Source organism: Bacillus rossius, chromosome 5 (assembly GCF_032445375.1).
Source record: "Bacillus rossius redtenbacheri isolate Brsri chromosome 5, Brsri_v3, whole genome shotgun sequence".
Lineage (NCBI taxonomy): Eukaryota > Metazoa > Arthropoda > Insecta > Phasmatodea > Bacillidae > Bacillus > Bacillus rossius.
Window position 1 is genome coordinate 77,578,896 of NC_086333.1, and position 122,863 is coordinate 77,701,758.

General features: G+C 38.5%; 3 protein-coding genes across 8 annotated transcripts in view; 2 read left to right on the top strand and 1 right to left on the bottom strand.

Moving 5' to 3' along the window:
• LOC134532054 (probable multidrug resistance-associated protein lethal(2)03659) overlaps positions 1-40,598 on the top strand; it is a 72,444-nt gene extending 31,846 nt beyond the window's left edge. For both annotated transcript variants that reach the window (XM_063368225.1, XM_063368226.1), the window contains exons 13-26: positions 1-150; positions 2,645-2,853; positions 4,612-4,916; positions 6,177-6,256; positions 7,251-7,401; positions 9,014-9,120; positions 14,172-14,295; positions 16,196-16,366; positions 19,995-20,122; positions 22,768-23,013; positions 27,550-27,722; positions 28,769-28,898; positions 28,982-29,092; positions 34,743-40,598. The exon at positions 1-150 is cut by the window's left edge and continues 30 nt beyond it. In XM_063368225.1, the coding sequence (XP_063224295.1) occupies positions 1-150; positions 2,645-2,853; positions 4,612-4,916; positions 6,177-6,256; positions 7,251-7,401; positions 9,014-9,120; positions 14,172-14,295; positions 16,196-16,366; positions 19,995-20,122; positions 22,768-23,013; positions 27,550-27,722; positions 28,769-28,898; positions 28,982-29,092; positions 34,743-34,766 (2,109 nt within the window). In that variant the 3' untranslated portion in view covers positions 34,767-40,598. The remainder of the gene's footprint in view (positions 151-2,644; positions 2,854-4,611; positions 4,917-6,176; positions 6,257-7,250; positions 7,402-9,013; positions 9,121-14,171; positions 14,296-16,195; positions 16,367-19,994; positions 20,123-22,767; positions 23,014-27,549; positions 27,723-28,768; positions 28,899-28,981; positions 29,093-34,742) is intronic.
• An 11,892-nt stretch (positions 40,599-52,490) lies between these two features.
• Positions 52,491-90,116, top strand: LOC134532055 (probable multidrug resistance-associated protein lethal(2)03659). Of its 5 annotated transcripts, none has more exons than XM_063368232.1 (26): positions 52,491-52,519; positions 55,150-55,296; positions 58,246-58,356; positions 60,010-60,132; positions 61,216-61,420; positions 62,187-62,409; positions 63,325-63,481; positions 64,153-64,291; positions 65,466-65,576; positions 65,665-65,946; positions 66,026-66,312; positions 67,928-68,111; positions 70,965-71,147; positions 72,869-73,065; positions 74,608-74,897; positions 76,723-76,802; positions 77,837-77,987; positions 80,901-81,007; positions 81,985-82,108; positions 83,197-83,367; positions 85,067-85,194; positions 85,476-85,721; positions 86,421-86,593; positions 88,756-88,885; positions 88,966-89,076; positions 89,370-90,116. In XM_063368232.1, the coding sequence occupies exons 2-26, from the start codon at positions 55,220-55,222 to the stop codon at positions 89,391-89,393; spliced, it is 4,014 nt and encodes a 1,337-aa protein (XP_063224302.1). In that variant the 5' UTR covers positions 52,491-52,519; positions 55,150-55,219; the 3' UTR covers positions 89,394-90,116. The 5 variants fall into 5 exon arrangements, with proteins under 5 accessions (XP_063224302.1, XP_063224298.1, XP_063224301.1 ...); XM_063368228.1 differs by having other exon boundaries at positions 52,499-53,095; positions 62,130-62,409; positions 77,774-77,987; XM_063368231.1 differs by having other exon boundaries at positions 52,499-53,095; positions 62,130-62,409.
• Positions 90,102-121,389, bottom strand: LOC134532056 (integrator complex subunit 5). Its single transcript, XM_063368233.1, has 16 exons — positions 121,259-121,389; positions 119,693-119,929; positions 116,956-117,103; positions 115,100-115,279; positions 110,016-110,158; positions 108,741-108,833; positions 108,140-108,269; positions 106,067-106,276; positions 105,097-105,249; positions 103,623-103,750; positions 100,569-100,672; positions 99,010-99,227; positions 96,841-97,055; positions 93,344-93,512; positions 91,534-91,643; positions 90,102-91,129 (listed from the first exon to the last, which is right to left on the bottom strand). Exons 2-16 carry the CDS (start codon positions 119,915-119,917, stop codon positions 90,626-90,628), a joined length of 2,730 nt encoding a protein of 909 aa, XP_063224303.1. The 5' UTR covers positions 119,918-119,929; positions 121,259-121,389; the 3' UTR covers positions 90,102-90,625.
• Positions 121,390-122,863: the final 1,474 nt, after the last annotated feature.

Sequence of the window (122,863 nt, forward strand, 5' to 3'; positions counted from 1 at the left end):
CAGCTGCAGGAGAGCGGGCTGGACTTCGCCAAGCTGCTTGGGGACCAGGAGGGAGACATGTCTGGGGATGAGGGAGGCCTGGAGGACATGGGAGCGGTGCTCCATCACTCCGTCCCCCGCTCCAGGCGACACAGGGATGTGTCCATAGGGGTAACTACTTCAAACAACGTAACATACAATTACTATTTTTATTATTATTAGTATAGCTTTGTTTTTTTTTAATTGCATGTGTTAAAATTGGGGACAGGAAAAATTCGCGGGTTCAATGACCTCCAGGATGAACTCCATAGTTCTACGTACACTCGGTCAAATGCCACCCACTCATGGGCTGCTGTCTGGTAAGACGTCCTAACGTAGCAGCCTGTGATTCGATTAAGCTTTGGTTGGGTGTTTCTCATTGGCCCAGAATCGTCCAGGTGAGTTGTGAGCCAATAACAGAGGCAGCACTGAGGTATAACTATATGTATTTTAGCCTATCGCGAAATGAATTCGCGAATTTTTCCGGTCTCTAGTTAAAATTGGCCCTTTTTTTTTAAATCTTAACTAAATGTTTTAGACTATGCTTTTCGTACTAGTTCATGCTAGTTTCATACTAGTTTGGTTGTACTATTGAACAAAATTTACAAATTTTTTCTTAATTTAATAATTCTCATTTCTCCTCCCGCTGTGCCTTCTTTCCCCACTACACACTTAACAAATTTTATTATTTTCCTTAAATCGTGTGTATGACTTTTATCAACAATATACAATCTTCCCGCAGCAGTATTTTATATTTCCTGAGAATTTTAAATCATTTTAGGTTTTTTCAAAAACTGTAAATGATCAGGCGCAACGACAAACCTTCAGTAATCATTGCAATGTTTTTCTCACAGAAACACACACTCAAGAACCACATGCAAGATGTCCATCATCCATTAAGCAATGGCAGGTTAATCAACCGTTGAGCTTGATGGAACTGGTGCTATGCATCGTTGCCACATGGCGTTGTCAAGTTAATTAAATTTTTCAAACACACAATTTACAAAAAAAATATGTGCTGTTTATTCAGGTAAATACAGTCATTCCTTGGATTCAAGTTTAATCCAGGATTGATAACTTTTTGAGCCAATACCTTAAAATTTGAATCAAACCCAAGTAGTTACTTACGAGTTTTTCATTGAATTTTTATTAAAATGGAAATATTTAGAATGAATTTAGCTACAATACTAGGGGTCTAAATAAATAGTGCATGCTTCAACTTACTAATAAAACTCGGTTCACATTTTTAATTCATTATGCAAAATTATTCAGGCACATGATATCAAATACTGTTTACAAACCTTTAGTCTATTCGGTATAGGGTCTAGACCTTGCATTAAATCGGAACATAATGAAACTTTGAGGTGTTTATAGGTGCCCCGTAGAGCTGTACCCAAGTTTTCTACCAAAAAATCCTTGTGGAAAATTGGTGATGGCCGAAATAAGCGCAGTTGTGGCACTTGTTTCAGTTTTTCGCTTATTACTCAAAAATGGTGTATCTTACAGAAAATTTCACTCTTACCAAAATTAAAGAACATAAAATTTTGCGCCAATGACCTCCTCATACATCAATATTAATGCAGTCATTTAGCTGCAATTGACCGTCAAATTTTGGCAACTTTTACAAACTTGACAAAAAAGTGGTTTATGCTCAAGTTCCAATGGCAAGATTATATTGTGATCACTGATAAAACCAAAATAACAGTGAAATTAAGTCAATACACCACCAAACACTGAAATTGAAGTCAATACACCGCCAAATCCTAAATGGTAGTCAGTAACACCGCGTAACACCGAAATGCAGTGAACTTCACTGCAATTACCTCATAGCCTTTAAAAAAAAAATTCAATTTATAAATTTTTAGTTTGGATTTTATTTTAAAAAATCCTAAATGTTATTTATGAAGTAAAAAACATCATTTAGTTTCCATTTTTTTTCTATTTTGTATTTTAGTTTCTAAAGTAGAGTAAATATAAGGAGTCTATAGCCAATACCATACAGCCAAGGTTAAAACCCTATAGAGAAACTTAAAAATGATTTTGGGCTTTAATATTGAATTTATTCTTATTATTGAATGTTTTAGTTGCAGATTTTCGTTTTACTTATTTTCATCAATATATGTATAGTAGTATTGTTTGATGTACACATTTGAAGTGTCTTACATACCTATGAATTGTTGAAGCAATATTAAGCAATGTAATTGTTTTTTTTTACATGTACTTATATTATTAATGAGTTTAAATTAATTTCTAATGGCAATATGAGACAAAATTTGCTTTTCTGTGACACCATAGAATCTTGGCTCCAGCGATTGCAAGTTTTGCAGCGAGCTTCGAGGTGCACTGCGATCGTGGCGGGCAGAAAGAGAGAGAGAGAGAGAGAGTTAGTTAGAGAGAGAGAGTTAGAGAGAGTTAAGAGTGTTAGAGAGTTACAGAGTTATAGAGTTAGATGATTAGAGTGTTAGAGGATTAGAGAGTTAGATAGTTAGAGGGTTAGATAGTTAGAGGATTAGAGAGTTAGAGGATTAGAGAGTTAGAGATAGAGAGTTAGAGATAGAGAGTTAGAGATAGAGAGTTAGAGATGGAGAGTTAGAGAGAGAGAGAGGGTGCTGGCGTCGTGTCGCAGAGCAGCTCGTCGTCCATCGAGGTGTGCCTGGGGGAGAAGATGTCGCCCGAGGACGTGCAGGAGATGCGCACGCGGGGGAAGATAGAGCCGGCCACCTACGGGGCCTACCTGCTGGCCAGCCGGAAGTACGCGCTCGTCGCCGCGATGCTGCTGGGCACCTTCGCGACCCAGGTGCTGTCCAGCGGCTCCGACTACTGGCTCTCCTTCTGGTGAGTGCTTGCAGGGCCGGTGCAAGGTAACCTTATTGCCCCCCCCCCCCCCTTCCCCCATCGGACACCCCAAAAAAAAATTTCCTTGCCTCAAAATACATCACGTAAGCCTAAGATTTTGTCAACTATCAAATGTAAGCAGGCTTGTGTTTTTTTTTTTTCACTTTTTTTACTTATTACAAATCATAAACAGATCACCGTGGACTTTAAATAATGACTTATATCAATATAAACATTCCAAACTGTTTAAAAAATCCATTTTCATCTAGTTTCAATAATCGTTAAACATGTTGTATCAGCTGTTATGTGTCGTGCTGCGCCGCCCCCAGCTACTTGGCGCCCTAGTTTGCCTGTATGGACGCGCCGGCCCTGGTGAGTGCTTCACGTGCCGTGTTTACCCGCGGAGGGGTCGCACCTGCAGTTTCGGCCATGAAATAGTTAACATTTTCACCGTTCTCAAAAAAAGGGTCGCACCAAATATCTGTCATCAGCAGAGTTCCATAAATATAAGCGAAGCCTGTATGTTCTGTCTCTTACTTATTGGGGGGTTTAAGAAATGCTGCACTGATGTTGATCTGTGGTCCTTTTTTTTTTCTGCTTTGCCGTACTTTATTACTGCCGGAAGGGGTAAGGCAACAGTGGCCACTTCTCTGCAAGGCCTCTTTTATCCCTCACCTAACAAAAAGACTGAGGAAAAGATTACTTGTTTTATACCAGTGTTTTCTTGTATCTGGCTATTTTTAATGTTTTTTATCCAACCTTTTCTCCAAGAGAAATGGTCAGGTACTTTTAAGATGCCTTGTCTCGTGTAATATATATTTTGGTGGGAAGGGGGTTGGGGGGGGGGGGGGTTAGAGAGGAAAAAGACAGAGAAAAGGAGAGAAAGAGAAAGAAAGAAGAGAGAAAATTTGTGGCTCATTTCACATGCTTATGCTAGCATTACATAAAAAATTAAAGAAGTTTATGAGACACTTGAATTTAATTTATGTGTGGTATTGTATTGTGTATTGGCTTGTACTTCAAATAAAAATGTAGTCAAAACATAGATAAAGCTTGAAACATCCGTTCACTCACTCGTGTAAATTAGTGTTTCATAGATTTTCAAAATATGAAATATCAAAGTCATTCATTTGAATATGTGTTGAGAGTTAAATGAGCAGTAGTAGTGTGTTTTTTTTTTCTAAGCTTGTTAAAACCCTCAAGGTACCTCCAGTTCCACATTTCTTAATTGTGTTTTATATAGCTTGCTCCATATTTCAAAAATTGATGATAACCTAGTTCTTGTTTGCCACATCTGTGCATCTGTAAGAAAATTGGTTGCATTCAGACATCATAAATGTCTTTGCTATTGTTTGTATTAGAACTGCTAGCATTAGATTATTAAAATACCTCCTGTAAAAACATGAATAGGTTAATTTATGCACGTGATCTTAACTCTGTTATTTTTTCTATTTTATTTATTTATTTAATATAATGATATGATGCACTTGAATGTGTTTGAAAATTATTGTACCAAAATGGTTCATTTGCAAGGTTGAATTGCAAATTTTATTTAAAGGCATGTTCCTAAAAAATCATTTGAACATACAGTCCAGTACTTAAAGACATTGTTGATTAAATGGGATGATTATTATTTTTCTTTATGGATGCAGCATTTTTTTTTTAAACTTCGTTCCCACAGGAGGTCATTGTATAGTTGATGATACAGTGAGATTCTGAGGCTGTTTGTCACTGTAAACGGAATTGTTTTTCCTGCAGGACGAATACGGAGAGTCGGAGGGCTCTGGCGGAACTCCTGGCCAACAGCACGCAGAACGGCACTGCCGCGGACTCGTCGACAAACTCGACGTACGCAGCTGACGAGGGCAGCGGCGGTGAGCTGATGACCACGGAGCTGTGCACGTACATATTCTCCGGCCTCACTGTGGGGTGCATCGTGATGCTTGTGTATTCGACCTTCCTGTTCTTCTCCCTCTGCATGAGGTCGTCGGTGAACCTCCACAACAGGATGTTCGACACCATCATTCGCTTGCCGATGAGGTTCTTCAACATCAACCCGTCAGGTGTGTGGAATTGCTTCACAGGTTGAGTACGGTACGTGCTCCTCCGGAAATCTGTGAATGCGTGCAGAATTTTGGTTTCTTTCGTTTTTTTTTATCCATCAGTGCTTAGGTTAAAAAAAACCTAGGTCTACTTATACAGTAGTTTTGAAACTAGAACTAAGCTGTCATAAAATGTTGTATTTTAGGAGGAAAAAATATATGTATTTGTAGTTTTAACCGTTTAAAACTGTATTACATGCATTTTAAGGCAAATTCAGTTTCAACTAAACCTTCGGTAATCCGTACAAGGTCCGGTCTAATCTGAACCAGATAAGCGGGACTCTACTGTACTGTGATATTTATTAATAATACATTGAATCAATAGTATAGAGTATGTATCTAAACTTGTAATATTTAGATCATTCTTTAAGAATCAGGGATGTTCTTAGCTTTCCATCAGCTACTGGTATGCCTGAGCAGTTGATCAGAGTAGCTGGACTTGTCCACTAGAATAGAAGTAGGCTTGCTCTGGAGAGAATTGAGATGCTAGTTTAGTTACATAAAAAAATTTTAAACTTTGTAGAACTTAAAACACTATTTTTTTCTATTGTTATTTTTAATGTACACATAATTATTGTGTAAATATATTTTGAAACTAATATGTTACGTTATTGAAGATTGTTAATATAACTCCTTTCACAATATTACAGTAGTTTTACTATTCTGTGGACTAGATGGTGGGATGTGGTTGAAAAAGATTTGGCAAAGCAACGAAGTACTATAAAAAATAACTATTTGTAACTTAAGGTATATTCGTAGTATGTATTGTATTTGAAAGGAACACAACAGTATTAAGTAGTATTTCATTAAGAGTACTAATGAAAAAGTTTTATGAAGAAAAAATATTATAAGCTTACATACCTAAAACATATTATATCTGAAAACATTATTTCATCTTAAACTATGTTCAGACAATTCATGAAAGCTATTTCTCAAAATCTGTTTGTTTATTTATTTACTGTTATCACAGGGATATTTTTTTTTCCCTCCAGCAGATGGAGGTTGTTGGGACTACTCACTACATATTAATGGTTCTGTAAGCAGAAAAGCGTTATAGCCAGGGAAGCTGAACCAGTGTGTGTACTTAGAGTACCTATTACTTTTTGGCCTCCTACTGTTGTGCGTAGTGCCATTGAGAACTGTTTGCCACCAAGTAACCATTTGCAAAAAAAAACTAAACAAGTTTGATTATTTTGTTTATCTTCCGATTAATTTTTGCAGGACAGATTCTGAACAGGTTCTCCAAAGACATGGGAGCAATCGACGAACAACTGCCACTAGTACTGATTGACTGTATTGCTGTAAGTATGCTTCACTTTTGAGTAATTTATTACTGCATGCTAAGTTCTATGCAGGTCGTTAGATTTATGTTCTCTAATGCCAATGTAATTATTGCTTATTTAATGTATTATGTTAGAAGGTTCATAAAACTGTTCATTTTATATACATATATATGCATATACTTCTTGTACAAATAATTATTTCAGTAATGTGTTGTACCTATTTTTGCAGGGTTTACAATAATTTAAACCATTTAAATATTTTAAGGTGTTTCATCAATTCACATTTGTTGCAAAGCTTTAAAACATTGGAACCCTAAGATTTGCTTATGAAACTTTTTTTTTGTGTTATATATGTTTCGCTTAAATAAATTTGGTTGCTTGTAAGAATAAAACGGGGCACTTTGTTTTTTTTATGACTACTCAATATTAATATGATGCATGGTTATTTTATAATTTTTATAGAATTATGTATATTTAGACTCACATGCACGCACGCACACAGCCCAATTGGTCAATCACTTATCAGTTCAAACATTACAGACGTTAAATGATTATTTTTCTTTACTTCAATCCTTTATTTCATAAAAATAAGTTTAATACAGCTTCGCTGGGAACACTATTCGCAATTTGATTCGACTTGGTGAATATTTAAAACATTTGATTTGATATTTGCTTTGCATTAGAAAACTAGTGTTTGCACAGGCTTATTCACATATGTACGTATATTTTAAATGCAGTGAGAATGTTGAGTATTGTTTTCAACATAAACCTATTGCACACCTTTCAGACAGCAGTCACATAGATCCTAAGAATTAAAATCTCCATTAAGAGCAAGTTATGGATCAGATGTCTACTGAAGAACGGTTTCAAGCAAATTTTTTTTTTAACAGATTTCTCTTATTTTGTTTATTAATTTAATTTAATTTTTAGTTTAAAAAAGTGTTTGGTTAGCTTGTTTGCATTTTAATTTAGTGTTATTTTAGTTGACAGTTGACCGGACTGCTGTTTGCAGATCGCCTTCTTGATAATTGGCATTGTGACGCTGATCGCAACGGTCAACTACTGGATCCTGCTGCCCACGGTGTTCGTGGTCATCATCTTCTACCTGTTCAGGATCATCTACGTTCACACGTCCCGCAGCGTCAAGCGGCTGGAGGGAATCAGTAAGCATGCTCAGCGTGTCGTTGGTAGTTAATCTAGAGCAACTCTCCCAACAGTCAAGCCCCTGCCTCACAAGCCAATTTGATTATTTTATTATTTGGTTATTACTGTCGTTTCAGGGCTTTTTCCTTAAATTTATCACGAGACCACCCTTGGATATTACGTCTCGCCTCAAATTTTCTAAACGGATGTTTACTAAAGATTATCTAACAGCCCTAAAAATTCACGTAAGTGTTCGTAATTATGATCACTTGCAGGAACTTTTACAGATCGGAATTAACGTGTTGTGAGATTGGTATGCAATTTTTATGTGAGAAATCTTTTTTTTTTCTTCGAAATGTTGACACCCTTAAATAACAATGTGATGATCATGCGATAAAACATGGTATACATTGTACTGTGTGTTTGAATATGTGCGTTAATAACTAACCTATATTGGTATTTATTAAGTATAACTTCTAGGATAAGTATAATTTGTTGAATATCTCGGCAGTAGTTGAAGCTCCGTCTTCAGCACGGTTGTTTTGGGTCTACCATGTCTGCTTTCTGCCAGGTCGGTGCCGGCACATGATGTGTCTGCTGCACTGCGTTGGCAGGGTGAGGAGGGGAAAATATAAAAATAAGCCAGCCACAGAGACAGAGAGCAAGAGTGTGTGCATGTGTGCGTGCGCAAGGCCACGTGGCAATGTTGACGGTTCTTCCTCCCTCTCATCGTAAATGTCCCGTGAACTATCACCCTAACAATTAACATGTCTGCCTTGACAGGTATTCATGACGCAGCTGTGCTCAACCATTATTGTTTCTGCCCGAGATTTCCCACGTTTTTGACTGAAAATTCCGTGACAAAACTTCAGCCATCGTTGGCGTTTATAAAGTGCACCTTTTATATTCTTCCGTCCCTGCACAAGTTTGCAGGTACCTAACTTGATTGTTAGCTTTTATAGAAGGAACTGACAAAGATTAGCTAGGGCCTCTTCTCTGGCAAAGGGATGGCTAAAAAAATTAAATACAGTGGACTAAAGGGAAACTAGGGCAGAATAAATAACAGTTTTCTCCTTTTTCTTTTTGTTAGGTAGTGTAGGATTTGGAAGGGTCGTAAGTATTTGGGTAGGGGGGGGGAGGGTGGTGAGAGAATTGGGCTGCCTCACACCCTCCTGTAGTAAACAGAAAAAAAAACGAGGGCAACTTAACTTATATCCATGGAACTCTAGTGAATACAGATATATTGTGCGATTCATATTCGAGGGCAACTTGCGGTGAAAATGTTAGAATTTTTTTTTTTGTCCAATATTAATGTTGCCACCCATATGCAGGGATGATGATCCTGCCGGTAAATACAGTAATTCCAAAAAATTATTCTATTTAGAAATGTTAAATTGAATTTCAAACCAATAATGTAGTTTTCAAAATTTTCAAGTACTTGCAGAACTCTATTGTTCGATTGCAAGCCTTTAGTGAACCAGCCTACATTCACTTCATTTGATTGACACTACTTCTTAAATTCATCACTTCTGATTATGCAGTTAAAAATTTCGGGATTACGAAGTGTTAACGCTGCTTCTTATCTGGTTCTTCGGATGTGCATGCTAACTTGCTGTGCTTGCCTGTCCCCAGCGAACAGCCCTGTGTTCTCCCACCTGAATGCTTCGCTGCAGGGACTCACCACCATCCGAGCGTTCAAGGCCGAGAAGATCCTGCAAGAGGAGTTCGACAGACATCAGGTATTGCCCGTTTGCGATGACCGTGAATTAACGTTATCACTGCAATAGGCAGAGGAGTTTCATTTCTTGCTTCATTTAGCTTTTTATAACAATGGTTCCTAATTTAAGACCAATGGTTTTAAAGTTTTAAATGTTCTTCTTTGTGTCATTGTTACTAGGAGCAAGGTTGGAGTTTTTTTTAACTAGGGTTATCAAAAATATTGTTGATCATGTGAAGCTATGAAGTATCGGTATGACTGTGCCAGTCAGATATTAAAATACTCTAACTCTCAAATACCATTAATCTTCAGTTTTAAAAAGATTTTATTCTAAGATAAAAAGAGTCAAGGAAAACTATGTGAAGGAGGGAAATTCAAAAATTCAAACATTTTAAACTGTCAGTTGACACAAAAATACATTAAGTATCCCTACAGAAGCAAAGAGATATTTTTATGTCACCATCTACAGTCCCCTGGGAATGTTTGTTTAGCATTACAGAAATTAATTTTGATGCAAAAATAAATTCTTTCTATTCTAATAATGTAAATATGTACATTTTTTTTACTTCAAAAATAATCTTTTGATATCTGTATTTTTTCATGAATTGTTGTATTCATGATCAGATTCAAGACACTTTTTTTAGTTTCAAAATTAGAGATTTGGTACAAGGAAAAATTAGATTTACCTCATGACTAGACATCGCTAAAATAATTTAATCATTTGAATTTAAAAATATATGTTCAACACTGAAGTACTTCTGCCGAGTTGATAGTGTGTGCGCACCGTGCTTCGTTCCAGGTGGACTGATCTCCATCATGGAGCGAGGTGTCGCAGGTTTAAAACTCTGTACTCGTGTTCAAGAGGACCTGGGTTCAAAGCCTGGTCAAGCCATTCTGATTTTGGTTTTCCATGTTTGGCCGAACTCACCCAGGCAAATGCTGGGGTGAAACCTTACTGTTGGTTGTGGCCCATTCTGTATCAATATTCCCGGTCTGTGACATTGAGTTTTACCTTCGCAAGTGATCTCACTATCATAAGTTAAATCCAATTAAATAATAACTTCTATCAGCTTGGAAATTTTTATATTGCCAGGTCACAGAACTAAATTAAGAAAGAACACATAAAATTAGAGCTTTACTGATTCTTAAAATTTTTCCTACATGCAAATACGCTGATTCAACTTTTGCCATTTCACATATTCCAAACCAATAAAAGTTGGTTGGGGGATGGGGGGGTTAATACATGTTGGTTAAAATATTTTAATAAATTTACTAAATAACCCAAAATGACTCCTTAGAAAATCATGTATGTATTTCATTTTCGAGTAGAAAAAAATTAATTAAAAAGTAAGATAACCTAAGTTAAACTAAATGGTATTTCTTTTTTTAAATTTGACCAATTTGTAAATTTTTATTAAGAAAACGTTTTTAATTTTCAATGAATGTCTTTTAGTACCATAAAAAATTCCACATGTGATGTATAGTCTCACGGATGAAACACTACTTTGCAGCAGGACATAATTTAGGGTGTAAATAAATAATTTATTTGCATTAACTACTATAAAAATGATATTCGCAACTGCGTAATTGTGTTTAGTCTAGGGATGGGAAAACCGATTCCCAATTTCATAGATACCTACCGATTCTACTTAAATAATCAATAATCGAGAATCGATGATAAAAGTCGATTCCCGCATGTAGCAAAAAAAATCATTTCACAAAATTGCAAATCTGTCAGATACAATTATTTAACGACTCTTTGAGTGGGGTTATGACTGACTAGACGCATATATAACAAGTCATTTTTCCCCAAATAAACAATATCTAAATCTTGGGTCAATGTTATACACAAGTCTAAGTACATAATATATTTATAAAAAAATTATCACTGCGTATTAGTAGGGGCCTGTTCTTTCCGCGATCGCGATTAAACGACGATAAACGCGAAATCACGGTAAAATACAGTTTTTACGCGAAATCGCCACAATGCAGCGTTTTTCCACGACATTGAGTATTAAAACGCGAAATCGCAATGTTTTTACGGGAAATTTAAATACTAGGTAAAAGACTTGTCTTGTCACTGGTAAACAAACACCGCAACATGGCCGCCATTGAACATTAATCATAAATGCACTAAAGCAAAAAAAAACTTACACATGCTCACGTTATAATGTTAAACCCAAAAATATACTGTAAAAATACGCAAAACTACGGCGTTTATTTTCCTTTCCGGCATAATGTTTGGATAGATAAGACAAACAGGCAAAGTTTTAAAGCCTACGCACACCGCTCGGGGCACTGATGTCAGCTTGGAACAGCGACACCAAATAAATACAAAAGCAAGCAGATGATTGGGCGAACGGTGTTTGGAACAGCCTTACATGAGTGGCCATACCACGTCAGCCGGGGGCGCTGGCATATAGTTGGAACAGCGTCGTAGTATCAAGCAGATTATCGAGCGAACCATACTACTTCGTCACCCAGCCGTACGGGGCAGCACAAGCATTTTAAATCGCGCCAAAAAGCGGAAAAATGTAAACAAACATTCATTTTCAAATGGTGTGACGACGATGATTAGTTGGTCAGTGTTTTATAGATTTTGTTGGGTCGTTACCACAACGCCGAAATAAAAACGAATGAATTTGTGTTTCTTAAATGTAACTTAATGCCGAAATACCACAATCAAGTACAACACTTTCATTTGCAAGTTCTCTAGTTGTTGCTTAATTTTGTTACAGTTTCATTTCACAAATTTTTTAGTTAATTTGTACCCTTCTCTAAGTTAGGCAAGTTGTATGAATGAAAATAATTTATACTGCTCAAGGAAAACTTAAATTTTTTTTTATAGTTTATTCCGTATTACAAAACAAATTTTAGATTAGTTTGACCCCTTTGACAAATGAGCCATTAACTTCTAATGATGTAAACATTTATATGAGTTAATGTTAATAACTTAGTTGTGTACTCAAATTTGATAAATATGAATTTATGATGTATGCTACATCATATATATGTATTGAAAGCTGAAAAAAAAATGTTGCAAATAGAATTTGAATTATTTAATATTAAGTTAACTAGGTGAGTATCGAGTATCGAGAATCGAAGGATTTTTTAAGGAATCGATAATCGGGTATCGGAATCGAAAATTTTGGAATCGTCCCATCCCTAGTTTAGTCTAATCACAAGAAAAAAAAAAAAAAAACATTCTCACTTTTCAGTTTATATACGTGAATTTTCAAATGGAGGCTGGAAAATTTAATTTTTTAATACGTAACTATAAAACAAGATAATTTAAATATAGGCAAATGAAATATATTAACGAAATACAAATTTAAAAGAGAATTTGAAATGTGCAAGATTGTATGACTTTATATATTGTTACAAAACAAGAAAATTCCAATGCCATTTTAACGCGTGTGGTAGCGAAAATTAAGGTCTCCAAACATTTTAACAGAAATGTGTTTAATGTGGTAGCAAAAATGCAGGTCTCCAAACATTTTAACAGAAATGTGTTTGATGTGGTAGCTTTGCACGGGTAATAGTAAAAGTAATTGATGTTATGTGAAGCTTTATAGTATTGTGTTATCTTATTTCAATTTTTTTTAAAAACTTGAAGTAAGTTAGTTAAATTTGGTCTCTGTCATGGTATTGCAACATTTCTTTGCAGTCCAGTGGGTATTTTCCATTGTTTGCAGTTGCAACCGTGCTCTAAAAAATAAAGTTTTTGTTCCTACTTAACTTTGCCATGTTGGTGGTATATTTATTTACAATGTTTTAATTTCAAGAACATTATTAAAACACAGGATTTTTAAGATTGATATATACGGCTGCCACATGTAGCTAAGAAATGGCGCGAGTTCAAAGTACTGTATGTAGTATATGTAGTACTACGAAAAGTGAAAAGAGTACTTGTGGATTTTTAGGGTTAAGTCAGTAACTTTCATATTTCATTATGTTGGCCAAAAATTAGCAAACGTATTGTGGATGGGCAGAAATGCCGATTCAACTAAATATTGGAAAAATCTGCTTCTGCCAATTCATATCGGCAAAGCTCTAACAAAAATAAGTCCGTGCCTGAACCACTAAATGACTGGGTTAATGGACTGAAGCCTTACAAGACTCCCCAAAGACTCTACCAAATGTCACTAGCAAGGGCAGCTGGATGGTACTGGGACGACAACTAAGGAAAACTATAACCAAGAGAATAACTATATAACAACATATACTGGTAACTTGTACAAACTTATTTACTTTTTAAGGTTTGTTTCAACTTGGGATCTAGCATAGGACTATTTTTAAGTGGTTGTGTTTAGATGCAGTTACAGTGAAAGATCTTCAACGCTTGTGACAGCGGCTATGCCGAATTAGCCTTTTGGCCAGATTATCGAGCATAGATATAGATTCAACTGGAATACCAGAGAAAATTTATCTACAGTACGTACAATGGTATTCAAAACAAGTTGTAGTAGCTGCTCTGTAGAAATAAAATACAGAAGAACGTTGTTCTTCACAAAATTATTGTGGGAATGTACCCATGAAAAGTGACCCACTAGACAACTGGAAACACTGTAATGAAATTAAATCTTGCAACGACGATAAATTCTTGATTGAACTAAAAACGCTGGTAGCGCAGTTACACGATCCTACAGCCAAGTCAACAGGTTGGAAACCACCCAAAAAAATATCTGATCTTGAGCGGTTTGATTGAAGCCTAGTTGCAGAATGTGCCGACCCACCGAATGCTGAATTGAGGAACTTTCACTGTATTACGGTGTTTGTAGTCACTGCCGTGATAATGATCAAGTGATTTATCCTGGCAGCTACAAGCTAGACACTGTGGCAATGCAAGGAAGCCTGGGATGAAATAAATCATGCCTCCTCAAATCAAAAATTTGTTTAAATAATACAAAACATAAATTGTAGCAAATGAATATTTTATCTCAGTAAGTAGGTAATAATGTAACTTAAGATGAAGCACTCTTGTCATTCAATTCCCCAACTCTTTTTCTGTCCTTTATTCTATCTGCTCTGAAGTCCATGATTGGTTTTATTTTTATTTATTTTTTTCTGCAGGATCTCCACTCCACTGCTTTCTACCTTTTTATAGCATCAAGCCGAGCATTTGGCCTGTGGTTGGACTTTGTGTGTCTTGTGTACATCACATGCGTCACGCTGAGCTTCCTGGTCCTGAGGCATGGTGAGTTCACAATCAGTGGCCTCCATTCACATCATAATTTGTACGTGGTGTAACTGAAATAAAATTTAAAATTGCTGATGATTTGAGCGTGCGGGTTTACTGATCTGATGGACCCTGTTTTCATCTCTTCTAAATTTATTTTGTAATTGCTTGTTTTCATTTGGTTTTCAAAATGAGTTTAAAGTGTGGTTACCCTCCACTTCTATCAAGTTGTCAATGTCTCCCTTCTGTGATAACGCCTACTCTCATGTACTTCCTGCTTTTCTCATTCTCCCTTTTTAGCTATCCCTGGCACACACACTAGTGTAATCACCGAACCACTTTTTCTTTCTACGCATTTAAAATTTATTTCTTTATTTTTTAGTATTGAAGAAGGCAAAAATAATATACTCATTGTTGCAAACAGACTCTGTATACGCTTAGGTTTTAAAAGCATTGACAGTTATATTTTAATCTTGATGTGGGTACTTGCTCATTGAATTTAGGCCGGTTTTCATAGACACAAAAATAAGGGTTTATGTGTTGAATATGCCACACCTGTACCCTAACCGTATTCCTAGTGCACAATGGGACACGGCCATTCCCTTATTTTTAGGCAACGGATTTTGGCGTCCTATTCGTTGCTGTTCTGTTGCCCAAATTCTGCGCATTCGCAGAAATAACTTTTGTTGATTTTGTCCAGATGGCTGAACCGTATCTGGCGCCATTAACTCATATTTAGTCATTTTGTGATCGTCAGGGGACGTACCAAGCGTGTTGGTGTGTCAAATGAAACTTTATGATAGCGAAACTATCCTGGAGTACATTTTGTACTCTATTATTAGAATGACTTGCACTTATATTGGAATAGTATGTCTCTGTGATGTACATTGAGACCAATAGTTTAGCTATTTTGACTACCTAATTGTTGCGAGCATTAGACGGAAAAATTATTGTAACTTCCGTGACGCACTGTGATTATAGCATAGTTATAATACCGATGGTTCAAGCATTGCAAGTAAAGAAACAAAAAAATTTAAAAGAGTCGCAGAAGGAAGCCCAACTATTAGAAGGTTAAATAACTTCATTTGCCAAGCAACAGCCTTAAAATGTTGTGAATGATGATTTTATTTACCTACCTATCAAAAGTTTTTATTTTAGGTGTATGTATAGACTTACCAGTATTTTGAAATGTCTGAAATACTTTTACATTCTACGAACATTTTATATATTTGGTATTTTAAACTTGAAAAATAGCAAATTTACTATTAATCCTTTGAAATGTATAAGTACCTTACAAATTTAATCTTTTTATAATTGTGTGTTAGTTCATTTGTGAGCCTGCACATACGAATATTAAAAATTTATGATTTGGTACATTTTTGACTGTTAATTTATTGGTTCTACTTGAAGTATAAATGGATATAGTTAAACAACTCATTAAATACCATTCTTAAGTTAACTAATGCTAAGAGATTAACTTTCTAAAATGACATTTCTTATGCAAATTATCAGATAGTCGTGCTGCAATATGCTGGAACAAAATTGCAGCCTACGAACTTTACAGAAAAAAAGTTACCAACTACGATTACAATCATGTGTAATGGTCTCAAAAAGTTTCCGTATAGAATGAAAAACCTGGAAAAGTCTGGGATTTTCATATCCAGAAATGTGTAGCGACCCTGATCTGGGCAAGCATAGTTGTGCTACTTTTATCCCACGATCAAGTGGCTTCCTGTCTTTATTTGAAGGTGCAGATCTATTTTCCAGTTTTTATTATTGGTACAGTAGACATCACCTCGTCATATATGTTATTGCAGTTTGTGCATTTGGCCCTGTGCCAATTTGGGTTGAGGTAAGGAGCGAGGCGAAGTTCTGTTCCCAAAACGCAGCAGCCGTCCACTGTGCTCTTGCTCTGCAGATACGTTTGGCGGGAGCGTCGGCCTGGCCATCTCGCAGTCCCTGGGGCTGACCGGCACCTTCCAGTGGTTCATGCGGCAGTCCGCCGAACTGGAGAACCAGATGACGGCCGTGGAGCGAGTCATGGAGTACAGCAGCCTGGAGGACGAAGGGCCTCTGGAGGCTCCGCCAGGTAACCGACACACACAGCACTGTCACGTGTTGAAGTGATGTACAAGTGCGATCTTTTAGAGCCTCTACCGGCCGATATTCCCAAGTTTATGGATTAACTATATAATTATTTCCAGCCGGTAACTAAAAAAAAACTGATTCCCATGATAAAAGTACAATAATTTCATCCATTCAGGTGTCACCCATATATTCTATTTACCTGTGTTTTTTTTTTAGTTCCGTAGCCATCTTTTAGTCTAATTACACAACTTAAATGCTGTGTTAGTCAATTATTCAAAGGCATAATGTAAATTTGTGCTATGCTAAAATTATATGCATTTAAGTAATTTTTTTTGTAATCTACTAAAAATCCTTATTATAAATAATTCTATTAATTTACTGACTTATTACTAAAAATAAACAGTGAATTTCTGGAGACTTGCACTGTTACTACAGGAAAGCACCAGTACAACGAACTTCAGTTAAACGAACACTTCACTTAACCGAACTCATTGTTTGGTCCCGCCAAAAACGTATATAATAACCTTGAATTTTATTTCATCTTAACGAATTTTACGACGGTCCGTTTCTTCCTGAAACAAAAATATTCACTTGAACGAACAACCTTGAGGCAAATTTGGAAAAAAATTACCATCCAAAAACTTGTACTTTATTTTTAATTTTCTTATTCAAACGTAACAGCGTGTACGTAAACAAAAACAATAACGGAACTAGTATGTGTGCGCATGTACTGTCGACATGAGTAGATTAATTCTCGTGTTTTGAAATAATAATGGGATGGTATTACGTCCATTGTACGATACAAATAGTACATATTCTCGGACTTTTCGTTTGTTGGCTACTTACATCACGATAATTTTTGTACGGTACTTTGGCTAACCTGTGCTGTTTTAATTTATTTCTTGAAATTCATTTTTTTCACCATATTGTTTTTGTCGTGTCTACAGACGTGAAATTTTTTTCCTTTTTTCAATATTGTTGTGTTCTTCAGTGCCGGTTGTGGGAAGCCTACAACTCACGTAGTTTCGGTTCCCTGCAAGAATTTCCGAAGATTTCCGAAGTTTTGCGTTTCGGTATTAACGCCACTTCAGCCGCTAAATCAATGAAAACAAGCATGTTGTGACTAACCTAACCCAACCCTTCGATTTTTTTAATTTCAATTTTTGAGTGAAATCCAAAGTTGCACGAACGTGGTAGGAAACCGAAACCACGTGAGTTGTAGGCTACCGGCCGGTTGTAGAAATGAAGCGTGTATCTGGGGGATAAAAAAAAGAACGCAATTCTTCAAAACTTTCGACCTAAGACCTAACTATTCAAAAGAATGGCCATGCTTGTCTTCAAATGTTTTGGAACACCACGCGTTTTGTAATGTATGCACGTTTGACTTTTCGATTGCACATGGTGGAAGGGATGACTGTAGAGGGCACATTGAATTAAAGAAACAGGCGGAACATTTTATAGTCATGACGAGCAATAAATCCATATCGTAGTTTTTTCGCTACATCTGAAAAAACGAAAGTAACGAACGCAGAGTTATTGTTTACAAGTTCTTTTGTTTGTCTTCTGTTGTTTGTTTATAAGACAGTTCTTATCCAACCAGGATAAAAGAAGCAAATAAAAATATAATTGTTCAAAAGTATAACTTTGAATACTTTGAATTGAAGGTTGAAAATTTCCTGTCAAATTAATGACATTTCTTACATATTCAGATGATTGTATTGTTCAAATAGTTTTTTTCTTTGATTCATTAATTTTCATTGTATTCATATACATAGGCCTACATTTTTAATTTTTTTTTGCATATTATTGTCCTTTGTTTTCTCTTGTGTGTGTCATAATTCCTCAGGAAAAATTTATTGTGCATGATTTACGCGTACTTTTTTAATATAATTGTCATTACTGATGGGTGTGATTTGAGGTTGGCAGCTCTGCCTACAATGTGTCTCCTGACCATAGACAAAGCATCAGCAGAGAGTATGTGAACAGGTTCTTCAAGCGGCCATAGACTAATGACTGAGATACTGAACCTTAAAACACTTAAGGTGTTTCATGTGTTTATCGGTATACATATTTATAACAATGCTTATGTTTCAGTATAAAGAACTTCAGTATAACAAACTCAACTATTTTTTGGTCCCTTCATGTTCTTTATAGTGAAGCTTTCCTGTATTTACAGAAAGTATTGAATCTTTTTGGATTGACTGTGATTTTTATCCATATTGCCCATAACTAGCGACCAGGCGAGGAACATCACGACAACGGCGTTGACAGAGCACTGTGGAGGTGTGTCTATCCCACCTCTTTCCGCTGTCACTCCCGGTGTGAAACTAACTCCCTTCCCCAGGAAATAACCCAAAATTCTGAGTAACAGGAATTTTGGATGGGCAGGGGTGCCAACTTGCATAACCCACCGTGCCCACAGAAAGAGAAACTCAATCGCTTACAGAAGAAACATAATAATTTTACCAGTTGGTGCTGGCTCCTGATTCGATTACGAAAAATTTGAGTTCTAGAAGAGAGTGGGTAATGAACTTATTTACCTGCAGCAACACTCCGTTAAACTCGAACGCTCTCATATGGCAGGTTACCGTGTCAGAGCTGAAGCTAACTGGGTTTGCTCATTCACCACCCCTTCTATCTCCTTGTCCCACACATCTCCTCTCTCCCTGTTGGCTCCTGGTATGAATAATGTAGTAGGAAAAGGGGGTCAAACTCCTGAAAAGTACCAATTTAGAGGAGGCTCTGTGATGGAGAGGTAAATTGGTCTTTAAACTTGCTTCAAGCTTAAAAGATTAATATCCAAAGGATTAATGCTCCCTTTGTAGTAGTGGTATCCATTTAGTGTTGTATGTGGTGCCATACATTACATAAATGTTTACTGTTTAGAAAAAAAACATATACTTTGTTGAAATAATGCAACTGTAATACTATTCTAACATTTGTTGAAATTCCTTTAAAATTATTATCATCTGAATAATAATTTTTTTTTCTAATTAGCCTAGCATGCTAAGCTTGATAGAAAAGAGTTTATGGAAACAATATTGGTTAGTTGTTCGTAAGGAAACTTTTATCCTTGATGTTTACAACTGCAGAGCTTCTTTGTTCGCATGACTGGAATACAACGCATTCACTTGCGATATAATAAATTGTATGAACAGGATTGTCCTCAGAGGAGTCACCATAAAGGTTCCACATCCCACAGCCAGAATTACAGGCATTGCACACCCATAGTCCTCAACAACGTTGAAACCCACCGACACCAATCTACCCTCGGGACTCTCATAACACAAAAACAAAGAAAATATTGACTAGTCACAGTGGCACCCGATAAAGGGTCAGTGCCACCAACAACCAAAAGTTTAATAGATTTTTACACTCCAGTTTCAACATAGATTATGCGCAACACTATTGGCTTAACAAGTAAGTCATTTTCCAGTATGTACAGGACTCCAATTGACTGTATGGTAGCAGGTAACAAGTGATTAGTTGCAGGCCTCAGAAGTGTATGAACAAGGAGCCCGAACTTGTATCAAACATTTTTCTAATTTCAGTTTAATTAGTTGCTTGTTTCGTATGTCAAAAGAACAAGCAGGTAACCTGATATTGGGAAATGTTTTGTATGTTTTCAGAGAAAAAACCACCCAAGGAATGGCCATCACATGGAAGAATTGTTTTCAAAAATGTGTACTTGTCGTATTCTTCCGATGAGCCACCTGTTCTGAAGAACCTGAATTTCACTATCAACCCTTCAGAGAAGGTATGTGAACCTCCAGTTATAGACTTGGTTGTCTTTGTGTGATCAGATGAGCAGTGATTGTTATTTATATACAATATTTTAATGTTTTAAATTCAAGGAATGTAGTTATTTCCATGCAACGTTTGTACCAAAGTGCATACATCACAAAATTTAATTTACTGTATAACACAGCACTGGGGTTAACACTTTTTCCTCTTTTTGTATGCTTTCTCTGATACTTTAATGCTGTTGAAGAGAGTGAGGTGGCATTCTTGTGCCAACTTTTCTATCTCTTTCTCCCCCTCCTACTTCTTTATGAGCAAAAAGACAAAGGATTAGGCTACTATTTTTTACACGCGTGTATCCCTTTCATTTTTTTTTACCACTCCTTTATCCAAATAGAAAAAAATTAGGGATGTGCGAGTACCCGATATTTTCGGGCACGGTTCGAATCCACAATTACCCGAACCCGGAATCGTTGTACGTACATAGATTCAACAGTATTACGAATATTCACAAAAGTTATAAATTAATTTAATACGGCTCGAAAATACTAGCAGTGAAAAATAAAATTAGGTTACTATTACGTAATTATTTATAATGTAATGTATCAAAGAAAGATACGTATGTAAATTAAATAATTAACACAGTGACATTAAAGAATTTCGAGATTTCGAGAGCTTAAACTATGATTACGAATTTTGTCGTATAGCAAACTATAAACTAAAATCAATTACATACCTACAAGAAAAAAAGTCTTGGCTATTTATTGGAGAAAAAATGGTTTCGTTTGCTGAAACGTTTATAAAACTGAGATTTCGCTGTGGCGTGCAGTTTATTACGATTGAGTTGGAGAATCGAATATGTTTTGGTTTTCATATTTTATAGTGTTTATTATTAATAAGGTTCACATAATTATAAACATTTCAATCTCAGTGTAATAAATAATTGCCAGTAGTTACAGTTAGAAAAAAGAGAACACACATTATTTTTAAATTAATCAGTTATTTTAAATTATTCTGTGCATAATATTCGGAATCTGATTCATATCTCAAATATTGCCAGGGATTCGAATCGGATTCGAACCGAACTGAAAATCAAGGATTCGCACATCCCTAAAAAAAATGAAGCAAGCTACCCTTTATGGTCAGTTACTTTGATAAAAAGTAGAACGCATGTTACAGTCAGAATTTTATGTTGGGGGGATGGGGGTGTTCGGGTGGCTAGAGGAACATAAAATGCCATCTTTTGAAGTGCTGCTTTCAAAGCACCAACGTTGGCTGCATTTTGACATGGAATTGAAATCTCTTGCTAAAAGCAATAATGTTGGGTCACAATTGCATCTTAAAAAAAATATTTAAATAATCACGTGAAGCCTGGGTACAGTTCCAGTTCACTACAATGAGGAAGGGAGGGAGGGAGAGCCATCAACACCGCTACATGGCCTCACGCACTCACAGTATATGTATACACACACACACACACATATATATTCAGGCTGGTTTATTTTAGATTTTCCCCTTCAGTGTATTGCCAGCCCTGCAAGTCACGCCACTCGCTGGCACCGCCAGGCGGGCAGCCGGCAGACGTAGCGCCATTCATGGTGCTTTTCACGCACTGCTTAGATATTTTAACTAAAAAAATTTTAATTACTCGTGGTTTTATATATATATTAAAAAACCAACACAGGGTTATTTATGCACATACTCAATGACACACTACAATTATTTTATTGTAAAAACTAGGGATGTGCGAAACCTTGATTTTCAGTTCGGTTCGAATCCGATTCGAATCCCTGGCAATATTTGAGACACGAATCCGATTCCGAATATTAAGCACAAAATAATTAAAAATAACTTATTAATTTAAAAATAATGTGTGTTCTCTTTGTTTAACTGTAACTACTGGCTATTATTTATTACACTGAGATTGAAACGTTTATAATTATGTGAACCTTATTAATAATAAACACTTTAAAATATGAAAACCAAAACATATTCGATTCTCCAACTCAATCGTAATAAACTACACGCCACAGGGAAATCTCAGTTTTATAAACGTTTCAGCAAACGTTTTTTTTCTCCAATATATAGCCAAGACATTTTTTTCTTGTAGGTATGTAATTGTTTTTAGTTTATAGTTTGCTATATGACGAAATTCGTAATTATAGTTTAAGCTTTCAAAATCTCGAAATTCTTTTAATGTCACTGTGTTAATTATTTAATTTACATATCTTTCTTTGTTACATCATATTATAAATACTTACGTAATAGTAGCCTAATTATATTTTTCACTGCTAGTATTTTTGAGCCGTATTAAATTAATTTATAACTTTTGTGAATATTCGTAATACTGTTCGAATCCATGTACGTACAACAATTCCGGGTTCGGGTTATTATGGATTCGAACCGTACCTGAAAATATCGGGTACTCGCACATCCCTAGTAAAAACACATCTTGACAACATTATACTATTTTGTTGGCAAAAATAGTACAAAACAGAATTTATAAATCCACAGAAATCTTCATTTTAAGTAACCAAGTTATATTTAAAGTAACATAAAATCTTGTCTTGAGGAATGATCTAATTGTGGAAAAAAAAAATGTATAACTATAAAAGTACAGTAGCTAGAGCCTCTCTGTAGCTGCGACCTGCTTGCGGGCAGGTGGGCATCGTGGGACGCACCGGGGCCGGCAAGTCCTCCCTCATCGCGGCGCTGTTCCGGCTGACCAGCGTGGAGGGCTCCGTGCTCATAGACGGCGTGGACACAAAGACCATCGGCCTGCACGACCTGCGCACCAAGCTGTCCATCATCCCCCAGGAGCCGGTGCTGTTCTCCGGGTCGCTGCGCAAGAACCTCGACCCCTTCGACCAGTACTCGGACGACGTGCTGTGGAACACTCTGGACGAGGTACACAACCGTATTATCCTCGCGCGTTGTTCTGTTTGCAGGACGTTCTCTGCATTGGCTGAAACTAATTAAGGAGATTTCAGGAAAATGACCAGCAGTACAGGAACCCTGTTGATGGCAATAGTCGTTCTGGTCGCCATATTGCCGGCCCATTTACTCGGTCTGTTGCTGCGATAAGAAAGACGATGCTGACTTAAAGAAAGAAAAAAAACATTGTAAAGCTCCATAGATATTTTGGAGTTACTTGTTATTTTGCTCCAAATTGATCCAGAAACTTGTTTTAATCCATATTTATAGACCTTTTATTAATTTTTTCCGAAATTGGTTTATTTGTTTTTAACTTGATTTATCAGAAATTGTAACAACATTTTCCCAATTATCTTTACTTGTAATCATCACCGAATTACGACGATTTTAATGTCATTAAGTAAACCGTGGCGGCTTGAGTAAAATGAAATTTGTTCTAAATTTATTACTTTATTATCTGATTTTGGTGAATTATTCATGTTGTAAACTACGTTTTGTCCCTTTAAAATTGTCATACCTTCTAGTGACTATGTTTCTTCATATCTAAGAACCTAATCAAATTTTTGAATTAATAATTATTCAATTCATATCATTAATAGAAATAAGTTTTAAAATCAGAATGTTGTACAATTTTGTAATTTGTGTTCTAAAAATTATTCTAACAATAATTTTATGCAAAGCTATTGTATCTTGGTGAACTATCTGAGTCATTGTTAATTTGAGGAACAGGAAACTTGGGTGATGCTTGATCTACTGTGGATGACCAAAGAAAATGATTTTGTTAGCAAGTTACTTGCATTTTGATCAGAGGCAATCGGAACAATCGAAAATCCCGATAATCTGGTGTACTGCAACATATTATTGTTTTGACAGATTGAGTATTATTATTTATGATTTATTTAATAGTTTGTTCTATGTCTGATATGTAATTTATTTTAAGAAACAGTAAATTATTTTTATGTATATCTATGAGAATGTGACTATGGACTGATTCTGACATTTGAAATTGAACATTGTTGTGACCCCTCTAAGGAGTAATTGACATTCGGACGGTAAATGGTAAAGTTAACCCTGTTATTGTATAATATAAATTATTGTTTTGGTAATTTTTGATTTAAATTGTACGTGAAATTTTGTATTCCGCGCTATTGTTGCGTGCGGATTTCACGATTTCTTAAGTAATTTAAGTAACTGATTTTGGTTTTCGGCCAATCACGGCCCGCCATTTGAAATTAAGTTAAGTATTGATAACTGGCTTAATTTTAGAAGCTAGAGAAGAAATGTAATGGCCAGCTAAGATAGCTGAACTGCGTGACGTCGGCTGTATTAAATCCTACAAATGAGCTATTTAGTGGTAGGCATCCCAGATAGTGGATGAATAATTATGTATCTTAGGGAGTCTAGATACTAATTTAGGCTTTATCTAGAAAGATAAAGGGCCTACGAGTGTAAATACGTGAGTAATTAAAAGTGCAAAAATCTGTTTCCTCCATTACATGCACATTGTCACGTAACTCCCGTAATTCGTCACATTGCGGCCTAAAACTAATACAAACATTATAATTTGAAGTAATTTGACATTCTACGACGATAAAATTGATATTTTGATACAAATTTATTTATTTTTACACACTACTACAGCAACTCAGAGGTCCTACAGAGCGAGAGACTCTGAGCTCTACCGACTTTATTTTGAACCTAACTAGCCGAGGAAAATAATTGAGATCCCTAAAATCTATGAATATAAAATGTGTAATATCGCCGAACCCCAATTAAAGACTATTGCTTGTGAATTAAATGTGCGCATCGTAACTCCTGATAGTTGGAAATTACATGTGGATATGTGATATCATTTAACAGTTAGGGAAGTTAAATATAATAAGTAATTAAATAATAATAAGGTTAAATTTTGAACTATTTTTGTTTTAAATAAATAAGTATATATTTTAATTGTGAGTGTTGTATTATCTTATTTCTTGTATAATTTGTCCCAGGGTATATTTATGTGTATTTGTTGTGATAAGTTAACACCTAACTGTGGCCTAGTTACCATCAACACATGCCAACGTAGAGCCACACAAGCAGATATTGAATTACACAGATTCACACAGCCCAATGTGAAATATTTTTTAAATCTCCATAGAGGTGGGGCCATTCGTGCAAAGTGTTAGCAAGTTGCCCTACACTGGGTAGTTGAGTAATATGCAAAACAAAATTTTTAAATAAGTAGACTTACCATTTATTATGATAAATTAAGGTTTGTAACAAAAATATGTATATAAGCCCTATATTGTTTACAAGTCATTAAAAAATATAAAAATAACTTTTCACATCATTTCTTAATAAGTAATTCTTCCACTTTCTTTTATTTCAAACACGTATGGTGTTTGACTGAAGCATGGTGAGTTAGATGGTGTCGGTCTGATGATGTTTATTAGCTAGTGCGCTTTTTTAACTTGGCAAAAAGCATTTTCTTACCATAACTCTACCATCTGTGCATTGAATCAAACTAAAAACAAAGTGAATATATGGCGCAAGTTACTAATGTACTTTCAAATTTTTATTTGAACATTAATAAAATGTCTACAAATCTGATTCAGATTATCCAGAGAACCAGATTGAGGGCGGGATAAACGAGGTTTTGCTGTATTCACAACAAAACTAGATGACCAGTGCGAGTTTACCAAAACTAACTTACAAAGATTACATCTTGAGAGACACTGCTTCATAGAGGAAACCGTCTGAAACTATTTGTTTGCACCAAGTATTAGTGCGCATAGTGTAATACTACAGTATTATCAGACTAACTGAAACTGTTTATTATTGTTTTACGTTCGAGTTTAATTCTGCTTCCCGGACTTTCGGCAGTGTTTTGTTTTGTTTTGTTTCTCGCATGGCGGCGCGCGCAGCTCGTGCTGCCTCGTCATGACAACTGCTAATATAAATAATCGCGCGGCTTTGGAACAGCTTCGACGAGCCTATGCCAGTGTCAAAGTGATGTTTTATTGGCCTAGGGAAAAAGGACGCGTACGTGTCGCGGCCGTGATTGGCCTATTTCAAGTAACAATTCATTTTAAGCAAGAGAGAAGAAGAAAAGAGTGGAAAATGATGTCATTTAGTGCGTGGTGAAGTTAATTCCCTCGGGGAATATTTATACGTGGCGAGGCTATTTTCGGCGTTAGCACTGTGAAGATTACGTCTGCATACAGGGCAATAGTCAGAGACGCCCTGACATTGAATGCAGCGGGCTTGCATTCAATTTCCGTGAGTTACGACGTATTTTCTGAACGATCACAATCGTCCAGAGATAAGGTATGGCCTGCATCGTCCTTGTATAGTGACGCTAACGTAATTTTTACCGTCAACTTATTGAACATTATTCAGGACAGACTTTAATATATTATTAAATTACGTGACTATTAACTTTCGGCAAAGATCTGCAACTTAATTACGAACCGCAAATTATTCACACACAGGATCAGAGGTCCTGCCGATAGGAATTTCATGCTCGAGCAAGCCGGAGCAACCCCAAAACTTTTACGTTGTGAACACTTTCAGGAATTTAAATACTTTTCATTTATTTTGTTTAAGAGTCAGGTTATCTACGAAATCCCATAGACTGGACTAAATTAGCTATTTAATATTTGTTTTTGTGACATAATGACTCTAGGTTCTTCATGTTGATATGTTTGATTTAATAAAAATAATTATTAAGTATATTATTTTATTTTTCACATGTGGTATACCTCTGGCACCCTGTTATTAATTTCTGTATTAGAGTTCCAACGTAATTTTAAAAGAAAATATTAATTTCTTCAAGTACACATTTATGTACAATAGATACTATTTTTCATGTATCCAAACATAGGGACAATATTATGTGGTGAATTGCGATAAAACCAAAATAACAGAGAAATGCAAGTCATTACACCATATATGTAGCCCTGAAATGCTAGTTATATCATTGAATTAAGTGGCGTGTTATTCTTGAAATTCAAGGAATGTAATTTCAATACTTAAAATTGTACCGAAGTGCATGGAACAGAAAAATTAATTTATTTTGTGTATATTCTTTTGAATCACTTTTAAACCATAATTTCTAACTAATTAATTTTTATTGTTCTAAATGTATCTTTTTGGACCAATTTTATAAATTATTCTATTTTAAAAATGTAGCATATGAATTTTACTACTTTTGTTGGAGTAAGTATTGCAAAACAGCTTTTATAAAAAATAAGAACAATAAAACTGAAATCATCTGTTTTAAAAACGAAATTGGACTAAAAAAAGAACCATAATATTTTGTCTCTATGGATATGTAAGCAAAAACACTGCGTGCTAAACAGTCGGTGATTCGTGACCTTGTTGTCGGTGAGATGTAAAATGAAAGCAAACAAATTGATTACGGTTATATGTACTGTCAGTTCCAGTGGTCCCAGATTCCGTGCTGAGATCGTGTTTCACTGCTGTTTGGCGGGTCTGACTTGGTGGTTGTGTCGCCTGTGGCAGGTGGAGCTGAAGGAAGTGGTGAAGGACCTGCCGGCCGGCCTGAACCACAAGATGGCGGAGGGGGGCTCCAACTTCAGCGTGGGCCAGCGGCAGCTGGTGTGTCTGGCCCGGGCCATCGTCAGGAACAACAAGATACTGGTCATGGACGAGGCGACCGCCAACGTTGACCCACGGTGGGTGGCGCTGCGAGCCGAATCACACAACTCACGAGATAATTACTTTAGTTCTTACTTGCCTTTCTTTTTTCCCCAATGGACGTTTGTTTATCTGTGCCTTTGACTGGATTCTTACATTTTAAGGGTCTTCAGTAGTGTGATTGTATACTGTATTATTTTTATCATATGTATATTACTAAAAATCATATGCTTATTTTCAATATTTATTAAAGCACTTATGCCTAGATAAATATTTGTATTAATATTGACACTTTGCATTATTTGTTACTTGCGTTTCTTTTTTTCTCGATGGACGTTTGTTTATTTGTGCATTTGAATGGATTGTTGTATATCAAGGGTCTTCATTATTGTGTTTGTAATTATTATTAACCTGTATTATTTATCATATGTATTTTATGCAAAATCATATGCCTATTTCCAAGTATTCATATTGACACATTACATTATTTGGCAAGTAAAAAAAGTGACATAATGTTTCACATAGTCGCATGTTATTTTCAGCAAGTTGATCAGTATTTATTTTTAGGATTTCCTTTGTCTTGTTACTGTACCACTTAGTGCATTTAAAATTTTGACGTTTTCTCATACTGCCAAAGTTATTTGCAATGTAAAGTATTTGCATTCATTGAAAATATTTTTCTATTTTAATAATTTTGACACTGCATTCGGAACATTTGTGCATATTTCAAAATACGCTGTTAATGTTGGTTACTGTACACAATTCAGAAAGCTATGACCAGCATCATATTGTGTGGGCCATTTGTGTTGGTTTTTCCCTTAAAATTTCTTAAATGATGAGTGTTTTACCAAGTTATTCTGTGTTGTATTGTGTTGCAACTGTTTTGTTTTGACTACACCTACAAAATTATTTTCTATTTGTAAAAGTATTTAGGTATGTGGAAAAAAAAATTATGTCAATTTTATCTTGTCACGTTAGAAATAGTCCGCTATCTGATATTGACCTAAAAACTTACTTGTTTTACGTTCAGTCATTAAGAAGTTTATAGGGAAGTAAAGTATAGTTGTATCGCTCGTGGCGGCAGGACGGACGCCTTCATCCAGGAGACGGTGCGGCGCAAGTTCGCGGACTGCACGGTGCTGACCATCGCCCACCGCCTGCTGACCGTCATGGACAGCGACAGGATCCTCGTCATGGACGCGGGCAGCGCGGTGGTGAGCGTGGTCTCTGGGGCGTGGATGGCGGGGTGTCTGACCGGGAGGGACGGGGAATGTGACGGTCGTGTCGTGTGTCCCAGGAGCTGGACCGCCCTCACGTGCTGCTGCAGAGCCAGTCGGGGTTCCTGTGGGGCATGGTGCAGGAGACGGGCCGGGCCATGGCCGAGACGCTGGCCAGGATTGCCGAGAAGGTACGGTTCGCGTTCCTGATCCATCCAGCACTTTTGGAAGCCATTTTTGAAATACAGTAGAATCTCGCTGATGCGACCCCTCACGGTTCCCGGAAAAACGGACTTATAAACGGAATGGTCGCAACAGAGAATTCGGACCAATTTTTAACCCCCCCCCCCCCTTTCCCCCCCCCCCCCCTTTATATATCCTAATACATAAAAAATCGCCTTTGTTCGCATAGATTTCATATTCAAATAGTCTATTGTGTAAAAAAAGAAAACTTTTTATATTCATATTACAGTATTTAAATAGCATGATGTCTCCCGAAAAAAATGATACCCTAGAAAGCAATATTGGAGCTCCCGTTGCCAAGAAAAAAAAAATTTCAACACAGTGCAACGTGTCCATTTTCGCCATCTTTGTATAGAAAAATCAGACGATTTAGTGTTGAAATGATAACTTTTTATTACAGGTTTATTATGTCTCTTGCGGGCTGTATTAGTGTGGCGTTTGAAAGGTTGCGTCCCGTGACACAACGGGTGGTCTGGCGGCGCTTATCGCTCTGGTCCGTCCGGCTGACGTGCAGGAATGCGAGAAGTAGGGTAAGCGCGTGTGCGTGCGTGCGTGTGAGAGAGAGAGAGAAAGAAAGAAAGAGAGAAAGAATGAGAAGGGGGGGGGGGGGGGGGTGGGCTGGCGACCAGCAGCATCGTTAGCTAGCGAGTGTGACGGTAAATGTCGACCTTGACCACTTCCGCTTACTGCAGGGCTCGCTCTCTTTTATCCGTCTCCCCCTCCCATAAATATATTGGCTGGCAGGTCTCGCCCTCTTCATCTTCTTTATCTTTATCTCTCACGCACACTTAAAGTTTACCGGTATTGGCTAGCGTGGACAGTCTAGAAGGGTGGTATCTATTTTTAGCCTTATTTTGTATGCCTGCCTGCTTACAGTACAGCGCTCGCCAAGATAAACGTGAACACATTAGAGCCCAACAAAGTGTAACAGACTTGTTTTTCAGCCGATTTTACTCAAATTTTCGACTTTCTCTGCTCAAATTTTTCACGGTTTCTCAAAAAACGGTCGTATAAACGGAATGGACGCATCAGAGGGGGGTCGCATCGGCGGGATTCTACTGTATTTGCAAAAATTTTGGAACGTGAATCCAATCAGTTCAAGGTTGTTATGCCCCCTTAATTGTCTTAAAATTAAAAAGTCCTTTTTTTGATATTAATTCCTTGACACCTAGAAAATCTCATTCAGTTTTACTGTGTAAAACGATTGATAACCGCTTTATTCCCGTTACATTGAAACACATTCTGTTGTATGTATATTTTTTTTAATTCTTTTGTTTTATTCTCTAGCAGTAAGCAATGTTTTTCACTTGCAGTTTGCAAGTGTTTTGCAATGTTGTGTGTAGAGATGGGCCGAGACACTAAGCCACAAGCAGAGTACTCTACAGGATGACTCTCCAGCTTTTTCTTATAACTTTATACATATTTGGCATATGCAACAAGCATGAAATCACATTTTGCAAATACCTTGCAGCTTAATCTTGTATTTACATTATCGCAGTTGTCATTAAGTACGATTAATTTTACATAATTACATTTCCCAAAAAGCTATTTATGTTTCAGGTACTGAAAAAGACTCCATTTTGTAATGGCCTGGTGTACGTCTTGGATTTGTAACATAGCAAACAAACTACCGAATGTAAAGGCCCTCGCACACTATCAGCCCAGCTCCCAGTTTCGACAGCTCAGTTCGAACTGACAGTTTGGATTGAATTGAGGACCTCTGCACACACGATCAGTCTCGGTGCTCAGTTTGGACGTAACGGTCTGAACTGACGGTTAAGACTGACCTGAAGTCTTCCCCACAAACGATCAGTCTTGTGGTTGCTGCTTTCTGTTGCATGTATAGTTTCATTTGGATGTTGCAATTACAGTTGCATTTTTAGTTAGAGAAAAAGGTGATGGGGGGAAAATCGCGAAGTAACCAAATTGGTGAAAAACAAAGATTTCTGCCACAATACTTGACTAATGAATCAATAGACTGATTGTTTGGACTGGCGAGACTCTGTTCCTTCACACGGCAATTCAGATGAGTGCTGTCGACCCCACAGTCCGATTTGATGTGAAGTCATCACTTGGTAAGTATATCAGTCTGGACTGATCAGTTCACTGTCCTTGCTCACACAAGACAGTGACTGTGGAGTTCCGACTGATAAGTCCGAACTGACACCGATTGTGTGTGGGGGGCCGAAATCATTTTGTCTGGAATTCACGTCTGTTGTCTACAGCGGCAATTAATAATATCTCTGTTCTAGGCAAACAGGAAAGTGTTGCTCCATGTCTCATCATATCTTTGACTATCTAGTAAACATGGCAGATGGCTTTATTTTAGGGTTGTGCGAGAATGAGATTTAAGGCCTCGAGAAATTTTCGAGAAAGAAAATATTTTTCTCGCGAGAAACGAGACGAGAATGAGAAAATTTTAAATAATCAAGATTTACTGTAGATATCACTTTCAAAATATATTGTTCTGTACATAAAACTGTAGTTTATCATATAGAATGTCAATTTAGTTGCCTGTGTACAACTGACATGCACCACACGTTATGTAAGCCTACACTAAATTATAAATAAACATTCACTCACTTAGGTAAAAGTCTAGTAGCTAACATGTTAATTGTGGTTCCCGTTGACTTATCGCCACTTTTTGTGTAATACTGCCACACTGATATGTCCACATCTTCCATTTTACCGTAAAATCAAAGTTTAATTTGACAACAAAGTTTACTTCTGTTAAACTGTTATATTCCCGCAACACTTTTTTTTTCACTTGGTTACGCCACAGTTAGAGATAAAGCAGTATTAGGAAATTATTCTCATATTCCTAATAACATTTTACAGGCGTCACATTATTTATTCATACCCGCAGATTAGCTCGTGTAAACGGGAAACTCTGGTACTGTAATGAAAACAAAGAAATTGATACTAGGGAGGCTTTGGCGAGATTCATTATTCGTGACGTCTTACGACTGAGTGAAACAAAGGTGGAAAGGGAAATGGGATGAACATACTATTTATTCTGCCTTTTCAACGGGTTTGAACACACACATTCACGTAATTTTACGTAATACAAGGGCGTGAATTGTTCTGCGTGTTCAATCCATTCCTTTACATTCCAGTCCATTTAAAATCACTTGACTGGCACAGTCTTTTATTGGAAATGAAATAAGAAACGGAACAGCGAAGCAGACTCGGTCTGGCAGCATGACCACCATTCCCTTTTGTTCGTTAAAAAGTAAATTTTGTATTTTGCCGTAATCAACATTTCAGTATGCTATTAAACATTACCGAACAATATATTATGACTACATTAAAGGTAATGCTTTTAATAACTTTACCGTAATAACGTGTATGTAAACGAAACCGATTTTGTAGGTTAGGTTCGAACGTATTTTATTATGTATTACGCTTACGTAATTTAAAAATTAAATACAGCAGTTTTTCTTTCAGGATAAATTGGAATTTCATATGACAGTGTTTATTCACAGTTTCGGTTATTGATAAAGGTTTTGGATAGTTGACTATCGGCTAGTCTAATATCTCTTAATGATGATTGCATCATGTTTGCTTTGTGTTCCGCCAAATCATTTTTCGTCCAAACAGGCAGACGCGTTTGGTATTTTTAAAACATTTAAACTAAAATAATGGCAGTGTGTGTGTGTAATGTTCAAAATATAAAAATACAACTATCAATATCAAATTTAGTTTCCATACCAAATTGAGTTGTTACCGGTACCAAAAAAAATTCTCGTTTTTTTTTTTTTTTTTCGAGAAATTATTTTTCTCGCTCGCTGTTCGAGAATGCAATATTTCTCGAAATTTTTCTCGAGGTTCGAGATCTCGCACAACACTACTTTATTTTAATCTACAACAAATGTTATTACGTATTTATTTTACAAGCAATTTAATGCCTTTTTTTTTGTAAAGAAATTCTTGACGTGATGTTTGAAGATGCCTAAGTATTCTCGTTTTTGAAGTCAGGACATTTCTTTCCAACCAGAAAATGGCAAAATAAAAGAAGATTAATACTGAGTTAATTTTCTATTTTTTTACATTTGTAATGTCAATAAGGTTATAATTTAATGTCCATGATTTTTGGCCATCCATTTAATGGCACTAAAAAAGTACTAAAGGGAGAATATAATGATTTTTCGGGGTAAAATATAAAATCAATTTCTCAAAAGTATATTTTTGTAGATTATGCGGCAATGGGTCTTTTTAAAATTTGATTGTTTTAAATAAACTCAATAGTTGAAATGTTATTTTGGAGAGCCTTTTGTCATGAAATTTCAAAAATTAAATTTTGTTGATAAGTTTTCAAGTCCTATAAGAGGGCATTGTAATAAAAGTAGTTTACCAGTTGACTGGTTATATTAGGTACGTAAAAACTGGCATTAAATTGTAATAAGTTGTTTTTAGTTGGGATATCTACTTAAAAAATCCTGTTTGGATGTGTTAGTTAGACACTACAAATTTTAAAGTTAGCTATTTTGACCGGAAAAACTGTCCTTAATCAATATTATATAGCATGTTTAATGAAGACAACCTAACTTAACTACTCATTAAAATGGTGAACTACTTGTAAATTACATAATGTATCACAACACTCTCTTTGAAAAATTTGAAAATATGTCGGGTACATATAAAAAAAAGGAATTGTGGATCATTTTCTAGAAGAATGGTCTCCGTCAGTATTACCAACTAGTGAACTATAAAGTTTGAATAAATTAGAACTAGAAAAACATTAAACTTACTATCAATATTTTCTCATAATTTAATTCCCTTAATCACACAAATTTTCTTTGACGTCAAACACCTTCACATCTACTGAATAGTGATGCGTCAGTCTGTTCTCAGTTCCCGATTCCGAAGGTTCTCAATGAATTAACCAGCACCAATACAAGAACGGTAAATCTAATCTTGGTACCACGAAAAGCTTAACAGCCAAACTTTGCCGGAAAAAAATAGACGCGACTGCATGAATGTGGCAAGCAATTTAGTTCGCCAGCTGCATCATGGTTGTTTCGACGACTGGGGTTTATTACTCCTTCAATGTCGTCATGGAATATGTGACAGAACGTCCCCAGGGTTCCAGTAATTTATGTCCTTGCCTCGATCTAGTGGTTAAACAGTTAGGAGCATAAAAAATGATTAATTGTTATACATGGCATTAAAAGCTCATTTTTTTACTTTATTTATTTTTAAAGTATGGCATACTGACCCTTATTGCAGCACATCTGTGGTTCTTTTTCATTTAATTTTTTTATGGGTACCAAAAGGTTTTTCATGAAAGATCAAACAGGCGATCGATAAATTATTACTGAAAAATATCACTCTAGTCGTTGATGAATACCACGACTAGTTTGTTATAAAATGCTCCTGCATGGAGCATCATTTTTGAGTTTGCCTGGCCTCCGTCTTGACTGTGGATGTTTTTGCACCAGGAGGTTCCCATTAAAATTTGGCAAGTGTTGAGGTGTAACTTTCCCCCAGAGTTTGCTCTCAAAGGCACTCGTTTTTTTTGCTCACGTCAAATGAATTGTAACTACCACTGCATAACTTTGCTGCTGGTAAGTCGATCATGATTTGTCTGTGTTTCAGAGTTACCACGACAAGGCGAGCTAGAACCGCGTAACATGCCACTTCTCTACTGCAAAACAACCTCTACATTTGGGGGTTTAGGGACAAAGGTTTGCAAATTATTTCTGCAGACCGCAAAGTGTAACCCACCGTCCATTGTGGTGTCAAAGCTGAGCCTGAGCTTCCGAGCAGTTGGGTGGCAGCACGAACATGCTCTTGCTAGTTGTCAGCTGATCAGTGTGTGTACTTGGGCGGTTCTTGTGTTCTCCATAGATCACTGGAGGCCTGCTTGTGTCTTGCCCTTACGTCAGCAGGGTTCACCACAAAGTTTAAACTTTCAGTAGAATGCTTCAATTGTACTACAGGGTTATGGACATGTTGGCCAGTATTACTCTAAACTGCCAACCTTTGTTCATTTAAAAATTTGAAAACAATAATGATAGTAAGGATTTTAGTCAGTCAGGAAACTATTACTTAATACATTTTAATGTTTTTTTTTTAGTGGAATATTATTGTAATTATTGTTGATTCATGTTCATTAGTTGGAACTTTTTTTGTGTGTTTATTGTAGAAAATGTATTTGTAAACACTACTTATATTTGGTAAAAATTTTAATTTTTTTTTTGTTTAGTTTAGTTTGTGAGAAGTGGATGTTCTGTCATAATCTTCTGTTGAATCTTGTATGTGATAATTTTGAACTTTGTCTACTTAAAGGTCAGATCTCTTCATTATTATGATTATTTGAGTATAAAAATATTTCTAAGAGTGTTCATGGAGTGTTCTTAGTAGGTATTAGTGACAAGTTTTTGCCATTTTCAGATGCAAATTCACAAATACAGAATACGTTAGCAATACGCCCATAATTTTATATATGAAACTGTTGATGGCTCTATATCACTTTAATGAGAATATTGTCAAAATCTTAAAAAATATGCCTGAATTGACTAGGCATGGGTCAGAATGAAAGGTGTTTTTTGTAACTTTGCTAAGCTTAGGTATGAAATGTAGAAAAAAATCATTAGATCTGTGTATTTATTATTTTATAATAACAAAAGTATTGTTTATTGGTCATATTGTGGATCTGAAATCTTGCAGGTACAATTGTGCCTTATCATATAGTTTTCTGTATTGTATATGAACTACACAGAGAAATATTTTTAGTTCTTTTGATGTCATATTCCTAAAAATCCTATTTGTTCCCATACTTATAGAAAATGGATACACCATGATATGTTATTCTTCACTGTTTGTATTTTTTTTTTTTATGTGCTTGTATAATTCGTAGTTGCTACTCGTTATTTTTATTTTTGTTGCATCTAATAGCCTTAGGATGGTACGTATTTGACATTGTAAGCAATAGGGATGTTTCCTGATTTTTTTTATGGAAACATTTCAATATTTGATTATTTGTAAAAATCAGGAGAGAATTTATTGTTAAAACAAAAAGTTCTTTCAACAAGACATGCAAAATGATCAAGTGGTGTTTTGCATGAGTAAATGCATTAAGACAACTTCACTGAATTTAGCAAATTAAAGCCATAAATAATGTTTAAAATCTCTGCATTATGTAACTAACACTTAATTACATAGGTTTGTAATGTGCACGTGTACAAGAGAATACAGTATTACACAATATTACAGTAAAACCTACGTAATTTTAGGTTTCAAAATACAGTACTGCATAAATTGAAGTCTTTGTCATCCCCGAAGAGTGAGAATAGGCTTTTGTGTTTGTTTGGTTGGAATTTCAGAAAGAAAAAACGTAATTGAAAGTAAATTTTTCTTTAAAAGTTTATAAACGTGCAGTTTTTATACCAAATGATGCGCAACACCAACATTCGCTGAATTCATGCGCAGGGTTGGATGTGTGTGTGCTCTGTGGGGGAGGGGGGGAATTCAGGATGGGCTGACAATTTTTTTTATTACAAAAAATGTGAAAATACTAGGGGTGTGCGGGTACCTGAAATTTTCGATTTTGGTTTGGTTCCATGAATACCCGAACTCGCCCCAATTATCTTAATTAGGGGTGTGCGGGATCCCGACACTTTGTGAAAAAAGTCGGGAAAATGGGCTTCCCGAAATGCCGGGCGGGAATTTTATTACTCCCGAATTTTTCGGGAAATTGTTTAAAAATTTACAAATGTTTACTAATCATGTGAAAATGTTTTCTATCAATTCAAACTGTTTTTAAAACAATATTTGTTATGGATTCGTACATTTTTGAAGGGTTTCTGTACTATGTAAACGCAAAACATCTTTTAAACGTATGCCGATCGTAGCGACAGCTGTGGTGTGCAGTGAATTATGATAATCGTTTACACATATCTAATTGGAATATAAAAAACGTACATGGAGTACTTTAAATATTGTATGCGTTCATAAACATATTTCTTCAAGGGTACAAATTTGCAAGATACGTGAATAGTCAGTTATATAACGTTATTGCCGTTAGCTACAAGTGTAGCCGATATTGCTACGCGAGGATGGTTTGTTAGAAATATGGTTTTCGGCCCCCTCGAAATGACTAATGTTTCTTTCAGACTGCTATCATGGAAAAAATACCAACCCGAGTGCATAAAAGTGGTAAGGTTCTTGACGTGCGTGAAAGTGTCATGTCGATCGTCTTCACATTTCAGCCAAACCAAATGGAAAAGAAAGCATCAGCGAGGGAGTTAGCTGCAAGTCTTAATTAATTGTGTTTCCTACAGCAACCCACAATAAATTACAAATTTAGTTCTTAACTTTTAAAGTATTGTATATCTATGTTTAACTATGTTTAACTAAGCTGCCCAGTCGAGCAAATAGTGCACTACCTTTAAATGATAAATTACCGTAAAGCATTATCGCATCTTTGTATCATTAAGATCTGCGCTGTGTTGCACCGTACGTGAGATTGTTCTCGGCCAATGTTTTCCGAACGGCATGAAGACTTCCAGGCCGTTGTTATCTGCGGAGCAGGAAAGGCGGGACGTGTTGATTACAAGGTCGCTGAGCTCTAGGGAGTCGACCCGCCAAGACGTCGCGCCTCTACAGTACTGGAGCTGTGGATGTAGTGTGGTATCAGTGACACATAGTTTTGGCGTGCCATTGAAATATTGTGATCTCTAGACATTTTTTTAATAATTTTCTTTTTTTTAAGATCTGCATTGTTTGTGTTAAAAATAAAAGTACCGTATTTACTCGCATAATGTCCACAGTAATTAGGCTACATTTTTGACCAAAAAAAATGAGGTGCGGACATTATGAGGTGAAGTCCGGAAAAAGAAAATTTTTCCCTCAAAATTTTACGTTTTGTGTAGAGTAAAAAGATTGTTCTCTCATAATTAGTTTACTAGCAGAGCGCTGGTGACTGGCGACCCTCCGCAGCGGACGTGAGAAATGTGACAGGTGACGAGATAATTGGGTGCCGGCGATTAGTGGAAGACGCCACTCATATTTTTTTTCTTCTCTCACTCGCGTGTGCGCACGCTTTGCGTGAAAAGATATTTTTTTAATCTTTCATTGAGATGGCCACTGACGGCACAGGGCAAATGTCTAATGTCTGCATTAGCCGGTGCCGGCGAGCCTCCCTCCCTCTCCCTTGCCCACTGTGTGTATAAAAAAAAACCTGCGCATGTACCCCCACCACTTCTCCGCTACCTCCCCTACTTTGTGACGTAGTGTGAGTTGACGTGTACTGACTTGTGCTATATATAGCCCATCCCCTTGCAACTGGCGTGACGTCGCAGGCAGCTGCGCAGTGGAATGCGAGTTTCTGAGTCTGGACGGTTTCACCACGCTACAAAACCCTCTCAGCGACCGCTCCGGAGAAATGAACAACTCAAGGTCAAAGCATTGTTGACAGCGTCTGTAATTTTCCATCCCGTTACTGTGCCTTTCAGGGGTGGCCGAGGTTGCTTTGTCTGGTGCGGACTTTATGCTGTAAAAAATTCCATTTCAAGTACCTATTTAAAAAGAAAGGTGTGGACATTATGCGATGGCGGACATTATGCGATTAAATACGGTATCTTGCATCATATTTCAGCATAATGTAACATGAAAATACCCTTAGAAAAAAATTTTTTATAAAAAAAATGTATTTAAACTAAAAACATGTTTATTCTGATAACGGTTTGTTATATACAAAATAAAACAGTTAAACGCCGATTGCAAATTTTGATGTTTTTATTTTTTTTTTTAAATAGAATGTTGCACAGACGATTTCAAACACTTTCAAAAGAGGTTACTCATTCAGTCCACATACGTCTGCCCGTCGAAAAACTGCTGGTAGCTCGCATGACGAGAAATTACCGAAAAATAATAGCGTAGATGAAGTCCTTCAGTAATGTTTTACTGCAAGTACACGAAGATGGCGCGACCTGGAACAGGGCCGCACCCAGCGAAAACGAATCTCGCCCCGAGCCAAAACGCCTACGAAGGTGGCCGTAATTTATAATTATACCCGAAACGAAATATATAAAAAATTAGGTTGATTTAATAATAGGCCTGGCTCCGACCACCAACGTGAAATTATCTCTTCATAAATTACATTATAATTTAGCGAGAAGCCATCGAACGCGACCTACTCGTCCAGCGTTCGATAGACGACTGGTGAAATCTGGCCACACTCTTCTCCACGCAGGGAGGAGAAGTCACCTGACCTCACCGACCAATCACACGCACTCTTCATTCACGCTACAGATATTAGCCAATCACAGAACAAGTTACAACACATGAAAAAATCTTTTACATACAGAACTCTGGACTTCCCCTAATCTGTCTCTTTTCAATTTCACATAGAAATCGGGGACTTCCATTCTCGTTCTCTCTCCCACACCGTGAGACAGCAGTTATCACTCAGTTCCCATGCAGGGGGGGAATTACCGTCTTTATCTCGGTTGGCGGGGAAGCACTGTTCCTTTCTCACTCCCACTTACAGGCCTCTCATGCCTCTCTTTCTAACCACCACTCCAGCCCAGACACAGTCCCGTGATTTATAATTATATTACAACACGTTAATAAAAATTAAGAATAATAATTATAATACCAATTACTTTACAAAATTAAACTTATTGAGAAAAACCTGAATAAGTAGGCCTAAACAGGTAAAAATCTAGAACAGCGACTTCCTTGTGAATAATTACATAAAAAATAGTATTGATTGAAAATGTCTAATAAAATAATAAATACCTTCTTAAAACACATAGCAAGCAAAAAATATCAACCCTAAAATATATAACAAACGGTAAAATATCATTAAAAAGATTTTTTAAGAAATATTTACATGCATAAAAATAGTTTAAAAGAAAAATTATTTAATTAGGAGGGCAGGGTTCTGCAACATTACATTCTTCATAATTGAATTGATTAAATTTTAAAACTTAAGTCTGAGAAATAAAATTCACAATTATGTTGCTTCAGTTTTATGTTAATTGAAATCACTGCTGAGCATTTCCGAAAAGACTGATAAATCTGACACACTTGATTGTTCTAATTTTTCCAATATCACAGACGATCGATGATGACTCATTGTGATCTCGTTGCCCTGCGGCAATAACGTAATCCGCTGTTTACGTCCGGTCTTTCCCTTGCCAGGAATGTTGCCTGCAAGGGAAATAAGTTACTAGTGAAACACCAACCCCACTACTACTGCTATATTAATGGTGATACGTTTTTGAGAGAAGTTGTAGAACATTACTGTAGTTAAAATCACCTGTACATGATAAATATAACTTTATTCAGGTAATTGAAAATTATACAAATTTAATTTCAATGGGTTTGTTTTGAGGACTTTAATACAAAAATACAGTGTTACTGTTTTTTTTTTTAAGTTGTGAACACATGAAAGGCAGCATGTAGTGTAATAGACACATTAAAGCTAAAAAAAAAAAAAAAAAACATTTAATGCATCAACATTGGCTAAATGGGGACACAGATACCTCCAGTCAATGTATTCTAATGTAGATAGCAGCAAAGACATTGATATTTTATATTAATTGTTCTTAAATGTTATGCAGCTGCTATGGATGAATTACTCATCATCATATTTAACATATGTATTTATTTTAGATTCAAAGATACCAAATGTTAACTGAAAATTATTTAAGTGGACTTTTTTTTCCACCAAAATAACAAGAAGAATCTCTACTGGACGTGCCACAATTATAAAATGTTGACAGCATACACACAACAGTCATGTTCAAAGTTGCTAAAATTAACTCTAAAATAACATTTTGTCTGGTTGTATATGCGACATATGAAAGGACAAAATTTATTTTTCTAGGAATCATCCCTATTGCTTTGTGTAGTAGAATTTTAAAAATGCACATTATGTTAAAAAGTTTATGTACGTACAGCAAATATTTCTCCAGTGATCATCTTCCAAACCTTTCATTGGTTCTGTTCTTAACAGTTGTTCTGCATTTATTTAATTATGTAACCAGTATTAGAAATGGGCAAGGTGTCTTGTATTTCACTGTGATTGCGTGAAAGCCACATTTGTGAAAAATTTAAAAACAGGGTGAAATAATGTTTTTGCAAGAGTGGCATTCATGTTGTTAGTTTTATTGTACTTACGAGTGCTGTTAATCACCACTATGTATTATGTGATTGAGGTTGTTTTAATACCAAAGGATTGAATTGTGTGATATCTGTTGTGGTGGTATTAGTGCCTCTTTGTGCCATTCTACGTATAATGTTAGTGGAGTTGTAACTGACCACGCCTGAGAATGTCAATTTTGGAGACTGGAATTTCCTTTGCTGTGCTGTGGTCTTTCAGGGATATTATCCAATGTTAAGCATACATTGTGCATTTTGTTGTGGCTATTTGTGTACACATTTGCAACTGATTTTTTTTCTTGTGAATAAAAATGCTAATCGTATTAATATACAAAGAAAATGTTTGCTAGACTGTATATTTGATTGTTAGAAGTATAACTATTGTACTGTACTGTATTTATAATTGAAATATGTTTTGAAATTTGTCCTGAGAGTAATTTCTGACATGTAATTAGTATGTGGATACATAGATGTTCAGTGGAACCATATTTACAAGTTATTTTAGTATTGGAAAATTTACTCGTAAATTTACTGAAATTACTAAATTCTTGTTTAAGGTATTTTTTGACCATCACCACATCAATTTGTTTTAAGTTTATTTTTCTGAAGTAATATTTTAATCCTTTCAAGCACAAAAATGAAATAAATTTTAAGAGAACTTGTCTCCTAAAGAAGTACTATTTCTTCAAATATAGATTTATTAAAAATAAAATAAAGGGTGCACATGTCAAAAAGTATTATTGTATGCACAAAGTCTAGTTCCACACACTTCCAGTTCGAAATTAACACATTTTTAATGTACCATTATATTATTTATTTGACCAGGGAGATATTTGCAAAAGTAACACTCAACACCCAGCGCCTTGTAACTTAACAGTGAGTGCAAATTCCTTTCTCAGACTGTGGAGGTGGTAACATAGTAACAGTTACCTGCTCAGATGAACCACTCAATTATGATCACACTTAGATACATAAATATTTTTGGCTTATTTTGTGGGTGGAGGGGGGGGGGGGGGGGGAGGTGTACCCAAAGGGTCTCATTGTGCTGAGTTGTCGATTATCTATCTAATCTAGCTCTTGGATGGAATTGATAACGTCTTTCAGTTTGTGGTGAAATTAATGATCATACAAAACAGTAAAGTAATGATTGTGGGGTCGTCAGAGTGCCAAATTATGATGTAAATCTCTGATTTTTTTTGTATACTTGAAATATTCCTACTTAAATAGTGTTTTACTTAAATGGTGTAGATGTCTATGCAGTATTCAGAGAAAGAAAAAAATATTTAGGTTTTGATCTCATACTGTCATTCAGGTACGTATAATTGCTGTAAAAGCGTACATCTCGTGAATCTGACGAGTGCCGGCTCTTGTTACTGCCTTTTGAAGCATTGGCTGCAAACCAAATGGCAGCAGTGCTCATTTAAAACTAAGTGTAATGTTTAGTTACTGTGGTGCTAGTTATTGTAATAACTTGGGACAGACAGTGAGTATATAATATTTTGTAACCTTTGTTTTTCATGTAGCATAGTTTTATGTGTATGCCTGGATTTCATGTAATATAACCAATTATAAAAAAAAAAAAACTTGTGCTTTTTGATTAATTACTATTTATTGGCATCCCAAACCAAACCCAAAAATTCTCGTTTAATATAATAGTTGAAGTGGTCGAATATTTTTTTATTTCCACTTCTTTTATTTTAAAAAGTATTATTTACTAGCTTCAAATTGCAAACTCTTGTAGCATGAACAGCAGAACCTAATTCTGTCAGATCTCGGAATAACCAAACTTATTTGGAGAATAATCAAACAATAAATAAAATACAAAAATCTTGTGCGTTAACTACCGGAATAGCAATTGCTTGGAGTTGTGTCTGTGCTGTGCTGCGAATGCATGCTTGCTGGGACTGTACATCACACGATAAGTCACTCCATGCTACAAGATGGGAGTGTACAGATGGTATACTTATTTTTTTTTTCCATACAAAGATGATTTTCTAAAGTGTATCTCTTATATTAATTTTCACTATCCCAGATCTGCTCTAATTGTAATTAAACTATCTTGGAGGTTCTATTCTAGTGAAAAAAAATTTGTTCTCCCTCTAGTTGTTTGCACTGATGTAGTTTCACTGATTGTAATGATACCACCAAAAAAGATGGGACCAACCAGTTCTACGTGGACTTCCGTCTGTTAAACGCCGTGACCGTATTGTTATTAATTACTAATTATGCCCAAGCGTCAGTACAAGTTTAAGGAGGAGTACTCTAAAGAATGGAAGTACATTAAAAATGGAAGCTATGACAATGAAGCAGAGTTCAAAGTTTGCAATACTGTTTTGGGGGCGTACGGTGTTATGGAGAAATTATCGGTACTAAATAGTGGGCGCCACCACGTGAGTGGGCACGTGGACCTGGCTGGAGACTCTAACCCAGGGCGTTACGTGGCCCGTGTGTGGCGCGATATTTGGCCCTCTGGATATTACACGCGCCGCTCTCGACCCTACCTAAGCCCGCTCTCAGCGTCGGGCACGCTTCTACCACGCAGTGGGCTCTCAGGGCGTCCCACACGCCGCCGACCAGGTTGGGGTCCCACGTGGTCCCCCGAACACAGAGACACGTAACACAGTTAATTGGTTTATTTTACTCACGATTTATTTCCGTACACGTTCCTTCACTGGTACAACTGTGAAAACGCCCGAGGCACGAATCGGCTTAGAGGAGGCTGACCACACACGTGGTCGCCTCAAGGCAGCGACACGACCGCCCTCGGCTGGCGGGTGAGATAGACTGGGGTGAGATCATGGTTTGCAGGTGGCAACATGGCGCCCTTCGCGCCGAACACAATTACCGTTACAACACTCCACGATTCCGTGCCCCGGCGAAAGTTAAGTAAATAATAGATTACATTAATAATTATATAAAAATTACTGGCAATTTAAAATACATTAATGTTTACGTAGTTATTAAGAATTATTCTAAAACATTTCTACCCTCGTCCAAGTCCGTGCCTATTCGGGTCCGCCCGGGCAAGTCTATAGTTTTATAATTAATTGTAATATTTAAACTGGAGAAACACATGATTACACTGCAACAAGACACTGGGGCCAAAGAATAAAAAGAAAAAAGGTTACAATATTAATTAGCATACTTAGGGGTGCGGCGCACTGCTTCTAGGCGCCCTCTTGCTGGGCTGGAAACACGCACACACGCACGCACGAGCGGGAGGTTTGAATAGACGGTGGTTGGGCGGTGTCATATCGGGCTAAAAGGGGCCGCAGGCCCGGACGACGTCAGTTTTTAGTATTGCTCATGGTGGACGTTCAGATGTAAAACAACACATTGCATCAGTGAAACATACGAACAGACTGAGTGCCCCAAGTAACAGTAAGTCTCTTGAAAATTATTTTATAAAACACGATTCAAATGAATAAATGAAAGTTAGAGCTGCTGAGTTAACTCATGCCTTTCATATGATCAAGCACCACCACAGCTTCAGGTCAAATGACTGTATCAGTAAGTTAAACAGTGTTATGTTTAGTGACTCTGCAATTGCATCTAAGTTTAGCTCTGCCAGAACAAAGCAGTCAGCTCTGATAACTGGTGTTTTAGCTCCATTCAGCTTGAAAACTAGTATTGAACAGATGAATAAATCCCCTTTTTATGGCATTTCAACTGATGCAAGTAATCACAAGGCTGTAAAAAGCTTTCCTTTTGTGGTTCAGTGTTTTGACATAAATGAAGGGATACAGTCAAAGTTATTGAAAGTTTCTTCTTTGCCGTGTGAAACATCGGATGAGATATCTAGTTTCTGCTTAAATTGCATTGATGAGTTCAAGTTAAATAAAAACAGTTGCATTGCATTTTGTGGTGATAATACAAATACAAATTTTGATGGTTTGAACAGAGAGGGACAAAACAACGTATCTAAAAAATTAAAAACTACTTTACATGGTGGTATTGAAGGTGTGGGTTGCCCTGCACATATATTACATAACTCCATTTGTACAGCAGCAGATAGATTAAGCTGTGAAATCGAAGTTATTATTGTCAAACTCTTCTCTTATTTTTCTATATACACGGTGCGAACAGAGAGGCTAAAAGAATTTTGTGAAATGGTCGACGTCGAATATGGCACTATTTTAGCACATTAAAAAACTCGTTGGCTGTCTTTGATGCCTGCAATAGAACGAATTTTAAAACTGTTTTATGCTCTAAAGGATTTCATTTTAATCAAGAAAAAATCTCCAAACATTTTGTTAACATTTTTTAATAATCCTTTAAGTGAGGCATACCTATGGTTTGTCCATAGCCAATTCAATATTTTTCAGTAAGGAATTAAAAAGATTGAAGGAAGTACAAAAAGTGTTATGGAAGTTAATGATGTATTTGAATCTACTCTCACAGCTTTGCCCAGAAGAAAAAAGGAACAGTTCTTATCATTTAATGTAAAATCCAAGTATCAAGTACTTTAGTATCAGTTAAGAATTGCCTGGAACAACACCACAGCCAATGTGCGCAGAACCCGATCGCAGGTCACTTGGGCGGAGCTTGTGAAAGGGGAGGGAGCAGCACGAAGAATAAGGGATAAAGAAGGGAAAGAATGTAGGGGAGGAAGCGCAGGGGAAGGCGTTGAAGGAGAGGCGCAGAGCGAAATTGTTACGAGTCGTTTTGTTTATTGTCCCATTTCAACGTACGCTCAGTGCGCAGTGCGTGCACAGTCTCGTTCAATAATAAAACTAATGAAATTTTAATATTAAAAATTACATTAATACAAGATATAATATTTATATTTGTGCACCTAACAGCTATTAAAATGCAAATAAATTCTCAGTTGACACTAATAACAGATGTAATCAACATATGGACTTTCTTTTTTCGAAAACAATTAGTAACTAGTGTTTTCATACATTAAAAATTCACGATTATATCAAAAATTAAAAATAAAAAAACATACGTACATTAGTGAGCATACTATATCAATGTTTACGTTTCAAATGTTTCTTCAGATTAGTCGATGATGATTTATAACTCAGTTTTGTTTACACAAATTACAACTAGCAAACTCATTATTTTCCGTAAAAAAATTCCACACAAATGAAGTCATCTTTTTCCTGCACTTATCCATTCCTTATTTCACAATAAAGATACTAACTACAAAGCATGACAGCCCGCAACAATGTACATGGTGGTAATTAATACACGGCCAGGACGAACTGCAGTGAATGTTGAACTGATTGATACTGGTTGTATCAGGCGGGCATGAGAGTATCATAGGTAGAGAATTACAGGGCGTAGAGGTGGGTCGAAAAGTATCCACCTGATACTTTGTCACTGATACGCGCCTGTATCAGGAACGGCAAACGAGTACACTTGAAAAGTATCAGAGACTTTAGTATCAGTTCAGAATTCACCTGGAACAACACCACGGCCAATGAGCGCAGTACCCGATCGCAAATGGCGGTCACTTGGGCGGAGCTTGTGAAAGGGGAGGGAGCAGGAACGACGAATAAGGGATAAAGAAGGGAAAGAATGTAGGGGAGGAAGCGCAGGGGAAGGCGCAAAGCGATATTGTTACAAGCAGGGCTGCCACTCATGGGTTTTTCCACCCAGATTTGGGTTTTTCCAATGGTGTTTGGGTTTCTGGGTTTTTAAATAATGAATTCCAACAATTCTAGGTTTTTTATAATTTTAATTATTTTTATACCTAAAACAATAATAAAGGTAGTTGCTACTGTATCTGTTGCAATATCTGTTTGATAAATGCAAACAAGTCTCTGTGTTTCACACACAAAAATACATATAAACACAAAACTAGTTTTCAAGAAGCTAAGTCGAATATTAAATTAGACACATTCTTCAAAGAGGCTTGCAGAACACAAAACCAATGCAACAATTAACCTTCAAACCAATCTTGTAGAATCAGACTCTGAATAAAGACTAACGTACATGATGCAGTTTTATAAAAACAATTACCGGTTTTTGAAGAATGCAGTGATGGTGTTTGTTTTGTCATGTATATATTTGTAGGTTTTTTTATGATATGTGCTGGTCCAAGAATTACTTATACAGCCATTTTGCTGCAGTGTAATTTTCTTGTATTGGTTGTATTTAACCGTTTTCAGTCTTGTAAGGTAATTAATTGTTTTATATTAAAACCAGTTATGTTTATATTTTTGAATTAGTACGCAAACATTTTCAACGATAGCATTTTAGACGCATCTGGGTTTTTTACCCATGTGTCGGGGTTTTTTTGTAGGTTATCTAGGTTTTTCATGAATATCAGAGTGGCAGCCCTGGTTACAAGTCGTTTTGTTTATTGTCACACTTCAAAGTACGCTCAGTGCGCAGTGCGTGCACCGTCTCGTTCAATAATAAAACTAATGAAATTTTAATATTAAAAAGTACATTAATACAAGATATAATATTTATATTTGTGCACCTAACAGCTATGAAAATGCAAATAAATTCTCAGTTGACACTAATAACAGATGTAATCAACATATGGACTTTCTTTTTTCGAAAACAATTAGTAACTAGTGTTTTTATACATTAAAAATTCACGATTTTATCAAAAATAAAAAAAACAGATAGGTACATTAGTGAGCATACTATATCAATGTTTACGTTTCAAATGTTTCTTCAGATTAGTCGATGATGATTTATAACTCAGTTTTTGTTTACACAAATTACAATTAGCAAACTCATTATTTTCCGTGAAAAAATTCCACACAAATGAAGTCTTTTTCGTGCACTTATCCATTCCTTATTTCACTATAAAGATACTAACTACAAAGCATGACAGCCCGCAACATGGTGATACACGGCCAGGATGAACTGCAGTGAATGTTGAACTGATTGATGCTGGTTGTATCAGGCGGGCATGAGAGTATCAGAGGTAGAGAATTACCGGGCGTGATAAATAATGTATCAGATTCTCCTTCCGGTCTCACGGTCTGCGTACGCGGAGCTTTGTTGCCTCCTGGGGCCGTGCCGCCAGGTTCGCTGAACAACATGTCTCGCATTATTTTTGTCTGTTTCCCCATATTATCCTATTACAATGTTTGGTATCAGGTTGGAGCACATACCGAAAGTTGCTGTAACAACCCATCGCTACAGGGATGTTAGACAGTGGCTCAACGAACCTGGTACAGATGTCACTAAAAGCTGGTATCTGAATAAAAAAACTGGTATACTCCAAGATCTTACACTGACAAAGATCCTGTAGATTTTGTTTCATAGATTTTATATGTATAGTGATATTTATATAAACTGCTTTAATACCATATATACTATGGAAACATAAAAGGTTACACACTTGTCAACAAATAAAGTAGGATAAGGTTGGTAACCTATTTTTTATTCAATCGGCACGCCATGACGGCAATACGGCATGGCGGCATGGCGCTGTGATCAATTTCTAGAGAACTAGTTTCTGAAATTATAAGATGGCCATAAAAACGTTAGCACCTAGTATGAATACTTTCAATTAAATTAGCACTTAAAATTTTCTCTTAAAATGCCGTTTTATTAATAGTATACAGAAGGAATTATTAAAACGCAACTATTCGAATTATTCGTCCACGCCTAATGTTAAATGTTAATGCATGGCGCATCGCGTATGGTCGATGTTCAAAGTTGGTATTTTTGCATACCAGCACAATTTATGCTTGGTACATGGTACAAGACCCTGAAAAATGGTATGTGTACCAACAAGTTGGTACGTCTAACATCCCTGCATCGCTATTACAGCTGGAAATCTGGCTTCGCAACAATGGGCTGTTGCCAAGGGAATGGGATTCTTTATATCTATGTGCAGGGCGGTCCCCAATAGTGATGGGTCGTTCGTTAACGATTCGTTCAAAAAGAACGAATCTTTGAGAGAACGAAATCTTGCGATTCGTTCGCGATGTAAAGAACCGGCTCTTTGAGAGCCGGTACCTTGAAAGATTCGGTAGAACGTAAATGCGGAGAGAACGAGAGAACCAACCGGCTCTTTGAGAGCCGGTACCTTGAAAGATTCGGAAGAACGAAAACGCGGAGAGAACGAGATGAGAGAACCGGCCACGCGCCCAGTCTGATTCGTTCGTGAAATGATTGATGACGTCAGGAGTCTGAAGAATTAGTAATCACAGCGTGAGCATGTTCATAAGAGCAAACGATAACTGATCAAATAAAATAGGGTAAATGAAAAGTATCTATACCTGAAAATGTCAACTGTTAAGTAGTGGTTTAAAATTGCGTTTTCACATTCACATACACAAATTTGGGGGGAAAAAAACATGAATTAAAAATAACAGGGAAAGTAACTACAAATGTTCACACTTACCATTTAGGTGTTAATTAATGTACCTACTTAATTTTTCTCTCTTCATACTGAATCGCAGTAGTAGTATTCAATTTTTGTCTTTTTTTCTCTAAATGTGTTGGTCTACATGTAAACACTTTACTCTCTCTAGAGTGTAAATAGCCTGTATATTAATATTTGTAACTTAAAAAGTAATACAATATAAATAATCTTGTTTCATATACGCAACTGTGATTCACTGGCTACGAAAAGCAATGTTCAAGTACTAGCTATAATAGTGCGATTACAAATTAAAGTTAAGAAAGATCACTTTCGTACCTAACATTCTTAGATTTAATGCTCCCGTATTATATAGAATCACTGCATGAAGCATTTGCAGCGATCAACAGTCAATAATTTTATAACAGTCAGTATACAACTAGACGTTTGAAATTTCATTTACCCATGCAGAGTAGCTAAAGATAACCACCCACGCGATCCAGCCTCCTCTCGTTATCGGGTCACGCGATAACGAGGGGAGGCTGGAAGCAAACACGTAGCCAAAACTCTAAAGGATGAACGAGTTACGACACCTGATAAAAGAGCCAGATCCTATTCACAGAAAAGAACGAAATGACCGAGATGAACGAATCGTTCTAAACGAATCTTTCTTGGATCTGATCCGAAAGTACCGGTTCGGTCAAAGGAACCGTTCTGCCCATCACTAGTCCCCAAGGGGGGGTCGCTGAACATTATACCAAAGAATAATGGAAGAGCTTGCCTGGCTGGCGATATTTTCTTAGCCCAGCCAGAGTAAATATACAATGTATGTACATATTCATCAGGGAAGGCACATCTGTACCCTTCCTGTGCATACATATTTGAATTACAATGTTCTTTACATTCACTTGTATAATTTAAAGGCTTCTTGTTACCACACTGGGTATTTACATATTTGTCCTGAATTAGGCTGGGCAGGTAGACAAAGTTTCCTTAATTTACATTCCCTTTTGTCTTCCATCTAGGGGCGGGTGGCGAACTAACTTTCCTCCCCATAGATTATGTAGGATGGGTGGCGCACTTGGGGCTTGTGCTATCATACCAGCCGAGGCCAAACTGGTGGACATGACAATTTAATGGAAATTTTGACATAGTTACTAAAAAAAAAATTTATCCTGTAATCAACCACAAGGATATGTAAATGAGAATGGATTTGATGGAATAGAAACATTTGAACCAAACATTTTTACATATAAAATTTTGTTTTCCTTAAAATCATAAAATGACTTAAGTTGATGTTAATTTTGTAGGTAATAAATTAAATTAGTTTGAAAGTCAGGTCATGTTCTTTTATTGTGGAAGAAATATTTTTTTTATAATTAGAAGTTTCACAGAACAAGTTAATTTAAAACCAAACACATTCAAAAAGCACACATGCATGTGCTTTCATTCTTTTGTATGCATATGCACTTGCACAAAATGTAAATATGCTAAGTAGGGAAGAAAAATTGTTTCTGTTTCTGTCTTCGTATTTGAACAAAGCTCTTTGTGCCTTTCTACTTCATGTTATGCCATATTTTGAGAAAGTAAATGTAATTCTTCAAGCAGCATCGCCACAGATACATATTTTAAGAGAACTGTTAATGAATTTGCTGAGAGACATTCTTGTACATTTTGTTAAACCTAGTGTACTGAAGGGCGGTCCATTACTTGAGGTACAGTACCATTTACGTCATAACCAAAAAGATGATGGTGAGTTAATGATAGGAAGTCACACAACAATTTTAATAAATGTATTTGAAACCAAAGAGAAACATGTGTTCTACAGCTCAGTAAGGAAATATTTCATTACTGCATGTGATTACATGATTAATACCGTATTTACCCGAATATAAGACGACATTTTTTACCATATTTTATAATTCAAAACAAAGGGGTTGCCTTATATTCAGATACATTGATTTTTTGGTAAACATACTTTGACGACGTTAGGGCCGTTCCTGTGGTTCGGAGTCGCTGCCCAGCTGCTCCGGTAGAGAGGGTACGTGCCACGTGGCAAGGGAACTACCCTAACTTAGGTGGAATAAGAGAGTTTTGACGTTAAGGTGTGTTTAATGCACACGTCACACTGTACATGGGCTGTCACGGCTCCCCTCTGTGACAGTCCATCAGGGCGAGGCCCGGCTCCACGCACCTTGAGCGCGACACGACACTACCAGTGACCTGACTGGCGGTGACACGACAGTGACGCGACTGACAGTGGCGTGGATGACGGTGACGTGACTGGCAGTGACGCGATTGACGATGACATGAAAGACTGACGTAACTGCCGACGCGAACGACGGTGACGTGACTCCCGGTGACGTGATTGACGGTGACGTAACTGACGACGCGAACGACTGACGGTGACGTGACCTTCGCGACCGCGCTCTCTCATGCCACTTCCGCGACTGCCTCCACCCACGCTCCGCGACGTCTCAGCGGCCTCCCCCCTTGCCGCGTGCACATGAATCTCCCCTCTTTCCTTCGTGTGCGAGTGCGTGGAGCCACATGGTCACAGGCGGGGAGACGCGACTCAGTCGCCCGGGAAACACATTTTATCCGTTTTGAACTCAACACAATATCAACACAACAAGACAAATAGATATTCACACCCTTACATAATTACATAAACAAAACCTGTTACACTTTTGCGCACGGGCGCCGGCGCACACGCAAGCCTGAAGCAGCGACGGGCAATAATGGCCTCAGCGAGCCGGAGGAGCACTTGGGACGACGTCAACTTATTTTAGTTAATGTTTTCAGGTTGTGCAGTAGTTACTGGCTGCACATGTTACGACTGATGTTTTTGGAATGTTCTATAGCACAAGATAGCGCCCATCTTATCGATTATTTTCTTGTACAAAAACATTAATGTAGGTTATACAGTATAATCTTTATCTATGATTACGGTGCGAGAGGTCCTGGGTTCGAGTCCCGGGTAAGGCATGGGTGTACCATATATATTCTGATATTTGATAACGATTTGAAATTGAGATACACACTGAATATGATGACCCTTTAGCTGTTGGCGAAAAGCTGTAGGCCACATAATTAATAATAATAATAAAAAAATTTGCGGGGGCCTGAGTGCCTGACTCTATATCGTCCTTGGCCTGACTGAATCAATGAAGCGGGAAGCCTACAACTCACGTAGTTTCGGTTCCCTGCAAGAATTTCCGAAGATTTCCGAAGTTTTGTGTTTTGGTATTAACGCCATTTCAGCCGCTAAAGCAGAAGTTTCAAGCATGTTGTGACTAACGTAACCTAACCTAACCCTTCAATTTTTTTAATTTCAATTTTTGAGAGAAATCCGAAGTTGCACGAACGTGGTAGGGAACCGCTAAATAGAGGGAGGGGGAACCGAAACTTCGTGAGTTTAAGGCTACCGCATTGAAGCATTAGCCATTGATTGTTATATTGTTATTTTGTATGTATCCCTAATAAATTTTTGTTGCATATCCCTGTCTCTAATTTCTTCAACGTTGCCCAACTATTAATAGTTGTCCGCAACAAGGTTAGTTTCAAAAATGTCATAAGACATTTTCTTTAATGTGCATGGGATGCTTCATTTGATTGATTCTTTACACTAGTTGGGCTTCCATTAGGGGGAAAGGAGTCCTCACGTTACATTCTTTTCTCTCCCGTTTAGTCTTCTGAGGTCTTGCCTTAAATCATTCTTTCTTCCAACCCATTCCACTTGCTCTCTGTCCTCACTAGGAAGGTGTTTGTTTACCTCCATTCCCTCCGGAGCTTTCACCTGTAATCTCTCTGTCATCTACACATCTCTGTGCACCCTAGATCCCAGCTTTCCCCAGCTCCCCTCATCATCACATCAAACACCCTGATTAACCTTTCCACCCTCCACCCCTGTAATGCTTCCTAACTCAACTCCTTAATTATTTCAGATGGACCATGGAAGGCACCCTCTTGCCCTTACCTTCTTCTCAACATACCATGTCACACCTCGCTGCTCTACGCTGCACCTTCTCCAGCTCCCTTACCTCAGTCACTAGGTATCCATCCCAGATCAAAGCCGACTATTCCATCACTGGCCTTACTTACACGGAGTGTGACTTCTCCCTCAACCTCCCACCTGCTCCCTGCAGGGTCCTGCCGAACAGCCCCAGCGCCCTGCTTCCTCTACTCAGCACCCGCTGAACCTGTTTGCCCAGCCCTGCTTATTGTGCAGGGTCACCCCCAGGTACCTACTTATATTATTCTGCCTGCCCCTCCCTCGTTACCGTCCTCTTCCTCGTGAACCTAACCACCTTCGTCTTCCCGACATTCAGCAACGTCCCCTCACCTCTGTCCATCGCTCTAGCCTGAATGAATTCATGATGTTACCTTATAAGCTAATTCTTGTTTAGTGCTTTAAGCATTTGGTCCTTGAAGGGTGGCAAGTTTCTAATGCGGGCCACTACCCTCGTTTTCTTAAAACTTTTTTCACCTAAGAAATTTATATTAATTTATATTAATAAAATCTTTTTTCTTAGAAAGTGCAGCGAAATGTCTGACTTGTACACAGTTATTTTAACAGAGGTTGGTGATGCTCTGATACAGTAATATGTAAAAACCACAGTAAAACAACGGACTTGCGTTTTGGAGAAAATAATTTATTCCCAGTAGGGCATCATGAGTCCGTTTTACTTGGTTTCGTAAAACATTTTCAAGCAATCCCTGGGACGGTTCATTACTATTGGTTTTGGTTAGGACCAATCCTAAATAATTCCTCTGTGTATTACCCATTTCTAATGACCTTGTCCACGAGAAATAAATTACAGTAGAGCCACTCCATTTAAATCTTATAATGATATCTGCACGAATTCCATGTAAAACCATATTCATAAGTATTCTTGCTACAGTGACTGCAATCTTAGTTTAGTTTGTGGTTTAAAAGGGTTCCAAATTCGTAGTGTCCCTATTGTGATGTAACAAACAATATTTTCCTTGAGCATGCTTACATAAGCTCTCTGCAAATATGATAAAAAATTGTATTGTATGTTTGAGTGGTGCTATCTTCATTCCAAGCACTTTAATGCATTTTAACTGATAACAGCCTTATAACTTGTAATGAATCTCTGCTATTGATTGTGCTGGTGGTTACAACACAACCGCAGCTTGGATACTCAAATTCAAGCCAGAAAAAGAGTTTTAATTTATTCATGTGATTGGACGAGAAGCATGATATATGATACCTACATGCATTTTTAATAGTTCACCTCATTTAAATTGTTTAGTTGGTGAGTCACATAGAACTAACTATATTGTTTGTTAGTTGATTAGTTCTTGTGTAAATTATGTGCTCAAGGCAAGACTTGTAGGATCATCATCATCATTATCAACTGCTTTCAGCCTGTGGCCAGGTGATTACAGTTAAATGCTTCCATCTATAACATATTGGATTACAGACATCACTGGAGTGTTTTTTTTATTGCATCTCCAGTTTTAAAATTTGAGGTCTAAACAGATTGTTACCTACACAATTCTGATCATCTGGTTTACCAGACCCCCCCCCCCCCCCCAATTACAATTACTTAAGAGTGTGCGTTTCTGTCTGTGTTTTCACAGTTTTCAGAAACCCTTTTTTTATAAATGCTCTGAGCAAGAGGCAAGAAACATTCCATGCAAGCAATGAGAAATGGATTCTGGCAAGAAGGCAGACAGACCAGCTCATCCGAGAGCATCAGCGAACCCTTTTTCTGCATTCTTTTTAATGTGAGTCTAACACATTACAAGTGAATTTATAATTTGATAAAATTTATGCTGATGTTTAGCTTATATTCTGGAATTTTTTTTATAAAAACATATGAAGTAAAGTGTGATATTTTTGTGTCAGTAATAGAGTGAAAGTTCTTTAATCCAGCATTCTATGGTTGGGCAAAAATCTAGCCGCTCGCACTCACGTTAGTTTGGATGCAGCCGACCTCCACTGCATAGTCGAATGCACACTGGCTCACGGTGCGAGGAGTCCTGGGTTAGGCATGGCCGTAAATATTTGTACCGCGCAAAAAAAAATTCTTGAGATGAATATGTTACTGAAATGAATAAGTGAATTGTGTCTGGTTGCTGTAGACCATTACCTAAAATAAAAAAAATTATTATAATAAAAATTTTTTTTGGGTGCGTTCTGGTTGTTGACCTTAACGCCAGGTGGCATTACTGTGCTGCTGGCATTTATAGTTCATGCAGGGGTTATAATTACTGCCGGTTTTCATTCTGGTATAGTGTTTCATGTTTTCTAGCGGGAAAAATTTAACATTTTCACATTTAGTATTCCCGTTAGTACTATTTTGATGTTCAGTAATCAGGCGAAATCACTAATGTGCTACAGCCTTGGTTGGTTGGGAATGTGTTGGATTGAATACTTTTCACCGTATGTAATTGCATAAAATTCAGGGAATAATAATAAAGTTAGGTCTTTTAATGGTGTTGCTAGACGGTAAAATGACCCCTTTCACCCATGTTAAAACCCGGCCACTGTTTTCATCTTGTCATAGTGACTGTATAAGAATGTTGAAGTACATTTTCTCAATGGGATAGTGTAATGTGCTCCCCTCTTACCTACGGAGTGAAACACAGCAATTTGGACACCTGGCTGGGAGCAGCATTAAATATTTCCGAGAATTCCAAAATGAAAATGTGCCAGTTATGCAACACACAATTAATCCTACAGTAGTTGTTCCTATCACGTAATGCCCTCAAATCCAAACATATATTAATTAGGCCGAAAAGGTTTTCGAAGAAGGCAAACGAGGTTAAGCTTTATTGTATTTAGACAGTAAATTTTAATGCTCTCAAAAAAGTTATCATCAGAGAATATAGCAAAGATCAAACATGCCAGTGAAGCAATTACAACAAATAATAAAACATAGTTAAAATACCATAATTATAAATAATACCATGATGACTCTAACATCAATTGGCCAACTTAAAAAAAAATATTAAACTGCTTCAAAATCATAATGATGTGCTAAGAGCCATAATACACAGTTTCGAGTACTCGATGTAGCCAAATGGCTTACGTAATATGCAAACACTATAAATATTCTTACCAAAACTCTATTAAAAAATTTATCAAAGAATATCTGACCCGGGTTTCCATTCTTAGTGCTTTAACGGGTAATAAAGTCCAATCAATTTTTGGTGATGTCTGGCACGGAGGAGGGTTATTCGCAAAGTTTATTAAGATCTTCCCTGTAAGTATTTAAGTTTTTCAGGCATGAAGAAATTTGCTTGTACTTCAGAAGTCCACGCTCGTCAAACTTTCTTCTCGACGTCGGCACAGTAGTGTCACTGGCAGTCTAATGAGTAGCACACGGTAGTACTGCATTGACGTAGGTGCGGCAGTGTTGAACAAAGCTGGATAATGTCACATACTTTGTTTTTCGACGATTGTAAATCCAAGGCGAACCAGACTTTATTGCCATAAGTCTGTTTTCGCCCTGCAAAAACTAGCTCTTGCCAACGTGAAATTGAAATGAGTTCTCACAAAACTTCATTTCAAAGAGGCCAGAAATTTTTCAGCACCATACCTCGGTAACTCGCTGAAACGTCGTCCACACGACGCATCCATTTCACTGCCGAAAATTTGTTTTTCTAAACGATGCCACCCTGCGGGTGTCCAGGGCAGAACGTACACCCTGCTGGCGCGCACGGCCAGACACACTCCCCTTTCACACCTCCCCTCCACTCCCCGCCTCTCGCGGACGTCAAGGCAATCAGGGTAAAGTCTTTTAAACTGTCAAGTCCTTTCCTCGTTATACTTTAACGTAAGCTTTTACACAAGTAAACCTATTAAAATTAAGACAGATGTAAAAAATTAAATGATTAAAAATTATAAAATACCTAACATTATAATTAAAACAAGTGCCAACTTTACCAATCATAAATCCTTTTACAAAGGCGCTGCAAAATCTCATTAACAAGAAAAAGAAACTTACCAGAACAAATATAGTACTAAAATTAATGTAACAATCTTTTTCTTACAGCCTTAAAATCTCTTTCTTTTAAGATGTTTTAAAATTGCTATTTTAGAGTTCCAGAGTAGTGTGCCTTACACAGGGGGTCAATAAATGCAATGTCTATATGTGGTTTACCTTTAGCTTAGACTGCAGAGGGGATCAGGGTCTACACACTCTGTATAACTTCGAACTATCTAACCAATTTCAGTTCTTGTTTTTGCTTTAGCTATTTAAGGAAGAGTTGCAGAGTCGCTGCCACTAAAAGCTTAGTTCAACGCACTGAACAAGGTGGCGCTATTGTAAAGCTTGCCCTTGCATTCGGGAAGACCTGGGTTCGAGTCCTGTTCCAGCCGTCCCGATTTTGGTTTTCGCCTGGATTCTAGCCTATTGCAGGGGTGGCTTCTTGTCGTAGGCCAAGGACTGATTCCTCCCTAAACTTCCCTGCGTTTCACTCGTTTTTGTCATTTTCTAACGGCACGATTGTCGATGAGACATGCACCCCCAATGTGATGGATGAACAGGAAAGAGTTTTTCACATAATGATTCCATTGCGAATTGGAAAATATCTGTCTTTTTGGCTGAAGATCATCCACACATTGTAAACCTACGTACCATGCATTAAGTGTATTGTTTTGAAGCAGAGAGAAGCAGTTTTGGTGGTGATGAAGATTGCCGCGACACAGGCACGAGTGCTCTGTTGCAGCTGGGTGCTGAAGATATTCAGGAGGGGCTTGAAGAAGGAGCTGGAGGTTGAAGACTTGTTCCAGCCGCTGGAGGAACACAGGTCCGACTACCTGGGCGACTGTTTCCAGAGGTGAGCCTCACAAGGCTTGCAGATGCTGCAAGCTCCGACCGCCAATCATCTCGGGCTGGCATCAGCCACTCGACCATGGCCCAGACGTTCACTTGTCTCATGACCTACCTCATTGACTGAAATAACATGAGCGTACTGTGTAGCGAAACATATCGAAACAGATTTTCTTGGCTTGTATCAAGTACCAAGCATGAAGAAGTATATAATATTTGATCACTATTTAAGTTTTTGTAGGCCTAAGGAAATGTTGCCTGAAATTGTACACAAAAATGTATTGCCCATTTTTTTTTTAAATGAAGTTACTAATTTTGTTCACTGGTAGATAATTATCAGTGATTATTGTGGCCTTTTATTTAAGTCAAGGTATCATTTAGAAACAATCTCCAAAATATAATTTTTTTTTATTAATATATATAATGAATATGTAGTGCTTCTAAAAGCCATACATTAACTAAACCTAAACGTGCATCTTGTGTAATGTACTGTCGCTGTTTCTGAGGATAAGTGCTTTGATAACTGACAGTCCTCAGTAGAAACACAAGCAAGGCATGAATGAAGGCAAGTCATCTAAAATTTAAGGATTATTTCCATCCAAGAATGTGTTGAGCTTGTACAGTTTACTCTGCAAGATATTTACCTGTAAATTTCCTATTTTTTTTTTTTTTTATATTTTACAAGGGTACTCACTTTTAAAAATTCTTTATTTTTATCATAGTGAATTTGTTCAGTGTAAATTATTTAGCATGAATGTTGTACCAAAATGTATGAACTAAAGTGTTTGGAAAAATTTTGATATTACTTTGTTTGAGCTTGCTTATTAGTTTTTTAGTAATACGTTTTAAAATTGACGATGCAGACTCTTTTTTCAAACACACAAAAGTTTGCAGATTTATTTATTTTTTATTCATAAGTTTGTAATTCTGTTATAGACATGCTTATTACTAATGATTTTACTGTATAAGTGAAATAGTGTTAGTCAAAATAAGTTTTAAGAAGTATTTTAGTTTCATTATTGTTGAATATTACACTTTTTTTTATGAGTAAAGACAATGTATAAAAAAAATAAGCACTGAAAAATCCTGCTTTACATTTGAAATTGATTTAAAAATTAAAACGTAAAAGCATGTCCCTGTCGGTAAGAAACTATTATTTATGTGTGTGTTGGTTTTGTATCAATTTAATGAAATAATTCACATATTTGTCTGGATGATATCTGAATCTTGATGGAGTGGTCCCAGTGTCGGCAGCAGGAGTGTGTCCGTGAGGCCACCGGGGGGGGGGGGGGGGGGGGGGGACGCCTTGCTCACGAGGGAGGGGTCATGGTGGTGGGGCCGCCCAGGGGCGCAGCCGGGGGGGGGGGGGGGTTTAGGGGTTCAAACCCCCCCCCCCCCTAGCACCAAATCTTTAATTAATTTCTTATTCATCACTCAAACAAATTTCATATTAAAATTAATAAAATTTTTACCATTACAATATTTAAATTTAAGTACCGAAAACTGCTAAAATAGCACTATTTTACACCTTAAAATCCAAATTTTCCCGGGGGGGCCATGCTCCTTAACACCCCCCATACACAAATCCTGGCTACGCCACTGGGGCCGCCAGGCTGGCGACGGTGCTGCTGTAGTGAGCGCCGCGTGTGTGGTGCGTCAGGGCTTGGAGGCGGGAGCTGGCCCGCGGGAAGAGACCCGGCCTGCTGCGAGTGATCGCGGGACACTTCCTGGGGCAGTACCTGGCCTACAGCATCCCCGTCGTGGTCCTGGAGCTGGTGTTCAGGTGCGACGTGTTCCCGCTCGCCTCGCTGCTCTCCGGTCTCTCAGCTTGATCTTCAGGAAAGTAAAACATGACTAACTTAAAGAAATTCCCAGCTGAAGTGAAAGGTCTTGAATCCTTGCCTCTTCAGGACGATGGCTATGCTGGATTATCGAACTTGAATAAATGTTTAACGGGAATACATACCAAGTTGGAAATTGTAAAATGTAACCATAGAAAACTTGGCAGTGATAGAAACTGACAGTAACAATGAACTCTAAGTGAATTAAGAACACAGGCAGCGCAGTAATATTGAATAGTCATAAAAGAATGTGTCCCAGTTTCACTGATGTGTTATAACATTTTAATTTAGGCTATTGACAACAAATCATACATTATGTTGAATGTAAAGTATCCTAGTTTTTTTTTATTTACAAATGTTCAATATGTGCACCTTCATATATATGGCACACATCCAACCTAAAGTCAAATTCTTCCCACACCTTGTTTAACCTGTGTTAAAACTTATTCTGTGTCTGCAATTCTGTGTCTCAACTTTGGAAAATCATTAGGTAGCGGCAGAAAATAGACACAATCTTTTATAAAGCCCCAAAGGAAAATATTGCATGACGTTATTTCAGGTCAACGTGGTGCCCAGCGAAAAAAGGACTTTGTCATCGCGACCATTGGCAGATGTTTTTGCCACATAGAGGATGACAATTAAAATTAAAAAAACAAAACAAAAAAAACACGTTGAACTGAAATTACAGATTCACTTTTAACAAATTGGAGAACATAAAATGCTTTACGCTGAGGAGTAACCATTTTGCATAGGTGGCGCTGCAAGCGAGAAAACAACAAAGTAACATAGGCGTATTTACAGTTTAGAATGTTGAATTTATTTTATTATTATTTGATGCTTAAAAGAAATAGAAAAATAATTGTTTTACCAGAAAATTATAATTTAAAAAAAAAAAAAAAACGTTTACGTGCTTATGTGATTATGTATGGTACATAACTGGATAACAGTAAAATGTATTTTCATGTGCATTTATTCTTCATTTTGATGGGAATGTGGAACCACTAGGCCGGTGCGTCGTGTTGCAGGGTGGCTCAGCCCATGTTCCTGGGGAGCCTGATCCGGCACTTCGAGCCGGGCAGCGGGGTGAGTCTCGGGACGGCGTACCTGAGCGTCCTCGGCTTGCTGGGGTGCAACGCGCTCTCCGTGCTGGTCAGGCAGTCCAACATGATGGTCATCCTGCACATGGGCATGAAGATGCGGGTCGGAGTCTGCTCGCTGATATATAGGAAGGTAAACACCTCTGGACAGGCGTGCGTTTATTCCATTCATTCGACCAGCAAGCACGTAGTCTGGGTGGGGAGGGGGTACGTCGGGTCCGGACCCCCCTCCCATCCAGGATTTTAAAGAAAAGAAAAAGAAAAAAACGATCAAAGACAGAATAAGACAATCCTAGTAAATTAGCCACTTTTGTTTTATTTTATAAGGATTATTATGCAGCAGAAAAATATTTTCATTTAATAAGGATACAGAATTTTTTTAGTTTAAAGTGTAATGAGAGTGAGAGCTCTCAGAATTTAATTGTTTCATGTTAGGCAAGGGTTTTCACTCTCAAACATTTTAGCTGTGTTAAGTCATTGATGCAAGGATTAGCAAGCCAAATCATCCCCTATAGCTTGTGTGTCTGCGTCAGAACTCACTTTGTACGTGGGTGTTGTTTATATCGTCCCAAACATGAGTTCCACCGGGATGCTGTGAGCTGTTCTTCACTAAGCTTTATTACATTAATTTTTAATCATAAACTATCAAATACTTTAGTTAGAAACTATTATATTTGAAATAAATTTTAAGTAGGTAGTTGATATTTTATTGTAGACGCACGTGGTTGGGGTTATTTTATTTTATTTACATAAAATATAAAATTGGAGATGAATGGTTGAACACATGCTGGGAGTGTCTGGCACCTACCGATCCCGAAGATATCGTAAAGTGATCCGTGCAGATCACAGGTAAATCATCCCCTGTTCGGAGCACGTCGTGGGGAACGGTGTCTCCGCAGGCGCTGCGCCTGACCCAGACCTCGCTGGGGGAGACGACGGTGGGACAGGTGGTGAACCTGCTGTCCAACGACGTGAGTCGCTTCGACGTGTGCCTCATCTACGTGCCGTACTTCGTGCTGGGCCCGCTGCAAGCCGCCATCGTCACCTACTTCATGTGGGAGGCCATGGGCGTGTCCACGGTCATCGGCGTGGTGGCGACCCTCAGCTTCATGCCCCTTCAAGGTACCACTGTCTGCATTGGTTAACACGTGAGTGTGGAGACAGCATTGCCACTTGATCAGACACTCCAAAAGGCAATAATGCCCTGGATATTAGGGGAGTCCATACCGTATGTGTACAAAACAGAATGTTACACTAAAAACAGTTGAAGTACACATAAAATATTACAGCATGACAGAAAATTTAATAGTGTAGAACAGTAGAATCAAATAACTCAAAAAAATTATGGAACCAAAAGTTTAAATATTTGTAGTTCTTTTTGAATAATAATATAATATATGAAAATTAATTGTAATCATAATATAATATTTTAATAATATAATACTTCTTAAATTATTTTCTGTATTATTATTCTTAACTGTCAGTTATCTTGAAAATTAAAAAAAAAAAAAAAAAAAAAATTGTAGAAATTTAATCACAGGTCCATCCTGAATTGATTCTTTCTAGTGCTATAGTCAAACATTAATATTCAGTAGATCATTGTACTATGTACAGCATATTTACTTGTGTATCTATGAATAAAATAAATGTTTTTATGGTAGTAACAATAACACTTGTAATATTTTCGGGTTAGTTTCTTCTGAATCTTAGTGCTTCTTTAACTTCCCTAGAATATTTATTCCGGGAACCAATTCTGTCTGCATGTGACGAAAGATTATTGTATTGTAATAGGTTACATTAAAAAAATTGTTTTAATGAGTTTTAGCACTGTACCTGGCGTGAAATTTTTTTTATGATTTATTTTTCTTTTTGGGATCAAATAATGATACTGTTGATGTCAGTGATCTCAAAAAAACATTATTTATGATTTTATGACGTACATATTGTGATATGTCTAAAAGATGGATTTAGGATAATATTTGGTAATAAGCTAGGTGTATTTTTAAAAGCAACTTTTACGTTGACAATTTTGGAAAGCTTTCATCGGAAAGAAGATAGCCGGACTGCGTCTGCGCTGTGCCGTGAGGACGGACGAGCGTGTTCGACTCATGAACGAGCTCATCTCGGGCATACAAGTGATCAAGCTGTACACCTGGGAGCTCCTCTTCTCCAAGCTCGTAGCTCACTCTCGGCGGTGAGTATCTCCTTCGCTCTCTGCAAAAATAGGCCTGTGCAATTACTAGTAGTTTTTCGATGATAAGCGAATATCAAATCAAATTAATAAAATATTCGCAAGTCAAATCGAATTGCAAATATTTTTCTCGGCAAAGCTGTAGTACACTTATTTTATAAACGACAGGATAAAAGTTAAAAAAAAAAATTGTTAAACGTCTGTTATGTTTGAACTGACTATGTTATTAACCAATTGGGCCCTATGTCTAACATAATTTAATATAAATAATAAAATAACCATGCATAATCTTAATATTGAGCATTCATAAAAGCAAATGGAGTGCCACCTTTTGACCCAACTCTATTGAAGCAAAACGTATACAAACACAAAAATTAATAAAGTTAATTAGTAAAGTTTTGCAAAAAGGATGAATTTACATCAGACATGAAGCTTTGCATCACAACCGAAGCTTAAATAAACATGGTGAAATCAAATAGAATATTAAAAAGAGCTTCAATTGGTTCACTTAGTGGAAGCTTTGCACACAGGCTAATCAATAATGTTGTACAGGAAACATTTAAAGTTTAAAACGAGGCAATCTTATGAGCTAGTTGGTGACTGAGTGCTAGTAAATTAAATATGGCAGAGATTGCACCGAATAGAGGAATGAAAAGTTTTTATTCTTGCTGCAGGAACGAGATTCGGGAGATAAGGCTGGCGTCATATCTGAGGGCGATCATGCTCTCCTTCGAGAAGTTCACCACTCGACTGACACTTTTCATCACAATCTTCTGCTTCGTCATGATGGGAAACGTTGTGACGGCTGAAAAGGTAGTATTTTTTTTGGATGCGGTTGTTTTCCTGTGGCTGTGTTCGTACAGCAAACAGAAGCAAAACTAGCTGCCACACCAGTTAAATTCACAACAGTGGCTACTGCTTGTATCCTAGCTTTGTTCATGACTCTGTTCAAGATACTAACACTAAATTAGGACTACAAAGCTCATATTTGAAGTTAGTCTTCATGCTATTACCAACCTTGAAATAATACACCAAGCCACAAACTCGTATGTTTAAAGGTAGGCTTTGTATTGAAGAAAAAAATTATTATTTTCCATCTTTCAGTATTTAATTTTAGGGTGGTCACCTTTATTGTAGTCGTTTATAAATCTTTTAGAAAAGATGATTACAATTTTACACTTGATTTGGTTTTTGTGGTGGATGTTTAAAGTATTAGGCACGCTTATACTTTCATGGTTTGTGTTGCTAAATAACTTAAAATTCTGATTGATGTTGTTTCAAACTTGAAAAATGGGCTGTAAAAAATGTTGGATATGACATATGAGTTATAAACAGGGCTATTGATAATATTTTCAAATAATCCATTACTTGCTTACATGACAACTAAATGAGTATGGAACAGGGTAATAGAGATAGGTGAACCAATTTTTGTTTATGAAATATCCTTTTAATATTTCTAACGGTTATATTAAACCACATTAACATTTTAAATAACCAATTTTCATGTAAAATGCATGCAGTTAATTTTAATTACTGCTGCAATTTTTTTATAAACCACAACCATTTCTGTAGTACACAGTTATATTTATAGTATTAATCCTAATCAAATATGCCATTGGGCCATTGGTTATAAGACACATCCAATTTTTTTTTAATGAATTAAAAAAATAATTATCTATAATTTAAGGTTGACTTATACAGTCGTGTAAGGAAAATCTATAAAATAAATGACAGATTTATTTCTGAAAGTTGAATGTTAAAATTGGGGAATTAGATGTTTTAAGTAGGTATTTACATAATACACAGTGCTGCGTGGCAGACTTTGGACTCAAGATTATCATTCAACTGTTAATTTAATTATTATTTAATAATTTTATTATAGTATTTGTAGCAACACATGGATGGATTTGTGTACTTGGTACTTATGATCATAAATGTTGCTTTCCGGGTGAATGTTGACTGTTATAAAATATTTTTTTTTTTTCAGGTCTTTGTGGTGTCGTCATTTTTCAACATTATTAGAAATTCCATGACAGACTTCTTGCCTCGAGGAATATTTACCGCAGCAGAAACACTGGTCTCCATCAAGCGTATCGAAGTACGTACCACAGGCTAGTAAAATATCAACACCATGAAGTTAAAAAAAAATATGATCCTCTTGGTTTTATGTTTGTGGCTCATTTCAGAAATTTCTTCTTTACGAGGAACTGAACACTCCTGACCGACAGAACACCAAGGACAGCTGGTACGGGTCGGTTGCTCTGGCGGACAAGTCTCAGAACCTGGTGTCGCAGTTCAAAGCCGAGGACAAAAGTACGGACGGTTCGCGCAGTGAGCTCGGCATCGTGATGTCCGGAGCGACGGCCAAGTGGACGCCCGAGTCCAGCGAGAACACGCTGAGCGACGTCACGCTGAAGGTGTCGACGGGCCAGCTGCTCGCGGTGATAGGCCCGGTGGGCTCCGGCAAGGTGAGGCCCACCCCGAGGTCCGCCCTGCTCGCCCCGGGGCCGGGAGAGCCCGTGGTGAGCGCCCTGTTCCCCTGCGCAGACCTCGCTGCTGCTGATGCTGCTGCGGGAGCTGCCTCTAACCGGCGGCTCCATCGCGGTGAAGGGCAGGATCTCGTACGCCTCGCAGGAGCCGTGGCTGTTCGCCAGCTCCGTGCGCAACAACATACTGTTCGGGGAGCCGTACGACAGGAGGCGGTACCAGCAGGTGGTGAAGGCCTGCGCCCTCGCCAGGGACTTTGAGCTGCTGCCGTACGGCGACAGGACGGTGGTGGGGGAGAGGGGTGTGTCCCTCAGCGGAGGCCAGAGGGCGCGCATCAACCTAGCCAGGTCAGCGCAGTTGACACTGGTTTCGAGATTGCTTTAACTACGTAATAGTGATGGATATATGCTTATCTTTTTTTGATAATTTGTGCTAGACTAGACATAGTTCAATTTTCATTGAAACCTCCAAGGTTGTGGTAAACATTAATAATAAGATTTCATTTTAAAAAAAAAAGTATATATGTAACTCAATACACGTGATAGAAGTGAAACATCTTTAGTAATTCATACCTCGACTCAAATGTGTATTGTAAGGGGTAAAATGGAATAGAAAGAGAGAGAAAGGGAGAAAGAAAACAATTTTATAAAAAACTTAAAGTATTAATTTTATTTAAGGAAAGTATTTAAAAGATCAAAATGAAAACATTACAGCCAAAATATCAGATATTTTTTTAAAATAATTTCCTTGATATTTATACTAATGTTGATATTATAACTTTATGGTAATTAAAATATGAAACATATGTAAGCTGCCTTTCATATGTTTTATTTTAAGCATATTTTAAGCATATTTTAAGCATAGCTAACCTAACATAACCAAGCATTTACACAAATCATTAATATTTTAAATGTCACCAACCTAACATAACCAAATCATTAAACTGTTAATTATTGGTAAACAACTTAAATTATCGAAGTGCCATTTTACACAATGATTAGAAACAAGATAAACAGCACGGTGTCATTGGCTTTTTTTTCTTTTCAAGTATTTAAGAATCTTAACCTTATTTTTATTAGAAAAAATTTATTAAAATAAACATAAATGAATTAACATTAATTAACATAATATCACTTTAAAATAACTGTTAAGGATATCAATAAGTATTGATCAGTCAATACTCAATAGTGATTATTTAACAATAAATATACTCACTGTTGAAATACACTGTAAAGAAAAACTGTGTGTGTTACTGTTTCTTCAAACTTTTCTGCCATTTGGAACATGCCAAATCTCTGAACGAATATGAAATGTATAAAGGTAGCTCTATCTATGCAGGAAATGCAGGGACTGTCTCAACAGCACTCTCTACACTGCTGGTTTAACAAGAAGGAACGCGAGCACGCAGGTAGCAAATATAACAATTCAAGGAACTCACAGCTGACTGTATAGGATACCTGTATCTATTTTCTGAAACAAGTGCATGCTCACACTATTTGTCTTATTCTTTCTTTCATCTATCTCTCTTGGGTTTTTTTTCTTTGTGTGGAGGACGTATCATCGCGCAAAGAGGAGAACAAAAAACGAGCCCAGAAACTTATATACCATAGTGCTCTCTTTACATCTCTCTGTCCATTTTGCATCAGAAATATTTTACAACACTGTTCAATGAAAAACGCTGCATTAAATCGGCCTAGAAATTTTACTGTCATTGCGCCCAAAGAAGTTTCCCTTCAAAAAATTTGTCCGTGTTACTATGTTAAAAATTTTTTGTGATTACAGAATTGTGTGAAACATTTTTGGGTGTAAACTAGTCAGTATTGTACAGAACAAAATTTTTGTAACTGCAGTTTCTTGACTCTCTCATGTGTGTGTATTCTTTTTACATCTTTTAATGTTACGCAATTCAGGACGCTCGGCTGTTCTGACTTCGTGAAATAACAGATTTTACCCGCGTCGCAGGGCCGTGTACAAGCCGGCGGACGTATACATCCTGGACGACCCTCTGTCGGCCGTGGATGCCAACGTGGGCAGACACCTGTTCGTGAGCTGCATCTGCAGCTTCCTGAAGGACAAGACTCGCGTCCTCGTCACCCACCAGCTGCAGTTCCTCAGCCACGTCGACCACATCGTCATCCTGAACGAGGTGGGTCGCGCCGTGGCGACGACGTGGGCAGATCTTGGCTTGCGCGCGAGTGACAGACGTCAACTCGTGCCTCGACGACGGAACCAAACAATCTGGCTGTTGTGCTTATGTTTATGTTCACAACTTTAAAAGACACCTGCTATGGTAAAATTATTTAAACTTAATTTGTAATAGGATGCGTAACATGTTTTATTATACCAAGTGAAATTTCATCGTAATGTACTTGAAAAAAACCAACCTTTTTGGTACTTAATAATGAAAGTACTTCATACTGAACTGTTATTAAATGTAAAACAACTTGTTGGGTCCTGAAAACATTTACCATAAAGTGAGATAGTAGGTACTTTATACATAATGAGGTTTCACTGTAGATACCAAATTACTTGCAAATAACAAAAAAAAAATATTCGAGAAAAATCTAGATAGTATTACATTAAAAGTTTATCATGCCAAAAATTTATTAAGCTCTTAAAAATTATGCATCTTGTAAATCTTGCAAACAAGATGTAACTTGGAATACTTTGAAAATATTTAAAAATTATGTGTTAAATATTACTATATATTAAATTACAAATAATTAATAAAAAAATTTTAAAAGTATGATGTAGGACAGTGGGTTTCTTGCTTAACCAATTACGTTGTAAAATGTCTACAGTCATAGTACCAAAGTTTGATGCGCAAATATTATGCTTTAACATCGAAGTGTAGTAAAAGTGCCAACACAAAATCTATTAAAATTGTTTGAATTCAAAACAGGGTGCTTGTTGGTTAAAAGGTCATGTATCTAACGTTTATTATTTCATGCATGCTCAGTATTTATCATCTTCTCACAGACGTAACAGGTACTAAACTTGGGGTAAACTCGGTGACACAATTGTATCAAATTGGGCTCTTAAAATTTCTGACAATAAAACCACTCAGAGAAATTTTATCACAACCCATGTTCTTGAAAGTGACAAATTGTACAAAATAAACATTATCCCAGCTAAAAATTATGTCCTCAAAAAATTCACAAAACAGTGTGTAAAGCTGTGTTTTCGAAATATTGCGCCGGCTTTAAACTGTTTCTCGACAACTCATATAACACTGCAAATGGGCGTAAAAATTTGTGACGCATCTTAAAAAGTTCCCAATAAATTGACATTGCAGTGGATCTCACTTCCTTCCTTACAACTGTACCGACGTTCTCGTAGATAGGGCCTTTTTATTTCGCACGTAGTAAACCTCGGCAGTTACATGACGAAACTGCACACAGCTTCAGTCTCGTGGTCCAGCACGAACCATCGACCCGCCTCCTTTCACGTCACATAGCAAAAAGCCGCTAAGTGTTAATATCCCGAATGACTCGCTGGTCTCTGGCGGTTAGCATCTGTGCCTGCCGATTCACGACCCCAGGTTCGCGGCGCGCCAGCCGCGATAGATCTTTACTCTTAAAAATAACGCCGGCACTTCACAGCAGCGCTAACTAGTTCCGAAAAGATGAACCACCTGTGACAAGGGGTGAGGGGAAGGAGGTGGGATACGTCACAAGCTGCCAAGAATAATGTCATAGACTAGCATCTCCCTTCCCCTGCACCTGCTCCTATGTTTAGCATGGCTCACTCCTGCCTCACACCTTCACCCTCCCCCCACCCCTTTTCCTCTCTGAAGGGCCTATGTTTAACATGCCTATCTTACCCCCTGCTCCCCCCTCGCCGTAGGTAGACCCCAGAACTCTCTTGCTCCTACTACTCCGACCCATTGGATGTAGTGCTATGTGCTAGAGCTGGAAACTGGTATTGTTTTATTTTGAAGCTCGGCTACCATGTTGCATGTGCGTTCATTTCTATAACATCTTGTCGGCAACTCCGTGAGTTCCTGTGGTCACTCCAGGAAATTACTGGGATTGTTCCTTACTTCCTTACTGTGGCAATAGCAAGATTTCATCTCCGTTATTGTTGCTCTGTGTAGGCATGTGCTATCATCGCTTAACTGCGGCTACTTTTCGATGAGGGTTTACAAAAGAAGGTGGGAAAAAAATGTTTAAAAATTGAAACTTGCTGGATGTGGGCGCAGGGAGATATTGTTTCGACAGTTCTGTCGACAACCAAGCCGTTCAGGGTGTCACCACTCACCACCTCCTCCGGCTAGCTCAAATTTGTTGATGAGTGGAACATACACGAAGAAAGAAGAAATTTATACACAATGTTCAATGTATTATATGTTTTTTTTAATTCATGGAAAAATCACACTATATTCCTTACAACAGAGCACAAAACAAAAAAAAATCTAACTGTACATTAAAAAATAATTCACTGAGCCATCGCTCGGCCCGCTGCCCGAAGAACGACCGCTCGGCCCGGTGCTCGGACAATGACTAAAATTTACAGCCTTCCTTCCCTTCGTGCGGGCTGTTTCCTGGGCTCGCTGACGTAATTCTCAGCCAATCATGGCGCATGGCAACAAAAGCTACCACGAAATGCTTGCTTCTGTTCCCACACGACGCAGCAATATTCTCTCTCTCTCTCTCTCTCTCTTTCTCACACACTCCCGTGACCGTGACTCACACGCCTAGCGGCGTGCGAAGCAAAGCCTCGGTCGTGGAAAAAACGAAGGAGAATTACGTCAGCACGCCTTCCCACACGAAGAAGCCAGCAAAAAAAAAAATTTACTAGAAAAATAAACTTATGAATTTTAAAAATTGAAAGGAAAAATTTTTACACCTAACCTGAAATTTGACAAAAAAATTTATAACAAATCATCATTACTGGATTGCATGAGGAAGGCAAGGGTTGGGGCCACACTGAGCAGCTTGCGTGAGCGGTCCCCCCCGTCGTCAGTTCTCCCGACCGCGTGCTCTGGTCTTCCTCGCAGGGTCGCGTGGAGGCCCACGGCAGCTACGCCCAGCTGCAGGAGAGCGGGCTGGACTTCGCGAGGCTGCTCGGGGACCAGGAGGGAGACGGGTCCGGTGGAGGGGAGGACGCCGCGGGGGAGACCCGGGAGGAGTCTCACGGCGGCTCGACACACCGCAAGCGACGCAGGGGCACGTCCATTGGGGTAATGTTCCAGGGCCGGCAAAGTAACAAATCTTATGCAATGAAGATGAATCCAAGTGAGGTTGATAGATAGGGACACCTGTATTTCGCAATTTCATTTCATGTCAAGGTATTTCACAAAAAACTGTAGCTTTTTCTAAGAGTCATGCAAATTGTGAGGGTGCAGCAGTACGCGACCACATTCTCATTGGCCCCGTCAAGAGCGGGACGACACCTAACGACCTCAGCCAATAACCACAGGAAAAATCTACAGTATTTTGTGAAATACCTTGACACGAAATGTATTCGCGAAATACAGGTGTCCCTATTAATAGATAACGATAACCTCATTTACTAAACCTAAAAAAAAATAAACCTTTATATGGTGAAATCTAAATCATCTTACACCAGTTGAGTTTTTTGAAACTTTTGGTAGACAGCAGCACAGGATACAGGGTAACACTTCATTCGTAATTTTTTTTTTCTAGTGGCTCCTCTTAATTGTTGTTTCGAGTAGGCCTGTGTGAATACTAGTTTTTTGATGCGAAGCAAATATCAAATTGAACGTTTAAAATATTCGTGAAGTCGATTCAAATTGTCAATAACGTTCTTGGCGAAGCTGTATTACACTTATTTATAAAATACAGTATTGAAGTAAAAACAATAAAAAAATCATTAAACATTTGTAATGTTTAAACTGATTAAGTGATTAACCAATTGGGCCCTGTATATATAACATCTTAACAATAAAATTATGAAATAAACATGCATGATAATATTAGTTTTCATAAAAGCAAACGGAGCAACCTCTATTAATTTTTTTAAGTATCCAACTTAATTCAAGCCAATCATGTAAAAAAAAAAAAAATTCATGAACAAATCTTAAGCTTTCAATGTTTTGAACTTTGCAGCAAATTCGAATTAGAAGTGAAGCTTTACATTACAACTGACGTTTCAAATAAAACGGATAGCAAATTCTGACTGATACATGATGCACTATTACAATATAATAATTTGTGATAAGATTGTCTAGGACAACACTTTTCGGTATAACAATAAATCCGCAAGTATAATTGTGTTTTTGAAAAAGTATCAAGAAGTAATAATGAGTTATTAATTACTGTTTTCAGATTAAAAAAATTGTTTAATTTATTGGATAAATTTAATATATCAAAAGATTAATTTTTTTTTATTTGAGTTAAGTTTTGATTCAAATTGCTGATCAATTTCATGATTTTAGTTACTTTTCAGTTTTTTTATGGTGTATTAACTTGCATTTCTGTGTTCAACGGTGTATTGACATGTATTTCTGTTTTGTTTCATTTTTATCACAATCCACTGTATAATCTTGACCCTACTATTTGGTAGTTCTTCCGTTTCAGAACGTTGTAGTTATATAATGTTTTATCTGGTCGGTTACATCTTTAATTGTTGTCTTCCAAAGTGAATAACTCAATATCACGCCTACCGATTTCGACGATTCTTTTTTTTTTTATTGGGAAGGATGTACATACTTTCAAGGGTAGTTTGATGAAAGTTTGGTTAGGTTCTGATTATGGGATCCACGACAAAGCAACGGAACTCTTCAGTTCTTAGGAGCAAATCAACGCTACTCGGCCGAATCTTTTATCGGCCGTCCGGATATTTTCGTCACCTACCGTAAACGTCGGTCAAGCTGAGACGGTTTGCACGTTGCTTTTCTGCCGCTCTGGCTGATGGCGAGCGCGTGCCGTGGTGTTGCAGAGTAGCACGTCCTCGGTGGAGGCGGCCCCGGGCGCCGGAGACGCGCGGGAGATGCGGACGAGGGGAAAGATCAGGACGTCGACGTACGTGTCGTACTTGCTCGCCAGCCGCCGGCGCCTCCTGGTGGCCGTCATGGTGCTGGGCAACCTGGCGGCTCAGCTGTTCTCCAGCGGCGCCGACTACTGGCTCTCCTTCTGGTCAGTCCCCGCCGTCGAGCGCTCGAGCTGTCTGTCCTTTACAGCTGAGCAACTGGGTGACAGAGGGGTCCCAGGGACGTGAGAGGTGTGGTTCCGTGTCGGTGCTGCTCAGATCCCGCAGAGGGGGGCCGGCTCTGTAGGAGGTCTGGGGGGTTTAACGGCGGAGCTGGGGGCCGAAGTTGGGATGGGTCTCCTCAACCTCTCGACCTAGCCGTGCGCTCTCCGGTTAACATGCCGCGATTGGTTAATGGCGAATATCTATTTCCCGGTTTATCGGAACCCATGTTGGGCACTGGCAACAGTGTCTGGCACGCAAAAGACCCATCTTTCTCCTAACCAGGACCACGCCCTAACGGGATCACGTGCCTGGGGGAGTATCGGTGATTATTTTGAGGTGTGAACCTAAATGTACATGTCTGTCCTGCACACGGCATCGGAGGCGGTGTGAGTTACGGCAGGCCAGGCGCGCGACCTGCGGCGTGAGCCCAGGAAGATTCAAGCCCGGCACAGTTTTAAGAGTCCCGCTGCCTTAACATTCTGTGTTCAACCTTGCCACGCTAAACTGTTTTTCATCTGAAGGTCGTTAACTCTTAAACTGGGCAAAGAAGAAAAATGTTCCAGTCTATAATCATTTTTAATAGTATAGTAGCGGTAATTTTTTTTAAAAAAATTTACTCTATTTACAATAACAGTGACATTAAATTGCTTGTAAGAAACCATATTTTGGTAGTCAGATGTGTAAGAACATATTTCATTGGTTTTAGATAGGTTTTTTTAGTTTTACAAAATTAACTATTGCTCAAAATAAATAATAATACAATATATGTGAGATCATGCCTTTCCTTTTAACTGAGAAATTATTTTCAGTATGTAGGTTTTACATTAGTGTTTCTTTAACTCACTGTTGGAACCTTGAGCAGATATAAGGAAAGCAAGTCCATTCTAGCTATGAAGAAATAAACTTGTTTATTAATTGAACCTTCAAACATTATGGCGTGGAGTTCGAAAGGCAGAAAATTGTTTAACGTTACGGATTTCAGTGCGTAAACTAGTAGCTCGTGAATTAGAACAGTGATATGCTTCTAATTATAAATAAACCAGTCTTATTACTGAATACTTTTATTAGAAATTAATACCTATACTAATTTATGATAATTGTCACTTGATTGCCCATATTGCCTATAATGACTCGTCAATTTAAATGCAAGTTTGACTTGATTTTGATGATTTTATTGGCAGTTTGTGAGCTAATGTTGGTGCCTCAATGCTAGGGACACCTGTATTTTGCGATTTCATTTCATGTCAAGGTATTTCACAAAACACTGTAGCTTTTTCTAAGAGTCATGGAAAATTGTGAGGGTGCAGCAGTACGGTGACCACATTCTCATTGGCCCCGTCAAGAGCGGGACGACACCTCTCACCGACCTCAGCCAATAACCACAGGAGAAAAGCTACAGTATTTTGTGAAATACCTTGTCACGAAATGTATTCCCGAAATACATGTGTCCCTACTCATGGCTGATGCACGGTGGTGACGTGCAGGACGAACACAGAGAGTCGGAGGGCCACGGCTGCCAACGGCACGGCGAACGGCACGGAGTACCTGCCCCCCGACTCGACGCGCCGGGATGCTCCGGGCGCCGTGCCCCTGATGAGCCGGGAGCTCTGCACGTACGTATTCGCGGCCCTCACGGCGGGGGCCATTGTGTTCACCATGTCCAGGACTTTCGTGTTCTTCCACCTGTGCATGAAGTCGTCGGTGAACTTGCACGACGGCATGTTCGGCTGCATCATTCGCCTGCCCATGAGGTTCTTCAACGTGAACCCTTCAGGTACGCCGACCTTCGTAAGGGCTGCGAGAACTTTAAAAAATAGTTAATATTCATGAATTTTTTGGGTTTCCATTCAATTCTTAAAATCAGATAGTTTTGTTTTAATATTAGTTACAAATAGTTACAGCAAGAGAGACTCATTCACAAAATATTTAAATGAAAAAAATGTAACACGTGTGAAGTTTAGAAGATTTATTAAAAAATTTTTTTGCTACAACATAGAACATACTTTTTTTATTTTATTTAACTAATAATCTTTTACTATTATAAAAATTATTAAGAATGCTGTATTTTTAGGTACATTATGAGATACAAACTTAAATTTTTTTTGTTTTAAAGAAAATTAATTTTCCAGATTTTTTTTTACATTACTGTATTTTGCATTAATTTTTCTTGGACTCCTGTGAAGTGTGAAAAAAAAACAACTAATTTTGTGTTTTAATCTGATTAGAAAAATAGTTAATATTTGTGAGTAATTATATATTATATTCAAAATTTGATTCATATAAAATAAAAAGCAGGTGCAGAAGTGTATTTACTATCATGTTGGAAGACTTAAAGAATGGGGGGGAAAAAGGCTGAACCATATTTTGGCAAAAAATGAGATTTGAACACCCGCTGTTCAATGTTATGCAGTTTCAAAGTAAATATGCCAATAAATTACAGCATGATTTGAAGTAGCGCTGTCATAGATTCAAAGTGGTGCTTTTTTTCTTCTCTTCATTTACATGAATTTTTATTTCAGTTTACACTCAATGGCAACAGCACTTTTATAGCATTAAATACAATGAATTAATATTAATTAATATAATGAATTAATAATGTCACGAATGAACAAACAATAATTTGCTATTTCCTTAACTGCTATTTGCTTCCCTCATTGCGTATTTACTTAAGTCCATTTAATATAGTACAGTGGTTTATAATAATGTTGAAATATGGCTGAGTGTTCAGCCAGTGTTTATATTACGCCATCCCAATTATCAGCAACAGCTCTGGTGAAAACAGCCAGAAGCCGGGACTAGTTTACCTGGCACCTACCAGAGTGTGCTTGTGGGAAATCATGGCAGACAACTATTTAGTAAACATCAGAAATTACATTAACAAGTTAAATATTCTTTGTAATAATAGAAAAAAGTTAAGTTTATGTTTTTTTTTTTAAAATTTGATTAGAATTGAAATATAACTCCTATATTAATAACATTATTATTATTTTATAACTTAGAAATGTTGTTAGCACCTACTTAAGAATGTTTTACCAAAGCCCGGTTATGTAAACAATGCGGTCCAAGAATATTATTTACACTTTAATTTAACTTTAGTTGATTACTGTCAAAATGTTATGCAGATGTTTATTTGAATGTACTCAGACATATATTAGTACTGCAAATGGATTTTAACGGGAATAGTGTCTCGATTAAAATGACTGTCAGAAAGCACACTTACTTGATTCAGAAAAAATAATTTTTATTAACATATACCCTTTTGGAAAAAAAAGTAATCAATTAGTACTTTTTGATTAGTGCTCTTTTTTCCTGGAACGAATGGGGTGAGTTCATTGAATAAATTATTTCACAAGTCTAATGAATACCTACAGTATTATTTTGTCCACATATTTCAGTTAAGCATCTTGTCTTTCATACACACACATAAAAACAGTACAGCCGACTAACAGTAGCTTTTATAGCACTGCAAAATTATTCTTTTTGTACACAAGAAGTATGTGTGCTTTACATTTACATGTTTTTTTTTAACCTCGTTAATTAACTTGAATGATTCATTTATATTATCATTATCAGTGAGTTTATGAATACTAATTTTTCAGGTCAGATTCTCAACCGGTTTTCCAAAGACATGGGAGCTATCGATGAGCAACTTCCTTTGGTACTGCAGGATTGTATTGCCGTAAGTTATCCCTGAACATTGCTGATGAAATGTACTTATTATTACTAAGCTTTTATTATTAGCTTCACTTGTTACTGACTATGCAATTAAATCTTTTAAGTCAATTTTAATCTACTTTGCTAGTACATGTAATCACAGCATAAAATGCTCTGTCACATCAATAGATCACAAAAATAAAAATATACATACGTATGTCAAAAAATAGTTTTGTGTTGTTGGTTTATGGAAGTGAAATATTAGACGGTTAAGCCGCAAACCAGATAATCAACACCCAGATAACCGAGAGTATACTGTAATATAACGGTTGTGCATAAACTAGGTTGAAATTGGTGTTTAGGAAGTGATTAAACTTTTGAGGTGTTGGTGACACAGACTGTTTAAGGGTACTGTGACTGAGCGCCATTGTGACTTCACAGTTTTTTTTTGTTTTTAGATTTGGTCACATGTGGAACATGGTGTGAGTAAGTCAGGTTGTTTGTTGCAATGTTACGAAGAACAATGGGTGTGCACACCCATTTTAGGTTGTGGGATGCAGAACTGGTGTGGTTATGTGTGTGTGGACAATCCCGTGGATCAGTGGCGTAGCCAGGATTTGTGTATGGGGGGTGTTAAGCGGGGGTCCGGGGGTCCTCCCCCGGGAAAATTTGGATTTTAAGGTGTAAAACAGTGCTATTTTAGCAGTTTTCGGTACTTAAATTTAAATATTGTAATGGTAAAAATTGTATTAATTTTAATATGAAATTTGTTTGAGTGATGAATAAGAAATTAATTAAAGATTTGGTGCTAAGGGGGGGGGGGGGGGTTGGTTTGAACCCCTAAAACACCACCCCCCCCCCATGCTACGCCCCTGCCGTGGATTCAAATCTATTCCGGTGGAAATGAGGTCGAAACGTTGTGAGAACAAAGGAACTGTATTGTGCGATGGTAAACAATATTTGTTTTTCAAGACACAAGCCCTCAATCACTTTCAGGTTCATGTAGATGTTACCGATTGGAAGCCGTGGCGTGTGTCGAGGGTCGCGACTTGCCCGCAGATGACCTTCATGATGCTGGGCATCGTGACGCTGGTCGCGACGGTCAACGTCTGGATCCTGCTGCCCACGCTGCTGGTTGCCGGCATCTTCTACGCGGTCAGGGTCGTGTTTGTCACCACTTCCCGCTGCGTCAAGCGGCTCGAAGGCATCAGTGAGTGGTCGATGTCGTTAATATTACCTTCCTCACGCGAGGAGCGCAGGTCTTGTGTTTCAAACGACTCGTTCCTGTGTCCTCATCAGAATTTGTTGTTTTCAGGTTTTTGTGATTCTAGAAACCCATAAAGAACCGATTTTCAACATTTTGGATGCAGCTGCAACTGTTTATGCTTTTGTATTTATTAAGTGTCAAGTCCCAATTTTCTCAAATACAAATCTCGAATTTGAATCACAAGGAGTAACTCCAACCTACCCCCTCGAATCCACATCTAGCTCCCAAGGGTTAACATAAAGTACAGGAAATAAAAGAAATGAAAATTGGAAAAGTATTGAAACAGTTTACCTTTGAAATGTTTGTTCTGTGCCGCAGATTAGGCGTTTCCCTTGGCACCTTTAATTTTTAATCTTCTTTTTGTATTTTTGACCATAATGATGAGGTTCATATTAAAATTTTTTTAGTTTCTGTACTCCTGTACATTTTAAACTTTGGCCAGTAGGTCCGACCACTGCATTGCCTCAGCCCTCGGCAGCCAGGCCTGCTTCTTTGTCCCACGCTGTGCTAGCAGCATGTCAGATTTTCCCTCACCCCTCTGCATGTTCGGCGTCCGACGTGTGTGATTTATCCCGTCTACAGCCCTGTATTGGAGCGCCCTTACCGGTCAGCATGTGAGCAGCGGTTTTTCGTCACGTGTGCGTATCCATTTTTCGTGCATGCCAGGCATAGCGTGTTTCATTATGTTGGCACAGTGCCAGCACTCTCCCCCACCCTCTCTCCCCACTGTTTTTCGTTGTTCTTCTTAGAGGTCGGAGCCAGGACTATGACCGACTCCCTCCCCAGCTACCCCTTCTCTGGGCACCAACCGCGCCCATGCTTGCACCCGGTACGCCGCCCTCGTGCGCACTCTCTCGGTCACGTGTGCAACTAAATCTGAGCCCTTATTAACTCCGCTCCTTCCCGCCAGGGAGAGTCATCTTCCAGACCCTCGTTCCCCAATGGTATGCTTTACCGCAGTGTCTCTGCACGCTACCTACCGGCACTGTCGTCAACCATGTTTCGGCGCTGTCAATCTTAGTTCCTCACCTCTGCCACCCAGTGACACCATCCACTTTGGTGGTCTCCATTGAGACACCAAAACCCTTCTCTAGCTACGTGTGGCAACTGTCCCTCTCGAGCAGTCTGCGTGCAAACCTTCATCTCGGACTCCGCCGGGTCTTCGGACACTCTCCAGCTCTTAAGTCCGCCACCGTGCAGTCCGAATCAGAAAGTGACTGCTACCTTCGATGTAGTCCCGTGATCAAGGGATTGTATTCCCTTCCTTCATAACTTTCGACGTCAAGATGTAGTGTGTTAGCTTTGTGCTAGTTCTGTGTTTCGGTTCCCTGCGTCCGCCGCTACTTCTGCCACCTTCATGAAGCAATCCTTGGGCTACCCCCAACCTAGAGGTTAGTGGGACTCGGTCAACATCCCCGTTTGGCCTACAATATTCATAAGTCAAGTTTCCGTTTTCTTTCCTCTGGTTTGTTCCTTGCTGAGTTCGTCACAGTGTGACCTTCTGTTCCGCATTGGGGTCCCAGTGTCGCCTACCTTATCGATATCCAAAACTCACTGCTCTCAGGGGTCTCTTCACTCCTGCAGGATGGCCCCAGCTACGTACCCAGTGTGCATGCAGGCAGATAAGTTGAAAACAGGAATGTGAAAAATTACTTTACTTTTAAGACAACTAGCCACGAATTCCATTTATTCCAACTTTCACTTCGGACTCAAAAACAATAATTAAGCAACATCGGTGATGATTCTCTAGTGGAGCCTCTGTTAAGGTCAACTATACCTTTATCCATTCGCTTTAATGTTTTTATCTGCCAATTATAAAGTACATACACTTAAATTACCACGAAAATACATTGTTTGTAGATCTTAATACAATATCAGCGCAACCGGCCGGAACTTTTTTGTTTGTTCTTTGATAATGTCTTTTTATATTTTTTTTGTTAACAACAAAAACAAATATTTCATTGTGATGTTATATTTGATCCTATGTTTGTATTGCTTATATATTATATGGTAACCAAAAGATACAAGTGGGTCACCTCGCCTTCATGAAGAGTTTCTATTCAATTAGTAATTTCAGCAACCAGATCTTTCTGACTTTGTATTTGTTTCTTTTGTCTACGATCCACCTATTAAATTCAACTGTGCCCTTTGGTGTTCTGCCTCTGAGTTGTTTCTTTTACTTAGTAAGTTTCCAGTTATTTTTGATGACTACGTATCTTAAAGGAATACCGAGGTGTTACAGTTCCATGAACTAAGTTTCCTGAATCATTGTGTGTGTGTGTATGTATGTATATTTAATTATGATATATATATATCATAATTAAAAATTAAATATACATATATACACATATATTATCATAATTTTATTTACATAATTACGTAAAAAATATATTTGGAAATGATATTAGAACTATGTCAATGTTAAATTTTCGAATTCACTACATTTTCTCTAATGGTTGGAGGACAGAGGAAGATGGAGACATTTTACTTTGTTGACCCGGCTGCAGGCTGGTAGCAGCTGATGTTGACGTTTACGACTACATTTTCTCTAATATTTTTCTTCAAATATTTTTTCCATGAACATCAAATCTTTTGAGTACTATACATATATTTTATGTTGACTGAGGATTTGACTGGCCCATTCCTAGTATTATTTTTGTTTTCCGTTGGCCTTGGTCCTTTATTTTCCGTGTTCCCTTCTTCTTGTTCCCCCGCCCCTTGTGTCGCTGGTGGTCGCCGTGCCGCTGCTAAGCAGGCGCGTACACACACAGTGGGCCGTGCTGGGCAGCCGGCTGGAGCACGGCTTGGCAGCATCACCGTGCCTCGGCCCCGACAGAAAGCTAAACTTGCTTGCAGCACGCAGCCCCGTGTTCTCCCACCTGAGTGCCTCGCTGCAAGGACTCACCACCATCCGGGCGTTCCACGCAGAGAACATCCTGCAGCGAGAGTTCGACAACCATCAGGTCATTAAAAGGGGCACAATTTTATGATTTTAATTTTTAGGAGATTGTTTTGATTTTTATAAATTGTTTTATTCATTAAAAAAAGTATAGAAACTAAAATATTTCTCTTTATTTATTTCGTTAAAATATTCTCATTTGGATTGACACCATACAGTAAAATCATTAGTAATTTAAAATTTATACAACAGAACTACTCAGAAAAATAAAAATAAATCTGCAAAGTCTGTCATTAATGTAAACATTGTGTTATTATTATAAAAGATACAAGATTAAACAATATTTTCCAGTCCATTCAGTTCATACATTCTGGTACAAAATTTGTGCTGGATATATCACGTTCAATGAATTAATGACAATAAAAGATTAAAGTGTTTGTTATTTGAGTTAAGTTTTGTCAAATTGCTGATTGATTTCATGTTCTTTGTTACATATTGGTGTATGTTGTGTTTTAACTTATATGTTGTGTTGACATGCTTTGTGGTGTTATTTGGGTTTTATTGTAATGCACCATATATTCTTGTCTCTAGACATTATTCATGAAAATACTGAACAATTTTTTTTATAAACTTTGTGTGGTTCCATTCTAACGTTTTCTTACACACACAAAAGAAACTACCTAATAAATTTGCCTAACCAATTATTTTATATACAAACATGTACATACATTTACTGGCATTGGTTGTATTAGTGACCATTCTAGGTTTAATACATCAACCTGGCTCAAATATTAACATGATATTTGTCAAAGTGTCAAAAAAAAATTAATTAAGAACTAAGATAGGTTAATTTGAATAAGACCATAAATTAAGATTTGGTAATATTTATATCTATTCATCACGGATTCAAAACAGCTCTTGAAATGCATGTTATTTTAAACTTGTTTATTTATTATTATATTCATGTATCATACAAAATTTCATATGCCATGCAAGTAAACATACTGTACGTGCTAATGAGCTAATGGATTGCCTTTTCAGGATCTACACTCGTCTGCATACTACCTGTTGGTAGCCTCTAACAGAGCCTTCGGCATGTGGCTGGACATTGTGTGTCTGGCGTACATCTCGTGTGTAACTCTCAGCTTCCTCGTATTCGGACAAGGTAAGTGTTCAGTTATGCAACTCCTTTTGTTGATGTCAATTTGAACACTTTACAAACCACACACTCCCAAGTATAGTCCACCATCATGCTGCCGTTCGGCTGTGTGTTACCAACATAACATCCCTGGGATATTAAGAAGTTGTGAGAACATTTCATTTAAAGGTCCTGAAGAAGTTCTGGAATCGGTTTTATCAGGTATTTGTAAACATTTTGTCAACAGATAGGTCTGTGGGTAAGCTTCGACTAAGCAAATCACCCGAAGCTCTTTTTAATCTTTGATTTGACTTCACCAGGAAATTTGCTATTCATTTTATATGAAGCTTCAGTTGTGATGCAAAGTGTTTGTTGCGAAGCTTTAAAACGTGGAAGCCCTAAGTTTTGCTCATAAAAATATTGAGTTAATGTAGACACAAATAGGGCTGGTTACTTGAAAAAAATCAAATGTGGTACTCAGGTTTCCTTTAATGAATGCTCAGTACTACGAATGGTTTGTTTTTATTGAACAGTGTTTCATAACAGGCCCCAATTGGTTCATTTCAATCATTACAGATGTAAAAAATAATAATTTTTATGTATTTCACAAAATATGTGTGATACAGCTTTGCTGAGAACAATATTCGCGATTCAATTTGACTTTGCGAATATTTTTAACATTCAATTGGATATTCCCTTTGCTTCAAAAAAAAAATATTATTCTTACAGGCCTATTAGAAGGTTATATTCTGTAACTACCAGGAAAAAAACAATTGATTTGCTTCACTTGAGCAACTACGAATGTTATAGTTTTATAGTTGATATATTACGCCAGGTCTCTAATGTTACGTCAACAAGTTCCCAGAGAAGGTTCTGTGCCATGCCGAGCCATAATACGTATTATGGAAGCAGTGGTATGACCTAATGTTTGGAAAACCAGAACGGTGAGCCCTAATCCTCCCTTAAGAGATAAGGAATTCAGTAAGAAAGATCTTAAACCGTTATATATAATGCAAAGTCATAATCTCCAACATCATCAGAGCACCGCTGAAGGAAACCACCAAGTGTTTGCCAGCACCCGTGTGTCCGGCACGAAGGCGGGGGTGTGCTTGCAGACAGGCTGGGGGGCAGCGTGGGCCTGGCCATCTCGCAGTCCCTGGGGCTGACGGGGATGTTCCAGTGGTTCATGAAGCAGTCCGCCGAGCTGGAAAACCAGATGACGGCCGTGGAGCGAGTCATGGAGTACGGCAGCCTGGAGGACGAGGGTCCACTGGAGGCTCCGCCAGGTAACCGACCAGAGCGTTGAGCTCCTTGTGCGAGACGGTGCTGGCAGAGGAAGTTCAGGTTAAACCCTCTGCAGCATACAGAGGAAGGGAAACAAACATGTAGCGCGGGCCACACGTCTCGCTAGCTGTCTGCGCGGTACATGTTTGTAAATTTGATTTTTCTTAAACGACTGCAGTCTGTCAATACTTACTACAAACACACCTTAATTTTATTGAGCTGATTAAACATTATTATGCTATAAAACTATACTATAATGTTATTATAAACAAAATAAAAATTTTGCAGTGGTGGAATTTGAACCGCATCCCTTCAGGTTACAAGCGGGCTTTCTACCTCTATGCTAATGTGACAATTTGAGCTCAGGGAGGAGACTATATACTATTAACAGCTTTATGCCAATTAGGGGTAAGCTGGATGGAGCGCAGCCGAGAAGGTTGAAAAATATCCTTGTGTGTGTGGCATTTTTCTTGGAGTCCACTATTCATTGAAAATACGTTGACCATAGTGCTTAGCGAGAAATTCGTAGATACACGCAACTGCATCTTTTATAATCTAAAATATAAACACTCTCATCACTGACTTGACTCTGTAACTCTGTATGAATTCTGTTTTCATGCGCTTACAGTGGAACATTTTCTTTGCTCTTTGCTAATGTGTTTCTCTTAGCATTGCTGCTGAGTCCGTGGTGCAAAGGTAATATGCATGGGAGCAAAGCCTCATATTTTTTTACGAGGTTGATAGTTTCAGCATTTTTCAATGATAAAGTAGTGAGACGTGGCTTAGTTTGCTACTTTACTGCTCCTTATATCTGTTTAATATAATTCAATTTGTTGGTCTCCACTTGCAAATGTGAATCTACCAACCACTGTTGTGTCAATTTTCCAGGGCTAATAATAGGATTAATTTGATAGCAAATAGATACTAAGGTACATTTGAATTGTAACATGCTAATTAAATGTTGTTTCAAAAACTGTATCCAATTGAGCACGTTCATACGAATCATACCCAATATGGTTGCCATCCTGGTGTAGTATATTGAATTGAATCCACAACAAGGAAGATTATTTAATGACCAGAAACAATTAACACACAATATTAAAATAAATAAAATTTTCAAGATTTCATGTGTATTAAAGTGTTTGTTATATTCATCATTTTCTAATTTTCAACAGGCACCTTAGGCATCTTACAACTAACTAGTGATCAAGGTTTTTAGAAGAGTTGATAAGTTACTGGACCATGCCAAGCCGGTGCTATTTGGTTCCGCAGGGTTCCGCCTACTGTTTGGCTGTGCCATTCTATTCCAAGCAAAGCATTTGCATCCAACTATGAGCCTAGTTCTCTTGAGATCTTTGGTCTGTGCTTTATTTACTAAGGTACAATGCTGAAAAGAAATGAAAGAGTAAAATTAAACTTGTTCAGATATTAAATAGTACCATGAGTGACCAAAGTTAAAGAAACATTTTCTGTGATTGACACATCATGTTTAAATGCTTACCATTTCCAGGAGTAGCATGCTCTAGCTTTCACTAAGGTATTTAGGTATTATCATCAATTAGAATTTGTAATCAACTTCAAGATAATTTTGTTACATTATTTCTACTTACCAGTACAATATTATAGAATTTATTATTCAGTAATTGTTACACAAAATCTAGTACTGTACGAAAGAGAATCATTTTTATTTGCTGTTTTCAGATAGGAGACCGCCAAAAGAATGGCCATCTAAAGGTGAAATAATTTTTAGAAATGTTTCCTTGTCCTACGCTCCTGATGAACCACCGGTTTTGAGGAATTTGAACTTCACAATCAGTTCTTCAGAGAAGGTAGGTTGTCCACCAGATTTTGAGGCCTATTTAACTAAATAAAAAAAAAAAAATTTAATTTAGTTTGTTGTGAAATGTGTAGCTTGATTAAAATTAAAAAAGTAAGCATTATTTGAACGATCTGAACACCAGTGGCTCGATTGGTATTGGAGTATAGACCGTGTTGATCCGCTGAAAGACAGTTTAAAGAATTTTCATATTTTCATAGAGAACAAATGTAAACTTGAAGTACGCAGCCACACGGGGTGCAGGCACGGTGTGTGATGGGGCCTGGTCCTCAGGTGGGCATCGTGGGACGCACCGGGGCCGGCAAGTCCTCGCTCGTCGCCGCCCTGTTCCGGCTGACCAGCGTCGAGGGCTCCGTGCTCATAGACGGCGTGGACACCAGCACCATCGGCCTGCACGACCTGCGCGCCAAGCTGTCCATCATCCCCCAGGAGCCGGTGCTGTTCTCCGGGCCGCTGCGCAAGAACCTCGACCCCTTCGACCAGTACTCGGACGACGTGCTGTGGAGCGCGCTCGGGGAGGTGCGTGCTACCACGCAGTGCTCGGTCTTGCTCGTTGTTTTGGTAACCTCAATTGAATAAAATATTAAACCTTAGTGGTTGGAAAACCCTGTGCTTTACTATCGTGTATCATTTTTGATATTCGACCAAGTCACATCTCTGCCACTGCGTTGTTTTACGTAAAATTCGCATGCGGTTGCTTGTGCTCTTGAAGAACACCTCCATGTAATAAAAAATAGTTAGTTATTTTATGTTTATATTTTAACTGTTTTTTTTATTTCATAATAATTTCTTCTTCATTTCTATATTTAGTGCCGATCACGAGTCTTGCCTTTGTGAATGCATCCTTTCTCCTTGAAAAGTCTTGTACCGGGCATAAGTGGATGACCGGCTTGATGGTTTCGAAGTTAAAATGTACGCGAAATTCACGTTGCACAACGGGTTACTGACACACTTCTCGCTAACTGAAGCACGCACCAACTCTTCTGCTGTGCGGTTGGTGCCACTATAAAAAAAACACTAGCTGCTCTTAGTGGAGGCAACCTGCAACCTGAAAAGAAAGAAAGAAGAAAAAAATCGTCCCTCACTGTTCAGTTTTAAACTATTTTTTGAAAGTGTGCTGATCATATGTGTGCTCATCCTGTCCTGGAACGGGAACCAAAAACTGAGGTTCTATCAACGTGAAACACTCCTTCTGAGTGGTTCCTTGGTACTTCGCAGGTCAGGCTGAAGGAAGTGGTGAAGGATCTGCCGGCCGGCCTGAACCACAAGATGGCGGAGGGGGGCTCCAACTTCAGCGTGGGCCAGCGGCAGCTGGTGTGTCTGGCCCGGGCCATCGTCAGGAACAACAAGATACTGGTCATGGACGAGGCGACCGCCAACGTCGACCCCGGGTGGGTTCTCTTTCTCAGGTTCACTATTGCAGCTGATGCAGCGTAAAACTTTAACGTATTTTTAGAGACCGGAAAAATTCGCAGATTCGTTTCGCGTTATGCTAAGATCCAAACACCCGTACCTTCATATTACTTCTGTGATTGGCTCACAGTTTATGTTAAGGACTTTGAGCCAGTGAAAAACCTTCAACCAATGAAGTATCGAAACGGAAGCATTCTCGTTGACTGGTCTCAGAAGTAATTAGCCAATGAGCATGTGGCATTTGCCCGAATATGTAGGGAATTGTGGATTCTATCCTAGAGGTCATTGAACTCGCGAATATTTCCAGTCCCTACGTATAGTGGTGTTACAGAAATGTCTCTAATTTTTTTTAAAATCTAAATTTAATATTATTGCATTCTAGTAACTATTCTTTCCACCTACCACGAAAAATCTTTACAGGCCTGACTTACAAACACTTACACAATGATGATGAGCACAAATATAGTACTACCTTGATTTATTGATCAGTAGATACTTATGGTTAGTGAAACATACTGTAATATTACTTTTGTCACTAACTAACCAGTTTTCAGGAATGATTGAGAGGAAAAATAGCTTGTGAAAATTCAAACAAATTTGCATACTAATTCATTTTAGAGTATTGATGACGGTAAATTTTTTTTTACCATCTAGAGAGTTTGTTGCTGTCAGATGAGGAGCATCGTGAGGGAGGGGTCAGGGAGGGAAAACCTCCGGGGCCCGCAACGAAGAGGGTGCCCTGTGGAGTTTTGAGATTTTTTTGTGAGCTGAGTGTACCCATTTAAAAGTAAGTAAATCAAGAGTAATTTTATTGCAAATCAAATTCATTGAAAATCTTGAAAAGTTTACATTTACAGTAATGGCCACAGTAACATTTAGAATCTTTAGATTTTGTTTTAATAATCGTGGGGTTTTAAACGTAGCGTATTTGCCTGCATATGCCATTTTATAGTTTAAAAAAAATTTAGTGTGATACTTATGTAAACTTACAACTTTATGTAAAAAAAAATATTATTGCACTGTGTCATTAAGTATGTGTGTAAATTTAATTTGTATAACATCATGAGTAATTAAAAATTGTTTAGTTAGGTTTTTAAGATGCAACATTCCATGACAAAACTGCAGCCATCATTGGTGTTTTGAAAGCTGCACTTCAAAGCATGGCTTTTTACGTTCCTCCAGCTCCTGCATGAATTTCTCACAGACTGTAACATTCTTGCTAGTTTTTATAAAAGAAACTGACAATAAAGGGTTGTTTGCTGCCTTTTTTTTTTTTCTATTCTGGAAGAGGACTGGTTAAAAAAAATATACACTAGCCCGAAAGGGATACAGGGATGTCTTTTTTGTCATTGGGAGGATCATAAAGAAGTAGGGGAGAGGGAGAGAAAAGTGGGAGCAAGAACGCCACTTCACACCCTCCCTGCTACATTATTATAGAAGCACAGAAAGCAGGCAAAAAAGAAAAGGACCAAGTGTTAACACCAGTGCTGTATTTGCACCAATAAGCTAAGGTACCAAACAAAGACTTAACTTGTACCTAACCTACTGCAGACAGAGTTATAGTGCAACCGATAATCAAAGGCAACCCTTACAGCGAAAAAGTGTAATTTTTATTACCTACTCAAATTATATGTGGAGATGGGGAGATGGCCAGAATAATGCAGTTTCTTACACCACCACTGTTGTACATAATTTAGCACTTAACCTGAAGCAAACCAACCATCTTTATTAGCAAATTCGTATGAAAAATTGACTTCCTCCCATTCTTTTAGGTTTAAATTTTTTTTTTAGCATCAATAATTGAAGAACTTGAGTGTAAATAGCGATAATTAACAAGTCTTGTTGATTGTATTTAGGAAATCAGTAACAACAAATATTTACGACGGTTAATTTTTTTATATTTTGCCAGGAACGGTTATACCCTAAACTGAAATCAAGGTCAAAACTTAAAAAGGGAATTTTTTTCTTTTGAGGATAATCACCTTAGGTCTTCAATTCTAGGCCTACATCAAATAAAGACACAAACTTTGCCTTACAATAATTTTGCCCTCAACATAGTGTAATCTGAACTATCTGTTTTGTGTTACGAGTGGCTACATATTGGAGGTATTCAGGCGTCTGTGGTTGCTCGTGGCGGCAGGACGGACGCCCTGATCCAGGAGACGGTGCGGCGCAGGTTCGCGGACTGCACGGTGCTGACCATCGCCCATCGCCTGCTGACCGTCATGGACAGCGACAGGATCCTCGTCATGGACGCGGGCAGCGCGGTGGTGAGCGTGGTCTCTGGGGCGGGGGCGGGGGTGTCGGCCGGGAGGGACGGGGAATGTGACGGTCGTGTCGTGTGTCCCAGGAGCTGGACCGCCCTCACGTGCTGCTGCAGAGCCAGTCGGGGTTCCTGTGGGGCATGGTGCAGGAGACGGGCCGGGCCATGGCCGAGACGCTGGCCAGGATTGCCGAGAAGGTACGGTTCGCGCTCGTCATCCATCCAGCACTTTTGGAAGCCATTCATCCTGAACACTTTATACTCATTCGTTTTGTAACAACTGACAAAAATAGAATTTTTTTAAAATTTATTTGAACTAAAACTGTTAACTTTGCTATAATAACCTTTCATTATTACTAAGTAGTTCTGTTTAGCAAAAAAAAATATTTCCTTCGTTCATTTACTCTGTTCCTATATGCATTTAAAAATTGTTACAGCCAGTGGTAAATGATCGCCGCAGGATTTTAAAGTGACTGACTGGTCTGTTTCAGAGTCACCAAGAGAAGCTGAGGTAAAACTCTGCATTTGCCGCTCAGCAACCAATCGGAGGGACAGAAGCGTATGCAGTCCCTTAATTGATTTCAGGACCATTCACGGTGCATTGCTAAAAACCAAATATTTCATTCAAGAGAATTTTTTTTTTGTAACAGTCTGTTACTATTAATACAAGGCATTCCATTAAATTATGTGCTATACTCAGAGAAAAATATGTTATTTTCAAAGATCTAAATATAGTTTTTGACAAAAGTGGTTGGTATGAAGGTAACATCGAACATAGAAAATATGTAATATATCATTTCCAAAATTCTCGTTCCAAATTTCTTATACAAAATACATTGGTTCAGATTTTAATAGTGTATTTCAATGAATAGGTAACCTCCGTAGATATTGGCTTATGGAACAATTATTTTTTTTTTATTATGACCAATGTTCTTCCACAATGCAATTATGCCCTGGTATAATGCCACACAGATATTATAAGTGCTTGTACTTACAAACATTCCTAACTGTGATACTGTACTTATTCTGATATTGTCATATGTATATATTTTTTATATAATAATAAATTAGGTGATTGCCAATATTTTTTCACAATAGAATTTCACCAGACAGCCTTCGACTGAAGGGAACATACATGTTTTACTAATGTTCACACTGCATGGTATGACTGTAAATACAAATGCCACCTAATTATATTATTTTAAAAAATGGCATTCAATAAATTTATTTCTTTACAATGTGTTTTATTAAAAATTTTAATTCACAGACTTTGTTTGCAGTGCAGTTGGGAGAAACTGTTCAAATGCCAGTCTAATTTACCTAATTTTGGACAGTACAGTTCTTCCTTGTCTCACCATGTACTTGATGTCCATAAAAAAGCAATTTGCAAACTGTATGTAACAAATTTTGTTTTTGTACATTACACACCTATATTTTACCTGACACCGAGTCATGTTTACATCACACACGCATCTCTTAAAAGATCTTAAAATATCCCTCGAGGGAACTTAATTGTCATAAACCACATTTACTGTTTAACACTGGATATGTATCATTAGTATTCTATTTTCTTTCACATAGCAAAGAATTCAGTGTACCAGTCATGCAGTATTTGCACTATTCAATGCGATGCTCAAAGTCTTCACTTCAGACACGCATTGTGGTCACGTTACGCGCAGGCCGCAGGAGGCAGAAGGGCTCCACATAGTTCGCTGGACACATGTTGTGGTCACGTTACGCACAGGCCTCACGAGGAGTGGAAGAAGATCTGGGAGTAGAGGGAGCCGAAGTCGCCGATGTTGGCTTGCAGCACGAGGCAGAAGGGCTCGACGTACTGCGGGGCGGGCCAGGCCTGGCCGGGGTCGCGCCACACCAGCCCCGCCTCGTCGCGGTTGAAGAGCGCGGGCGAGGGCACGTGGTCGCGCAGGTAGTTCCACACGCAGCTCCGCAGCAGCAGCACGACGTCCAGGGGCGCCAGCGCGCCCGCCACGTCGCCCAGCGAGGACAGGGGCGGGGGCAGCAGCTGGCCGAGGGACAGCAGGTGCAGCAGGCGCTGCGTGGGGGGCAGCAGCAGCCCCGTGTCCCGGCTGGGGGACCCCCACTGCGCGACGAGCGTGGCCGTGAGCGCGCGCAGCAGCACGGAGCAGTAGCACAGCGTGGGGCGGTGCGCGGCCACCAGCGACATCAGGTCCCACACCACGGGCAGGCCGTCCAACTGGCGGCGCACCGACAGGTCTCTCTCCACCGTCACCTGCCACATTCGTTCATTCTTCTTCGTCTTGCTACGTACAGGCAGGAAGGTGCACCCACTTCGTACACCTAAATTCTTGTGCACTTGTGCCATGTATATAGCCACCATGCAAGCACACAGGAAAAATCCCGAATTATTTCCCAAACGGCAAATCACACAAGCTCGTGATTTATTATCCATGCCACAACTCATTTAATTTTTGGTTATTTTGCAGAGTAGCATAGTCTGGGAAACAAGGTAAATGAAAACAAAGAAGAAAAAAAATGGGTAATGTTAGGTCAGCTACACTAATAAAAATCATAATATGAAAATCGACATAATTAATGTAGCTAAGCTAACCAACTCTCCCCCAGGAGGTACTACTGTCTGCAGCTAAGACATCAGGGAGCCCCGGCGACAGTCACCTTGCAGAACTCCTCCTCGGGCCAGGGCAGGCCGTTGTACATGACGTCGGGCGAGATGAGCTCCACCAGCAGCAGGGAGACGCTGGTCATGGCATCCAGCAGCACCGTGCCTGCAAACCACCACTCCGTCAACTGAACATTCGCTTACACCTTCCAGTCCAATGCCTCCACTGATGCGGACAATTTATACCTAGGGGCAGGCATTTTTCACGAATAAATCTGAACGCCTATTAGACTGCAACAAGGTACACCCGCACAAGTGGTTTCTTCCTTGTGATTGGCGGCCGTCTGCGAGAGAAGTCGTTGCCTTGTTTGACCAAGCCACTCAGGACGCGTTTGCTTACCCACTCAATTACTATGATTGGTCTTGTAACAATCGTCATGCGCCTGAAAGAAATTCACCCAATTACGAAACAGAGACGATGCTACAGTGTTTTAACTTATAACAAATCTCGGAATCTTTTCGCGAAATACCCATGGCCCTATTTATACCTCAGTGACACATGGAGTTTATCGAATCTTGAACTTGTAGGCTAAGGTGTACCTGCATTCTAATCGTCAGCATTACGTATTTATGGCTATGAAATAAGTATCTTTATTTTACTTTTATTAATTATTATAAAATAATTATACATTAATATTATAATTATAGCGTGAAATTATAACCACACAAAAAAATCCCAAAAGTAGTTTAGTCACAGTAAAAAATCTTTAATTGGTAGGGGCAAGATTACATATGGTGAATTGCAATCAAACCGAAATAACACTAGAAAGCATTTCAAAACTCTGCCTAATACTGAAATGCAAGATAATACAACATATACATAGCACCAAAATGGAATTTTGTAGCATTGAACTAAAACATAATTTAAACCGTAAAAAAAGTACATCATTAGTGTTTGAAATTCAAGGAATTTCATTTCCGAACAAAAAATTGTACTAGAGTTCATGGATCAGAAAAATTAATACCTACTACTAGCAGTTCCCTTTCCAGTCAACTCCATTCTACTTTTCCCAGCCACAGAAATTTCAAGCCAAACGACCCATTGGCATTAATAACTCCAAAATTCTGAAGGGTTTAGGGGGGAGGGGAAATGGGGGTAGGTTGGCAAAACAAGGGGTAATTTCTTCATCTTATGGATATAAATAAATATCTACGTGCTTTTTTTTTTTAAGTTAAGTATTAAACTTAGCTTGTCTGGAATATACTTTGTTACAGGTAGAATATAAGTGGGCTCAATTTATTTTTATTCAACTCATTAAATTATATAAATTTACATGGCCCCTTAGTTTGGTATGCAAACTTTTACACTAAAGAAATTTAATTTTTTACCCAAGAATTTTAAGGCTCTCTACTCGAGAAACATCTGGTGTCTATTCACGGCACACAAATTCTGGTCTGGAGGTTGTCCGCAAAATTTTTTTCATTAACCGAATCCATCAGCACTTGATTGGAACCAGTGGCGTAGCCAGGATTTGTGTATGGGGGGGGGAGGGGGTGTTAAGAAGCATGGACCACACACCCCCCCGTATTAAAGCGGGGGAGGGGGAGGGGGGGTCCGGGGGTCCTCCCCCGGGAAAATTTGGATTTTAAGGTGTAAAAATAGTGCTATTTCAGCAGTTTTCGGTACTTAAATTTAAATGTTGTTATGGTAATTTTTTTTATTAATTTTAATATGAAATTTGTTTGAGTGACGAATAAGAAATTAATTAAAGTATTGGTGCTAAGGGGTTTGACCCCCTAAAACTAACCCCCCCCCCCCCTGGCTCGCCACTGATTGCAACGCAAGCAGATGCTGGGAGCACGAACCCGTCGGGCCGCAGCAGACGGCCTTGATGGCGCTGACGAGCAGCTGGGTGTTCTGGGCCACCGTGTCGGCCGACAGCGCGGCGGCCGGGGGCTGGCTGCGCGGGCCCTGGCCTATCACGCCCGCGTGGAACACCCACGAGTGCCGCAGGGACAGCATCGAGTTGGAGCCCTGTCGCACCGGACACACCAAGACACGTCAGCTCAAAACCTCCTCCATCCACTCGTTTCACGAACAGGAGCACAAGTACTCAGGGCCGGCGCGTCCACACAGGCGAACTAGGCAACTACCTAGGGCGCCAAGTAGCTGCTGGGGGCGTCGCAGCACGACACATAACAGCTGATATATCATGTTTAACAATTATTGTAACTAGATGAAAATGGATTTTTGTAACAGTTTGGAATGTTTATATTGATAAAACAATGGCTTAGAATGAAAACCTTGTCTCTCATAAAATGCAAATTTTACAGCAGAGACAAAAAACCATTTCTTTCGCCCCCCTCAATTAATGGTTGTACAATTATTTTATGTGATTTCCCAATAGAAAGCAGTAGGATGCACATTTTATTTCTTTCAGCCAAACATTTTGTGAGATACGAGGTTTTCCAGCCAAAACCATAAAAAACGTATTTTCGTCCAAAAATTGAGATACGAGGTTTTCATTCTAAGCCATCGATAAGTAATTATTTAAAGTCCACGGTGACCTGTTTATTATTTGTAATAAGTAAAAAAGTTAAAAATAAACACAAGCCTGCTAACATTTGATTTTTGACAAAATCTTAGGCTTACGTGATGTATTTTGAGGCAAGGAAAAATTTTTTTGGGGTGGCGGTGGGGGGGGGGGGGGGGGGGCAATTAAGGTTTTTCATCTAGGGCGCCAATTTACCTTACACCGGCCCTGCAAGTACTCACAGACCGGTACTTACAGAGAACACAAAAGAACACCCATTTTACCACAAATGCATGGTCATGGTTAGGGACAATATTGTAAGGTGGATTGCGATAAAACTATAACAACACTGCAAAGCAAGTTAATACACCATCTAACACTAAAATGTAACTAAAAAAAATATGAAAGCAATTAGCAATTTGACAAAATTTCTAAATTTGACTCAAAATTACAAATATTTAATTATTTAGAATTCACTGGATGTACCTAAATTATTTAGCCATAATTTTGTACCCAAATGTATGAACTAAACAGATTGGAAAAAATTAATATCATGTGTGTACTTTGATCTTACATCTTTTTTTTTTAATAACATGTTTTTACATTAATGACATTTGCAAAATTTTCAAAGACACAAAAATTTGCCATATATTTGACTCCTCCCTACAATCCTACTTTTTACACCTTATTTACTTCACTATTCTTCAATTGATTCCATGGTTTAGTGCATAAAGTTCTCGCCTCCCAACCTCGAGATCACTGGAGCGATCATGGATTGAATCACAGCCAACGTACTCAAATTTAAAAATAAAATAAAATAATAATAACTCCCATAGACTGTGGCACTACCTACCTTCCAACTTCTCAACTAAATGTGATGTCATAATATTCTTATACAAAAAAATTAGACTATTTTGGTGAGACAAGTACCTACTAAGAAATATTTTGGTTTCATATTTGTTAAATATTAAATTATGTACTTTTATGAATACAGACAATAAAATAAAAACAAAAACACCAAAATCTCCGGTTTTAAAAACAAAACTGGTCTTAAAATAAAGCCATAAAAATCTTGTCCCTAGTCATGACATTTTACTTGTCGTACTAGCTTCTAACCACTGACTTTTGTGACCCACAGACGCTAGTCAAATCATCAAACTGAATGAACAAACAGTGATGTTGCTGGGATGATAAGGGCGATGATATGAAAATGGCGCATTGATGGAATGAACTAGTGGAGCAAATGGTAGAACCCACGACTCACTGCAATGTCTAACCGTGTTTCCGACGACCCAGATGGGGAATCGAACAAGAAACCCCCTGGTGGGAGGCACGTGAACCTCTCGAGCACGACTAATCATGCAAAGATGTGTTTTTTTTTGTGATAATACACGTGTATCTTAGAAAAGTTGCTTAGTGGCTGATATTCTTTTGTGACTTATTGATTTAATTACAAATTCATCTACATGCCCTTTTTTCATTTTAAAAAAAAAGCCAATTAAGGGATGGCTTAGCACTAAAGTAATCTTATCTCAGGGATGAACCAGTAACAATATTTTACTATTTTGCTGCCGAAAAAACTATTTTAACATAACCTGAAGCAGCGACTGAATGAAATGAAGGGGAAAAAGAATAGCCTGAGAAAACCCATAGGCATAAAATTTTTTGTTTTATTTCATCAAAAATACTATGACAATTTTTAAGTGGTGAAGAATTTTTTCACCTTTACATTAGTAGCAATATATGTAAAAAAAAAATTATGATTTACAAGGAACTGTTGAAACATTGTTTCACAGACAAAAAAAAAATTGAATTAAATGAGATACTAAAAACTGTGCATGGTCCATATTATACATTCCCATTATCACAATATTCAAGGATTTGTAATAATACACTTAGTTAATCCCACGGTAATGTAAAAGTTAGTACATATTAACAAGAGGACACATGCACAACAGTGCTTTTAGATCTGACCACAGATGGAGCTGACGGCAGGCCGTCACCTCTGGGACAGTGCATGGGCCCAGGGCTCGGGAGCTCTGTGAGGTCCCTGGACCATTAGCCTGTTATATGCAAGGATGACAATGCTGTGTGCAGCTCATTCTGTAGAAATATTCTGCTGATTCAATTAAACACCCCCCCCCCCCCCCCCCAATTCCTAGATGCTAGGTGACTCAGCCCTTTCGCACATCTGGACATAATAAGTCAGAGCAAGACTACATGGCGAATAGCAATAAAACTGAAATAACATCAGAGAGGAAGTGAATACACCACACACACACCAAAAACCGATGAACAACAGCAAATGCAATGAAAGTTCAGGCACTGTGACCTACGTCCTTGTTTGGTTTGTTGTGACTTGTGTCCCTTTTCCTTGTTGCGACGGCAGTGTTCAAGACTGCGCCGGCACGTGAACGCTGGTCGTTTGTGCCGGACGTTTATATTGTTTCTTTTACTGTAGTTTTCACTCACCTGGTAAAATTCTTATTGACACAGTGGTCCCTTGGAACAAACTAATCTAATATAAATCCTTAGTTTAGGGTTTTATTTAGAAAATTTACGCAATTGTGTACAATGTATAAAAGTTTATTTAGTTCCTAGTGTATATATATATTTTTTGGATTATATTGAAAAAAAAAAAATACAATAAGTTTTAGAGGAAAAATTTAAGTAACATAATTGTTATATATTTTTACTTTATGCACGACACTGAAGGCGTGTGAACGAGATCCAACAAAATAAAAATTACAAGGAAATGTTTGTTGTTTTGTAGAACAGAACTGGCCAGTGTGTGTACGGAGCCACGGGAACCCTGCCCCTGGGTCGCACCTGTCTGAGGTTCTCCTGCAGGAGGCCGGGCGCGGCGCCGTCCCTCTGGGCGCGCCGGGGCGCCGCGCTCGCGCCGAACAAGGCCGCGCCGGCGCCGTGCAGGGCACCCTCCAGCAGCAGGCGCAGGGCCAGCGTGCGTGCGGGCACGGACAGCGCGCTGAACCGGCCCAGCAGGATGCAGCAGCGCCGCGCCTCGCTCATGCGGTCCGAGATGCCTGCCGCGGGAACAGAGTACCCGCTCCAGCAATCACACAATAACGAGTGTTACTTCATCGCCTCCATCTCTATAAAGAGATGTGTTAATGTTGATAAATATATGTGGACTGTATCGAGAAGTTTTTATCCGACGATGCAACATAAATTACACGATAGCATCAGCCCGCACCATTGCGACCTACCGCCATCATGCCGATCGAAACAAAGACTGTCTTTTGTTTCTCACTGCAGGGATGCCACTCTCACGGTTTATGGACGCCAACACTTGCAGTGTTCCAACATGGTGCCAACTGTAGAAAGCTGGGGCGCGGGTGATTTAAACTGTGTTTATCACTTGGCCCGGTACAAGAGCCACAAAGTTAACTCACAACACAGTTCTATATACAAGAGTTCACACTAAGTACCAAACAAGATGGAAAACACACAAAAGTACCTTAAGCAAATAACTATGTACACAAAAGTACCTTAAGCAAATAACTATGTTACACAAAAGTACCTTAAGCAAATAACTATGTTAAATAATAAATAATAATAAAAAAAATAATTAGTTGGTTATTTCAGTTCTAATAGATAAGCCCCCTCCGTTGTCCAAAATTATCTCTGGAACACATTAAACCCCACGCAGTGTCGATCTGAATTCTATACCCCTACCATTTACTATGATCACTAATAATATTTACTTTATCAGTTCCAAGTAAGATGCTAAAACACATTTTTTTTTTTAGTTTAAAGGTGAGATGCGAACTACGAACAGCAAAATTCAAAACAGTTTTTTAAGTATAAAATCTATTCACTTGGCCTGAAATTCTCAAACTGTACTGGACATGCACAAAGCGTTAAATGCTGCCAAGTTGGAACAACAGAACATTAAAATATGTACTCAGATTTATCCATTACTTGTAAACTATCAGTCTTTATTAAGGAGTTTTTTTTTATTCTTAGTGAAATTCGAGGACTTCTAAGGGCCCTTAGTCAATTTAAGACAAATAAAGAACTTTTTTTTTTGGATATCAAGGAGTCGTACTTACCCTGTACCAGGGCCATATTTCATTAACATTATCATTTTACAGGCGACAAGAAATTCTTTGAGAGGTTCATATGGGGACATATTTGTTTCGTAAAATCTTACAAGATTACAAAATTTTAGCGACACCTACTTATTCCATGAAACTTCAAAACTGACAGGTAAAAAAATCGGACCAAATTTCTCAAATTTGAACTCTATATTTTTTATGAAGCAGAAGTGTGTCACCTTTTTCTCTGTTTATTTTTTTATTTCACACTCCCTCTCTTTGCAAGAGTGCAACGTAAAATATCTCGCACAAGTGAAAGCTTAAACTCCCTGCTGAGGGTCTGGCTGTGTGGTGGAACTGCGGAACTGGGTCAGCTATGGGTAGGGACCGGAAAAATTTGCGGGTTCAATGACCTCCAGAATGAACTCCACAGTTCTACGTACACTCGGTGAAATGCCACCCACTCATTGGCTGCTGTCTCGTGAGACGTCCCAACGCAGCAGCCTGCGATTCGATAAAGCTTCGGTCGGGCGTTTCTCATCGGCCCAGAGTCAATCCAGGTTGAGTTGTGAGCCAGTAGCAGAGGCAGCACACTGAGGTATAACCATTTGTATTTAAGCCTGCCGCGAAATGAACTCGCGAATTTTTCCGGTCTCTAGCTATGAGTAGGGACACCTGTATTTCGCGAATACATTTCGTGTCAAGGTATTTCACAAAATACTGAAGCTTCTCTCCTGTTGTGGTTATCGGCTGCGGTCGGGGAGAGGTGTCGTCCCGCTCTCGACGGGGGCCAACGAGAATGTGGTCACCGTACTGCTGCACCCTCACAATTTGCCAAGACTCTTAGAAAAAAGCTGCAGTGTTTTGTGGAATACCTTGACGTGAAATGAAATCGCGAAATACAGGTGTCGCTAGCCACGAGGTGCGCGGGGAGGGTCACCTGGCAGGCGCAGGCAGGAGAAGAAGTAGTGCGCGGTGGCGCGGGTGAGCCCCAGCAGGGCGCGCAGGCAGGTCTCGGGCGGCAGGCAGTCCGCGGCCAGCTCCAGGGCCGCCACCACCGCGGGGCTGAGCGCCGTCGCCACGCCGCCCAGGCTGGCCAGCACGGCACGCAGCGTCGGCCGGCCGCTCAGCGCCGCCACCCGGCCGGAGCGCTCCCACCTGCGGTCCACACGGCACACGCTCGCCTCGACACATCGCTGGAAGTGGCTCAGACGCTCCGAACATCGAAGGCTTGCAGTTCGACGGACGAGAAGCTCCAGCATGGTACGGACCCTCGCAAGAAAACAAAAACTGAGGAACTTTTTTTTAAGGACCCCTTCATTTAGTCACTATCATCCCTATCATCACAAAAAATACCTCGAGAAAATGACAAATAATGCACACACATTTCTAACCCAAGCATAGTGTCCATCTGAAATTTATAGCCCTGGCATTTAATTGTGATGACTAAATTACTTTTACTTTATAAGTTCGGAGAATTAAGTGAAGGTTTACAAATTACTGTACCTGCAAATCAACACACTACCATCATTTTCGAAAAATAAAATTTCCAAGCATTTTCCTCTAACCTACAATGAGCCAAAGCAATGGTATCAGTATTATTATTATTACAAATTAAAATTCACATTGATTTTTTTAACATTATCTTAGGAAATTTGTATTAACAATCCTTTAATACATGAAACTGTTTACCCTTGGAATAATACATAACAACTTTGAATTGCATAATAACAATAAATTTGAATTTAACAAATTACTTATCACTGTAACGTCCAATGTAATTTCTAAGGACCGCGAAAACACTTTGTATCAAAGAAAGCTTTTGCATTAACAGGGTTTTTAATTAATGAGATTGTACTGGATACTTCATTGCTATTTTTCAACTCATATCATAGCCAAAACAGGTTTGGGTTGGGAATATGTCCTGTTATTTTTCGGGTGAACACTGACCGGGGCCCCCACATGGCCGGTGCTACCGTTGCTATGGCAACGGGGCCCATGGGCCTAGGGGGTCTGCGAAGGAAAGAAAAAAAAACTTAAAACAAAAAAGTAGACAATTTTAAATAAATCATAGAAAACAATCAAACAGTAAGGCCTAAATTCAGTTACCTATGAAATATTACACCAGAGTAATATTATTCGGAATATGCCGTGTGTACAGAACGAGTCTGAATCTACAACTGTGAGCAACAAAACCACCACCAATTGACGTGACACCATGTTGACAGTGCAGAACACTTACACTCATTTATTTGCCATTATTCTAAATCAATTTACATTGACAATCGAAACACCGACTTAAAACTAGTTTTAATGTGTTTTAAAAATAATTGTGAAAAAGTTAAAAAAATATATAACTAAAACAATGTACATAAAGGGAAAATTTTTTTTTTATCTGTGTTAGAAAAAAAAGGGGGGCATCATGACTTCTAGCAACGGGGCCCTCAGAATGATGTGGGGGGCCTGACACGGATATCTGTGAAGGAGCGGACCGCCCACCTGAGCAGTGTTGCCACGTTGCGCCACAGCAGCTCCTGGGACGCGGGGTGGGCAGCCTCTCGCACCGCCTGCTGCAAGGCGTGCACCATCGGGCAGCTCGCGTCCTGCAACACACGGTCGCTCCCGGACACAATCGGCGACCGGTCCAATCACGATCTCCTCTGACGCCAATCTCGGATCTCGAAGCTCAACAAGTACCTTCCAACACACCCCTCAAACCCAAATCTAAGTCTCAAAAGGTCCAAAATAAAATAATGTACAAGAAATGAAAAAAATATAAACTACGATGTTGAAACATTTAAACCTTTAAATTTTTGAATTTATACTTCTTTAGGTGCGTTATGAAAAAAAATGAGAGAATTTTTACGGTGTGTGCGCACCATGCAACTAAATTTTTACAGGATGAAAAAAAAGGGCTACATACAAATAAAAATTATACATGTGCTTTTAAAACTAATCCTTTAGTGATTGTAACTGGTCCATATAATCAAACAAATTTATTTATTGTGAATATTGGTGATAGAAATTGTGTTTATAAATATTTTCAAGTTGCTTGTAAGCTTCCATTGTCGCTGGCAGGGAGTGTCTGTGGAAGGTTAAGTAGTCTTCTGGCCGTTTACAAGGGAATGTTTGTGAGGTTCTTTTCCCCTATGTATAATTTATTTGCATTATAAATTATTACAATATTATTTAATACATAATTAATATTAATATTATTTTTCATGTACTAAGTTTCTAGAATCAATACATATTGTGATTTTATTTATATAATATTATATGTTAAAAGTACAATATTTTGGAGAATGGTAAAATAATAGGTATGAAGAAAAAAAGTTGACCAAATAAACTTGAAAGGTTATCTGAATTTTTAAATTTATACTATTTCCTCTTAAAGATTTCTTCAAATCTTTTTCCTCGAATATCGAATTCTTCAAATATCAAGAATTTGATGGTGTTTTGAGGTTTTGTGGTCCCTCCCTAAAAATAATCAAATTCCCCCCCCCCCCCCCCCCCCAAATTCCTAGGATTAGATGCTGTCACTTCTTAAGAGAACCATGCACATACACAATCCTGTGCCCAGAACTTTCTGAGTTCGATGGAATGAGATTTAGTTCTACTGAGCACTCGCGTGCTTCCCGCACATGCTTACTCACGGAGACATTGTTATAACCACTGTCTCTGACTCGCACTTCCCAACACGCTGGAAATAAATTTTTCACATGTGTCAATTCTTTATCCACCACACACACACATACACTCAAATACTTTACAAACAATGTTATAACAATATATTCTAACAAGTGATGGAATGCGACTGCTACCCACTGGCAACCCCTTCCCCCTCCACACGCTCTTCCTGGTGACCCCCCATAGCATTTTTTGCTCTTTGATGAATGGCTTATCAACTAAAGCCGTAAAACTCATTACCTTATATTTATGTTCTGCCTTTTTTTTACCTTCTAATTGCCACTTGCTGTTTAAAAAAAAAGGCCATGCAAATCACTATATTCACAGAAAGTGGCACTAGAAAAGCTGTTAGTAAATATGGTATAAATTTACTAGTTTAAATAATTTTTATTTCTGTGTGTTTTAATTGTGATTTTTAAACCATAAATTTTTTTTTCATAGACTCATAACCAAAAACTTTGGAATCACATTAAATTTACAGTCATAGTATTTTTGGGTAAATACGGTACTCTTGCATATCTAGAACAGAAAAACTCAGAAAAATAAAAATAAATTTGCAAATTTTTGTGCCTTTGAAAAATTTGCAAATGTGATTAAATGTAAAAACATGTTAGTAATAAGTGATGCAAGATGAAAAAATGTAACATCAATCTTCTTCCAGTCCATTTAGTTTATATTTTTGGTACCAAATTAATGCTAAAAAAATCACATTCAATGAATTTACCATTAAAAAAGAAAACATTTTTGTAATTTGCATTACATTTTGTCAAATTGCTGACTGATTTCCTATTGTTAGTTACATCTAGGTGCTAAATGGTGTATTAGCTTGAACTGGTGTAATATCATGTTTGATATGCTTTTTGGTGTAACTTTGGTTTTATAACAATTCACCATTCTATCTTGTCCCCAATTATTTCGTATTTACCCGAAAATAATGTGACTTTGAATATAATGCGACCCCAAACATTTTGATTATGAGTTTATGAAAAAGACTTAATGGATACAGACCTGCAAAATTCTCGGTTTCGATGGCCTTCAGGATAGACTGCACATACCCCTGTACACTCGGGCAAATAACGTAAGTTCATTGGCTGCTGACTTGTAAGTCGTCTCAGCTGGTTTGTCTGTGATTCGATCCTTCTTTGGTTGAGGGTTTATAACTGGTTGAGATTCGTCCAGATGAACAGTAAGCCAATAGCAAAATTATCTAAGAGGTACATGTGTTTGAATTCTAGCCTATCACCGAATGAATCCGCAAATTTTGCAGGTCTCTATTAATGGATTGTAAATTGCAATTCCAGTACATTATTGAAATGATTTAATCACATTTGCTACACCTTTACTGGTTCTATTTTGGTCAGTAGTGTGAATTTAAATGGTCTCTTTTGAAATACCAAGCTTCTGTTAGAAAAAAAAAAAAAAAAAAAGAACATTGTGTTTTGTGACCATAGTCAGAAAGCAAAGAATATAGTGGTTGTCTGGGAGAGTGAAAAAAGAGGGAAAGGGGTGCTTTCACCAGCCAAACAGGAGTGAAGAGACACAGACACTCCATTTGCACCCTCCCCTTCATCCTGCATCACTCATCCCAAAATAAAGCGATGCAGTTCACAGGCGAAGAACGTGGATTTAAATTAAACTGAGGTTCAGGTTAAATGAAATGGCGGTAAAATTAACAACCGCCTAAAGCGGCATGAGCGAAACATTTAAAGAGGCAGAACCTGCAGTTTTTTTTTCAACTAAGCTTCTCCCAACAGCGAGATACAAGTTTGCGATTGTAACGCGACAACCCCCACTTTAAGTTCCCACAGTTTCGGTAAAACCTTCTGCGTGACTCTCCTGACCCTGACGAAGACACGCGGGACCGACCTGGTCTGCCAGGGTCCTGCGGGCCACCAGCCGCACCAGCGCCGCCAAGTGGCTGTCTGTGGAAGCGTTCTGCAGCAGGAAGGAGGCGGAGCTGATCAGCACGTTGGGGCTCTGCCAGCTCAGCAGCCCTGCGAGACACGCACACACGCCCCGGTGAGCTCGGCCGCTATCTCTCGCTCCCGAGCCGTGCACACATCAACAGGGGCTGCAGTAGTGCTCGCATTGCGGAAAAAGTTTTGAACGCTCCCGAGCCGTGCACACGTCAACAGGGGCTGCAGTAGCGTTCGCATCGCGGGAAAAAGTTTCGAAATGACCATTTCAATGAAATCGACAGTTTTTTGACGGAGATTCCAATTCGTACTTACTTACCATCACCTGACACTATCGAGAACCACATCCGCAAGGTTTTGAGAGGGACAATATGGTGAAGGAAACGTTAAAAAAGCGACATCGACTGTGTCACAGCATGCTGACTCCTGACAGTTCCTAGCTTCATGGTTAACAGGTTAAGAAGCTAAGTATAAACAGAGGCAAAGTTGTGTGGTGAATGGCAATAAAACTGAAATAACAGAGAAATTAAGTCGATACGTCACCAAACACTGAAATAGAAGTAAGTAACACCAAAATGCAGCGAAATTCACCTCAATTACCTCAATATAACTATTAAACAAATAATTTCATAAATCTTTAGTTAAGGTTTCTATTTAAACAGCTAAACTGTTATGTTTGAAGTAACAAACATTATTTTGTACCCATCCATGGTTATTATCAAACTAAAGTAAATAAAATCAGCCTATAGCTGATATCGTACGTCATGGTGAAGACCCTTAGAGAAACATCACAAAAAGAGAAGTACACGTATATAACGATTTTGGGTTTTCAGCACTGCAAATTCATTTTTTGATTATTGAATGCTAAGAGTTGCAGATTTTTGTTTGAATTACTTCTCTGCGATACATTAGTAGTATTGTTGATGTACACGAATTTTTGAAGCAGTTGATATCAATGTTGTACTTATTATTATACATTTTTTTTTAAATTTTTACTGACGATAAAGATGAAATTCACTATCTTTAAAGATGAGATCAGGGGCGTAGCCAGGAGGGGGGGGGGGGGTTAGGGGTTCAAACCCCCCCCCCCCATTAGCACCAAATCTTTAATTAATTTCTTATTCATCACTCAAAACAAATTTCATATTAAAATTAACAAAAATTTTTACCATCACAATATATTTTAATTTAAGTACCGAAAACTGCTAAAATAGAAACTATTTTACACCTTAAAATCCAAATTTTCCCGGGGGAGGACCCCCTCCACCACCCGCTTTAATACGGTGGGGGGGGGGGGGGGAAAGGGGGGGCATGCTTCTTAACACCCCCCATACACAAATCCTGGCTACGCCACTGGATTATTTCGTAACCCCATCCCAAACACTCGGGGCTCTGGTGACGAAGGCTCGCACGGAGCGACGCACCCAGCAGACGCACGGCGGTGAGCACCTCCAGCTGGCCGGAGCTGAGCAGCAGGGGCTGCACGGCGCCCAGCTCGCGCTGCACGGACTGCAGCAGCGCGATGCCGGGCGACGCCGTGGTGCGCAGCTGCTGGTCCACCTCCAGCATCAGCAGCTCTGCGCGGGGGCACGCACAGTTCAAATGAAGTCCATTTTAGTGAAATAAGTATTAAGAAATATTTTAGTTTCATATTTATTGAATAATACTTTTTATTTTATTTATGTGAATATAGACAATGAATAAATATAAAAACAATTAACCGAAATCTCCTGTTTTAAAAGGGAAACTGATCTAAATATAAAATCATAAATTCTCATAGGGCTTTGCAAATACTTCATTTTCAGTTCGATTCGATTCCGAGTCGAATCCCTACCAACTATCTGAAATTCGATTCCAATTTCGAATCTTTTCTTTCATTTTTAAGTTTTATTATCATAATAATCTGCATTAAGTTTATATACTCCTAATATTACTGAAGGATAAATAGTTTCACAAACAAAATAGTTGACAATATTATTTTATTACATACAATTTCCAGTTGGCAGTTGTAGAAAAAACAATTAACTTGAACGTAAGAACTTCTTTAAATGCTATTTGTTACTTTCATATGCGACATTCACAGATTTATATAGGCTACACTGCTACAGTTTACATACGAAATAAAAACACTTTGACATAAGATTTATGGTAGGCTGTATATATACATACACTGAAACCAATGATTTCACAAAAATAAGAATTACGTAGACCTACATGTTAAAGCTACTTATTCCTTTCAAAAAAAGCTAAATATAAAGGCTTTTTTTTTTTTTTTTGGACTTGAAGCATTTCGAATCCATTAAAATTAATCGGGGCGAGTTCGGGTGTTTTCGGGGACCGAACCGAAATCGAAAATTTCGGGTACCCGCACACCCCTACTGCACACGTGAGTACCCAGCAAGGTGCGCGCGGCGGTGCGCACGCAGCCCGGCACGTCGGGCGGGGCGGCGCACGCGTCCAGCAGCAGCCGGAACACCAGCGTGCCGCCCTCGTCGCAGCCCAGGCACAGCCCCACCAGGAACTGCTGCAGCTGCTCCGCGCCCCCGAAGTAGCGGCACCAGTCCGGGGCGAGCCGCGCCAGCCGCGCCAGCGTCCCCACGTCCACTGGAGGGGGCAGCCGACACATCGCAGGCTTTAACCATCTGGCACGGTTGCTACGAGCTTGGAGTTCCGACAATTCCAACCCGACTTTTCCAGGTCTTCCAGACCTGCTGAACTGACAAATTTCCACTTACTTTCAAGCAGGGGCGTAGCCATGGGGGGGGGGGGGGGTTTTTAGGGGTTCAACCCCCCCCCTCTCCTTAGCATTAAATCTTTAATTAATTTCTTATTCATCACTCAAACAAATTTCATATTAAATTTAATAAAATTTTTACCATTACAATATTTAAATTTAAGTACCGAAAACTGCTAAAATAGCACTATTTTACACCTTAAAATACAAATTTTCCCCGGGGAGGACCCCCGGACCCCCCGCTTTAATACGGGCGGGCTATGCTTCTACAGCCCCCCATACACAAATCCTGGCTATGCCACTGCTTTCAAGACATGAACAATCCTGTGGCGCCACACAATTTTGACGCTTTTTCTGCGGGAAAAGGTTGTGTTCGCCGTTCAAATGCCCCATTTTTCATATCAAAACATAAGCATACTAAAATAAATGAATAATCACATGATAAAAACTCTTTTCTCAGAAGAAAACATTAGCAAAGGACTTCAACTGCACATATATGTTTTTGCTCAGTAGAACACACCCTTTTTAAATTAATTATTGTTAATTCTGAAAGAATGCCTCTTTTCTGCAAATGTTATCAGTTGAATTTTTTTTTACTTCATGGCACGATTTCCAATCATTCAAATTGTTTACCAGTAGTTTACCATTCTTGAGTGGTTAGGTTAGCTCATACATTACAATAAGTGTGATACCGAAATAATCAGTTGGAATAGACTGGCTGAATTAAAAATATTTTAAAATAGTAAACACCTTTGGTTAGCTACATTAAAAATACTTAGAATGCGTTTGAAAGATTGGTTATGTATTACTTATTATGACTAACCTAACCTAAAATTTGATGTCAAAATGAAAAATAATAGTACTAAAGTAGGAATCACTTAAATAGAATAACTAATATACTGTACCTAAATCTGTAACGTAATTTGAATTACAAATAATATAGACTATAATTATTTATTTTGTGTTTACATGAGGTTGCTAGTTTTTACAAGTTGAGGTTACCTGATTTTGAAAGCTAGTTTTACAAGTTACTTATTTCATACAGATGCCCTTGCAGATTTTCTGATTACATTTACCACCACACTTCACAGTACATCATGTTGTTTTTTTTTTTCAATTTTTTTTTTTTTAGTTTTGAATTGATTAGATGCCATTTGTTTTCCCCACCGACACGTGAGGTCTGATTTTCCATTTTATACATTTTGTTTAATATTAACACATACACCCTACCTACGCATCCAATCTATACCAACATTACAGAAATCACAAATATATTCTCCTTGAAAACTCTTTGATTTTAATATCCGTAACAAAACAAACATTATTAATTCAAATTTTATCACAAATGACCACGTTATTCTGCTATTTTTGTAACTTTATTTCTATTAACCAAGCCAGTAATCTCCAGAATTATTGTAAATAAATTCTGCGTCGGATTATTCACTGATGATAACACCCATCAAAATGAATGACAGTGTAGTAATATTAACGCAGTATGAGATTGGAATATGTGTTTTAGAAAACAATTGGAATTTGACCTGTCAGTAATAAAAAAAAAATTAATTCAGGGTGTCATAAAGCATATTTCACAAGTTTTTACACCGTTGTCAGTATTGCCCTAGTGCTCCAAATAGTGCAGGACAATTATTTCCTGTACCGTGAGAATGTAAAAAGTTAAATTTAATTCACACGATGCGAGCTGCCGTGCTTGCTCTGGAAAGACGACGACTCACGAGTGCGCAGAACGCCCGTGGTGAGCGCGCGCAGCAGCGTCGGCGACACGGACGCCAGCTGGAACAGGAAGGGCACGGTGGCCTTCCTCACGGCCGCGTCGTCTCCTTCACCCGGCGGCTCCAGGCTCGACTGCAGACACCAGCAATGTTACCTTCGCGCGAGAAACAAACTACAGCACGGCAAAATCTCCACACTACATGCTTCAATACCAAGTGTTTTATGATATTCATCTCACCATGGTGTCAAGTTCAGTAGCAACTAGCACGTACGTGTTACCTCCAGTTTAAAAGTTATTCACACCAATTTCTGGAAGATTCTACAAGAACGCTCGTTTAAAGCACAATTTGCAACGTTTTCTTCCAACATCATCGTAACTTCATGGGTTCACTGTTAAACTGGGTTACAAATTAAAAAAAGAAAAAACATAAGTGAGTGCACAGCTGGCCAAGCGCAATACTGTGCACACGACCTGTGCTAAACTGGTTCACAACTGAAATCTTACCAATACAATAACCTAAAAGTGTACACATGACGTACATAGTGTACGACATGGAACATACACACATCTCACACAAAGCTCGAACAAGGAGGCTGTCTCACCGTGAACAGGTCCAGGAGAGCTCTGCGTATGTCCACAAAGTGGCCCCCAGCCAGGTGTCCCAGGATGCCCACCACCGAGTTCAACTTGGGCGACTGCAAGGACAGAGACCCTACACCTCTACCAGTTCTCTCCAGCTGATCCAAAATGAAGTAACAGCTAAGATGTCACCGAACTTCAGTAATCTACCTGAAGTTTCATGTTGATTAATAATTTTTTTACTATGGCTAACTGCTTCTTTCACTTTCCTCTCACTTACAATTCTCGTAACCACTTTCTATTAAATTTCACTGGTTGGTAAATTAATAAGTATACCTTAAAAGTCGTATGAAAAACATCATAATTCATGTTTTACTGTCATTCTTCTCAAATCCCTGACAGTGTTAGTATTCACTATTGAAGACTAACACCGTGACTCTTCTAAAACACACACTACTTTACAGGAATGTACCTGCATAGCACAACATCGTTAGTCTGTCACCTTTGTCTCCAGACAACTAATAACAGTTTCACAATATAAAAACACTTTTAGTGCAATAATTATAAAGGCAAAGTTATTGCTTTGTTTGATATGACAATGCAATTCTACTCGAGACACACCGCAGTTATAAATTCACTTAAGAATCGCACTACACTTTTTAAAACTATAAACCTGCATAAAATATGTGACCCATACACGGGTAAATACGGTAGTTTGATGAAACAAGTATACAAAATAGAATTTATAAAATCACGCATTCGCGCCGTGGATAGGCCTGTGCAAAGCTTCGATTAAGCAAATTAATCAAAGCTGTTTTTAAATATTTGATTTGACTTCCTCAAGAAGATTTATCATTCATTTTATATGAAGTTATATTTGTGAAGCAAAACTTTGTTATCTGATGTGAAACTAGGCATTTTTTTTGCGAAGTTTTAAAACATGGAAGCCTAACATTTGCTCATGAAAATATTTTTTTTTTTGTTGTATATCTTTTGCTTCAATAAAGTTGGTTACTTAAAAGAATCGAAACCACGGCACTCCGTTTGCTTTTATGAATGATCAGTATTAACATGGTTAGTTTATAATTTTTTAAATTGAACGGTGTCATGTACAGGGCCCCAATTTGTCAGCTACGAATTTCATAATTTTATTTATTTTTACTACAATCCAGTATTTTAACAAATAAGGGACTTGCTGAGAAAAAATATAAACAATTCGCTTTGACTATACAAGTACTCTCTTCCCGTAAAAAGAAGCCGGTATCGGCACGGGCCCGGCAGCGGAGGGCGAGACGGACCTTGGCCCCTTGCTCGGCGGAGGTGTGCTGGACGAAGTCCTTCAGGCCGCAGGACAGCACCTTGGTGATGACGGTCTGCGGGAAGCAGCCCCCCACGTGCGCCACCACCCAGTCGAAGTGGGGGCTGTGCTCCACGCTCGTGTCTGCGGCAGGCCGGGCCAGCGGGCTCGATACTCACGCAGGAACAAACTCTTCATGGTTTTACTTTTAGGCTGATCTCGTTTTCGAAACAGGAGCTTTCAGCGTTATCATTTTTTTTTTTACGAAGTGTTTTTTTTTCTTTCCATAAATATATCATAATATTAAAAACAAATGTCACTGAAAAATTTTCATAATGCGTACTTATATCACCAAAACAGCTTTTTTGTGACTGACACATGATGCTCTTTTACGATATAATAATTTCTTACTGCTCGGAGCAATAAAAATAAATCTGCCAGTAATTGTGTGTACAAAGGGTTTACTAATCGCAGTTTTAAAAGATCAAAAAAAGTAAACAAGAAAAATCAAATCTATTTAGTACAGCAATATGGTACAACTTTCATGACAAATGTTACATTCCTCGAGTTTAATATAGTAAAAAAAAAAGTTTCCTGTGTTTCGAGTTAAATTTTTGATTAAAAATGCTTACTACTTTGTGCCTTCCGTTGCATTTTGGTGTTATATGGTGTATTGAGATGCTTTTTTATGTTATTTCGGTTTTATGGAACCATATAAACTTGTCCCTACTGATGTAGTTAGGAATTAAGGCTGCATGCTTACGAATTAGATTTGAAATAGAGCATAAAGGAAATTTGTAACAGGAACTCTGTGACATCTTAATTATAAATGACCTTAGTTGTGGGTTTAAGAAATATGGAATTTAAGTTGTACTTGAATATAAAAATTACTAAAAAAAAATATGAAAAATAAGACTAACTTCAATAAAGGATATCTCGAATGCAAGAACAGCTTGAATGTCAGATTATAATGAATATATGTATGCAACCTTGAACACACAAGGACCTATAATATTAGAGATCCTGAAATTGCTTGGTAAATGGGTGCAGCATTAAATCAAACACATGACCAGGTTAAGAATCTCAAGGGATCTACCACAAAACCAGGTTACAAACTTAAAACAACAATTCTATTCCGTCACGAGTTTAGGTCCTGAAGTGAGCACATGGCCTAGTCACTAGGTCTATTACAAATCTTTAATAAAATTTTCCTATCTTTTACTTGACCAAATTTTTAAATTTCCCTAATTTAAAAAAAAAAAAACTTACATTTTTTTCCTTCAATTTTCTGAACAAAACAAAGAAATCCAGCCCCAACCATTCCCACATCTAGATTAGTTCTCTCTTAACATTTTTATTTCATATAAAAACTTGCATGTATGCCATTTCATTGTTAGTATGACTATGCAACAAAACACCATCTGAAAAAAGAAAATTCTTTCACAGTCTTGGTAATGGCAGACTAGAGCATGATATTTTACCCTAAAATTACTATAACTGAGGAATTTCCATGACTTTTCCAGGATTTTAAGTAAATTCCCTGACTTCCCTGGACCAAATCTACCTTCCCTGACTTTCCTGGACCAACTCTACCTTCCCTGACTTTACTGGACCAACTCTACCTTTCCTGACTTTCCTGGACCAACTCTACCTTCCCTGACTTTCCTGGACCAACTCTACCTTCCCTGACTTCCCTGGACCAAATCTACCTTCCCTGACTTTCCTGGACCAACTCTACCTTCCCTGACTTTACTGGACCAACTCTACCTTCCCTGACTTTACTGGACCAACTCTACCTTCCCTGACTTTACTGGACCAACTCTACCTTCCCTGACTTTCCTGGACCAACTCTACCTTCCCTGACTTTACTGGACCAACTCTACCTTTCCTGACTTTCCTGGACCAACTCTACCTTCCCTGACTTTCCTGGACCAACTCTACCTTCCCTGACTTTCCTGGACCAACTCTACCTTCCCTGACTTTCCTGGACCAACTCTACCTTCCCTGACTTTCCTGGACCAACTCTACCTTCCCTGACTTTACTGGACCAACTCTACCTTCCCTGACTTTCCTGGACCAACTCTACCTTCCCTGACTTTCCTGGACCAACTCTACCTTCCCTGACTTTCCTGGACCAACTCTACCTTCCCTGACTTTCCTGGACCAACTCTACCTTTCCTGACTTTCCTGGACCAACTCTACCTTCCCTGACTTTCCTGGACCAATTCTAGCTTCCCTGACTTTCCTGGACCAACTCTACCTTTCCTGACTTTCCTGGACCAACTCTACCTTCCCTGACTTTCCTGGACCAACTCTACCTTCCCTGACTTTCCTGGACCAACTCTACTTTCCCTGACTTTCCTGGACCAACTCTACCTTCCATGACTTTCCTGGACCAACTCTACCTTCCCTGACTTTCCTGGACCAACTCTACCTTCCCTGACTTTACTGGACCAACTCTACCTTCCCTGACTTTCCTGGACCAACTCTACCTTCCCTGACTTTCCTGGACCAACTCTACCTTCCCTGACTTTCCTGGACCAACTCTACCTTCCCTGACTTTACTGGACCAACTCTACCTTCCCTGACTTTCCTGGACCAACTCTACCTTCCCTGACTTTCCTGGACCAACTCTACCTTCCCTGACTTTACTGGACCAACTCTACCTTCCCTGACTTTCCTGGACCAACTCTACCTTCCCTGACTTTCCTGGACCAACTCTACCTTCCCTGACTTTCCTGGACCAACTCTACCTTCCCTGACTTTCCTGGACCAACTCTACCTTTCCTGACTTTCCTGGACCAACTCTACCTTCCCTGACTTTCCTGGACCAACTCTACCTTCCCTGACTTTCCTGGACCAACTCTACCTTCCCTGACTTTCCTGGACCAACTCTACCTTCCCTGACTTTCCTGGACCAACTCTACCTTCCCTGACTTTCCTGGACCAACTCTACCTTCCCTGACTTTCCTGGACCAACTCTACCTTCCCTGACTTTCCTGGACCAACTCTACCTTTCCTGACTTTCCTGGACCAACTCTACCTTCCCTGACTTTCCTGGACCAACTCTACCTTTCCTGACTTTCCTGGACCAACTCTACCTTCCCTGACTTTCCTGGACCAACTCTACCTTCCCTGACTTTCCTGGACCAACTCTACCTTCCCTGACTTTCCTGGACCAACTCTACCTTCCCTGACTTTCCTGGACCAACTCTACCTTCCTTGACTTTCCTGGACCAACTCTACCTTCCCTAACTTTCCTGGACCAACTCTACCTTCCCTGACTTTCCTGGACCAACTCTACCTTCTCTGACTTTACTGGACCAACTCTACCTTCCCTGACTTTACTGGACCAACTCTACCTTCCCTGACTTTCCTGGACCAACTCTACCTTCCCTGACTTTCCTGGACCAACTCTACCTTCCCTGACTTTCCTGGACCAACTCTACCTTCCCTGACTTTACTGGACCAACTCTACCTTCCCTGACTTTCCTGGACCAACTCTACCTTCCCTGACTTTCCTGGACCAACTCTACCTTCCCTGACTTTCCTGGTCCAACTCTACCTTCCCTGACTTTCCTGGACCAACTCTACCTTCCCTGACTTTCCTGAACCAACTCTACCTTCCCTGACTTTCCTGGACCAACTCTACCTTCCCTGACTTTACTGGACCAACTCTACCTTCCCTGACTTTCCTGGACCAACTCTACCTTCCCTGACTTTCCTGGACCAACTCTACCTTCCCTGACTTTCCTGGACCAACTCTACCTTCCCTGACTTTCCTGGACCAACTCTACCTTCCCTAACTTTCCTGGACCAACTCTACCTTCCCTGACTTTCCTGGACCAACTCTACCTTCCCTGACTTTACTGGACCAACTCTACCTTCCCTGACTTTACTGGACCAACTCTACCTTCCCTGACTTTCCTGGACCAACTCTACCTTCCTTGACTTTCCTGGACCAACTCTACCTTCCCTGACTTTCCTGGACCAACTCTACCTTCCCTGACTTTCCTGGACCAACTCTACCTTCCCTGACTTTCCTGGACCAACTCTACCTTCCCTGACTTTCCTGGACCAACTCTACCTTCCCTGACTTTACTGGACCAACTCTACCTTCCCTGACTTTCCTGGACCAACTCTACCTTCCCTGACTTTCCTGGACCAACTCTACCTTCCCTGACTTTCCTGGACCAACTCTACCTTCCCTGACTTTCCTGGACCAACTCTACCTTCCCTGACTTTCCTGGACCAACTCTACCTTCCCTGACTTTCCTGGACCAACTCTACCTTCCCTGACTTTCCTGGACCAACTCTACCTTCCCTGACTTTCCTGGACCAACTCTACCTTCCCTGACTTTCCTGGACCAACTCTACCTTCCCTGACTTTCCTGGACCAACTCTACCTTCCCTGACTTTCCTGGACCAACTCTACCTTCCCTGACTTTCCTGGACCAACTCTACCTTCCCTGACTTTCCTGGACCAACTCTACCTTCCCTGACTTTCCTGGACCAACTCTACCTTCCCTGACTTTCCTGGACCAACTCTACCTTCCCTGACTTTCCTGGACCAACTCTACCTTCCCTGACTTTCCTGGACCAACTCTACCTTCCCTGACTTTCCTGGACCAACTCTACCTTCCCTGACTTTCCTGGACCAACTCTACCTTCCCTGACTTTCCTGGACCAACTCTACCTTCCCTGACTTTCCTGGACCAACTCTACCTTCCCTGACTTTCCTGGACCAACTCTACCTTCCCTGACTTTCCTGGACCAACTCTACCTTCCCTAACTTTCCTGGACCAACTCTACCTTCCCTGACTTTCCTGGACCAACTCTACCTTCCCTGACTTTCCTGGACCAACTCTACCTTCCCTGACTTTCCTGGACCAACTCTACCTTCCCTGACTTTCCTGGACCAACTCTACCTTCCCTAACTTTCCTGGACCAACTCTACCTTCCCTGACTTTCCTGGACCAACTCTACCTTCCCTGACTTTCCTGGACCAACTCTACCTTCCCTGACATTCCAGAATGTTGGCACGGACCGGGCAGGGCGCAGGGCAGGCGGGGGACGACGCCTCACCCAGCAGCGCGCCGATGCAGGTGTCAGTGTCCCAGTGCATGAGGCAGGAGAAGCACTGCGTGGTGATGTCGATGAGCGTGCGGGTGGCTCGACACGACATCCACAGCTGCAGGTCCTCATTCAGCTCGCTCGGGCCCGAGCAGGCGTGGTTGATGGCCGAGTACCGCGTTGACAGCTCCCCTGCGCCCATGGACGAGCTCGAAGCTCCCGCGTGTCCGTGCTTCCCACAAGCTCCGTCAAGCTAACAGTTCACGGCTGTCTACAAGTCAGCTTGCTGATACAGATGCTTGTGTTTTAGTATGTGGGTAAAAACTGATATACTGATCCAATTACCGATACATTTCTCCAACAGATCCGATAATAATACAAAACCGATTCAATACTTTTTGTAAATAATCACATTGTAAGTTTAAAGTTAATTATTTATTATAATACTATATATATGTAATTATTTATTATACTTATTATAATACTATAAATATAATTATTTATATTTATTGTAATATATATAATTATTTATTATATTTATTATAATATTATATATAATTATTTATTATATTTATTATAATATTATATATAATTATTTATTATATTATATATTATTATTGATATTTATTATATTATATATAATTATTTATTATATTTATTATATATTCTTGTCATCAGGTAGAGGACAAAAAAAAAGTATTTAACAAAATATAAAAATTGTGCATGGCACAATACAGACTGACTAATTTAAAAACATAAAATTCAGGTACAGCCTTAAATTACAGAAAAATTGAAGTAAACAATGCTTACAGAACTATAAAACACGTAAATAGGAAAAGAAAAAAAAAAAGCCCCATTATGGATGAAACTATTTAACATTTTTTTATGGATACCAAATTTTATGAAAGTATGGTTTGTAAACGATTATATCGGAAATCTATAAAATCTAAATATTGCTGAAACTGATACCAAAACAATTACATTGGTACATCACAAGTTTCAGTGGTGCCACACCTGTTTTCATTTTAATCAGGTTAAACATCATGTGGACAGCAAGGGCATTAAGAGACAGTAATGACTTTTACAGATAAGGGATATCAAGAGAATAATTGACCACGGCTTACTATAAGGAACCATTCCTGCATTTGCCTGGAAAATGTGGGAATGATGGTCCAGTAAATTTGGTAAACTGTAAATTTGGATGTATAAGGAGTCCCCTTTTGATATGGACATGGGAAATAGTTGTTACACCAACAGTTAACTGCCATCACATGTGCACTATGGTAAAATAAAGTGCATAATCTATTATTCCATTGACATTCTCCACAGCACGCATGCACCAATGCTTAAATCGTAGTGCCATTTTTAAATTATGTGGCCTTTTTAAAGTTAACAAAAAAATTTATTAAAAACAACTAAGTAACGAGTTTTACTGGTTACAGGTTGCGAGTATCCACCGCCTGGCGCCGAATCAGCACATCTTATACACTACTCTCTAGTCTTTTAGTGCAGTCCTGTCCTCTGCATAGCTACTAATCACTGGCCTTACATCGGCTCAAGACAATCATCTCTCGTCCTTGCAGAAAACACTCTGATCTCCAACGAAATGTTCTGGCTGAGGTCATGATAAGTCAGCAATGCTCGGTGGAACAATAGCACGAATGCTTCAGGTGGTGGCGATTCTCCGCCAAGGGAAACGAATTGGGAGATGACGCGACAATTTCACAACACCGATAACATTCACAAAATTTTACTGAATATCCTATCTTAAGTTCTTTTACAGGTGTTTAAAATATATATAAACATTTGAAAGTACATTCATCCTAACAGAATGTTAAAAGACAAAGAACGAAACCCTCGGAACATACCGAGCAACCCGAGGGACCAGGTGGATATGATTGGAGCCCAAGCCTTTGGGTTCTGGTTGACGAAGTTGCAGAGGACGTTGTGGATCTCTGTGATGGTCGCTTCTTCGGTGCACGTCGACATCGCTTGGCCTTCCTGCGGCATCATCATCTGGAACAAGCGAGCACAGCACTGCGATGGGAGGCCCCTTTCCCTGCCCCAGACAAGCTAATACTCCCTTTACCCTGCATGATGATTCGCAAATGTTTTGAAGCCCGCTCTTGGCAATATTAAGAGACCAAATATATATATAAAAAATAATAATAATGAACATTTTTCCTCTTATAACGAGAAAGAAGGCACAGGATATCTAAGAACACTTGGTTTTAGTTGTGAAAAATGTCTAGGACAGGGTACGATAAATATAACAAGTATTTGTGTGTTTAAAAAATGAACTAACATGGTATTGTGAAAATGAGTTACTAACAACAGTTGCAAGATGAAAAAAAAAAAGTAATTTTTTTTTAATAAAATCCATTTAGTATATAAATTTTGGTACAAGGTTAAACTAGTTTAATTCATTGTTTTTAATATATTAAGACATTTGGATTTTGGGGTATAAATTACATTTTATTTTAGAATGTAGATATTATGATTATTTTAATTGCATTTCAGTATTTATGGTGTATTGATGTTAAATGGTGTGTTAACGCGAGTGCCCACAGCATCGAAGTGGAACGCTTGGGGAGGAGCTGACGTGGGTAAACCACAACTGGTCAAATGAGGAGGTGGAGTGTGCAGCAACTCGCCACGACGACCGAAGCAGCACCGGAGGGCAGCGAGTGGGGGCGCATCAAAAACTAAGGCCAATAATGCTTAAGCTTTGTCCCGCGTAGTCAAGGAGGGAGAGAAGCATGAGTAACACCTTTACATTGAGGGTAATACTAAGTCTTGTGAAGAGCCAAAGAAAGTTCACTTTTTAATAAGTGCCAATAAACTTTAATGCTCTTTAAGACTAAGAGACGGACATATATCAAGTTCAGAACACAACACAAACAATACTGTAAACTGTTGTGAGGCGGCAACTTGCCCGAGAAAAGTACTAGAGTGTAACTTTAATTAAAATAATCGTCCAACCATTAAGTTCAATTTGCGTTTTGAAGCAGCAAAGTTAGTGTTAAGTTATGTTTATATGTTGTACGTAACCGAGCTATAATATTTGTTTAGGTTCCAAAACTGCCACCAATGTAGGCACAAATGCCGGCACTTGGAATATCTTGGGATGTATGTTTTAATATTCCCGAGAATTTGTTTATACTAAAACTTGCCTTGTAAACCTATAACTACGCCTTAATTCTTGAAGTTGTAAATCTTAACCATAACACTTTTTTAAAGCATACACACATTATAAATTAAATAAATTTTTATTCAAATTTGAACCTTCCTCTTATAATGATAAGCACCTAAACTTGTATCTTCTATATTGTCTATGATCTTTCATATATAGTAGCTAGGATTGGAATAAGTATTTACTTTCTTGTAAACCTTTTATATTATCTTCTGGGGTCTTAAAAGAAGCTTCGTAAAGATTAAATAAGTACCTAATGAATGTTTTCATGTGTATAAAATGTTAGAATTATTTTGGTACTAAAATATATTACCAAAATCAATTTTAGTACAAAATTTGAACTCCCGTTGAAAAGGAGCACATTAACTTGTACCATTTGTGTATTTTCCACTATACTTTTTTGACACCAGATTAATTGGAATTAATCTTCAAGGTCATGTAAACTCATGTTTAATAAAAAGACACATGCTTATTATGCATCAAGTCTGTGAGCAAAAATGCAAAATGTGGGGACCTTACCTTCCACAGGATGTAGACAAATACCTAGTGAATAAATTAAAGCAATTATGTATTTCTTTTAGTAAAATTTTCCTATGATTTTTTAATCTAAGATAGATTTATATATTTATACAACCAATATTAAACATAAGTAAAAATAATTTAAAATTGTCTGTAATACACAGGAACATACCAATTTGTAAGTTAAAAATCAAAAAACCTTTTCAAAGATAATTTCCGTGTTATTTAGCTAAGTGAATGGACTACAACTACTTATATTTAACATGAGACTAAAAATTGCAGAGAAACATAAAATAAATAAAATGCCAGTTCGCAAAAGAAAAGGCTGCTGGAAATATAACGATTTATAACTTTAAAGCATTATTGCTGTTTAATTGGGGACATTTTGTAACCAGTTCTTCAGTTGCCAGTTGCCGCAACCCTATTCCACCGACGATGCACACATAGGCGTCGCAAGGATATATTTTTTGGGGGGGGACTGCAATTGATTTAGTTGTTGAGGAATATCCATCTCCTGGAAAAAAAAAGCGGTCCTCCCCTGGGAAAATTTGGGGTTTGAAGGTGCAAAAAGGTGGTTTTTAGGCATTTTTCTTTCCTAGATATTCTAATTATAGTTGGTTGCAATATATAATTTATTTTTCATAAAAAATATTTTCAGAGAACAAATTTGTAAAAAACACAGTGCTCACATTACCACGATTGGACTAAATGCACCATGCGCAACATATGGGTTGTATCACAGAAATCATATTTTTAATATAACCACGAAACTAAATATATTATTGGAGGGGACGAAATTGAAGACTTATTATTGGGGGGGACGTGTCCCCCCCGTCCCCCCCCCCGGTTGCGACGCCCATGACGCACCACGACCGTGGGACCCAGGGGCTCACCTTGACCTCCGTGATGTACTTGTCGACGGCGATGTCGAACACGCTGCAGAAGTACTCCAGCACGGCGTCTCGCGCGGCCGGCAGCGTCTTCAGCAGGGAGAGCGCCGTGCGGGCGAACTCGAGGGGGTTGCCCTTGACGCTGCGCGTCGCCCCGGCCACGAAGGTGCGCAGCTCGCCCAGCAGGTCCTGCTGCGCGCCGCCCTTGATAACGCTCGTGCCGGCCATGGCCCCCTCCCGCTGCGACAAGAGCACGGCAAGCACCCGCAGCTAGAGGTGGGTTGTTACAGCAATTTTCTGTATCAGTTACAACCAGTTACTGATACAGTAATGTACTGGTTACAAGTAGCTGATACTTCTGTATCAGCAACAGCAGTAGCGGTACCAGGAAGCAGCAAGGTATCAGCGTTCTAGTTACAGGTTACACATTCTCCGTGCCGTCATAACCAGCGTAAAAAGGTACCTATCAGTTTTTTCTTTCCACGTTCTTCGTAAAAAGGTATCAGTATTCTCATTCTACATTCTTCGTAGTTGAAAAAAGGTATTGGTGTTCTCTTTCCACGCCTTTCGTAATCTGAGTCTCAGTCTTCGCAAGAAGCACGCATTGCGCACTGAGCGTACTTTGATATGGGACAAAAACAAAACGACTCGTAACAATTTTACTTTGCGCCTCTCCTTCAATGCCTTCCCCTGCTCTTCCACCCCTACATTTTTTCCCTTCTTGTTCGTCGTGCCGCTCCCTCCCCTTTCACAAGCTCCGCCCAAGTGACCGTCATCTGCGATCGGGTTCTGCGCACATTGGCCGTGGTGGTGTTCCAGGTGAATTCTAAACCGATACTAAAGTACTTGATACTTGAATAGTGTACTCGTTTGCAGTACTTGATACAGGCGTGTATTAGTTACAAAGTAGCAGATGGATACTCTGCAACCCACCTCTACCCGGAGCACACTCGCCACACACTGGATATACAAGCTCTGAACAATAATATTACGTGCAAAATCTACTTCACAACTGCTACATAAGTGGATGCCGAGACATTAAGAAAAAAGGAAAAAATAAATTTAAAATTGTTTACCTCTTACCGCGAAGCCTAATTAACAGTCAAATAAAAAGCCATATATAAATACCGCAAGGAGATGGTATTCAATACACAGAGCAGAACATTAGAGCAATTTTTTTTCGAAAGTGAAGGTAGCAAACACGCTTTTTTTATATAGTATAATTCTTAGGTACCAGTATGAAAAGTGCGATACAGAATTTTGAAATCACAACAGGGACTAGCAATATAATATCTGAATAAGTTTCGACGCCATTCAAATTATATGGTCACCAATCAGTTACTTAAACTTGCTTTCCGTACTAAGAAAAGACTTCATACTATTTCAACGCCTTGCACTTAGAAGCAATGCCGCGTTATGGAAAACAGCGAGTGTAATGTGTTAAATCAGGAACGAAAACATTAAAATACACCGGAAGATAAAAAACTATTTACAGGTTAAAACTTCAAGTAATTCCACGCTTAGTATATTTAATTTTTAATTGGGTACAAAGTGCAATTACATTCTTACCTAAATCAAACGTCGGTATTTAACTAAAAAGTTATTTCAATACCATATTTACAACAAAATTTTAGGTTATAACAGGCGGTGTGTTTTTTAAAACCACATGAGTAATTTTTCAAATCTCTCATACTTGTTCTACATGTCACCTCTTTATGAACTTTTAAATTTTAGGGTACTCTTTGACGTTTTATATGCCGTAAGCTCTGATGTTAATCTGATCACGTTTTCGGCGCTACACTTTTCAAAAAAAGTTCATGAAAGTAAATATTATACTTGGTGTTTGGTGCGACCATCTGCACCTGTGTTGTTTGTGCAGTAAAGTGTATTGAAAAATTTAAATTAAAATTTAAGAAAACAAATGTTTTTACTATCAAATTATATTTAACAATATTATATTTTAAATGATAATAATTATTGTTGTATCTAAAGTAATGTCTGTTTAAATTAACATATATAAATGTTACAGGTTACGAGAAGCACAAAATGTTTTATAAATGGTGTAAAATTATGACCATACAGCTTTGATGTTTTACCTCCTTTGCCCTTAATTAAGGCCCGAATCCCAGCCCTGTCTGTACCATCCACCGATGTCGGAGCATGCTCTGTGAAATCACTGCCAGACGTCGCCCATGTTGAGTTCAATATATATTGTTCTAAAGAATGTAGTCAGCAAGATAGAATGCATATGACTTCGGGTGTTATGCATGAGTTCTTTTCCAGGTATGCAGATAAAAACTGTCAGCAAAAAAAAAATGAAATTATTGGTATTGTTGAGACTTTCTCCACTCGAGGGGAGAGGAAAGAGCATCCATTTGATCCCTTCTACAGCCCAGTATGACACAACAACGAGGGAAGATGCTGTCTCACAGAGCTCTAACAAAATTGTTTTCTGTATCTGAGCTTGTAATGCCATTGTAGCTATTTTTGAATATGTCATTCATCTTTAATCTAATAAACTGGCAAACTTCTGTCACTGGACTTGTGAGTAGGTACTACTTTAACATGTCACATCCTTTTCCAATAGTATCTGCATGAGCATGCCTACACTTGTCTATGCAGGAGCATGTCCAAGGGCCCATATCACATGAACCAAATAGGCTCCGGCTAGTCTTCCCACCACTATATTTCTCTGTCACTGATAAATCATTGAAAAGTCACACTGGACCTAAGTAGTCCACTCCTGCCTCAGAGTGTGAGACTGCTCTCTCTCGAGACTCTTTGTGGAGACTGGCCGGTGTGAAACTAGTTTCACTTAACCGGTTTATAATTTGACACCATACCTTTCATCGGGCCTGAAATCCGGCCCCCAATCTGCTACCAATAGTCACCCCTGTGTGCGGAATGCACCCACTGGCCAGCAGCCATGGTCGAACCAGCAACCCTCGCATCAATCACCAACCTGTCTCATTGTGTTGTAACTTATGGCAATTATAAACTTATATATTTTAAAAAGGCTCAAGACCACCACATAAACTAACTAAGTTTTTATTGGGGCAATTTTGCTAATTAATAATATTTAATTATAAGTTTATTCAATTTACCATTTTTTTGTGGGTTTTGGCACAAAATGATGCAGTCCCCCCTCTCTCGCCTTCTCTTTCCGGCAGTATT

Excerpts from the sequence above, each read along its gene's own strand:
- LOC134532055 (XM_063368228.1), top strand. The coding sequence starts at position 55,220 with ATGGATTCTGGCAAGAAGGCAGACAGACCAGCTCATCCGAGAGCATCA. Across the intron at positions 81,008-81,984 it reads GAGAGTTCGACAACCATCAG|GATCTACACTCGTCTGCATA; the intron begins GTCATTAAAAGG and ends TTGCCTTTTCAG. Across the intron at positions 89,077-89,369 it reads TGGCCAGGATTGCCGAGAAG|AGTCACCAAGAGAAGCTGAG; the intron begins GTACGGTTCGCG and ends GGTCTGTTTCAG.
- LOC134532056 (XM_063368233.1), bottom strand. The coding sequence starts at position 119,917 with ATGGCCGGCACGAGCGTTATCAAGGGCGGCGCGCAGCAGGACCTGCTG. Across the intron at positions 106,277-108,139 it reads CACGGGCGTTCTGCGCACTC|TGGACGTGGGGACGCTGGCG; the intron begins GTGAGTCGTCGT and ends TGCCCCCTCCAG. Across the intron at positions 91,644-93,343 it reads CGTCTGCTGCGGCCCGACGG|GCACGGTGCTGCTGGATGCC; the intron begins GTTCGTGCTCCC and ends GGTGGTTTGCAG.